At 43.9% G+C, this 144,179-nt stretch overlaps 1 protein-coding gene across 4 annotated transcripts; it reads left to right on the plus strand.

Moving 5' to 3' along the window:
* The first annotated feature begins 15,653 nt into the window (after positions 1–15,653).
* NGF (nerve growth factor) lies at positions 15,654–74,171 on the plus strand. 4 transcript variants are annotated; one of them, XM_061410272.1, is made up of 3 exons: positions 15,654–15,750; positions 64,929–65,052; positions 73,277–74,171. In XM_061410272.1, the coding sequence occupies exon 3, from the start codon at positions 73,289–73,291 to the stop codon at positions 74,012–74,014; it is 726 nt and encodes a 241-aa protein (XP_061266256.1). In that variant the 5' UTR covers positions 15,654–15,750; positions 64,929–65,052; positions 73,277–73,288; the 3' UTR covers positions 74,015–74,171. The 4 variants fall into 4 exon arrangements, with proteins under 4 accessions (XP_061266256.1, XP_061266249.1, XP_061266261.1 ...); XM_061410265.1 differs by lacking the exon at positions 15,654–15,750 and adding an exon at positions 15,804–15,902; XM_061410277.1 differs by lacking the exon at positions 15,654–15,750 and adding an exon at positions 16,275–16,430.
* The last annotated feature ends 70,008 nt before the right edge of the window (positions 74,172–144,179 follow it).

Raw genomic sequence — 144,179 nt, forward strand, 5'->3', positions numbered from 1 at the left:
AGAGAGTGGTTTGCGGTTTTAATTATAGGGGTCAGGAAAATCCTCATTATGAAGGGCCACTAGCAAAGACTTGAAGGAAGTGAGGAAGTGAGTTATACAGACATCTGGTGGTGGGGAGAACATTCTAAGGAGCAGATAACGAGTGCAAAGGCTGTGACGGGGAGTAAAAATTCTGCACCCAATTTCAGCATGGGAGGGTGAGGGCTTTCCACACCACCCAGCAATTCCCTGACACCAGCTCAGGCTCGTAAAATTCAACTCAAACCTGACACTATCTCTGCAGAGATAGCCACAGAATCCATAGGCTAAAGGTTCAGTTCTATAAGACTCCTCTCCCCCACAACCTCAGACCCCACTCATAAACCCAGCTTGTCTCCTATGCTTCTTCTGACTTATAGACAGGTGATTTCAGTGACTCCTTCATTGGGTTTGATTAAATTGCTAAAGCAACTCACAAAACTCTGAGAAACATTTTTAGTTCCTGGAGTATTGGTTTATTATAAAAGCCTGTAACTCAGGAACAGCCAGTTGGAAGAGATGCACACGGCAAGATGTAAAGAAAGGTTGCCAAGCTTCCATGCCTTCTCCTAGGGTACCATCCCCCTGAACTCCACGTGTTCACAATCAGAAGCTCTCAAGTGGGTTTTCATGGAGGCTTCATTTTATAGACTTGACGGATTAAATCCCTGGCCATTGGCAATTGATTCAACTGCCAGCTTCTCTCCCCTCTGCAGAAGTCAGGGGTAGGATCGCAGGCCCCAACCCTCCAATCATGAGATTGACTCTCCTGGTAACCAGCTGCCATCCTTAGGCGGGGTACAAAAGTCATCTCATTAACAAAACAAGAGACACCTTTATGGCTCCCATCACAGGCAATTCCAAGAGTTTTACAGATTTTGTGCCAGAAATGGGTCAAGGACCAAATATATATTTCCTGTTATAAGTCATGACGTCACAGGGAGCCTGCCTGGAGCGTGCCAGCAGCTGCAGTGGGGGGAGAAGGAAACTGAAGGAGTTGAGACAGAGGTAAAGGGTTGGGAAATCATACCACCCAGGGCTGATGAAGGCATGACGTGGACCTGGGATGTTTTCTGAGTGATGGGAGTTGTGGAAGCCATTATCAGTCAGTCAGTCAGTCATTCAGTCATGTCCAACTCTGAGATCCCATGGACTGTAGCCTGCCAGGCTCCTGTCCGTGGACTGGATGGCCAGGGGATTTTCCCAACCCAGGCATCAAACCTGGGTCTCTTGCATCTCCTGTATTGGGAGGTGGATTCTTTACCACTAGTGCCACCTGGGAAGGCCGGGAGCCATAATGCTTTCTGACATATATTTCCCGTCTGTCCCCTTCTGACCTCAGGATAGGATTACTCTTCCTTGTCCCTCTGAAGCTGTGTGTGGCCATGTGCCTTGCTCGGTCAACAGAATGGGAGCAGAGGTGATGTGGTCACTTTCAGATAGAAACTTTGAATAAGAAGTAAGCGTTCTTGGGTTAAGCCACTCAGATTTTGGTGTTGTTTGTTACCTCAGCATAATCTAGCCCAAACTGATGAGTACAGATTCCAACAGGGAAGACCTGTTCTGGCAGGATCAGTCTGGCAGCGGCTGATATTCAGAGACAGGTTAGAAGCAGAGAAAGCAGTTAAGGGAGTATTGTATCACCAGATGAGAGATGCAGATGATGGTCAATCAATCATCAGTAACATTGGAAATAACAAAAAGTGATCAGATTCCAGATACATGCAATTGAGCCATCAGAATTTGCTAGTGAATTGGATACTAGCAGAGAGAAAGAAAGTCGAAGATGACCCCAAGGTTTATGGTATAGTCAACTAGAAGGACAAAAAAAAGCCCTCAACCCTCCAAACCAACCTCTTCGTGCAACACACACACACACGTTTCAAAAAAGAACTCTATTTTTCTTTCAGTAGGCAGATGCCTGAAATTTCACTATTAAAGAGTCATTCTTCTTGGATAAGCATTGCCCTTTCTAGGCAGTTTATTTCAAAATGAAAATATCCACTAGAGAGGTTCTTTAATGTGCATTGATTTATTTTAGCAACTCAGAGACACCCTTGAAATCATCTAGTCCAAGCCTCTTATTTCATTTGAAAAAAACAGAGGTCCAAATAGGAAAATGATCTTGCCCAAGGTCATGTAGAAAATTAGAATCCAGCCGAGACCTGAAGAGAAGGACTCCTGACTCATAGCTCGTTGCTTTCTTCCCTGCCTCTTGTCCAGGCTGCGTAGAGCACTGCTGGCTGTGCATGCACTTTGAAGGGATGCAGGGAGGAGAGCCAGTGACTCCTTCACTATTCTGTGTGGGCCAGTCCTGAGCAGGACTCAAGAGTATCCTCCTTCAAGGTTGAGATTCTTTCCATTACATGAACCTTGACTTTACAGGTCCTGAGGCAAAGCCCATACCTGAGAAGAAAAAGTATTAAAAGGAGCTGAGAAGAATACATCCTGTTCAACTCTGCCTATGAGTGTGTCTGACAGTTAGCAAGCATGGGGCATGTTCAAGTCCCTTCTTCCCTCTGTCTCGTTTGGTGTTTTCCTGCCCTGCCAGCTTTGTGCCACTCTTCCTACAAAGCATTCTTTGCACGGCTCCCCCTGGGTCGGGCACAGCTAAAAACAGACAGCGCCAACACTCCTCTTGGTATCCTGGCACATTGTTTCCTGGCACGCTAACTAGAATCATTTGATGCTGCATTTTTATGTCAGGCTTTAAATCTGCAAAGTGCCTGACTATAATTTTTATTCGATTTTTATTATTAGTTGTACCTTTTAAAACAGCTGTTTGAAACCGTTACCACTGAAACTCTTCTCTGACTTTGGCAAATCTTGGATCATGGCCATTTTTGGTGACTTCCGTCTTAGACCCAGTCCAGGGTCTAAGGAAGCCAAACCACCTTTTTAGGTAGTTAGTGAAATCTGCCATTTCCCACGTGTGGCAGAGTGGTGAGAGTCAACAAGCAGGTTTGGACCAGAATCTCTGCTTCTAAGAAGAAAGTAAAGAATAACCCAAAAAGAAAAACATGGCAAAAGAGATTCACAGCTTTAGAGGCCAAATAAGCAACTCTCAGAGCCACTGGCAGTCAAGGGACAGCTTGTAATGTTTATCAGGTCCCAGTATTGAAAAAATGTGTAGAATAAACTAAAATCATGTTAACTTTTCCTTCTGAAGTTTAAATGAATATCTGTATTATACAAAAGTGCCAAAAAGTATATCAAAGCTTATAAAAATAAGGCTAAGACAGTGTTTCCAATGATTTTGCTTTCGTTGGAAAAGAAATGTCCCCATAAAAAGGCATAATTTGTGCCTCATTCTTCTGTTGAGCGATCTACAAACACTGCACTTGACGGCCTGGGTAAATTCCCTTTCTTCCAAGCAAACCAATTTTGTCTTTCCCTGCACACATGTAAGAAGTTTGGAAAGATCACTAAAGCCACACTTGGAACAATGTGACATTGTGTGCTGCTCCCGGACACATGGCCTGTTTCATATGTTAAGTGCTTGCTAAATTCCACTAATGACAATGCCATATGTGCTGTCTTCAGTTTTTACCCCCATTTATACCTTTATTCCCCCTCAACAGACCCCAGCTGTTATTAAAGTATTTAAGTCCCATCACAATAAAGATTTCTCAATAATGAATGATCCCAAACAGTGGCCTGTTTCTTGGAATAATTTTACCAAATTCAATTTGGTACGGTGTGTACTCAGATCTGCCAATGATGCAGAAATTAAAAAAAAAAAAACACAAAAAAGCTGAATACCTGATCTCAGAAGGCTTGCTGTTTGTAATGACAAGATTCCAGCATAACCCCTTGAACTCGATTCTGATGGGACCTCATATAGAATTCCAAATGGGAATGATGGCTTTGTCCCATAGAGATTTTAATGCCTTTTTTCATTTTTATATATGGCAAAACCAATACAATATTGTAAAGTTAAATAAAATAAAAAATTTTTTTTAAATGCCTTTTTTTTTTTTTCTTATTCCCACTTTTGCCACTTTTTGCTCCAGGCCTTGACGGATCCTAGGTTCCATCACAAGGATAAGAGAACTTCAGCAACTGCCATTCCTCTGTGACAACAGAGTCATTTCCAAGGGGGTTCAGGAGGACTGCTCATCACCTCAACCACACAATCAGGCCTGACAGTATGATACTGGTATTGACACCAGGTGGCTTAAGGAAGATTTACCTGGACCAAAGTACACATCAGAGGCAGAGTTTAAACCAGCTCTTTGCTCATCCTAAGAACTTGGTAGCAAAGTAGCTCCTTAGTTCATCTCAATCCAGAGGGACGACATCACACATAAGATCTTTTCTTCTCGGGCCTCCTGGGCAAGCATTTTTCCCCTCACCACAAAATGCTTTTCTTTTTTCTTTTTTTTTAAAAATGAACTTGCTGCTCCAAACCGGCTTGGTATCTGGCTCTGGGTCCAGAACTTGAGGCTAAATGGTGAGGTTGCAATGTGTTTCTGGATTCTGTGGTTTCAAAGTTACTCCTTCCAAACCAGGGTGGGCTCTCTGAACAACGGTCAAGTTGGCACACTCCGTGTCTCCCTACTTTGTCACCCCAGCTTCCTCTGGGTAGAAGGAAATGCGTCTGCAGCATCAAACAATGATTCCCTTCACTGAGCACTCATCCTGTGCCAGCGAACATCCCAAGTGCTTTCCCTCCATTGTCTTGTTTAAACCTCCCAGTATTCCCCTGCGCCCACCAGATCTTCCTCCCCCAGAGGGCATCTCCCTCCTCTGAGGAGTCTGATGCTCAGAGAGGTTAAGTAACCTGCCCAAAGTCACAACAGTAGTAAGTGGTTGAGGTAGCCTGGACTCCATCCTAAGATAAAGGAATTCTGAAGGTCACAGGCCCAAGCCTCATGCCAGTACAGTCTTCAATCAAACATCAATCACATGCTTTATGCTATATAACACAAACACAAGCTACTTTCCCAGAAAGACAAACAAGAAAATGTCTTAGAGAACTATCTAACTCAGCTTCAACTAAGGTCTTCCCAGTCCTCCCATGACATCCTGTAAGCCCAGGACTGACTTTCTCTCTGCGGCTGGGACTTGAACTCCTGGAAACATGGCCTGACAGGCAGCAGAATGTATACCTGCTCAGTAGGGCTGCAGAAGACTGTTTGTCAGGAAAACGCCTTCCCCTCCTGCACTTCCTTCTTATTTAAAATGAGATTTTGAAAATAAAATTAACCATTGTGTAGAATAAACAGTACAACAATAGCTGTGATTAATCTGTCAGAGACAGTGTAATGTGATGCTAATAGGAAGAAATAAACTCCTGTTGAAGATCAAAGTCAGCTCTGCACATGGAGAACTTTTAAAATTAGAATGCCAATATATGAATCTCCATCCTGGAAAAAAAAACAAAAAGAGCTCTGCAGGCTGGCAGAATGAGGGCGGAAAGACAGTCTGAGGATGTTCCGCTGCCCGGAGAAGCAGGAACCCTGGAGAAGAAAAGTTCCGGTCTGCAGCCCGGCCTCTTGTCCTCTAGTATCTGGCAGCCCCTCTTTCTCTAACTTTGTGGTGGTCACTCAAACCTCCCCCAGGCCTCCACGTACTGTTACAACCCATCCAGCTCAGCCAGGGCAGGTAGGAGGAGTGTGGGGCATGTCTGCATGGAGTGTGTGTGCACGCAGGTGTGGAGGAGGGGGGATGCACCAAAGTCTGCGTTGAGCACCCACCTAACAGAGCTCCTCCTGTGCCTTAGCATAGGTCCTACAGGGCCTCCCAGGTGGCACTAGTGGTAAAGAACATGCCTGCCAATGCAGGAGACAGAAGAGACATGGGTTGATCTCTGGATTGGGAAGATCCCCTGGAGGAAGGCATGGTAACCCACTCCAGCATCCTTCCCTAGAGAATCCCATAAACAGAGGAGCCTGGAGGGCTATGGTCCACAGGGTTGCAAAGAGTCTGACACCACCGAAGTGGCTTAGCATACACGTGAGTCTTAAGTTACAAGTGAAGGAACTGGAATTGTGAACCCAGATCTTTCGGGTTCTGAAGCCCAGGCGTGTGCGTGTGTGTGTGTGCTTCTCTTTGGGAAAAGTATAAGCTAATAAAGAAACTGTGATGATGCATGTTCCACTTACATCCATGGAAAGGCAAATGAAGAACTGAGGAGCATGCAGTAAACAAGCAGTTAAACAACAATGAAAAATGGAGTGCCTACTGTGTGCAGGCAGAGTGTTAGGTACTGAGGATGGCATGGCCCCTGCTACTCTTGAGAGAAGCTTGTTGGGAGAGAAAGAAGGGAGACTGACAGGTAGACAGGCCTTTATAATCCAGTGCAGATGCTGCAGAGCCCCAATCAGAGGGGGTGAGGGGGCCACAGAGAAGGACCCTACACCAGACTTGGGGAGTCAGGCTGCCTCCAAGTCATGTCTGTACTGAGGCCTAGGAGACAAGGCAGGGTCAGCTTAGTGAAGGTGACTCAGAGCAGGAAAATGTCCCAGGAAGAGGAAAGAGCATGTGCAAAGGCGCAGAGAAGCATGACCCATGGATGCCTATACAATATCTCCAGGAACAAATATGAAATTATTTCAGCTCCCCCACCCCAGATCCTGGGTTCCCTCAAGTATCCCCTTCACCCAATTTACAAGTTAGCTCTGCCATGTTCTGAGCCAGCTCTGTTGCCCACTAGAATGCAGATACCCCTGAGGGAACCAATGGCTTTTAGTCCATTTCAGCTCAGGGCTGGTGACTGTCCCAGGCCATTTCCTGAGAGTAAAAATGGACACCTAAGGGTGATTGCTGGCTCCCCAAAGGGAGGCAGGTTTTGCCAAGCTCACAGTCTGGCAAACATGAAGTCCTGCTGCTGCCAAGACTCTTGTCATAAAGGTGCTACCAGCAAGGGTGATGTGTGCTCCCACCTGTGGCATCTCAGCATCACAACAGGAACTCCCTGTCACTCCCACACTGCCACTCACTTAACAGGAATGCAGCCCGGGATTGAGCGGGCTAAGGGAGCTTGACCAGGGTTATGGTGGAATTAAACTGTTACATGAGCCAGCACACCCGAGTGGTCTACAGTTTTCTTAGCTTCTACCAGACTGACAAAAATGATTTTAAGTACTTAAGTTTTGTTTTCTTTAAGGATTTTCCAAAATACCAGTCAGTAAGGTGCAATGGATTACTCCAATACTTAGGCCACCTGAAGCGAACAGCCGACTCAGTGGAAAAGACCCTGATGCAGGGAAAAACTGAAAGCAAAAGGAGAAGAGGGCGGCCGAGGATGAGATGGTTGGATAGCATTACTGATTCAATGGACATGAACTTGGGCAAACTCCGGGAGATGGTGAGGGACAGGGGCCTTGTGTGCAGTAGTCCATGGGGTCACAAAGAGTCACTAACTTAGTGACTGAACAACAAAAAGGTACAAGGCTGAGGGCATGGATTTTGGAGCCCACAGACTAGGTGTGTGACTTCAATCTGGTTATTTAAACTCTCTGAATTTCAACTGATTCATTCAATAATATGCATTTGGTGAGGATCTACTATACTCTAGGTGTTATGAGGAGTACTAGGCTGACAGTTCCTAAGATTTTATAGTTTAGTGGGGATGGTAGACTACGGCCTATTATGTGAATGTAACAAGGATGGGCACATACACTTTCTTCTGCACTCCCAGTATTCGACTTCTCCCTGTTCTTCCAGAGGCAAGGGGTTTCATAGGAGACTTTTGGGATTGTTGCAGCCAGGATTCAAACAGAAAGAAAAAGCCGACATTCAGCTTTCCATCCAGAATAGGATTTTTGAGTCCACAGCTAGACAATGGTTTTGAAAGCCAAGCATTCTCAATCAAAAAGGAGGGGTGGGGGAGCTTTCTGAATTTCTTAAGCTCCATTAAAATATCAAAAGCAGACTTGGAGCTCTTGATCAGAGTTTCACTATAGGCCTAAGGTGGGGAGAGCTCAGGGTGTGACCTGAGAGGAGACTGGCTGAGGGAAGGAGGAGGACAAAGCTTTTGCCTTCAGGCCTGCAAAGGAGAGTGGGCAGGGGAAAGACAGGCCGGACAGGTGACCACTGGCCAGGGTCCTCATTTTCCCTTCTTCTTGCTGCTACTGCTGCTAAGTCTCTTCAGTCGTGTCCGATTCTGTGCGACCCCATAGACGGCAGCCCACCAGGCTTCTCCGTCCCTGGGATTCTCCAGGCAAGAACACTGGAGTGGGTTGCCATTTCCTTCTCCAATGCATAAAAGTGAAAAGTAAAAGTGAAGTCGCTCAGTCGTGTCCGACCCTTAGCGACTCCATGGACTGCAGCCTACCAGGCTCCTCCACCCATGGGATTTTCCAGGCAAGAGTACTGGAGTGGGGTGCCATTGCCTTCTCCACCCTACCCCAAAGGGTAGGATGAGCATTACAGAAAGGCATAGGAGAGAACCAGAGAATACTGGAGCATGCGGCCTACTTCCCTGGGTTCAGGCCTCTGGGAGATGCCCCAGGTTTGTTTTGGTGCCAAAAGAGCAGAGAAATGAGAGTATGGCATTGGGGGTGGGGAGTTCTCAGTAGAGACTTTGAGATAATGCCTCTGGCTCCCTTCAGCCTGCGTGCAGTGTGCCGAGATGGCCTCTTTCCTGACATCTTTCCTGACCTCCAGACTTCTGTGTTGTACATATGCCCCTAAATGTTCCACAGTTTCCCCCCCAAAATCCTAAACTGAAGATCTCAGCTTCCTAGCCCACCCACAGGCTCCAAAATTGACACCATCTCTATAGTTGGCACAAACATTTATTTGATCAGGCAAATGGGGAAGCCAGGGGACATCCAGGAGACCCCTTTCTCTCCCTTATCCCTTCATCCAACCACTCCCACATCCTGGCAACCTTACTTCTACATTTATTTTGAACGTGTCTCCTCTCTACACTTAGTTCCTAGTAGCAGCTTAGGCCATCATTGTCATTGTTCACTTGTATGTGAACTTTATGTTTCCCTCCAAGGAGAGCAAACTGGGAGGAGAGAGTGGGAGACACTGGAGCATCAGGTTAACACTGTGTATGTAGCATAAGGTCCTGGTGCTGCACACACATCGGGTGCCCCCAAGATACCCCCGGTGCCTCAGATCTCACTATCCAGGTGCATGCTGATGGCCTTTCTTCTACAAGCACCTGGGGGCTTTCTCTGCTGCAGAAGCACGTTCAGGTGAGAACAAGAGGCAGACTGCTAGTGGTGGGGGACTATTCTCCCCTCTCCCCAAATAGCCTTCAAACAACTTCAAATACAGGTTGGAGGATAAATACCCTAGCTCCTTCCCTCCTCGTGAGAGATGACATTGAGGGATGACCATTTTGCTTGAGAATGACTATACCCCCCGGGTGATCCACACCCTCCTTGACCTCACCTGGGACTCCTCCGGCTTCATTTCCTGCCACTTTGTGCCCCATTCATTCTGACCTGGCTGCAGTGTGCTGGACATACCACACTGTTACCTTAGTTCAAGTTTTCCCTCTGTCTGCAATGAGGTGTTTCCCAACATTCTTCCCTAGCTCTTACTCATGCCTCAGCTAAGCTCACTGACATATATTTAGGCATTTGCCATGTGTAATACAGAGTGTCTCAGAAGTACCTAGGAAGGGCACTCAGTCTTTGCTTAGGGGGTCAAGGAAAGCACCCCATTAGAAGTATTGTCTAAGATTCCAAGAGGTGAGTCTCAAAGGAAAAGAAAGGGGCAACATGGAACTGGGGGAGTGATGGTTTTTTGAAGCCCTGAAAAAGGAATATGGGGCCCGGAGATGCCAGCACAGCTTATTAAATGAACTGAAAAAAGTTCACAGAGGCTGGAGCTGTAGGAAAGAAAAGGAAACTGCAGGAGGGGGAGATGAAGAGGCGTGAGAGGCCGGATGACACAGGGCTTTAAGGAACAGAGAATTTATGTTACTGCAATGGATGATAATGAAGAGACTCTGAAGCTCCTAGTGGGCCAAATGCTTCATTCCCAGAGTTTCCATATCTTCCCTGGGCTGTATCTTATCAGTTTACACATCTGCTTTCCCATAGGATAGCAAGTTTCTATGAGGCAGGAAACACTTCTCCTTGACCTCTGTTTTCTTGTCCCTAACACAGATCCTGCCCCAGAACAGGACTGTAATAAGTGCACTGAGTTGGGCCACTGAGGTGACAGTCACCCAGGCCAGACTCCTCCACAGGAGCATCACAAAGAAGGCGTGAGGTCCCAGCCTGTGCCTTAGCATCACGGATCCTAACCGTCAACATGGCACCACGTGGCAGGAGAGAGCAGCCGTAACGCTCTACAGACAGACTTTAGGGGGCGCTACCCCAGAGTATCTCTGCAGTGATCCCAACAGAAATGCCTGACACCCGGGCTGGTGGGGGCTGAAGACTGAAGACCTGGATGTAGATTCCAGGGTAGCAGTAGTGGTGTGGGGGCTCCTGAGGAGCACTGAGGACTCACCCTAGTGGGTGGGGAGCAGGAGAGCCTCAGAGGGGTCTGAACACAACACCCACGAGGATGAGATCTGGGTGGTCTGCGTGGTGGCCATCAGGTCATTGAAAGCCTTTCTGGGGACAGAGTTGGACCATTCTGGGAAGCTGGAGTGTCACAGCTGTTTGCATTAGGAGAGCAGAGGGGAGACTCCAGTCCCCTAGGAGACTGGCTCAACCTGCACCTAAAGAGGTCACTGCCTGTTTCTTCGTGGCTGATTTCTGTGTCTGTCTCACGCTCCTTTCCAAATCAGGCTCAACCAAGTCACAATTTTATTTTTGTGAGCCTGGAATATAATGTATATTAAATAACTATTTAATAAGGGCTTCCCTAGTGGCTCAGTGGTAAAGAATCCACCTGCCCATGCAGGAGATGTGGGTTTGATTCCTGGATTTAGAAGATCCCCTGGAGAAGGAAATGGCAACCCACTCAAGCATTCTTGCCTGGGAAATTTCATGGACAGAGGAGCCTGGGGGCTGCAGTCCATGGTGTCTCAAAAAGTCAGACGTGACTTAAACTCGACTAAATAGCAACAACAAAAGTGGGTGAAGCAACTTCTTAGCATTTAAGTTCCATACAACTAGAGGCTATTTTGTTTACTTGCTTAATCTCTGGCCCCTAAAACAGGACTGGCCCATCGTAGGTTTTCAAAAATTACTTAATATATTTAACTCTATAACTACAAGTTATTATGTCTCAAAAAGGATAGATCTTTCTCCCAAGGTCACGTCACCTTAGAGAAATGAAATCTTCCTAGTTGCAAGCCGGTGGCTTTCCTGGGCTGCGGTGCCCCCAATGGAGAAGAGCTGAACTGCTCTGAGTCCAGCTAGGCTCTCTGGTTCCAAGGATGAGATCCACAGGGTTGCTGCAGCTTGAGTTAAGAACAAAGACTTTGGGTGGACGTGCTGAGGGGGATGGGGGGATGGCAGCAGAGCCCTTGCTGGTGTCAGTATATATGGTCTAAAACAAGAACATAGGAGCACCTGGGACATAGCTACACCCAATGTCAGTGACTGAGGGGCATGCGTGAGAGGTCAGAGTTGAACCAGGGGGTGGGATCTTAAAATGAGGAGGGGACACCTGCAGGAATGAGCATGGGAAAGAAAGTAAAGTCATGGACTAAGCCTTGGGAGGCAAGTTGCACTCTGAGGGCAGACAGAGAAATCAGAGAGCTAGATGGCAAGCCAGGATGTAGTCACAAGAGCCTGGAAAAGAAAATGTTAGACGCCGGAGGTCATTGGAGAAGAAGCCAAGGACTGGCATAGTCTGCTGAACCTGGCCAAAAGGAGGAAGAGGCACAGTGTTTAACAGCAAGAGCACCACAGGCTTGGGTCACATCTCTGCTCAGCCATTGATTTAGGCAGGGCAAGAAAAGTACCTCCTAGGTCTTCAGCTTCCTTATCTACAAATGGATGATGGCTACTGATCGGGCCTGGGTCCAGGCCTGAAACAAGGATGCGCTCAATAAATGCTGCCATCTTGATACTGGTGGCGGGGTGGTTATTGCAACTGTGACCTTGAAGAAGACAATATCCGTTCAGTAGGGGGAAGGGAAAGGGAAGAAGATAGGAACCAGACTGCAGGGAGTTAAGGGGAGCCAAGGAAATGGTGAATGTCAATGACTTTGCTGAGGAATTTGGTAGTAAAAGGAAGTTGAGAAATCCAGTGATTCTGCTGCAGAAGGGCCAGTTGTTTCTTTAAAAGAGAAAAGGCAAGTGAGTGCTCACAAGCAAAAGGGAAGAGACCTTGGAGATTGAGAAAGTGAAGAGATCAGAGAGGAAGAAAGGAGACATCAAAGAAGAGGTAGATATAGTCCTCCAGAGGAGATAGGGGAGCCCCCCCAGCTGCAATGATCTCTGCTCCTTTATCAGCCTCCCCACTCCACCCAGGGTCTTGAGGTCTTTTCCTCAGCCAGAGAGTGTGATATAAAGAAGACTTGCCTAGAAGTCAGGAGACCTGAGTTCTGGTCCTGCCCCTGGTTGTTTGTACTTGGTCTGCACCCTCGTTCTTCCGAAACGTGTCCTCCTCCTGCATAAACGAGGTGGCTGGAGCGATCATGTCCGTGATTCTGTAACTGTGTCATCTCACTCAGCATTATGAGATGTTTCCTCTTCTGTAGTGTTTATGCACTCTGATCAGCAGGAAGGAAAAAAAAGTCTTTGAACTGAAGCTATCACTTCCTCCAGCAATTGGGACAATATTTCTGTTTCACACATACTGCGAGCAGATCCGGTGATTCCATCAGTGCTGATAGATCACTACCGAGCCTCTTGGTGTTTTAAATAGCATAGGCACTTGGTCCTGGCCTTCTGGAATGAAGCAAGGGAGAGACAGGAGCTTTGTGCTAGGCTGAGTGTTGCTGTTGACAAGGCACTCGATGGCTACAGGCTTCTGCATCCTCAGAAATAACAACAATTACTGCGCACGCCACAATCTGTCCTCCGAGGCAGCAAACGCATCAGCTGCTGGTTATTTTGATACCCTGGATAAAAAGCTTTCGAGAAAATCTAGTACAGAAAACATTCTTATCCTCTGCTTGTCTGCACCATTCCTTCTGCCTGCTGCCCTCTCAGCTGTTTGGATTCCTATAAATGTAGCTGGTCCAGGCTTCAAGGTCCTCGTCTCAGTGGCCAAGAGGAAGTCGTTTCTGTTTGGATCCTCATGAAAGTGGAAGAAGCAAGAGAAGAGACATCTGGTTATGTGTCTGTGTGCCAAGGCCAGTCTGACCTGGAATCTGCTGGGAACCAATGCAGTGTGAATGCGCTGACAGCCGCGAATGGCTATGAGCATTGTGGGCTTCAAAAAGCATTCACTGGACACCTACTGTGTGCCAGGCCTGGTGCTAGGACCAGGAGACATGGTGATGAACACAGCCAGGAACTAATAACCAGCCCCCACAAGAACACGAGCTCTTTGATCAGGTACCATGGTCATCTCACAGACTCGCACGTAGTTGTTCAGCCGCTAAGTTGTGTCTGACTCTTTTGTGACCCCCACGGACTGTAGTCTGCCAGTCTCCTCTGTCCATGGGATTTCCCAGGCAAGAATACTAGAGTGGGTTGCCATTTCCTCCTCCAGGGGATCTTCCTGACTCAGGGATTGAACCTGAATCTCCTACTTGGCAGGCGAATTTTTTGCCACTGAGCTACCTGGGAAGCCCCTGACACATTGTAGGTGCTCAATGATCAATCTCTGGAATGTGTATTTGTTATGTACATGTTATAATTTACTCAAGATCCTTAAAATTCAGCGACATTCAGGGACGGAAAGGAGTGCTTACTAAACCAATATGTGCCATCAGAATATGATCAACAATTTGGGGAACGGGGTATCCAGGCTTGTATCCTGTTTACTTTTAAATCTCCCTCTTTACATTCTATATAAAAAAGAGCCACAAGTGCCCCAAAACCTTTTATCCTTCTGGGTGATAACCCGGACGCATACAAAAGGTCTGCATTCAACAACCAAATACTCTGTTATTCTAAAAATGTCAACTTCATCCCTGAATTCTTGGGCAGCGATTATGTAAGGCTTAGGGCTGGCGCTTTCAAACAAGTTTATACATGACATGATTGATGAATGAATTTGTCCCATTGTCTGGAAATTCCTTTGTTTAACTGACTGATACATTACCTAGTGGATCACCCTACTCTGATGCCACGTCTACAGAAAGGGGCATTCATGGTGGCTCTGGTCACTTACACTCACCTCCTAGGTGTGTGTTCCTCCACCAGTTTGTGTCTGAACAACTCAAGTGGATAAGCCTTTGCTGGGAAATAACGAGGTCATGTCAAAGCTGAAGCTCCCTTCCAAGTCTGAGGCTTTCTTCCTACCTCATCCTTCTCAGGTAAATGGGTAAACCTGGGTATGGGGGCAAAGACAAAGACAGAAAGAAGTGGTAACCTCAGATCAATCTGTGTCAAGTGCCAAAGCAGAGCCTCAGCTTGTTCAAGTGCCCTCCACTGGGGAAACTGGCCACCTCTGTACTTAGAGCAGGAATCCCTATGCCTCACTAAGCCTGGCACCCGAGGGTGACCTTCACATTGATTGCAGTGGCATGGCTTCACCCATAAAGGGAGACTCTGCCTCTCCCTCTCTCTGTCTCTCTCCTCACATGCCTTCCTCCCTTGTGGTATCAGGTACAGAGTAGGGGTTCAGCATTCAATTTGCTCAAGGAAGAACTGAAGAAACACGTCTACAAGCTCAACACCAGAGGGGTTGGTGGAATGAATTTCCAAAGACATAAGAATCCCCCAGAACACTATTACAATTAATGATGCACATTTAGTGGAAATCTGACTTTGGGATATTTCTGCCTTGCCAGTATGGGCCATGGGTCAGACATGCTTCCCCCCTCAAGCTCTGACTCCACAGAACCCAAGAAATTTTGGAGGGTGATCCAGGAGATCCCATCCCACGGAAAGCACAGATGGTGGAGGAAAAGAAGAATTTGGGTAAGGCTTGGGGTAGGGTGGAAGGCTGTCTTCCTAGGTCAGTTTAGAGTCACAGAACTCTTACAACATTGATGAAAGCTGCGCAGCCTCTATCCAGAAAAAATGCAGGCATCACGCACAGACAAACATGACTACAACTTCAGAAAGATCAGGGACACCAGGAAAGAAGTTTCCTGAGTCAGGGCCTTAAGTGAAGGCTCTGATTCTAGGTCCTGATGCCTAAGTGCTCTGTACCTTTTCTCTACAGAGGACTTGCCCTTGCCCCCAAGGGTCTTCTAGGGGGATAGGGTTCTCAGGGCCACAGCCCTCCCTCGTGTCAGAGAAGCCTCTGCACCTTCATCATGCAGAGCTCCCCTGGGTGCTCTTTTTTCTCCCAGGGTGACAGGAGGCGTCCCGGGAGAAAGGGGTCTCTGGACTTGTCTCTTTTGGCTGCCAGGAGCAGGAGGAGCAGAAGCCTAGGGCAGGGAAGGTGACGTCCGACAGGGACGGACACTCCCGCCGGGCTCCAGTCGCTGGCTGCAGGCAATGCTGAAGGAAAGCGTGGGGGAGATGGAGGGTGCGTGGTCAGCCGGGCAAATCCACTCACCCCGAGCCTGTCGGCCAGTGGGCGTCGGCAACCAGTACCCCGGCCTGGTGTCTCAGAAAATCCCCAGTCAGCCGGGTTCTGCGCGCGGCCCCTCCAACCGCGTGCGCTTCCTTTTGACCTCTGTAGGGTTGAACCCCTCCCAGGCCGGGTCCAGTCAGCCTTCCCGGGGCAAGTTCGACCAACCTCTCTCGTCCCCAGGAGGCCCCGCTGGCGGGCACCTCCGCCTGGCCAGAGCAGGTGCGGGGCTGGGGCCCGGGAGGGTTGGAGTGGGGGAAAGGATTTGGAGTGGGTGACTCAGGGAGGAGGGGCTAAGAATTCAAGAAGCTGTGTTGAGCAGCTCGGCGCTCCGGCACAGCAGAGAGCGCTGGGAGCCGGAGGGGAGCGCAGCGGTGAGTCAGGCTGCCCCGAGCTGAGCCCGAGAGGGGTGCAGCGCGGGCACGGGCGCGGGCCGGCGTGGCTAGGCTCCCGGGGGAGGGCATGCAGGGATCGCGGTCTGGCGAGATCTCCGGGCACCACCGCCCCCGAGGTCCCGCGGGCTGAAGTGCTGCGGTGAGAGGAGCGTCCCGAGTGGGTGCGGGAGCGCGGGAGCCTCTGCTGGCGGGCGAGTCGTGGGGAGCAGCGCTCTATCAGGTCGTGGAGTTCCCGATCTCCTGATGGATGGTCGGAAGTCCGGGAGGCAACCCTGGCGCCTGCAGTCGCGGCACCGCGGTGCCAGACTAGCTCGAGGGTTAGAAGGGGGACACAGCGCAAGTGAGGGAGAGTAAAGAAGCCGGGAGAGAGGGATGCGCGGGCTGTGAGCGCTCCCGGACAGCAAGAGTGGTGGTCTGCACCGCGGAGGGCGAATGCGCGGCGAGCGCGGGCCGCGGTGTGCGCCCAGTCTCGCATGTGCTACGCTGCCCCCAGGACGCTGCTCCCAGGTATGGGGACCAGCCGGGCAGGGGGCTCTGGACCTGGTGCAATGAGTGGAGCCAGGGTCGCTGGAGGGTTGGGAGTCCTGGGTGATGGCCCCAGGGTTGATAGAGGAAGCCTGCTGATCAATCTCCATGGAAGGTCCTGCTACGGGGGTCACACGCCTCACCTCCAGCTGTCTGCTACCAGGTGCAGGAGAAGTTGGCATGAAGGGGTGGGGCAGGCAGCGCCTTACGTCCAGGCGGCAAAGACCCGGAGGAGGGAGAGACAGGACTTGGGGTCAAGGAGCGGCATCTTTGAGCAATCATAAACAAGCGGCTTCACTCTGATCACAACTCTCCTCTTGCTTTCCCAAAAAAAAAAAAAAAATTCTGAGATTCTCATGGAAGGTGTTTTCTGCTTGAACTTTCTCTTCTCTAGTGACTTGAGAGATTAAAAAAGAGCGTGCTTGCTAGGCTGGTTTTTCCAAGTTGTTCCAGGTTGGAAGTTGTAACAGTTTGTCGGATAATTTATGGGTGTTTCATGCATTAAAGTGTGTTACTGCAAAGTCTTTGGGTGCTATGGGTATTAAGGAAAACTTAGTGCACGTTCCCAGCTGGAAACCAAAATAGGACTCTCCTGGGTATCTCTGCCCCCTCTGTCATCTGAAGCCAATAGAAATCCTGGAGAAAAGGCACTTGATTAATTGTTCTGGCTCCATCCTCTGGGCGCAACCACTGCAGTGCCAAACCCCGCCCCCCCCCCCCCACCTTTCCCACACATGCATGGCCAGCTACATTCTTAAATTCAGAAAGGGCAGTGGCAGACCCACCAGTATCGTCTCTCCAGGGTCTTCAGACTCTTGAAGCTGTCACTTAAGTCTGCTGGAGGGGACTGTTTCTCCTTCTCAACGTGGTGCAGAAGGACAACAGCCATCGGGCCCTGCCAGCTCTTCTTGGGCAGTGTTTACTATTTCCTATCCAATGTCTGAAACTTTCCCCGTCTGAAGACCCACTGAACAAAGACTCCATTCGGTCTGGAAGGGTCTCTTTTGTGGAGAAGTCATAGGTCAGCCTGGGCAACCCAAATGTCAATCCACCGTGGTCAGTGTTCCTGGACATTGAGGTAACTGAGGACTGGGGTTGGGGGGTGAGTGAGAGTGGTCTGGGGTCTGAGGCTGGCCCTGCTGGTGTTGACTCAGAGAGGAAATGAATGTTCCTCAGACTCTGGTCCTTGAAGGGGGTTGGGATTAACAGCACATGCCACCAAAATCCTCCCCCAGGCTTTTGCCAACATTTTTGTGCAGGTGGGAAAAAGGGCAACCTTGAAGGGAAAAATGTTAGGAGGCACCACGGAAAATGGGGAACCAAGGTCACGGGAAATGGGGAACCAAGGTCTCGGGAACTGGGGACATGTATTGATAGGACTGTAGAAGTATCTCAGAGGATTTTATAGCAGCTGCTAGTGCCACACCATCCCTGGACAGCCATCTCACCCTAAAACTCCCCAGACCCACTTGAGAATTGGAAAATAGGCTCCACTCGGGGCAGCCATCCTAGTACTAGGGACTTTCCATATCCCTAACCTTTGCTCACTTTCTCCTACTTCCCACCACAGATCTTCTCAACCTGGAGGGGCAGAAGGAGCAGGGAATGAGGCTTCACACTCTCCTCTTCCAGAGAAAAATCTGTCCAGTGTCCAGGAAGGGGGCCCCAGCTGCCGACATCAGCAGGGAGGGTAGGGCATGGCAGGGCAGGGCTGGAGCCCGAGGGAAGTTTCTCATCATTGCTGAGATTAAACTGATGAGAAAATCACACAACTTTCCTTTTAAATGAGTGCTGAGCACTTCGGCTGCACATTCATGGAGTGCCTTATTTCAGTGGCAACTGCACTGGAGCCACAGAAAAATGACACTCTGCCCTCAGCAGGCGGTAGAAGGCTTGCTGAGGACTCATATAAAGTCTGGATATCTCTGAGCAAACAACCCATGTTCCCAGAGGGTTTCTCTTTCTTTGACTGGCACTTCTGAACTTGCAAACCATCAACTAAACTGTCAGCTCCTAGGCTCAGCCAGTCCTGAGAAATCAACTCTGGGCCAGTTTCACAGAACAGCATTCTGTGGCCTCTAGCAAGTAAAGGAAGAGGAAAAGACCCTTCCCCAACCAATTGCCAGGGACCTTGCTTCCTGACAGTGGGGAGATGGTTAACATCCAACCTCTAAATAGTAGCAAAATCGAGATGGCCCCAAGGCAGAAACGTAGCTGGAGAAGCTGAGGCTTTGTGGTCATTGACCTTTCGGCTGGTTATGCATAGGGATGGAATTGTCCTATTTAAGCCGAGATGATAGACCTTGAAGCACAAAATTTAGTCAAGACCAGAACAGTGAAATCACATAATAAAAAAAGATGTAATGCTTCATGATTTTTTCATTACTCTTCTATTCTATGGGTTACCTTACATGTTGTGGAGGAATTCCTAGAGGTTGTTTGCCTCAAGAGAAATTATACTGAAACGATCTCTTAATATTTCTCTCCTATATTTTGGGTAAACTTCTTGTGGTAGTTTTTGAGTTGTAAGACAGAAGGGAAAATAGCTTTGTGATCTTGAGCGAGTCACTAAACTTCACAGCCTTCACTTTCCCAATCTATGGGAGAAGGGTAGTATATTAACAGTGTTTCTCAATGGGGCTGTTAGCATTTGGAGAAAATTCTTGGTTAAGGGTGACTTATTTCTGTAATGCTGGAAGTTGAGTATTCCTGCCCCACATACCAAAATGACAGAAATGGTGACAACCCAAAATCCCCTCTCCCCCATGGAAGGCTAAGTGCTTATTAAAAGGGAAATACTGCTCCCAGTTGAGAACTCCCTTGGCAATTACCAATAAGGACCTTTCTTTCAGGCCTTATGGTCAGGCCATCTTCTACTTAATCACTGAACTGGGGCTTCAGGGATCCAGCCCTGGGCTTCATCCTCCAAGAGCCAGTGTATCAGGCTTCAGGAAACTCAGTGCCGTGGTCCTGCCGGGCATCATCCTTTGCTTTTGTCAGTGGAGTGTGACTACAAATGGCCCACATGAAAAGAAAACCAGAAAGAGTTGGGGGGAAGGGACTGGTGGTATTAGAGCATGGCGGCTTCCTTCTCTGCCATATGCTATTAAAAATACCGGCAGACTGCCTGCCCCGGGTGTCCACAGCACTGGGAGGAAATCCTTCTCTCCTTTACTAAATGGATCACACTGTAGCACCAGGAGGTCACTTCTCTGAATGAGAGAGCGAGGAAGCAGAGCCCTCCCTGGCACTGACAACACTTAATACAATGTGGGCACATGTTGATATCAAATTAATACAACCGTGCCCAAGCTGTGAGAGTAAATGGGAATCAATAATGTGACATTTAATTGAAAAAGTAGGCTAGCAATGTACACTGGAGGGATGATACATATAACACTGGGTTTATTCTCACTTATCCTTACCTCTGCCACAAGGTCTCACTGGATGACAAAAAATGGGGTCATTCGGGTTATTCATAGTGCAAAGGGCTAAAATGAATAATTTCTTTGGAGGATTTTACTGCTTGCTACCCACTCCCAAACCCCTGGAGTAGGGAATGGCAACCCATTCCAGTGTTCTTGTCCTGGGAAATCCCATGGACAGAGGAACCTGGTGGGCTACAGTCCACGGGGTTGCAAAAGAGTTGGACACGACTTTGCAACTAAACAACAGCAACACCCCCAAGTTGCTGAAGAGGGAAAGCTACCAAAGAAGTAGAACTGGCAGGGTTCGTAGTGGATTCCTAATGAGGCCAAAAAAAGGAAAAAAGGACATCAGAGATGTAAGGAGATTCCCAGATGAGACTGAGACTGGTCTGGTGATGAAATCTGTCAAGTAAGACTAGCAACAATGCTTTTTGGGTTTCCCAAGTTTGGCCAACCTCTTTCACACGTGGAAAATCTTTTTATTAGTAGTAGTATTATTAGTCAGTCAGACAGTCAGGGTTTCCCTGAAAATTCCCCACTGGGGTAAGCAGATGGAGAGGTTTGGGCACTGCCTGCGGTGGCCTCTGCAGGTGGAGAGCTCTGCAAGTGGAATGATCTGGCTCTGAAGTCAGTGAGAATAAACAGCCCAAGCTTCCCCCAGAAGCTGTTCCATACTAAGCGCAGTTAAAATCCACTGCTACGGAATAGGCTCCCAGTAACCACAAAGTATGTGCTACTTGGTACACAGATAGGCCGATTTTCCCATTTCCTTTGGCTGTCCCCTCGGTAGCCAGGTTGGTGGAATATATCATCTGTCTGAACACCACACACATTCCCAAGTGAGCCCAGGGAGGGCTGCCTGCTGGAAACCATGAGAGCTCAGCCCAGGTCCAGAGAGGGAGGTACTGTCTAAGCCCCTAGTCACTGTGGATCTGACGCGGGGTTAAAGTGACTTGCATTTCTCACTTGTCCAGTCTAGTGAAACGCCATCCCGTGTTTGGACCTGAGCAGACCTGGCTTGGGAAGGGTCCCCTGGAGAAGTGCACAGCAACCCATTCCAGTATTTTTGCCTGGAGAATCCCCATGGGCAGAGGAGCCTGGCAGGCTACAGTCCTTGGGGTCTCAAAGAGTCAGACATGACTGAGCGACTAAGCATAGCACAGCACAGACCTGGCTTGGAGGTTAGCACGCTAGGGTGCCATCCCATCCTTGTCAATAACCAGGTATTGAGGCCCCCCATGCTGTATGGGAGATGCTGAGAGAGGCAGACTCCCTTTGGACTGTTCAAAAGAAAGAGCAGTCATGCTCCTGAATGCTGCTGGACTAAGTAAGCAGGGAGGAGGGAGATGAGCGCCAGGAAAGCAGAGATGCAGGCGGGCGTCTCTTGTACCTGGTGTTCCTCTTCTGTGAAACAGAGGTAACAGTAGGACCTGCTCTGTTGGGCTGTGCACCTCAAGTGGGGTGATAATGGTGGGATGCCAGCACAGGCCTGGCACACAGCTGAGCAGGCACACAGCAAACACGAGCTCTTTTCTGTTGTTCTCTCCCTCAGTGGTACTGATCTGAGGTATGCTTTTCGCTTCAGATTGAGCAACACCATCTCTGCATTTTTTTATGCCTCTGTATGCGTAAAGCTTTGCTGCCCTGGGATAAGAAATCTTTCTGGAAGCATCAAATCTTCTCTAGGAATTTACCCACCATCATTTTGACTTTCTGTAATTAACATTCTCATTGGGGGAGAATTTTAACCAAACATTTCATCTTCTGAACTACCTCAGCCTCATAATATCAGAGTGAAAGGAAACTCAGAGATATTCTCCTGCGATTTTCTTTCAGAGGCAAACTTCTCAGACTTGTATCTCAGAGATGTTATGTAATGCTCTCTAAATAAGGCATTTCTTGAGAATGGCCATTTGTACTGGCAGCTTTAAGAATGTTTCGGTTCCTTACCCCCACATAACAACTTCTCCCTCCAACAACTCATTTCCTTAGGATTTTATGTGTCTTATCAAGTTCACAAGAGAAGGAAGAGGAGGAAGTGAAATTTTCTATGTCAGCCGGGCATTCATGCTCTCCCACCCCAAGGGTCAGTGGCTGGGCAGCTGTTGCTAAATAGCACATAACCTGTGGTTAAAGCGGGGAACAGTCCCCACCCTGAGAAGGCAACATCAGGCCATGGATGGATCTGCCTTCTTCCAATGAGCATCTTGATTAATATGCTAACCAGGGGCCTGGGCCCTGTGGTGAGTCATAATAAATATAAATTTTGCCCAAGGAGCTTGCTCTAAAATCAAAATTTAAATGGCTTCAGAGGCTCATCAGATAATATGAGGTAAGACTTAGGCTGGTGGGGGCTGCAGAGAACTAGAGAGGGAATGCCCCATCAGAAAAGGACAGACAATCTGTTGCTTTGCAGGTCTGTAGACCCAACGTGGCCAGATCTTCCAACTTTTCCAAGAATTCAAACTTTATGCTTGAGTCTGTAGATCCTTCACTTTTCAAAACATCTATGCAGATCAACAAAACCTGCCTGCAGTTTCATCTTATTATCCAGATAGACACACTTGGAGAAATTGAGAGCAGTATCAAAATGGAAACTAGCTGAAGAAGTTCCCATCGACTCTGAGAGGCCTGAATGACCAGTGTCCTCTAGGAAGGCTTCCTAGAGGAAGGGAATGTCCTGCAGCCAGGTAGGATTGTATAAAAGCAGCCCTGGCATAAAACAGAACCAGCTTCAGATGCAATCTCTGTCTCTTATTGGCTCTATAACCACATAATGACTCTAAGCCTCAGTTTTCTCATCTGTAAAAGGGACTCATAAGGCGAATCTCAGGGGACAGTTGCGAGGGTGAGATGAAGGAGGGCTGGAAAGCCCTTACTTAGTCCAGAGCCTGGAACATTGGCGGTGCGCAGTGAGCCTGAGTTCCGTCCTAATGCTGGGCAGGTGGGGTTTAGCTAGTCCAGAGCACATGAAGGACCAGAAACATGAAGAAGGGCCATTCACTGAGCTTTGTGAACAGTGGCTTTCTGAGGACTTGGGCTTCGATTGCTTTTCCTGTCCCCAGAGAAGGACAGCATTTGTAGGCTGTTTTTCTCCCCTCCTGCCCTCTTCCTGCTTCTCCCCAAGGCCTGAGACTCTGTTCCCGCTTGCTCTGTCAGAATCCCACACTTTAAAAACCTGAGCTGGGCCAACAGCAGAAAAACAGAACTCTACTCCATAAGAAGGAAAAGTACTCCGGGAGGCTGTATAGACACGCATGGCAAATATTCAAGGAATTCTTAGGAATAAAAAAAAAAAATGTAAATCTGGATTTTTGCATGAGGCCATCACAGGAACATGTTTTCTCAATTAGCATGCACATTGTTTGGAGTGAAGTCACTGAGTCCGCGGCTCCTCAGGCTGACTTGTGCTGAAGCCACCTGATCAGGACCTTACTTTCCATGATCGAAATCTGATTCGATCAATCCTGTTCCTGCCCCTAGCTGCTGAAACAAAATCACCCCAAATTCTAAACCAGGGTGAAGACATATGCACTCCACTGCAAAGCAATCAAATTTCAGATCCTGGGTGTACTCACCCAAAACTGAGAAAGACAACACTACTCTTGGTGATGGAGTGACAGTCTTCACAGACCCTTGCGTTATTCTTTTCCTTGGGCACTTATTGTTAGATGGTGACTGTGCATGGTCCCGTCAGAGCAGATGTGTCCTGTAAGTTCTGAAAGCAGAGAAAATAGTTTCTTTTGCGAAAGCATGCATCAATTGCTTAAAATATTACTAGTCGGTGCCTGAGATCAGCGATTATGTTTTCTGGATGGTTTCCTGGACTGACTCTTTTCCAAGCAAACGGCTTTGTCGGATATTTGTAATTTCTGAAATATTTGATTAATGATGTCCCCTCACCAGAGGGATGGTCCAGGGTACATGATTAGCAGCTTGCTTTAGAAACAGAGATACAGCCCAGCATCCAAAGGGATCAAGCAAAAAGTTGAAAAAATTTCAAACCCATTGTCATAGAATAAAGTAAGGGACCTAATAGGTTGGGACCTATTAGGGAGATGAGAAATCAATTAAGTGGTACAACTTTTTTTTTTTAAAGAAAGAAATAGAGTAAAATTTTTAAAAATCAACATGCATTGCATGGAACAAAGGGAAATATGTGTGAAAACTTTGTTTTAATTGTATATATGTTTACACAATATGTGTGCAAACTGGATCATGACGGAAAATGTATTTTTTCACTATGAGTCATGGTTAAAAAAGTTGAAAAGCTCTTGGCACAGACAACAGCATGGTTTAGAAAAGGGCATCGCTCTGAAGCCAGACAAGCTTGGGGTTAAGTCCCAGCTCTGTGATTCCTAGCTGTATGATCTTAGGGAATTTAAGTTCTCTAAGCATCAGTTTCCTCATTTGCAAGGTCAGACTAATTGCCTCCTCATAGGGCTATTGTGTAGATTAAATGACAAAGATGTATGAAGTGCTTGGTACTGGGTCTGCCATCAAGGAGACCTAAGCAAGCAAAAGCCACTGGCATCAATGGTCTTCTCCTTTCCCCCTCTGCCTACTCCTTCTTTATCTTCTTCTTTCAGACTACTCAGCCTCATTAAAATGATGACCTCCCTAAATATTTTTGTCCCTGAAATCTCTGGCCAGCCTAGCAAAGAAACAATAGCATGGTATGTTGTCTGTATCCCTACCTTTCTACCCTCTTTCTTCTATTTCATGTTGGCAGAGGCATCTTTCTGTGATTCTGTTCCCTGGACATCATCATGACAGTAGTTGTCCCAAGGGCCCAAGACATCCCCCTCCCTGTCACTGAGAACCATCAGCGGGGTATCACAGCATCACAGCCTTCCCCAGCCTTGTGACCGGGACAAATTCTTTGGTCCTAATGTGGTGGTACAGTGGCTCTGGAAGGAGCTTCTGTTCCCACAAATCACATCCTTTCCTTCTCGGTATATTTTTATAAGGACAACAGGGCTAAGATGCTATTAAAATGTTGACATTGTCAAATTCTTAAGAAGTCCCTGCCCGGAGCAGGGAGCCTAACATTTTCTTGTGAGCGAGGCTCCAGGCTGCCCCAGTGCGGAGGATTTCAATTTCTCTCCTGCTATTAACAGCTTACAGGCTCCTAGTGTGGGCCTTGGAGCTGACGGCTTCAGGTGAGCCAAACCCTAATCCTGACTCCAGCCCTCAACCTGGCCCACAGTCTGTCACTGACCCCAGACCTCCCCTCTCCAGCTGAGGGTACATGGAAGAATGACCCATACCAGGGGCCACAGAGGTGACGTGGCCCAATTTTCTTGAGAGCCTGGCTAATGCAGTCCCCCGAGGACAGCTCAGCGATGACAAACCGCTGCCTCTTTGTTCAGGCGGAAGCTTCACCTTCTCCCTCTTGTGTTCCCCACGCTCCCCTGGGGCTCATTCCTGTTCTCTCTCTGTAAAATGCAACTCCCCACCCCCAACAGGGCCCCATTTTCACCACTCAGATTCAAAGAGGATTATTACTGACGTCTCCTCAAATGCTGAATTCCTGTCCAGACCAAAGATTTAATGCTCCTTTCTAGGCAGTTTTTTCTAGGCAGTTAAGACATCTCTATTTGAGGTTGCAGGGCACGGGGGCTTACGGGGAGAAAGTGGGAGTGTTAAAATTTTCATCTCTGTAAGAGTCTTCTTTACCACAACTCATCCCACCATCCCCTGTAAAATTCATGCCATCAGTTCAGTTGCACGTGTTAAAGAACATTTATAGGGACTTCCCTGGCAGTCCAGTGGTTAAGACTTCGCCTTCTAATGCAGGTGCTGCATTTTCCATCCCTGGTTGGGAAGCTGAGATCCCACATGCCTCATGGCCAAAGAACCAAAAAGAGAAAACAGAAACAATATGGTAGCAAATTCAATAAAGACTGTAAAAATGGTCCACATCAAAAAATCTTTAAAAAAAAAAAAAACATTTATAGCAGAAGAGAGACATTTGTCACATCATATACAGCCCCTTGCTCCTTAGCAGGTGGGTTATATTGAGTGAAGCATCAGGATCTTGACTGGATCATAAACAAAGCAGCTAAGAGGCTGTTTAAATCCATCACTGTTGCACCTGAGTTGCTGTTGTTGTTTTTTTAGGAAAAAGCAGAGGCTGACTTAAATTTTCTGTGCCCAAAAGGGAGGGAAAAAGGCATATTTCCATCCTTTCTGAAACTTGCAATGACAAATGGAATCAATTGTCCCAGAACATGACACACCACCAAGAATGTTTCTTATGCATGAAATGAGTTACCTTTCTTTTCATCTGGGTTCAAGGGTACTGCATCTGTCCTTTTGCGGTGAAAGTGTGAACACTTAGAAATGTTTTCATTTTCTTTTTCGAGGAGGTCAGACACCAAAACCTGACTCCAGATTTCACACCCATGTGTCAGCATCTCCATTTCCATTTATCTTGGAAATGAAAGAAAATATTCTGGAAGTGGAACTTTTGAGTATTGTTTTGAATTTTTCTAAAAAAGAGTGGGACATGTCAGAAACTAGAGGGCTTAATAAAGCAACAAATATTATTTGTTGTAGGTTATTTTTAAATCACCTTTGTGATTAAGCATAACAAAAGTAATTTTAAGTTGGCACAGTACACAGAATATCCACATTCTACTCATTTTCACTTCTTTAATGATTATGAACCAGAATTATGACTGGCAACACTCATGCTTGTGAAAATTCCAGAAACCTGTCTGAAGCTTATTTCTTTTATGGATTGGGAAAGTTGTTATGTAAGAAAGAAAAATGGTTGTCAGATATAGATTATTTATTTCTGGTCTGTCATACTGAGAGCTAGGAGAATGGGGATTTATTTCTGGGTCAGCTTCTTCGCTGTGTGACTTGGACAAATCACAGAGCCTCTCTGAGCCTCTGTTTCTTAATCTGTAAAATGAGAATAATAAGTTTGTCCCTGGATACTGGAACAACCTTCTGCCTTTAATACAGTTGCCAGCTGGGGAGACACCTTGACTATATGTATAAGAGGTGAGATGTGAGAACCCCGGAAAAGGACTTTGAGACTCCGGGCACCAGTGTTGGCTCTACCCTGAGTTAGGTGAGGGACCTTGACTGTCACTTGCTCTGTGTGTGCCATCCCAGCTCCCCCCTGCCCGTCTCAAATGCAGTAGCAGATGTGAAAGCACTTCACATAATCCCGGGAAGAAACAAGCTGCTCCTGCCATGGTGGGAACAGAGGCCTGTGCCAGGCAGAGCGGGTCCCTGCAAGGCGGAGGCCAAGGGCACCGTGGAAAGAGCGTCAGTGTGGAAGCAGACTCTCAAAACTGCAGGCCCAGGAGTGGGGCTGAAAACACATGTGACCAGGGCAAGTTCCTGCAGCTCTCCAGTTTTTAGTTTCCTCAGCTGTGAAATGGGGCTCGTAGCACTTACTTCTTGGTGTAAAGATTAAACAACGTGACTCCTGCTAAGTCCTTGGCTTGTCCAAAACTTGGCTTTGTAGAGGTCCTTGGCACCAATCATGGATGAGTACCCGAGGGGCTCTCTGCTTAGCTGGTGACCTGGCTGGGGACAGTCCAAGGCAGATGTGGTTGCAGGATGCTTCCAGGACATGAAGCTTCCTAATGGCCCCTCTGTCTCCTCTGCCAGCTTTTCCCTCTCCTGACCTCTAAATATAGGAGTGCCTGGAGCTCAGCCCAGGGTCCCTTCTTATCTGTATTCCTCTCTTCCTACATGGTCTATCTCAGCCTCTCCAGGCGTTAAATACGTTCTACAACTTCTGGATGTCTATTTCCAACCTGGTCCTCTCCCCCGGGCTCCAGGCTCTCAGGTTCTATTGTCATGTCTACTTGGACTTCTAATGGACATCTCAGACTTAGAGTTGTTGACCCCTGAACTACTCTTTTCCAAGTCTAATTTTAGTCTTCCCTATTTTAGACAATGATGTCATTATTCCCAGCTGCTCAGACCCCAAATCAGGAAATTATCCTTGATTAGACCTTCCTCATCACCTTTATTTTTTCTCATTCACTTATTCATGTTTATTAATTCAACAAACATTCTACAATGTTCTTTCTGCTAGTTTAGAGGGACACAACTGGAAACAGTGTACAGTTTCTCCCTTGGAGAAGCTTCCTCTTAAGCCTACTAGTATATTCTCTATAGTTCTTGGCCTATTTAGCCAAACAACCTGAAAGGGAAAATCTCTCAGTTTTGTCCGACTCTTTGCAACCCGATGGACTGTAGCCTGCCAGGTTCTTCTGTCCGTGAAATTCTCCAGGCCAGAATATTGTAGTGAGTAGCTGTTCCCTTCTCCAGGGAATCTTCCCAATCCAGGGATCAAACTCAGGTCTCCCACACTGCAGGCAGATTCTTTACCACCTGAGCCACCAAGGAAGCCCATCCAAACAAGCTAGTGCTTTTTAAAATTGGAGTATAGTTGCTTTATACTGCTGTGTCAGTTTCTTCTGCACAGCAAAGTGAGTCATTCATACATACACATTTGTCCCCTCTTCTTTGGATTTCCTCCCCATTCAGGTCACCACAGAGCACCAAATAGAGGTCTTGTGCTGTACAGTGGTTCTCATTAATTCTCTATTTTACACATAGTAGCTCATCACCTTTTCTATTCAATCTACCAGCAAGTCTTCTTGGTTTCAAACTAAATACTGAACCTGGGCACTTCTCACATCCCACTACTGCTTCTCAGTCCAAACTACCATCTATCAGCCAGATTACTACAGAGACTTCCTCCTGGATTCCCTGCATCCACTCTTGTTCCCTACAACCTTTTAACCTAACAGCAGAGTGCCCTTTTAAAGACGTAAATCATGTCACATTATTTCCCAGCTCTTAAGCCTCCAATTACACATAGAATAACATCCATACTCTTGCCATGGCCTTATTTCAGACCCAGGGGACACTTGGAAACATCAAAAATGGTAAACCCATGATTGTCACATGTGGAGGGAGTAGGGGGCTGATACCAGCATCTAGCTGGCGGAGTCCAGGGATACAGCTAAACACACTGCAATACGCAGGACAGCACCCAGCAACAGAGTCATTTGGCTCCAAATGTCAGAAAGGTGCAGTGGAGAATGCATGTATGTGATCTGGACCCTGATCCTCCCTCCAGGATCCTGTGTGGCAGCCTCACAGAACTTCTTGTTGTATCTTCAACACATCTTTCTTGATACTGTTTTGGGCCTTTGCACCTGCTGTTTCTTCTATTTGGAACACTGCTGCCCATGGATCTTCTTCACATAGTTAGCTTTTGATCATCATTTAGGTCTGCTTGGGAGTTACATCTCTTGAGCGCTATAACTTAATACATCTATCCCCACTCAACCAAACCCTGCCACAGTAGACTCTCTCCCCTTACCCTGCTCTATTTATGTCATACTGCTTACTTTTATTATTTGTTTGTTTGTTGTTGTTGTTTGTTTATTTATTATTCGACTCCTCCACAGGAATGTGAGAATGGGGACAGGGACTTTGTTGTGTTCATCAAGGGCTTCATCATATATAGGAGCTCAAGAAGTATTCGTTGAGTGAATGAATAAATGGTTGATGCATATGGCACAGACAGCGATTACTACAGAAGGTTAGGAAAGGAGACCATCAATAGGATCCAGCTTGTGGGGGAAGGCTTCCTGGAGGGCTGTTTTGCAAGTTTGTGGAGTCCCCACCTGTTCAGCTAAGCTGACCCAAAATGGAGCAGGGCATTGGAAGTGTGACTTCCCCTGAAGTATGAATATACCTGGGAGCACCTCTTATAGATTAGAGCCAGCTGTGGATTTCAATATTCAATAGGATATAGAGCAAAGTTGGAGAGCTCAGGGGTCTTAGATGTATGCTTGAAGAGAGGAGCCAGAAAAGAGAGGCAAATCGGAGAAAGGCAGGAGCAGGAAGGAGAAATCTAGGCTCAAGTTGGTTCAGATCAGGAACAGAGGTCAGTATAGAGGGAGGAAGCGGGTGGGGGAAAGGGGAAGAGAGGTCATCTTCAGGGGAAAGTCTCTAAGTAGCTCATCCTGAAGGGCTGATTGTATTAATAGTTTCTGGACAAGAAACTGGAAGTTCTTCTGCTATCAGTTTTCCAGGACCCAAGTGAGGCAACTGTTGAGTTGGGCCTAAGAAGCTAGAAAGGCCAGTAAAGGGTAGAATCAGATTTCACAGGCAGAGACTGTGCCCTGAATAAACATTTCACTGCCCCACGTATCATGAGATATTACATGAGATAATTATGAAAATCATGGCTCCAGGATAGTCTTAATTTCCAACATTCTGACCCATTGCCAAACATTGTTCCTATGCCTCAATTAAAAAAAAGCAATCCCCACGATGCCACCTGTGATGATGTACAATCTGTGAGCAGCACATCCAGGTGATGAGTGGGTGCCCCTTGCCCCAGGTTGGCCTCCCCATAATGCCTCGCAATAAGGATGTTAATGTCCAGTTCTTGAGAGGAGTGGGTTCAGATCGTGGATTGTTTTTCCAGGGTCTCAGGAGTCCAGAGTTTGTAGATTATGGAGCCTTTGAGGAGGGGAGTGCTTGGTTCCAGGTATACAGCTCCACTCATCCTAACAATTCCTCCAAGTGACATGTATGGTCAGGGTCTGTGCCCTCGGGGCTACCTCAGGACACTTAGTCATAACTCTGGTTCATTCTGCTGCCTGGATACTTCTGAGGGTATGACTACAGGGGATTAGCCAGCCAACACCTTATTTTATGAGTCTGTTAATGTAGGTTTAAAGTAATACACCTCAGATGTAGACAGCTTACTCCAACCTACCAAAAATATCATTAGGAACATTTACAAGGTCTAAAGAGTGATTTAATGGTGATGAAATTCAGATGCGTTGCATTGCCCTAATGTCGAATTTAGCCCTGACTCAGTCCATAGAAATACTGATTTCCCACAGACGCAGTCTCATAGCCTCCTGGGCCCCATGTGCCTCATGGAGCTAAGGTGATGAGCTTGTCTGTCACACAGCCTCAGAAGTCATAAAACACCCCTGAGCTGACCATCTCTCCCCTGCTTCTTCAGAGAGCCAGGAACACTCAACTTGACTTTTTGGTCACACAACCTTTCTGTCAACTTGTTCCTGGAGCTCCCTTCCATCATAAGGTCTCCTTGGTATACAGAGGTATGATGCTCTCAAACTTCTGCTCCATCAAAAGGTGATCTCTGACCCTTCACTCACGCTAGAGATACGTGGCTGACAAAGACTCAGACGGATGCTTATTCCAGGGGCAGATGCTCTCAGCGGCCATCAGATTCCCTTGGTCAGAAGGCAGTGAACCACACACAGACAACAGAGCAAGCAAAAGGAGAGCCCTGGCCCTTCTTTCCTGCTGATTGTGTGACTTCACATACATTACAGAAACTCTCTTTGATTCTTGGTTTCCTGAACTGTAAAATTGGAATAATAACAATATTTCCTTTGTCAGGTCTTCCCTGGTGGTTCACATGGTAGAGAATCTAGAGCCCCGGGTTCAATATCTGGGTCAGGAAGATCCCCTGTAGAAGGGAATGGCAACCTACTCCAGTATTCTTGCCTGGAGAATTCCATGGACAGAGGAGCCTGGCAGAACTGTAAAACTGGAATAATAACAATACCTCCTTTATAAAGCAGGAGCTAAATGAGAGCGTACATGTAACAGCACAGTACTTGGCACCTAAAAGCTGTTCAACAAACGGCAGCTACTCACATTATGTTATTAAAATCTTGGAAAGTAAAATTTCAGACTTCAGTCAATGACTCATGGAAATATTTTGAAGCTTAAGGTCTTTGTGAAGTGAGAGGAGAAGGGGATGGAGTTTAAAACACTGGGAGAAAATCCCTAGCTGAGGAAGGCAGAAGTTCAACATCGTGGTATCACTGTGGCTACTATTCAGTTGTGGAGGTAAGCCTCAGTTAAGCCATCTATCAAATAGGAGTAATAAAGTTGCGGTGATGATTAAATATAATAATGTTTGTAGGTGGTTAACATAGCACTTGAGGCTCAAAAGGTTTACCCTTCTTGTCACGGCTTTTGTTATCACAGCCTGTCTTTTACATGCCAGGTCCTCTCTCAACTCTTTACTCAGGTCAAGCTTATATATGACACGTACAACCTAAGCACTATTCCAGGATTTAGCCTGGAGCAGCCTTCCTGCATGTGCAAGGGTCTGTCCCTGTCTCGGGGCATTTACAGCCAGCTGAAAGTCACTCTGACAGATTTCTGGGATCTTCTCCCTGCCACCACGTGGCTTCATCATGAGGAAAGGCGATGCCATGCTATGCATGGAGGGGGGAAGCTCCTTTCCTTTCTTACAGGGCTTTGGAGGTGGTGCCACCTGGCTCTCACCATTCATCTCTGGGATAGTCACAAAAGCAAGGGGCCCGTAGCCCTTGAAATGAATTTCTGCAGCAATTAGGAAAAGGGCCCAGAGTTTTTTAAAAATAATTTTAATATATTTACCTGTTTATTTATTTATGACTGTGCTGGGTCTTTGTTGCTGCACAGGCTTTTCTCTACTTTCGGCCGGTGGGGGCTCCTGTCTAGTTGTGGTGTGTGGGCTTCTCATTGAGGTGGCTTCTTTTATTGCGGAGCATGGGCTTTAGGCATGAGGGTTTCAGTAGTTGTGACGTGTGGGCTCAGTAGCTGCAGCTCCCAGGCTCTAGAGCACAGACTCAATAGTTGTGGTGCACGAGCTTGGTTGCTCCACAGTATGTGGGATCTTCCTGGATGAGGGACCGAATCCGTGTCTCCTGTGTTGGCAGGAGGATTATTTATTGCTGAGCCACCAGGGAAGCCCAGGGCCCAGAATTTAGCTTTTGCCATTCTTTCTTGCTAGACTGGGACAGAAAAGAAATCCTGGAGACAAGGGTCCTTTAGCTTTCTTGGACTCAAGGGGAAATAAATTTTAAGCTGCCTCATTTATGATCAAAGCTACCAAAATTTATAAAATGTCCTGAGGATGTTTCTGCCCATATGTTCCCGGGCAAACCTAGAAAAATGGAGGAACATTTTGGTCCCAACAAACTTGGTGATTAGGACTAACTCTTACTGCCAAGGTGAGGTCTGCTTAAAGCTAACTATTCAGCAGGTGTCATTGGGTTCTCTCTGCACTGTTCGGGGCTTTAGCAGGATATAAGGATGCTTAAGACTTGGACCTGCCTACAAGGGACTTAGGAACTGATTGGAAGTTCTTACTTCATTTTAATTCCAAGAAAGCCTTCAGCCTTTGGGAAAAAGAATCACTGGGATGAATCTAATACCACAGGGCTGGCTGTCATATGGATTCTTCTATGACCCAGTGGCCTTGGACACGAAAAGGAAATGGAAACATTTTATTATGAGATTTTCTTCTCCCTTTTCTCAGGCTTCTGTTGTCTGCCCCTGTCTACCCTCCACACCATACATACACACGCACATTCACACACATAGACACACATGCACAGACACTTATAACCAACCCCCCCACCCCCACACACACACAAAAGTGGAGATATTGCTGAAGCAGCTGCCAACATTCAAAAACTGCTCTATGTTTCTGACTCAAATATCCATAAACTCCTAGCATTGAAAGAATCATGCAAAATCATGTAGTCTTTATATATAGATACACATTTTTTAAAAGAAAGGAAAAAGAGCCAGAAAGCTAGCAGGTGAAGTGCCTTGTCTAAACTCAAGGTTAGCAGGCAAGTCCAGCTCAGGTCTTAGCTCATTTCTTTTTCTCACTCTTTCATCAGCTATTTCATAAGCACCAACTTTGTGCGAGGAGCTGTGTGAGGCACCTGTGATTCCAGGTGGATGAAAACTGTACAAAGTTCCTCCCTCCTAGGGCTACAGACCAGAAAGGGAGACAGTGGCAAGAAACAGAAAGGAATGAGCAGTTTCCACTCTGAATTCTCATGTGAAAGATCCATGTGCCATCATAGAGGGGAGGGGTCCTAGGAAGGCAGGGGAGGTTCTTGGAGAAAGGCATGATTCATTTGCGATCTGAAAGGCAGGCAGGACAAAGAGAAGGAGGGATGTCCCCAAGATGAAGGGAAGGCTTCCTACCTCATCCAGGAAGCATTTTTTGATAGTGGTGTGCTGGAGTTGGGCTCAAGCAGACTCGCACCTACTCCACTGCAAACTTCCCTTCCCAACTTCACGCTCAGTGAAGTCATGCCAGTATCTTGCTATTGGCTGTGGTGGGAGTATTTACACCCCAGAAAGCAGAAGATGCTACAAATCAAGGTCCCTTTCCTTTGGAGAACCATCTTTACCTAGATGGTTCTACGTTCCACCTGCTTCCTGCTGTGGGCAGCACAAACCCTGCCCTTTAAGCCAAATGCCTGTCCCCTGCCTGCAGAGTCTCTACCAAGAGCCTGTTCCCAGAAAGGCACTGTCAACAAGCGACTTAGGCCTTGGGGCTGTTTATATCAGACCCGGGGCCATGTGGCTTCTAAGAAAGAGCCCGTTCTTGTGGTCTTCGTCACCCCCTTGCCATCTAATGATATTTATCAACCACCCACGCCTGCCCAGTGCTGTATGAGACACTTGGCAGGCAGATCTCAATCAGGCTGTGACCCCTCAGGAATTCGGAGCCTGGCTAAGGCTGCTAGGCTGACATTGTTCTTCCTTAATATAACTCAGGCTGCTGGGGGCACAAGAACCAGGGGCTGAAAGCCCAGCCGAGGGCATGAGGTTAGGAGATGGCACCGCTACTGTTTTCCCCAGTCTGCTTCTAGGTACAGGAAACGCCAAGTAAGTGCAGGTCAGAGTTCACGGAATATATGATTTGGTGATGTTTTTAAAAGTCAGTCAATTCTCCCATCCTTGTACCCTCCAATGTCCTCCCAGTTTTCTAAAGGGATTTGCCAAAAGAAAAAGTGAGTTTTGAGTTCTTAACAAAGACTGGCAGGAAGGCAGGTGGACATCACAGAGGGGATGTTTTGCAGTGGAAGTACCTTTGTTCCCAAGGCATGTGTGCACCTGTGTGTGTGTATGTGTGTGTGTGTGATGTCTGCTGTGCATACAGAATATAGGGGAACAAACAATGGTTGTGAATGGTGGTGCAGGTGCAGAGGAGGAGGTTAAGCAGGGCTGTAAGATGGGGAATCTTGAAGGAAAATACTGGCCATAGGGTCTGGTTGGGAAAAGAAGCTGGACACTCTACTTGATTCCTTCTGATCATCTCCCAGCTTCTGGATGGGAGCCCGTGATGATCACACTTGGCTCATGTTGGAGAAGGCACCCTTTGTGCTGTGGAAACTCAACCATTTTTCTAGCTTAATCTCTAGTCAGGTGTAAAAGCTGGGTGGCACCAACCAGCGAGTCTGGCTAGGATTCTGCCCAGAGCCAGGCATGAATATGCAAGGACCAACTTACGGGGTCCTATGAAGCCATTCAACATTATCTTCCCATAGCCCATTGTGGGCATCAGCCACTTAATGGACTGTGAGTCTCCAGCAAGCTTCCCTTAAAAGCAAAACCCAAAGTGATCAGGGCAGCATTACTGACACCCAGTCTTGAATTTGATTATCGGATTAGCAAACTGCACACACAAGGTGGCAGGGGCTGTGCTGAGGGATTGAGGCTCCCCAAACAGGATGAAGCTGGCAGACCAGCAGGTGGACCACCAGGGTGGCAGAGACATGGTGATGCTGGAGCGGTGGCTGTCTGTGGGTGCTCTGTATTAGAGCATGGAGGAGAGGATGAAGGAGAGAGGGTGGCTAGAGGTCAAAGAAGATGTGCCAAAGGAGGTTGGCACAGGGTGAGCTGCCCACAGTGATGCAGACAAGAGGCAGGTGGATGTGAAGACAGCTCCTGGCTGCCATGCAGAGGAGCTGCATCCCCTCCCCATCCATCTTCTGCCACTGATCTGAAGGCCAGGGGTACCTACTGACCCTTCTGGCAATGTGCAGTAATTCCAGGGTCCTGGCGCAGATCTCGTGAGTCAGTGAGGAAGTCCAGAGGGGAGTCCTATGCACCCATCAGTAGAGGGACTGCAGGCATGCAGGTTGTGTCCTGTATCACAGCAGCCCCCAACCTTTTGGGCACCAGGAAGTGGTTTCGTGGAAGACAATTTTTTCCATGGACTTAGTGAGGGTGGATGGTTTGGGGATGATTCAAGTACATTGCATTTATTGTGTACTTTATTTCTATTATTATTACATCTGCTCCACCTCAGATCATCAGGCATTAGATCCTGGAGGTTGGGGACCCCTGCTGTATCGGGCATCCAGCTGAGGTGGTGAGTGGTGGTTCATCTTCCACTAATTCACACATGATCAGGGTGCAACCTGCCCCTGGAAAGTCCCCTTGGGTCCTAGAAGAGAGGCCAGAGAGGGGATGGGAAGCCCAGAGAAGGGGAAAGTTGTGTACCAGGGGCCAGGGGAGAGACAGCCTTTGAGAGGGTGAAGACTCACATTGCCCACTTAGCATCTCCTGGAGCAGCACAGACTATCTGTTTACTCTACTGAAACCTACATGGTCTGAAGATCAAGGGGGTGTTTTCCTTATTAACATCGAAACAATTAACTAGTTTATGTTATTACGTGCATTGTCTAAACATTGTTAAATAAAATGGCTTAATGCCAATAATTACCCAAACATTTCAGTGACACAGGACTCCTGCCAGTGCAGGGATGGGTCACCAGTAAGACAACAAGCACCGAGTACTTACTTTGCACCACAGGAGTCACTTGACGGGGGTCCCCTGACTGCAGTCCCCAGACTGTGGCTCTGCTTGGTGGAAGCTCTTTATCAGCCCCAGGTGAAGAGAGCTTGGATAAAGTGCAAATTATTCTCTGTGGTCAGATCCCAAAGCATGTGGGTGCCAGACACAGTGGCATTGTTTCCTTGAGTGAGTCTTATTTTCCACATGTGGGAGGAATTCCAGACTTGAGAATTCTGCATCCAGACTTCATAGATTTTTTTTTTTTTTCCTAATTGAGACAACACAACTAATGATAAAGAACAATACCAGCCGGGCTTCTAAGCTCTGAAAGGCTCTGGGTCAAAACTTGACCTCCATAACAATTGGACAGGCTCCAACAGCAATTACTGTCTTCTGTTGTCAAGCGGGACCACAGGCTCCACGAGACCAACTTTCCATTGGTTTGTGGAGTGTGGAGACAGAGCAGATGTGCCTGCCTGCTAATGCGCTGTGGGATGGAGCCACTCTCTGTTCTTATTGAAATCAGATGCCCAGCCATCAGAGCTGCCCTGCAAACAGATGGTGGCTCCATGCAAGCGCCATCACGTTGGAAAAGTACAGAAGCCATGACTCCATTGCCTCACCCCTGTGCAAGACTCCATTGTTACCAACTGGGCAAGACGAAACCCCTCCTTTCTCCATCACACACTCCGAGGGGCCAGGCCTGTGTCACAATGAAGTACTTCTAGAAACTAAATTGGTATGAAAATTTGAATACCAAAGACAATTCCTTTTCAGCATGATGTCAACATGGTGTACCCAAAATGTTGACATTAGTTATCTTGAGTAGTGGGATTGGAATAGAAAGCACGGTGGCCTATCTGGAATTGTGCATGCCTGTTCAAGAAAATTAGACTCAATCTACAAGTAATATTCCACTTGTTATAAACAATTCTTGAGGTTATGGGGAAATCTTTTCTTTTAATATGCAGTGTCATTTGGGAAAACTATGTCTTAAAAGGCTAGTTAGTTAATAAACTCTTTCAATTGCTCTAAGATTTAAAAGTTAAATCAAAATTATATTGACTCTCTTTGAGTGTGGAGAGGTTTAGTATGTGATTTAGTATGTGAGAGGTTTAGTAAGTGATGAGGTTTCTAGGTTAAAATTCTATAATCTGAATAAAACATGGTTAGAGTGAGTTGGTTGATTGGTTTTTGAGATTTATCTCTGTGTGTGTGTGTGTGTGTGTGTGTGTGTATGGCTTTGGTTTCCTCCTCTGTACAAAACAACTCTACTCATAGACCTATTCTGAGCATTAAGTGAGATAATCCATGTAAAGTATTTCCAGCAAGGTCTTCCCTGGTGAGCCACTGGCTAAAACTCTGTTCTCCCAATGTAGGGGAACTAGATCCCACATGCCACAGCTAAAGATTCACGTGCTGCACCTTAAGACCTGGTGCAACCAAATAAATAAATAAAGTATTTTCAACAGTACCTGGCACATATGAGAGATTTGATAAAACACAGCTATCATTATATACATATATTTCATTTTCTTTTTAAGATGACACCCAGGCTCTGCAAAAACAATAGGTAGGCAATGAATATATAACAAGTGTCTTCTTTTTTGAACTTACCTGAGATACATGAGGTCTGGGGAGGCCTTACAAATAGCTGTGAAAAGAAGAGAAGCGAAAAGCAAAGGAGAAAAGGAAAGATATAAACATCTGAATGCAGAGTTCCAAACAATAGCAAAAAGAGATAAGAAAGCCTTCTTCAGCGATCAATGCAAAGAAATAGAGGAAAACAACAGAATGGGAAAGACTAGAGATCTCTTGCAGAAAATCAGAGATACCAAAGGAACATTTCATGCAAAGATGGGTTCGATAAAGGACAGAAATGGTATGGACCTAACAGAAGCAGAAGATATTAAGAAGAGATGGCAAGAATACACAGAAGAACTATACAAAAAAGATCTTCACAACCCAGATAATCACGATGGTGTGATCACTGACCTAGAGCCAGACATCCTGGAATGTGAAGTCAAGTGGGCCTTAGAAAGCATCACTATGAACAAAGCTAGTGGAGGTGATGGAATTCCAGTTGAGCTATTCCAAATCCTGAAAGATGATGCTGTGAAAGTGCTGCACTCAATATGCCAGCAAATATGGAAAACTCAGCAGTGGCCACAGGACTGGAAAAGGTCAGTTTTCATTCCAATCCCAAAGAAAGGCAATGCCAAAGAATGCTCAAACTACCGCACAATTGCATTCATCTCACACGCTAGTAAAGTAATGCTCAAAATTCTCGAAGCCAGGCTTCAGCAATATGTGAACTGTGAAATTCCAGTTGTTCAAGCTGGTTTTAGAAAAGGCAGAGGAACCAGAGATCAAATTGCCAACATCCGCTGGATCATGGGAAAAGCAAGAGAGTTCCAGAAAAACATCTATTTCTGCTTTATTGACTATGCCAAAGCCTTTGACTGTGTGGATCACAATAAACTGTGGAAAATTCTGAAAAAGATGGGAATACCAGACCACCTGATCTGCCTCTTGAGAAATTTGTATGCAGGTCAGGAAGCAACAGTGAGAACTGGACATGGAACAACAGACTGGTTCCAAATAGGAAAAGGAGTATGTCAAGGATGTATATTGTCACCCTGTTTATTTAACTTCTATGCAGAGTACATCATGAGAAACGCTGGACTGGAAGAAACAAGCTGGAATCAAGATTGCCGGGAGAAATATCAATCACCTTAGATATGCAGATGACACCACCCTTATGGCAGAAAGTGAAGAGGAACTAAAAAGCCTCTTGATGAAGGTGAAAGTGGAGAATGAAAAAGTTGGCTTAAAGCTCAACATTCAGAAAATGAAGTCATGGTATCCGGTCCCATCACTTCATGGGAAATAGATGGAGAAACAGTGGAAACAGTGTCAGACTTTATTTTTCTGGGCTCCAAAATCACTGCCGATGGTGACTGCAGCCATGAAATTAAAAGATGCTTACTCCTTGGAAGAAAAGTTATGACCAACCTAGATAGCATATTCAAAAGCAGAGACATTAATTTGCCAACAAAGTTTCGTCTAGTCAAGGCTATGGTTTTTCCTGTGGTCATGTATGGATGTGAGAGTTGGACTGTGAAGAAGGCTGAGCGCCGAAGAATTGATGCTTTTGAACTGTGGTGTTGGAGAAGACTCTTTCGAGTCCCTTGGACTGCAAGGAGATCCAAGCAGTCCATTCTGAAGGAGATCAGCCCTGGGATTTCTTTGGAAGGAATGATGCTAAAGCTGAAACTCCAGTACTTTGGCCACCTCATGCGAAGAGTTGACTCATTGGAAAAGACTCTGATGCTAGGAAGGATTGGGAGCAGGAGGAGAAGGGGACGACAGAGGGTTAGATGGCTGGATGGCATCACTGACTCGATGGACATGAGTCTGAGTGAACTCCGGGAGTTGGTGATGGACAGGGAGGCCTGGTGTGCTGCGATTCATGGGGTCACAAAGAGTCGGACATGACTGAGCAACTGATCTGATCTGATCTGAGATACATGAGTGTGAAAAAAACATCTAGAGCCCAACTTGAATTTCCTAACCTTCATCATGTCTTGGAGGGCTCCCCTGGTGGCTCAGTGGGAAAGACTGATCTGCCAATGAAGGAGATCCCTGAGTCAGGAAGATCCTCTGGAGAAGGAAATGACAACCCACTTCAATATTCTTGCCTGGGAAATCCCATGGACAGAGGAACCTGGCAGGCTACTGTCCAAAGAATCGGACACAACTTAGCAACTAAACAACAACCATCTGGTCTTAGATCTCTTCCTGCTGCTGCTGCTGCTGCTAAGTCGCTTCAGTCATGTCCAACTCTGTGCGACCCCATAGACGGCAGCCCACCAGGCTCCCCTGTCCCTGGGATTCTCCAGTTTTACTCCTATAAATAGTGCATAATTTGGTGAGGCAGAAATTTAGGACTGGAAGGACTCTTAGAGGTAATCAGTCCAGATCATTTTACAAATGCAATATTTGATTTGTGATGACTTAGCCAATGTCAGAAAGTAACAAAGAGAGCCAGGAGAGCCACATTGACTTGAATAGTGAGCTGCAGTTAGCAGCTTGAAGCCTGAGGCCTCTTTAAAAAAAAAAAAAAAAAAGAAAGTAACAAAGACCAAACCAGACTCTAGGTTCCTGACCACTTTCCGACTATGCATCTCCTTTCAGTCTTCCAGGTGGCCTCTTGGTTTCTTTCCTGGTTGATGTGTAATGGTACTGACTCCCTACTGGTGTCCTATACTACTGATAATAGCACACAGCACAGCCCTGGGTGTATAGCAGGTATTTGATAAATGGTTTGCTCAGCCCAACTCAACAAGGGTTTGCAGCCTCTGACATGCCAGGCGCACGCTGGGCAGTATACAGAATAGGAAGCTAAATAAGACAGTCTCTGATTTCAAGAAGCTTCCAGAGACTGACTAGGGAAGGCACAGAAAGGGGACAAGGGAGTCTCAGGGCAGGAAGACTTAATTTCATCTACAGAAGAATGAAGGTCAGAAATTGAATCACATACTAAACCTCAGTGAGTTAGACATTTTCAAATGTCTTATTTTAGACATTTTCAAATCTCAATATTTCCAAAATTTATATTTACACTTCTTGACCTCACCTGTTAACGCCAAATTTTGTTATCAATTGCCTACTCGAACTCTCATCCGATAGGGATTGCAATTTACCACGTCCATACCTAAACTCTTGATTCTGCCCTTGAAACCTGCGCCTTCCCTGGTGTTCTCCATCTCAGTGAATTACAGCCCCCTCCTGCTGGATGCTCAGACCTTGGAATCATTCTTGATTCTCCTCTTCCTCCCTCCTCCCACATCAGAGTCCGTGCGGGAATCCTGTTAACCCTGTTCTTTCAACATCCCCCTCTCACCGTGTCCTCCCACTGCCGTGCTAGTCTTGATCATCACCACCTCTTGCCAGGTTATCGCAGGAGCTGCCTCACTGATCTTCCTGCTTCTACTTGGTCTGCTTTGTGCAGGTTCGGTCAGAGTGCTCCTTTCAGAATATATCACATCAGGTCACTTTCCTGTTCAAAGCTTTGTAATGGTTCCCTCTGTCCTTAAAGTCCGGAGCCCTCACTATGATTGAGAATGTCCTGCAAGGGCTGTCTCCATTGCCTCTGACATCTCATCTTCTGCTGCTCTCCCCAGGGATCTGTCTGCCCCAGCTGCAGGGGAATGTTTACTCTTTTCAGCCAAACACGTTCCTGCCTCAGGACCTTCACACTGGCCATCCTCTCTGCCTAGAATGTTTCTCCCGCATTCCTGCATAGCTCTCTGCCACTCTTCATCAGATCTCTGTAAACATCACCTCATGGGACTTTCCTGTTACAAAGTAGCACTTCCCCAATTTGTAATTCCCAAATCCTTTACCATCTGTTTTCTCCAGCAGTTACCATCAATTGACACTTTGTTGGTTATTTGTCCTTTATTTTTCTTTAAACATCAAGTTGTTTATTTTTTTATTAAAAATTTTTAATTTGGCTGCCCTGGGTCTCATTGTGGCACATGGGCTCTTTGTCACGGTGCATGGCTTCTGTAGTTGGGGTTTGCAGGCTTAGTTGCCGCACAACATGTGGGATCTTAGTTACCAACCAGGGATCTAATCCATGTCCCCTGCATTGGAAGGTGGATTCTTAAACACTGGACCGCCAAGGAAGTCCCTATTTGTGCTTTATTTTCTGTCCATATCCCTTAAATTTAAGATCCCTTAATGCAGGGAACTTTTGCACCCTGTCCACCACTGATTCCCTATATCTTGATTCGTGCCTTGGCAGGTAGTAGGTACTCAACGTATATTTGCTAAATGAGTGAATTAACAATATGCTTTCATTCTGCGTTTCAGATTAGCTGTTTGTGTACTTATTACTCCAACTAGACCAGTCCTGTTCCTCTTTGTAATTCCTACAATTCCTAGCATGGTGCACCTGCATGGAACAGGTGCTCATCACATGGGTGTTGAATTAAATTGAACAGTTGCTAACTGCTAGCCACAAATTATGTGACTCAAATCCAGTTCATATCATCTATAAGGGGCACTGTGCCCAGATGGTTTGTTCATGTTTCTGAGCGATGGTCCCAGTATTTTATTAGAACTTAGGCAGCCACTCTGGGGAGAAGGAGTAGCACAAACGGAGCTTTGTGTGCTGGGGAAACAGAGGTGCAGTCACAGTAGAGCCAGCCTCCCGAGCCAAGCTCGGAGGGAAGCAGCAGAAGCAAGTGTGACCAGAGGGCTGACTGGCTGTGAGCCACCGGGGTCAAGGGTTTGTCTGGGGGGAAGGGTGTACCATAAGTCTGCCACAGCACCATGCAGACAAACCTTGGTGAGCTGGACACATCAGGATTTTTGCTCCTGTCCCATTCTGCTACACTTCTATAGGACCTGACAACTTTGTTCCTCAATTTAGGTGCTGCATCCATTTGTTTGCAGTATGCTCAATCACTAAGTCATGTCCAGTTCTGCAGCCCCATGGACTATAGACTGCCAGGCTCCTCTGTCCGTGGGATTTATCAGGCAAGAATACTGGAGTGGGCTGCCATTTCCTCCACCAGGGGATCTTCCCAACCCAGGGATTGAACCTGAGTCTCCTGCACCTCTTGCATTGGCAGGCAGATTCTTTACCACTGCGCCACCTGGAAACCACACATGGCTTGGGGTCTTTCTGCAGTGTCATCCTCAGGACCCGTGCCCCCAGGCCCTGGTATAGATGAGGATGAGCTATAACGAGGCCCATTCTCAATAACTCGCTCCTTTAGAAAGTCCAAGTATAAAATTCCAGGCTATATGTTGGGCTAGCACATGACACAATGTACTAGGAATCATTTTACAAATTTACCTTAACCACAAAGCAACGTGCAGAAATGGATTTAGCACTGCCTTCAACTGTATCCTCAGGCTCAAATGTTTAAATAGAAATAATTCACAGAATGTCACTTGTCTGCTTGTGTTTTCTCCCAATGGCAATAGAATGTTACTCAACTCCCCAGTTCACCATCAATTATTTTGAAACTCCTCTGTCTTTTAATAAAAAACCCTTTGGGATCTGGAAGACTTGTTTCAAAAGTTAATTAGAAAAGGGAAAACAATTCTACATTTGAAAGCTATATTAAAGTTAGATAAAAGAAGCTTTTAATAAGGTAAAGAAACTTAATAGGTATTTTTGCTTTTACCTTTTTGTAGACTGCTGCCCGTAAGTGATCCTTATAATTGGAAACTATGTAAGGAAACCCACCAAAATCAAAGCAAGTGCAGATTTACAGGAAAACAAACAGCAGCTGTCCCATATCTTCTAGGGCTCTGGAGCCATCAGTCTGCTGAGAATTTATCAAGCCCAGTTGAGCAGTTCAGGGCAAAAGACATTTAAGAAAATAAAAGTACAAGCCCACTGGGAATATTAAGAAAAGACTCATCCAAATTTTTAAAGCATGTCCATCCAAGGCTTAAGCCATTATAGTAGGCCAAAACTGGACTCTGTAAACCAAAGATGCAGAGAGGCCACTTATAAGAGTTCCTCAAGGGCAGCATAAAAATTATTCTGGTCTTCCCTTCACACAGCATGGTTTAGAAGGACAGGACTTCTTTTCTCTTCTCTCTCAAGATTCCCCAAATCATAATTTTATGGCTCCATTATACTGTTTTTGAAGCATTGATCAATTCAAGAAACCATTTTCTTTGGATAATTTATTCTCAAACTTCTAAGTGTATTGATTCAAATTTATGTTACCAAATCCTCAGTCAAAAAAAAAAAAAAATGTTTCCATGATCAAATAAGTTTGACCTCAAAAAAGTGAATCCTTCTAGAGATTCCCAGTGTATACTGGCATATAGAAAGCTCTGATTAAAAAAAAACTGTTTCTAACCCAACAATCCCCAAATGCATCTGACCATGGAACCCTTGTTTTACCAAATCTCTTTTGACACCCAAGGGGTAGGAAACACTGGTTTAGACATTTCTGTGATTTCAAGGTCCACTTCCTATTGAGATCATTCATTCATTTACTACATGGACATTAATTTGTTGGCTTCTATGGACCAGGCTCTGTCTAGACATCAAGAGAGACACAAGAAGAAAGTGTCAAGGTCCCTGTACTCTTAGTAACTGTCAGTGTAACAGGAGCAGTAAACACGTGGACAAATATCAACAATTTCAAGTGAACCCTGTCATTTGCTAACAGTCTGCACGACACAATTTACAACCTGTTATTCACTAAATATTTCCTGTGTACTGGTCTCATCTCCTCCCCTATACTGTTTATATAAGCTTGTGCTTTATGCTTGTCTAGTATTCTCTCTGATACTGAGCATGGAATTGGACATATAGTAGGTCATCTAGAGAAAATTAGTTGATAAATTCAGGACTAAACTAGATGATCCCTGAGTCCTTTTTAGTTTTGCAGAGTTTCTAAGAGTTTTTCTCAAATGTTGGTACAATTTTATGCCTGCAAAATTATGGTGAACCACAAAAGCATTAAATAATTCATTAGCTCTAGTTATCCAGGGGCTATTTTAATGCTACTGAAGTAACAAAATTAATGTGTGCTGCCCTCCAAATGGGCAAGCCATAGCAAACCAAAGCAGTTTTCTCTGCTTATAGATACAGCTTAAGTGTTAAAACTTAGTGATTTGACCTTGTTATCGGAGAACAGCCAAGTCTCTGATTTTCCATATGGGAATCCTGAGACTCAAGAGAACATTTAGCTGTTGATTATAGAATTTAATACAGATTAGGTTAGCCACAATTGGTAACACTTGGGGAGCTGTTAATTTATTGCTAGCAATTTCACTATATACTCCCTTAATAAATTTCAGATTTGAACTTGGCATTGTCATCTAGATTTTATGCATGTTTATTTGATTTACGTATGCTGAGTGGTTCCTAATCATATGATCAGTAAGCAGACAGCATCTCAGATGCTTTATATATTTGAGAAGTGTTCAGAAGCAGAGAAACTTCATTTCAAAAGTGAACAAGGAAGTGAATGTAGGGGGTTAAGTTACTTTGGGTTCTATTATGATATGGCAGGGTTTCTCAGCCTCAACACTATTCACATTTTGGCCCAGATGATTCTTGACTGTGGTAGGTGGCCCTACACACCGTAGGATATTTAGCAGCATTCACGGCCTTTTACCTCTGAGGTGCAAGTTGCCTCTCCCCACCCCATTATGACACCAAGAATGTCTCCAGATGTTGTCTAATATCCCCTGGGGTGGGGCTGGGGGTCAAAATCACCCTTCCTTGAGAGCCATTTACTATAAGAGTCCCTGGTGATTAAAGTCAGTTCTAGACTTTTTTTTCTTTCTTCATTTTGTGGATTATCTGTTTGTCTGTGCACAGAGCATGGAAATCAAGGCTTACTGTGCTTTGGAACTAAATAATTCCTTTTTTCTAGCCTGTGTGGTCTGGGACAAGTTACCTAACTTCTGAGTCTCCATTCCCTTGTCTGTCTGGGACGTGTAAGTGAACCACACGCTAGCAAGCCCCTAGAATTACTCCTGGAGAGGGTCAGGCATGTTTCAAATGTCAGTGGTTCCCTCCTCCTCCACTTCCTCCCACTCTTCCTACCCTCGTTCTCCCCACACCCTTCCCCAAAGCCTGGGGTGAACACAACCAAAAGATATGCGCTACAAATAGCTTGGTTGTTTGTTCCCAATATTTTCCTTCCATAGAACAGATAATCAGGAGCTGCCATTATATCCAAACCTTATGTGAGCTTTTGGGAAACAGAATCACCTAAGTCAACAATAGATGAAGGAGAATCCAAGTCTCATCACATCTTCCAAGTATAGAAAGCTTGTCCATAGGCCCTGGAACCACTTGTCAGTTTCTCATTCTCTGTTCAAAGCAATGAAACTGTGACTTGAGTAAAGAGAGGCTGCTCACAGACTAAGCACATCCCCCACCTGCAGCCACCCAAAGCCAAGAGTAAACCTGCTGGCTTAGTGACGTTAGCTGCCCCACCGCAGAGTGCAGAAGCCCAGGCTGGGCTCCTTGAGGGGAACACTAAGAGAGAGACAGAAACTGGTATCACCTGAAACCTGACAAGTTTCCAGAAAGAATATATGGAAAGGTCTATGGACCTTATTTTTATTATAAAGGCATTACAGTGATATTACGATTCATTTGGGAAATAGACGATAAGGGAAAGAGATCACCCTAAGTTCTAACACTGAATACAACTTTTTAATTTAGATATTTACTTCCTGGCCTGGCCCCTGTGCACATGTGAGTTCCCTTGGCTGCAAAGATTTCATACATAGTCTTCCTAACTTGTTTCTGCCACCACCACACCACACCCCTCATCCCACACTACAGTATAAGCATTCCTCCAGGTTCTTACTGTCTCTGCAGTTTTCATATTTAATGACTCACAGAGGTTCTAGAAAAAGATTTCCACCAAGTAACTAATGACCTATCCCATTATTGAGGACACTTGGCTTTTGATTGTGCAATTATAAATAATTTAGGGGGGAAAGTCATAAGTATAGATTTTTCCTCAGAATTATTTTTGTGGGATAAAGTCTCAAAAGTGGGATTAATAGGTGAACTCAATGGACATTTCCAGAGTTTTACGTATACAACTGTCAAATTGTTTTAAAATACATTATTGTGATTATAAAAATTCTTCATGGCTCACTGAAAACTATTTAGAAAATAGTGATGGTTTAGTCGCTAAGTCATGTCTGACTCTTGCAACCCCACAGGCTGTAGCTCTTCTGTCCATGGGATTTCCCAACCCAGAATACTGGAGCGGGTTGCCATTCCCTTCTCGAGGGATCTTTCTGACTCAGGGACCAAACTGGCATCTTGAAACTGCATCCCCTGCATTGCAAGTGGATTCTTTACAACTGAGCCACCAGGGAAACCCACCCACAAAGTGTAAATAATAAAGGGCTCCCGTGTTGGCTCAGTGGTAAAGAATCTGCCTGCCAATGCAGGAAATGCAAATTCAGTCCCTAGGTCAACTAAGACAGATGAGTAATTCTAGTCAGCATAGCAAGGGGTCTTGTGAACGTGCAAAGAAATGGCTACCATGAGCTCAATAGGACACCTGCAGCTACCTCCACATCATCCACTTTCTGTTTAAGACCATCTATCTGCCCTTCAGCAGGTCTGTGTTCTAAAGTCAATGTACAAGCCAAGTTTACCTTCAAAAGCCCCTTAGGAAGGCCCTGTGCTGAAGAATAACAATGCCTCTCAGTAAGTTTAACCAGCTGGATTTTCCTTCAATGTGGGAACAGACTGCTCTTTCTTGGGTGGAGCACCGGATGTTGTTGGCTTCAAAGGGGCCATATTGTTTAAAACATACTAAATCCACACAGGCTCACAGAAGGAGAGGTTGATGTAAAGGGACACTGATGGAAGAATTGTGTCTCTACCTCCTGTGCTAGCTTGGTAGGACTACAAGAAGAATCACCCTCACTAGTTACATCGTTACTCTCTTTTCCTTCTATCATGCCCTCCTTCTTACTCTTCCTTTTCTCTCTCCCTCCTTTTATTTGTTCTAATTATTGATAATTTACACAAGATTAATACTCTTCCAGAATGAGAAACTTCTCCAGGGGATCTTCCAGCCCAGGGACTGAACCTAGGTCTCGTGAATTGCAAATAGATTCTTTACCATCTGAGCTACAAAGGAAGCCCCAGAATGAGAGACTGTTATGTTTTAAATGTTTTTTATTTTATTTTCTCTTTGGCTGCATCAGGTCTTAGTTTCAGGACACGGGCTCTTTGCTGCGGGATGCAGGCTTCTCTCATTGTGGTACTTGGGCTCCAAAGTTGCTCTGACATATATGGGATCTTAGTTCCCAGACCAGGGATCAAACCTGTGTCCCCTGTTTTGGAAGGCAGACTCTCAGCCATGGACCACCAGGGAAGTCCCGAGAGGCTATTATCTTTATTCAGCCTGAATTGAATATGGCTCATGACAGGGAATTCTACCGCAGCAGTAGTAGTTCCCGTTTGCTTGGTATCATTGGCAACCTCGTGTCAAGGTAGGAACCACTTCTCTTCCAATTCTGTGCATTCTCCCCAGTTGTGTCTCCTGGAACAATGGAGAGCAGCTCTTCTCCCCTCCCTGTGAAAGTGTTCCTAAATTTGTGACACCCCTAATTCATCCCATCATTTTTATTATGGGATGATTTCCAGATGTCCTGCCTTCCTGGTTTGCCTTTATCATTTGCCACACTGGGAACAGAAGCATGGTGGATCTTGGGCAGAGCCTGTGGTTGCCCTCAGCTCCTTCACTGACTGGCTGGGCTGCAGTAACCAGAAAATGGCAGTGGCACAAGTCTAGTGGTGGGAGCATACCCCCAAGACAACGTCTCTGCAGCTCCAGCCCCAGAAGCCTGCATCCCAGATTTATGCATGGCACCTGGTGAAGCAGTGATGCAAGCTCAATGTGAATTCCAAGTGCATCATCATTTACCTGTGTTAGGATTTGGTTAGGGAGTTTATCAGTGAGGATTTGATTAAACAAAGTTTATGCTCTAACTGACTCCAGCTGGATCTCTCATCAAGGGGAAGCCCCAGTTCCCCTGCTGTTGTCCTTTTGTCCTTTCCACTCACAATTTCTCTTCCAAGGCATTTTCTCTGCATCTGATAATGCTGAGGTCACGATCACATTTATTTTGAGGGGTCAGTCTGGCACACCCAGCACAGCGGCTCTGTGATGAGGAACTTTTGTGTTCAAGGCATGGTGTACCCTGGGATATGGCCTTACCCTAACCTGTGAAATGAAATCATCGTGTCATGCTGCCAAGGCAATGCTATCATTGGGGCTCAGATTTGGAATTTTTCCAGCAGAAATTGTATTCTCATAGACTGTTAATTGAAACATCATCAGGATTATCTTGTACAGTCACCAGAAGCCAATTCAGTGAAATCTGGGTTCTTGAGGGAAGGAGCTGCTAATTATAAGTGGCTCTGATTACCTTTGCTTGGACTGTTTCTCCAGGGAAATCCAGGAATCACATCTCGTCAGCACAGGATGAAGAGCATGTCTGTTTATGATTTGTGCGAGTACTTCTTTGCCCTCACTGGAGTTGGGGCCAAGGCCATCTTCAAAGTCTTCTCTCAGTCTGTGTGTCTTTCTCTCATTTCTTTCTCCCTCCGGTTCCCCTCTCCTTGCTACTGCTCCTTTGCCCTCTGGGTCCCCCCACCTCTTTCCACTTTGGCCACTGCCCCCCACCCCTAACCTGGGTCATTTTCCTGCCCTCTCTCTCTCTGCTCACTTTTTCTGCTCTTGCACTTCCTCCCACTCTCCTCCTCTTTCAAGTGCTTCTTACTATATTTCCATCGTGCTCATTCCATGTCTTCAGTTTCCCTCTATGATGACATCAGATTTCCTAAGGGCAGGGCGAACCCCAGCTCACTGAGTTTGTCCCAGTGCCTGCAGGTGTTGGGCTGGTCTGATTCCATCTGTTCAGAACTCATTCATTCGTGCCACAAACACTCGTCAAGCTCCAAGCTGATGGGAAACGAGAGGGGCGTTTCTCCCTCTGTCCCTGACCTGGCCCCGGCCCCAGGCTGGCCCCTAATTGGAAGCAGCAGATTGAGCACCAGAGCCAGAGCCATCGTCAATGCCAGCATTACTCAGATGCCCCATGGCGCCCAGTGGGGATGGGGCCAAGCCACATAATTCATGGCCAGTGTGTGTGCTTCTGGTGTGTCTGCCAAAATGTCAGCCTGTAGGTGACAGCTATTGCTCACCGGTGAAAAGCCTTCTTGTGATTTGCACTCTTTCTGCTCACACTATTTTGAGAAGTTAGAAGACAGCAAGCCCGTCTCCTTCAATGGAAGTTTCTGAAGGCTGTAGACTGGTGGGCCAAAGAAATTGCCAGATTTTCACTCCAGAACTTAAAATGAAAACCATTAATCTGCTGCAACATAGCAGCCTGACTTCTAGTGGCAAGCCATTTACTCAGTTCAGTATAATTCAATGTGGCAAATCAGAAGGAAATGCTTCTTTTTTGTCTAGGTGTCCTGTCTGTTTTTCATAGGATGAGATTCTCATTCTTCTTGGAAAAGACCATTTAATTGGCTAACAATGAAAACAACCAAGTCTTCTTTAAAAAAAAAAAAAAATCACTGATGGTGACTCACCCTCTTCTTTGCCTTTGATTCCCTCCTATTATATACATGAAGTGCTCCCTGCTGAGAGCATGAAGCCTGGATAATTGAACCAGGATTGAGTAATTTACACGGTTCTGGGAAGTAAAGTCAACAATCCACAAACTGAATCCACTTCTGGATGCTCATCCACCGAGGACCCTTGACATCCGATCGCTCTGACTTTCTGTTCAGTGTTTACTGCTTTCGCCCATCCCTCAAACCAAAGTCATAGCTCGGTAATTTCTTGTTTTAGAAAGTGACAAACAGAACAGGCAGAGAAAACACTGTATATTTTGGAATAAAAATGAAATCATTAGGGTAAGTTTCTATTCTTGGTGACTGGAATTTTACTCTGGTTCTGATTAAGCACAACAAAGATATTGTATGTGATGTTTTCCTGTAAATGTATGAGATAGTTTTCTATTGCATGTCCATGAATGGAAATATTAACAGACTCCACTTGGCTCCATCAGGCTCTGGCTTGGTCTTCACACCCAAAAAGCCAACCAAGAGAGAATCACATCCTAGCCCAGAGTGAGTAGTTTCGTTCTTGTTGTGGTTTTTTGGCTTTTTTCACAGTTTCACGATTAAGAGGAAGTCTTATCCACAAAATATGACAGTACATGGAATAGACACATTCCCTTGTCTATAAATTGCTCAGTAAGTAACAACTGAGCATACTAAACATCTGTCTTCTATGCCTACATTACTGTCAGAATAATGGGTCCATCCAGACTCTAGTTCTTGGTGGTTAGAGTATTTAAGTGAGGAGGGTATTTCAGTGTCTGTGGACTCCCTCAAGGTAGTAAATAAGGAGAGTCTCATGACAGAGAAGTGGCAAAGTCAAGGCATTCCATAAATCAGGAGATCCCCATTCAATTTTTAAGTGATTAGGTAAACTCAAGAACAGAGGATATGCAGGATCCCACCTATACATTATCCATATCACAGAAACAGAAACCCACTGTCAGTACAAAGCCCAGAGGACAAAGCTGTTGCTCCTCTAAACCATCAGATTAGTGAGTGTCTGGAGAAGGGTTATGAGCAGTGACCACAGAGCAGGAGCCCTGTGCTCTTGTCCTTCCTGCCACCCACTAAGCACTTGCACTTCCCCACTTCAAGTGGGAGTTTCCTTATCTGGAAACTGGGGATAATATTGATCTCCAAAGATTGTTAATAAGTACTTTAAAAGGTAATCTCTAGAAAGCCGTTAGTAGAATGTGTGGCAAATAATGCACAATAAATGTTACTTATTATTAGTGGTAGTAGTTGTATTCACTTTTAGCCCAAGGTTTATGCTGCTGCTGCTGCTGCTAAGTTGCTTCAGCTGTATCTGACTCTGTGCGACCCCACAGACGGCAGCCCACCAGGCTCCCCCGTCCCTGGGATTCTCCAGGCAAGAACACTGGAGTAGGTTGCCATTTCCTTCTCCTAACAGTAGTGCACCGATCCTCAAACATTTCACAGGCAAAGGGAAGAACCGGCCTCATTTTGGAAGACAAGTCACGTAATTCCTTCTTTACCTTTGGAAGTGTACATGTGTTTATTTACAATGTCCTTGATAGTTGCAGATACTCCTATTTTGAGAGAATTTTATCAAGGTCTAAACTACTGTTATCAACATTATTAGAAATACAAAGTTAACAATAATAACAAAACTCAGGAGAGAAAAAAAAAACAAAAACAGCTTCCAGAATGAGTGCTGGGAAATAGTCTGATGGAATACGTAGATGGAAAGCAGGAATATATATTTCTAGACACAGCTCTGTTCACCACTCAGTTGGGAGTTATATGGAACATAAATAGCTCATTTAACTACTTGCAAGGGACTAAATGACCCCCAGCTTGGCCCTCTCCTGGCTCAGCAAGAGGAAGCCTTGAGAAACATTGGTCAGACTTCCCTGCCTGACTCCGGAAAGTTATTTAATCCGTTAGTGATGGTGGTAATGGTGACGGTGGTATTGATAGTGGGGGTGATAATGGTGACAGTAAAATGGTGGCAGTGGTGACGCTGGTGGTGGTGATGGGTGAATGATAGGCTGGCGGTGGTGAGGAAGTATTGAGGGAATGATGGTAGTGGTGATGGTAGTGGTGATCTTAGTGGCGACGGTGGTGGAAGTGACAGTCATGGAGGTGGAGGTGATGGTTGGAAATGATGCTGCTGTGCTCTATGGATCTGAATAAGAGACCTGACTTGTATAAATGCTGTGATCTATTTGAAAGGTGGGCAGAGAGCCACGGGACACTTAGGTACTAGGCCTTCATGAGCACAAATGCACAGAGCATGTGGTGCTGGGTTCAGCCTGTAACTACAATGTATGTGTTTCAAGACGCTTTCTTTCTTGGGAACAATGCAAGCAATACAAAGATGCTTAAGCACACTGCTGTTCTGTTGTTGTTTAGTCGATAAGTCATGTCTGACTCTTTATACCCCATGGACTGTAGCCCGCCAGTCTCCTCTGTCCATAGGATTTCCCAGGCAAGAGTACTGGAGTGGGTTGCTGTTTCCTTCTTCAGGGGCTCTTCCTGGCCCAGGGATGGAACTCCCGTCTCCTTCATTGGCAGGTGGATTCTTTACCACTGAGCCACCAGGGAAGCACATATACTGTTCTACTGGCTGTAAATTTTGGGAAGTTTTGCTTATTGAAAGCTTTTTGTTTGTTTTATTTTATTTTATTTATTTTTGGTTTTTATCATTAAAAATGTTTCAATCTTTATTTTGGGAATAGGGAAATCAGGTCTGTGGAGAGTAGAAATAATTAAAAAGAAAGTTGAGGCTGCAATCCTGGACACAGATGGGTGGATACTGCAGGTAAGGAGGAGAGCCCTTTGTACACAAAGTGGACCATATCTGGCTCAGGCAGAGCTTAGAGGTCACCACAGCCACGCATAGCTGCACTGGATGGGTAGGTGCCCCAGGATAGACGGTGAGGACCAGAGCCAGGCTTAATGGCTGTGGCCCAGAGGGAGCTGGGGCTGCCAGTCAAGCACCTGCCTGGGGACAAAGGGTAACACTCTAGCCCGGACATGGTGGCATGAGTCCCTGGAAGGCCTTGGAGGTGCAGCTCCCTTTCACAGACAGAGGCGTGGTGCCAGGAACTCAGCTGATTCACAAAGAAAGGAGTGAAATGCTAACAAATGGTTTTCATTATCATTGTGCGGCCTCCACCCTCATTCTGTATGTGTGTGCTCTGCTTTTTTCTTTCTTTTCATCTTTTCCTGGGTTGTAACTAAACAATGAGGTGATTGCCATCCCAGTGGATTGCACAAGGGAACCGATGGCTGGACTGGAGCATAGCTTTCTCCAAAGAAATTCTGGACAAGAAAAATAAGCAAGCCAGAAATAAGGAGTTTGTTTTGCCTGACACCTGTGTGTTTTAGTGTTGGTAATGAAGGTGGAATGAGGCTTTGCTCAGAGCTAAGACAGTTGGTTCCTTAGCAGTGCACCTGTCAGCCCAGCCACGGGGCATTCTCCTTCCTAAATAAAACACCACATTGTCAACATGACAGGGGGGGCTCACCCAGTAATCCAGGAATATAAATTGGGACCTCTTGTTATTAATCAATATAATATTTTAAAAAATGATTTACTTTGAATAGTCTGGTGCAGCTGTGGGAAGAATTTTCAATTCTGTTGCATAAACATTCTTTAAGGGCTTCCCTGGTGGCTCAGATGGTAAAGAATCTGCCTGCAGTGCAGGAGACGTGGGGTTTGATCCCTGGGTTGGGAAGATCCCCTGGAGAAGGGAATGGCTACTCAGCCAAGTATTCTTGCCTGGAAAATCGCATGGACAGAGGAGCCTGGCAGGCTACAGTCCACGGAGTCACAGAGAGTCAGACACGACTGAGTGACTAACACACACACACACACACACACAAGGGCCTACTCTGAGACAGCCCCATGAAGAGAAAAACACCTAAGATCTCAAGAAGTTAATGATCCAGCAGATGCCAAAATCTGTCCCCAGTCCCTGGATGCCGCTGCTGCTGCTGCTAAGTTGCTTCAGTTGTGTCTGATTCTGTGCGACCCCACAGACGGCAGCCCATCAGGCTCCCCCGTCCCTGGGATTCTCAAGGCAAGAACACTGGAGTGGGTTGCCATTTCCTTCTCCAATGCATGAAAGTGAAAAGTGAAAGTGAAGTCGCTCATTTGTGTCCAACTCTTAGCGACCCCATGGACTACAGCCCACCAGGCTCCTCCGTCCATGGGATTTTCCAGGCAAGAGTACTGGAGTGGGGTGCCATTGCCTTCTCCAAGTCCCTGGATAAGTGAGCATGAATTTGACTATGAAGATACCTTTGTGTTGATATTCTTCTTGTGATCTACTTTTCCTGTAAGGCAGCAATCACCATCGGCAAAGATGCTATGAACTCTACGGGGCCTGGCAAGTTTTAGTCATAGCTGGAGTAGCTTCCTTCCTCTGACTTGGTAAGGCTGAAGAAGATGGATTATTTCAAAAACAAATATCTTAGTTCGTTACTCAGCGTCTTTGTCAGCAAATGATTGCAGATAATCATCCTGCAGCTGCAGACCATGCTCCCGCACTTGCTCAGACGGGGCCACTGAGCATGTGCCTGGCCAGCCATTCCAAAAAGATTGGGATATAAACAACGACTGTAACGTAAACAGGATTTCTTTCTGCCAGAGACAGCCGGACAAGGGCATGGGATGGACGGGGGGCACCACTTTCTGTTCTGCACCCAGCCTGCCAGTAACCCACTGCCAGATTATAGCTGAATGTCTTTAATGGTATTAATAAGAAGAGCTAGCATTTATACAGCACCAGCTAGGTGCCAGGCCCTGGGCTAAATGCTTATTTCTTTTAAGCCTCTCAACAACTCAATTCTGACCTTTGAGAGGAGACACTGAGGCAAAGAGAGGTTAAGTCGCTTGCTAAAGGTCATACAGCTGATAAGTGGTGAGGCTAAAATATAAGCAGCCAGGCCTCAGGGCCTTGGTTAATTTGGCCATCAAGGGACATGCAGAGTCACTCTCTTTACAGCTCTAACAGCTTATAATTCTGTAAAATAATAATTGAGATTCTAAAATAAATAGTCTAAACTTGCCTCTTGAGTGACTGAGTGCCTGGTCTCTGTGTGTGTGTGTGTGTGTGTGTGTGTGTGTGTGTGTGCACGCGCGTGCACAGTGATAGACCAGGGAAGACTGTCCGCCTTCATCTTTGGAATTCCTAATTACCCACAGTGCTCTGGGCCCTGGAGACGGTGCGCTCTGTGGGTCCTTTGTTAGCTCTGGAGTAAATTTCCTCAGCGCGGGGTTTTGCTTTTGTTCATGATGTCATGGTCAAATAAGGCCTAAAAGAAGAAACACTAGAAGACTGAGAATGTTGCGAAATATAATTGTATGAGAATTAAGTGACTTTAGGGAGACAGCAGGTTTTCATCTCCCCTGATCTTTCCTCCTGAGGAAATGAAAGAGCTTGATGAAACTCCTTAAAGAGAGCTTTAATGCCTGTCAGCCCCTTATTACAGTTAGCTGGGAATTCCCTGGTGGCTTAATGGTAAAGAATCCTACCAGTGCAGGAGACACGGGTTTGATCCGTGGGTCGGGAAAATCCCTCGGAGAAAGAAATGGCAACCCACTCCAGTATTCTTGCCTGGAAAATTTCAAGGACAGAGGAGCCTGTAGGCTACAGCCCATGGGGTCGCAAAGAGTTGAACACAGCTGAGCGACTAAACAACAGTTAACCAGCCCATTGACATTCTGACAGTCTCCATCAGGCGTATATGATCTGTATAATAAGTGCCCAGTTGGGGCTGGGATTGTTAAAGACATACACAGGAAGTAGCTAAAATAGCCCAAAGCCTCCTGGCAAACACATACATGCAAATAAATTTTTCATTTCCAGCTCTTATCTTAGCCTTGGGTTACCTAGGATTCGCATGTGCTGCATGCCTGGGCAAAGCTGGGCTGCGTTATCTCTTTCATGCCTTGAGTCAGATTTTCTGAGTGTGAAGTCAGCAGACAAGCCAGGAAATGTCAGCACAGAAGAGCGAGGGAGCTGTCACTCGCTCCCTCGAGGGGTATGGAGTGGGATGGCATCTGATGTGCCCTTGGGACTCGGTATCCCCAGAATGTGCTGGCTGCCTGTGATCCATGTTTTCTTGGAAGCAGGGTGTTCGGGGTGCAACAGTTTTTGCAGTGAAATTGAAGTCCAGCTGCTCAATAGAAATAGCCAGATGCTGCTGCTGCTGCTGCTAAGTCACTTCAGTCGAGTCCGACTCTGTGCGAACCCATAGATGGCAACCCACCAGGCTCCCCGTCCCTGGGATTCTCCAGGCAAGAACAGTGGAGTGGGTTGCCATTTCCTTCTCCAATGCATGAAAGTGAAAAGTGAAAGTGAAGTCGCTTAGTCGTGTCCGACTCTTAGTGACCCCATGGACTGCAGCCCACCAGGCTCCTCCGTCCATGGATTTTCAACCAGATGGCTCAATGGCAAAGAATCCTCCTGCCAATGCACGAGATGCCGGAGATGCAAGTTCAATTTCTGGGTTGGAAAGATCCCCTGGAGAAAGAAATGGCAACCCACTCCAGTACTCTTGCCTGGGAAATCCCATAAACAGAGGAGCCTTGCAGGCTACAGTCCATGGAGTCACAAAAGAGTCAGACATGACTTAGCAACTAAACAACAGCAACATCTCATGGACTCTTTAATGAGTAAGGGTGGCCTTCTACAGGGATTTTTACATTCAAGTCCCACAGCTTGTCCGTTATCCCTTTTTCATGGAAGGATGAATTGCCTGCCTTTTTTAAAGCCCTAGAACACTGTGTCTGTTTAGTCAGGATTTTTCCCAGGTCTTTTTCAGGGCTGTGGATGTTTAGCTGGTCTTAATTTCTGAAGTTACATCTGAACTGCATTATAGACTTATGTATTGTAACATTGCTTGACCTGTTGCTTGGAAAACGTACCACACACTGAGAGGAAAAGGCCAGCTCAAGAAGAGCTGAGGATAGTTAATCTGATAAAGCAAATGGAATAAAGAGCTTGGATCCCAGTTGGCTCTCATTGGCAGTGTTTTGTTTTCATTCATGTATTCCATCCCAGGTGTTCATCTCGATCTACAGTAGGCTGGGGGCCTTGGTAGGCACTGATATTATTAGATGTAAACCTTGATTCCAACCAACCCTAGAGTTCCCCCCTTTTCCCCAAAACTTCTGTCTGCTCTTAGTCCCAAGTATGCAAACAATAGCCAGGAAAAGCCCAGCACAGAACTGAAATGGATCTTTTTCTTGTGGTTTAAGAATCAGCCAGTTGGAACTAAGGAGATATTTTCTTAGGGTTGCAGAAAAGTATGAAAAACTATTGGATTGTTTTTGGCGCTCAAATGTAGATCATAGATATATCATTAGTATTACTAAGCTGATGGGATACACTACAAGGAGTGTTATTTAGTAGCACATTCTTGCAAAAATGTATTGGCTTCAGCTCTGTTATGGAAAGCTGCTGTGTGCTTAGATGTCTTACCTTCTACCACATTCGTGTCATTGTGATTACCCATGTTATGAAAACCTCTCTATGGCACTGACATTGCATAGTTTGGGAATCCACAACTTATAGATCCAGTCGGGCAAGTACCATGACAACCGTGTCCCACCACACACCCCAGAAGGCTACACACATTTGTAGCAAATGCTAATTGATTTTGAACCTCAGGGTCAGCACCATGATGATTTCTTCCTTGAGCTGCCTCTCTGGGCAACTGCTAGGAAGAGTTTGTAATTTATCTGCGAATCTCCAAAAGAGCCATAGGACCATTGCTCTTTTAGAGAAATGTGGCAAGACACTTCAGAATTGTCAGCATTGAAACTTTCAGTCAAAAAAAAGAATAGTGGTTTTGCTGAACCTGAATATCTTCCTAAGTCCTGTTGCCAGATGCTCTATTTTCCTATTGGTTGTGCCAAAACCACTAAATAGTTAAAACATGTCAAATCATCTCGAAACGGCCAAAACTGAATTTTTTTCCCCAAAGAAAGAGTTCCCAGTCAGCAAACCTCACAGTCATATTCCATACTAAAAAATGTCTGATTAGGCTAAAAATTATAAAAAGAGACTTTCAATGTAAAAGATTTCAGATTTTCTTTGTGTATAGGCTCAGAGTGAGAACTAATAGAGAGAGGGAAAAATTAAGGGGAACAGTTACAGCAATGAAAACCACAGCGACAGCACCAACACTCATTATTACACCCTCACCAGCATGTTCTTGCTGCCCAACCTCCCTAGTGAGTTTTCCCAGCTCACAGAACTCCAGCAGGTGGAATTCAGGAGGGAGGGGGCTGAAGCTCACGCCATCTACTCTTGCATTTTGATGTGATGTAAGCTGGTCTTAGGACTAGCCGTTGGGTCCCAGCACCTGTGAGGGATGAGTGGTCTAAGAAGTCTTTTTGTCAAGCATCCTCCAATTTTTGGTCTTAAAAATGTCAGCAAATAGTCCTTGGGCTTGATAATAAGTTAATCATAGCTCCAACACCAAAGACCATTTTAAGTGGCATGCAAGGAGTTAAAAAAAAAAAAAACTTTCAAAATTCACAAATGTCAATTATACCTAGATAATTCTGGGGATAGAGTGTGGGAAGGGAAGACAGGGACATCGTCCCCTCAAGAGTCTGTGAGCTGTATGCTCACACATTCTTGTTGCCTATGGTGTGACCATACCTGTACTTTATATTTTGTGAGATATGTTCATTTCTTGATCATTTTTCTTTATTGCTAGCTCATCAAAGCCAATGTCAAGTTTTCCATTCATCCTGTGCAGCCATAACTCTCAGCCCTGACTTTTCCTTGGGGTCACCTTGGAAGCTTTACAAAATATAGTTTGTATTTCAAAACTGACCAAAATATCACTGAGACCTTATGAGAGTGAAAGGGAGGCTGAGACAAGTGTCAACAGAGAGGGCCATACAAACATGCTCAACTTCAGGGGGTCTTCAGAAGAACCTTTAGCTCCAGCTGACTCAAGGCTGATTGATCTTGGGTTTCGAGGCATGATCTAGACATAATGTTAATTGTGATATGGAAAGTTATGGTCAAGCAGGCAGCCTGCAGAAGTACTCTGACTCTTGAGTCGTCACTCTCTCTCAGCCCTGGTTCCCTCACTCCAGGGGGAGATTGCATTTGGAGGGGGGTCCTGAGTGGAACCCTCCAAAACAGTGCTTCTCAAACTTAGGTATGCATCAGTATCAGCAGTAGGGATTAAAATTCAGATTTGCTGGGTTTCACTAAACATGGCTAGGCCTATGGTAGAGCCTAAGCATATACATTTCTAAGAAATTCTGAGATATTGCTAGTATTATGGTAGACCTCACTTTGAGAAACACTGCTTTAAAGTCTGAGACCCAGCATTATCCTGGTCTAGAAGGAATACCAGATTACAGCAGTATTCCTTCATGCCCTGAAGAAGGAATAGAATGTGGTCCTGAGATGAGCTGGCATTTATTTCCATGCATTTATAAAAGTGAAAAAGCTCTCTGATTAAGTGATTACTGCATGAGAAAAGACAAGGTTTTAAAAATAGATATGCATTTGGGGCTGTTTGTTCCTAATATCATTGCATTAGAAATTGGTAATATTTAAATCAGATTTAATTTTAGAGCCCCAACCTTCACTAGCATGAGACTAAAAACAATGACAATAATATCTATGGCAATCACTTAGTATTTCAGTATTCTGGGCAGGAAATTGTTGTCTCCAGTAGCAAACTACCTGTACCTACACTGAACAAGAGAATACCAGAGGAGATGCAAGACAGGCTCTCAAATATAGCAACCAGACATCTAGATGTGGTTGGCAGAGGACCCTGGCATGCAAAGGGGGCTATTGTGGTTGATCTACAGCCCATCCCCCAAGAAGGCAGTTCTGCCTAGGAGTTGTGGAATGTTTGATTTAGACTGACCATCCCTCCCCTTCAAATCAGCTAGATTGGAGGCCACCCTGGCATATAGTGGAATATATAGAATGTTTTCAGAGAGAGTCACTGTTACTTCCCTGATTGTTCCCTAGATTAAAGTAGGGGCTTTTGTGTCACATTGGAAGGTATAGTCAGCAGGTAGGCCACAGCAGTGAGTTCTGCAAGCTCACAAGTTTCTGCTATTGCTGTATAAGACCACCACATACTCTTCTCACCCTCCCCAACACCCCCTCCTAAGCCATGTGGGGCTTCTGGGGCTCTGTGATAGCTTTCCTTCCCTTCTTCCCTGATGAACTCCTATTCATCCTTAAGAACCCTGCTCAGATGTTACTTCCTCTACGACCTGGCCAGATAAAACAAATTCTTCCCTCTGCTGTTTCCCACATCATGTCAGAATTATCTATCATACTTAGCACATTGTGCTCTAAATGCTGCTCATGTATTTGCTTTCCTCACCTCTAGCTTCTTTGCTCTTGTATGTTGTGCTTATGTCTCATTCTTCTCTGTGTCCCTAGTACCTAGCACAGTGGCTGGTGCAGTGCCTGCAAGTTTAGAGTTTAATCAATGAAATAAATGAATCCCAGTGTTTGTACAGAAAGGAAAGCATTCCTTAGATGCGCAGTATGGATGCAGGCTGGAAATATTAGTGCCCATAGAATCATGGCAATCAGAGCTGGAAGGGACCTTAGCTAGCATCCCTATTGGTTCCTCATCTGTGGAGAAAGATCAGAGATGCCTAAAGATACTTGGTGACTTGGGCCAGGACAAAGTTCTGTAGTTTCCAGTCTGGTGATCAGTCATATTTGGCCAAACACCCAGTTGAAGGGTTTGTGGACCAGGTTGATCAGATCCTGTTCCGGTGAGCGATGGAACCAGATCCCAGAATGCCCACCTCCTACCTGGAGGACCTGCTGTCCTCCCCTTCCTGTGCTCAGTTCAACTGTGATTCAGGCCTTTGCTACAAAATCTAACTTTTTTTAGTGTTTGAGTAAGTGTTCATCTCTAGGTCTGAACCCCAGTTGAGGTTTGGAAGCTATTTCTGGTACTTCTGAAGAAAAAGGATATTTTAAGTAGAGTGGGTAAGAAAGAGAAAAGATAACATCCCAGTCCTTAATTTCACAATTTGCAGCCACAGGAAAATCACTCCAGGCCCTTTCCACCACCTTGTCATCCAGCTCCTCTGCATGATCAGCGATTTGGGGGCCATGGTGGCTTCACTGACCTTTGCTTCGATAGTACAAGCTGAGAGTGGGTGTTGCAGGGAGACTGAGGAGGGGGTCCACACTGGGAAAAGGCATGCTGGGAAATGGGGGTTGAGGGGTTGGAAAGATAATCTAGATAGGAAAGATAAAGGTGTCATTTGGAACTCCCCACCTACAATAACATTCTACAGTAGACATTAATATTTCACTCGCTCATTTGTAAAACTATCTCATGTCACCCTCCAGCTTAAAGCCTTCTGCTCCCTTCCCATTGCCTATAGGGTAAAACCGTAGTTGTCACTACACTCCTGCACACAGAGTTGCTCACTACATTCTTCTCTCTCTCCAATTCATTTCTTAGGTCTCTTTCCTACATGCTTAGCATCTTTGACTTGTTTCTACCCCCCAGGACCTTTGCACTTACTGTTCCTTCTGCCTGAAATGCCATCTCCCCAATTCCTTCTCATCTTTCAGATCTCAACTTGAAGATCATTTCTTCAGAGATGGAAGACCATTTCCACTAAGCATCCTGTCTTCAGTGGCCCCTCACTACACCCTGCCATCACCCTCTATCATCCTATCCTGCTTACCTGCAGGGCATGTGGAGAATATAAGACGTTATGTTGATTTATATGAGACTGTAAACCCCATGGAGTATAGACCTTGTTGATCTTACTCACTGCTGGGTCCCTAGCACCTAGGACAGTATTTGGTACATGGTAGAAATATATGCTCAGGAAATATTGTTAAATGAATGAATGAAGTGCCTACGTATCAGATCAGTTGCTCAGTCGTGTCCGACTCTTTGAAACCCCATGAATCGCAGCACACCAGGCCTCCCTATCCATCACCAACTCCCAGAGTTCACTGAGACTCACGTCCATTGAGTCACTGATGCCATCCAGCCATCTCATCCTCTGTCGTCCCCTTCTCCTCTTGCCCCCAATCCCTCCCAGCATCAGAGTCTTTTCCAATGAGTCAACTCTTTGCATGAGGTGGCCAAAGTACTGGAGTTTCAGCTTTAGCATCATTCCTTCCAAAGAAATCCCAGGGCTGATCTCCTTCAGAATGGACTGCTTGGATCTCCTTGCAGTCCAAGGGACTCTCAAGACTCTTCTCCAACACCACAGTTCAAAAGCATCAATTCTTCGGCACTCAGCCTTCTTCACAGTCCAACTCTCACATCCATACATGACCACAGGAAAAACCATAGCCTTGACTAGACGAACCTTTTTTGGCAAAGTAATGTCTCTGCTTTTGAATATACTATCTAGGTTGGTCATAACTTTCCTTCCAAGGAGTAAGCGTCTTTTAATTTCATGGCTGCAGTCACCATCTGCAGTGATTTTGGAGCCCAGAAAAATAAAGTCAGACACTGTTTCCACTGTTTCCCCATCTATTTCCCATGAAGTGAGGGGACAGAATGCCATGATCTTCGTTTTCTGAATGCTGAGCTTTAAGCCAACTTTTTCCCTCTCCACTTTCACTTTCATCAAGAGGCTTTTGAGTTCCTCTTCACTTTCTGCCATAAGGGTGGTGTCATCTGCATATCTGAGGTGATTGATATTTCTCCCGGCAACCTTGATTCCAGCTTGTGTTTCTTCCAGTCCAGCGTTTCTCATGATGTACTCTGCATATAAGTTAAATAAACAGGGTGACAATATACAGCCTTGACGTACTCCTTTTCCTATTTGGAACCAGTCTGTTCCATGTCCAGTTCTAACTGTTGCTTCCTGACCTGCATACAAATTTCTCAAGAGGCAGATCAGGTGGTCTGGTATTCCCATCTCTTCCAGAATTTCCCACAGTTTATTGTGATCCACACAGTCAAAGACTTTGGCATAGTCAATAAAGCAGAAATAGATGCTTTTCTTGAACTCTCTTGCTTTTTCCATGATCCAGCGGATGTTGGCAATTTGATCTCTGGTTCCTCTGCCTTTTCTAAATCCAGCTTGAATAACTGGAAGTTCACGGTTCACATATTGCTGAAGCCTGGCTTGGAGAATTTTGAGCATTACTTTACTAGTGTGTGAGATGAGTGCAATTGTGCGGTAGTTTGAGCATTCTTTGGCATTGCCTTTCTTTGGGATTGGAATGAAAACTGACCTTTTCCAGTCCTGTGGCCACTGCTGAGTTTTCCAAATTTGCTGGCATACTGAGTGCAGCACTTTCACAGCATCATCTTTCAGGATTTGGAATAGCTCAACTGGAATTCCATCGCCTCCACTAGCTTTGTTCGTAGTGATGCTTTCTAAGGCCCACTTGACTTCACATTCCAGGATGTCTGGCTCTAGGTCAGTGATCACACCATCGTGATTATCTGGGTCATGAAGATCTTTTTTGTACAGTTCTTCTGTGTATTCTTGCCACCTCTTCTTAATATCTTCTGCTTCTGTTAGGTCCATACCATTACTGTCCTTTATCGAGCCCATCTTTGCATGAAATGTTCCTTTGGTATCTCTGATTTTCTTGAAGAGATCCCTAAGGGAATAGAAACCTACCATTGCTTCTAAGAACTACAACCTAAAACTGAATAGAACTTTTTCTCTCATTGTACAAGCTCCCTAGCTCCTGATTCCTAAAATGTGTCTTTGCTAAACTTTGATCTCTGAGATTGTCATCCTAGTTCTGTAAGAGCTCTGTTATCTGTCAAGTGGTTGTCTTGCTTTCCACCATGACTTGGTCTGGAGTTTCATCAAGGCACCAGCTTGTTCTTCGTTGTCAGGACTTTATCTTCTGAATAATTTACCTTAGATATACTGGTCCAGAGTTGGGTATGCTATATCTGTGTGTATGATGTACAGAAGGATTCCATTTTGATGCTGGATTAGGGACCTGTTAAGCCAGACTCTGATGTGGGACTAGAAGCACCTACACAGGGCATAAGATCAACCATAGACTGTGTCCAGGGAGAAACCAAGAGTTCTGGCACCAGACTGAGAGGTGGGTGCCGCCCCAAATCTGGGCAAGGTCAGGCCCCTGGCAATTTTGGTAGCTGAGCTCTGGCTTCTTTGGCTCTGATGCTGGCAGAGTCCCAGCACTCAGGAAAATGAGGTTTATCCTCTTGCTTGGGGCACAGCTACCCATCTGCTAGACAATGTACTGAAGCAACCATCTAATGCCAGCTCTCTCCTCCCACAGAGTCCTGGCCTGGGGTCGTGCAGTCCAAGGGGCTGGATGGCATGCTGGACCCAAGCTCAGCTCAGCGTCTGGGCCCAATAACGGCTTTTCCAAGGGAACAGCTTTCTGTCCTGGCCACACTAAGGTAAGCACCTGCAGGGCATCCGGCTCACCAAGGTTCCTAGTTCTAGAGATGCCAGGCTAGCTGGAAACAAGCCTGCGGCTGAGGATGGGACTTCGGTGCTAGCTGTCAATCAGAAGGGGCCCGGGTGGCTCCTAGTGACGCCCTACATGTGGCCCTCCTAGCCTGTCTGGAGAGAATGTCACTCTTGCTTTCAGGCTGGTCCCACAGTTTTCAGGGACATGATTAGAGACTGAGCCACCCTGTCTAAAGGATCAGAACACAGGACCTCCAATAGACAAACAGCACCAGTCAGACCCTCCACACAGCTCGTGATCTGTCTGAACAAGTGATCTTAGGAGACTGAAGGTCCCTGATCACTCTTCATGCCCTTGCCTGTGGAGTGGAGGGCAGGGAGAGCTCCAAGTCTGGAAACAAGGGTGATCTCCACTTCCACGAGGCTTCTGCCTGCAGTCAAGATATTTACTCTTACTGTGTCTCAGTTTCCTTCTCCATAAAATGGGAAGAATAAAACCCACCTGCCAGATTTGTTGTGCTGGGTAATGAGACAATTATGCCCAATAAACCGATAAGATGTAATTATGATCTCTCCTCATTCATTTTGAGATGTCTCTAAGAATTCAGGCAAGTAGATTCTGTTTCCATTCTGCCCTGAAGTAGACGATAAATCCACAGGTGCCCACACCTGCTAGTGGTTTCTGACTGCATTCTTCTGTCATGGACATTGTAAGTGCTTTTGGATCAAGCCTGCATGATGCTGAGAAAACCTGATAAACCAGATAAAATAATTAAGTATCTAATTACTCCCTGGATCTGGATTTATGGCTTCAGGAAGGTAAAACTTATAGCCTGCTGAACGGAATTTTCATTTTGATGTTGGAGGCTGAATAAATGCAGCCCAGGATCCATCAGTTATAGTGTGTGTGCAGCCTCAGCCCTCTCGCCTCCAGAACAGCTGAGGCAGAGCAATGCTAAGTGCCCGCCTACAGAGCCTGCTGCTCACCAGCTGCATAACCCCAGGTCACCGTGCCTCTCCGAGGTCCATTTCTCTCCTCTCTAAGATTCAAGGATTGGACAGGATGTTGTTGTTAGGTCACTAAGTTGTGTCCAACTCTTTGCAACCCCATGAACTGTAGCATGCAAGGCTTCCCTGTCCTTCACTATCTCCAGGAGTTTGCTTAAACTCATGTCCATTGAATCATTGATATCATTCAACCATCTCATCCTCTGCCACCCCCTTCTCCTCCTCCCCTCAATCTTTCCCAGCATCAGAGTCTTTTCCAATGAGTCAGCTCTTTGTATCAGGTGGCCAAAGTATTGGAGTTTTAGCTTCATCAACAGTCCTTCCAATAAATATTCAGGGTCGATTTCCTTTAGGATCGACTGGTTTGATCTCTGTGTCCAAGGGACTCTCAAGATTCTTCTCCAGCACCACAATTCATAAGCATCAATTATTCAGCACTCAGCTTTCTTTATGGTCCAGTTCTCACCTCCGTACGTGAATACTGGAAAAACCATAGATTTAACTATATGGACCTCTGTCAGCAAACTGATACCTCTGCTTTTTAATATGCTGTTTAGGTTTGTCATGGCTTTTCTTCCAAGAAAAACTGCAGGAAATGCAAGTTTTCAGGCCCCACATCAAACCTACTGAGTCAGAGACTCTGGGGATGGGCCATCCAGTCTGTAGTTTAATAAACCTAAAATCAATGCAGATTCTAATGCATTGAACCTCTGGACTTGATCAGCTCCCACATGCCTTCCAGTTCATGCTTCCCCATAATAAATTCAGCCTGGGAGACGCTAGCAGAGGAGCTGGATTTTATACTGTCAGTGCCTTTCTCTGCGGCAGCCTCAGGGATTTCTCCCTGGGAAGCTGAGGGGCCCTAGAATTCCTCTCTCACTCCACGCAGGCCCCAACAACCAACTGTGTCCCAGTCTTTAGAGCTGAAGACAGCAGTCAGTTTACATTTGGAGTGGAGGCCAAGTGTAAAACACGAAATGACTCCTGACCCACACTCTAATGTGGCGAATGAGATGGAGAAGGAGGCTGGATTTTCTCAGCCACAAGGATTTCCTCTCCAGCTAGCATTTCGTGACCCTGGTTCACCAATGTAATCGCTAGTCTAAGAATCACTAACAGCTCCCTCTCAGCACTCCTCCAGCCAAGGCAAGGATTCTCTCACTCCCTCTACAAGGCATGTCCAAAGGCATGCTCAGCAGGCCTTCCAGCGCCGTTGGCCGTCCTGGCCACAGAGATGGACCAGTTACTTAGCTCTGCCCAGCAGCTTCACCACCTATTCAGGTGAGAACATCTATGTGATTGCAATCACGTGGTGCAGGAAATTTCTCTTATTACTGGAGTATGTGAATGACTGGAAAACCACAGAATGTACCTCCAGCCCAGAAGAGGGCAAGGAAGCTGGGTGGGCCTTGAATAGATGGAAGAAGGCCCCCGGCGGGTCCCCCCACTCTTCGTCATTTATCTTCCATTCTCGTGGGAGCAGGACAAACACAGACGTTCACACATTAAACAGAACATGTTCCATCCTGCAAGCCCCTAATTGCATCTTCCCCAGGTAATCATTCTACTCACAGGTCTCTGCTTAGTGAAACCCCAGTGAGGGCTGTCACCACTTCAGAAGTAAGGCTTCAAAGTTTGTTTTTAAAAGTAAATAAATAAACCCCTCCCTGGTTCACATCAACCAAGGAGAGAATATTCTTTTGTGAACTGTGCCTTGTACTTTAAATCACTAGAATAAAATACATACTAATTTTTTCTTTTCTTTCTTATCTACTCATTATTCTTTAAACAAAAGATTTTTTTAAAGAAGATTATAGGGGCATACTATTATGAGTAAGTCAATTTAGAAAAAAAAAATCCTTTTGCTCTAAGGCGTAAAGGAGAGATATATTTGCAACATTTTAAAATCTTAATGAAATAATAAAGCAATCTCTTCATGATGCAAATCTCCATTGTGTTCAAATACCCCCAGTGAGTACAGGTTAGGGGCTTCCCAGGTGGCCGAATGGTCAAGAATCTGCCTTCCAATGCAGGAGGTGCAGGTTGGATCCCTGGGTGGGGAAGATCCCCTATAGAAGGAAATGACCAACCCACTCCAGTACTCTTGCCTGGGAAATCTTATGGACAGAGGAGCCCGGCAGGATACAGTCCATGGTGTTGCAAAAGAGCTGGACATGACTTACCAGATAAACAACAACCACAACCACGGGTTACCTTGACAGTGTATTGAGGAGCAGCATTAGACTTTAAGAACTCTGTGTAGTCAGTTGAGTAGAACCAGCAGAGTTCTAGGCAGAGCAAAAAACTTTATGATTGCTTACACTCAGAGTGTCAAAGTTGGAAGATACCATAAACAGATGGAGAAATGAAGGGACGCAGAAGGAAGAGACTTGTTCACACATTCAGACTCTTAGAGGTGGAGCTCCTTGTGAGGGTTAGGTCACCTGCACGGGAAAAGATGGATGGGATGCGCGTCTGCCTCTAGGGACTTTGCCCTTTAAAGGGGAGGATAAGAGTAGAATATAATGCTGTAAGAGAATTTTAAGGAAATGCTTCTCCTTTATGGAGAAGGAAGAGAGTTGGTCTCTCTGAAAACAGGAAAAGCTCCCCAATGGACGTGGCATTTAAGTTGACTCTTGCGGCCAACAGGAAGGACTCTGACCAGCAGAGGTGGGGAGCAGGAAAGGCACTGGTTGGTGGGGGATGGGTAAAGGGGAGAATGCCTGGCACAGAAGAGCCTGAACTGAGGGCAGCGGCGGGGAAGCACAGAGCCGGCACAGCCTGTGAGGAGATCTGTTTGCCAGGAATGCAAAATATGTGGAGGGAGTAGATGGAAGGCAGGGTCTATCTGCCAGGCTGAGCAGTCCTAGTGGCTCCCTAGACAACTGCTCACCTCTGGATCTCCTGAGCATGGTGATGTGATCAGAGTAGTGCTTTAGCAAGTTAAATGGAGCAACCAGGGATGGTAGGCAACCAGGACATAAGTTGGGAGACTGTTGCATGACCTGAACCAGAAACACAGAGGTGAGGACAAAAAGCACAGTTTCAAAAGATGACACTAAAACAGACAACAAGGGCTGGATGAAAGGCAGAGAGGAAAAAGCAGAGTCCAGTGAGGAGCTGAGGCCGGGAGCTGGCAAATGAAGCAAATGGTGGTTCCAGTAATAGAAAACAGAGATGCAGAGAAACATGTTTAGGAGGATGGGGAGAGAGGCTCACAAGAGATAGTAGCTGTGAAACTACTTTCACAAATCATCAAGTGGCCCAAAATGGGGCAGCTGCTTTTGAGTAAGGGAGAAGGCAATGGCACACCACTCTTGCCTGGAAAATCCCATGGATGGAGGAGCCTGGTAGGCTGCAGTCCATGGGGTCGCTAAGAGTCGGACACAACTGAGCGACTTCACTTTCCCTTTTCACTTTCATGCATTGGAGGAGGAAATGGCAACCCACTCCAGTGTTCTTGCCTGGAGAATCCCAGGGACGGCGGAGCCTGGTGGGCTGCCGTCTATGGGGTCGCACAGAGTCGTTCACAACTGAAGCAACTTAGCAGCAGCTTTTGAGTAAAGAGGAGAAAGGAGAGGATGGTGGTCCTAGTGGGGACGTTGAAAATGAAGGTTCTTGTTTTGGACGGCTTGGTTTTAAAACATCGACACCCGTGGGGAGTTGCTTATCACGAAACTGGGAGTTCAGAACTGGCTTTCAAAGGAGAAATTGGACCGAAGATCCTGGCATGGGCATCAGCTGCACAGACATTTCAGTTGACTCTGTAGAAGAGGATGAGCTCAGCAAAGGGGAGACTGTAGAATGAGGTGAGAGCCTCTGGTAATGGGAAATAGGGAGAGGTATGTCCCTTATTAGTTGGTGATGGACAGGGAGGCCTGTCGTGCTGCAATTCATGGAGTCGCAAAGAGTTGGACATGACTGAGCGACTGAACTCAACTGAACTGAACTGATGTCCCTTATTATCATCAAATAAATTTGATGACTACATTGTAGTCTTTTCATTTCCCTATCCAAACTCTTAAGTATTACTAATATGGATATGAAGGGATGAATTTCCATTTCATTTCTTCTCCCTCCATCTACCTGATAAGAGATAACATTTCTGAGAAGCAGAAAGAAATGAAACAAGAAAGGGAGCAAAAGCCAAAGACTTGAATTAGCAGCCAACTGACTAATCAGCTGGACATTTATCTGGAAGACCATTAGCCTGCAGAACCAGTGACGGTCAAAAAGCCAGATGTGTCACTACCTCCTCTGCATGGCTGGCTGGAGAACTGGAGCAAACACAAACATTTTTTGAAGTAACCAAAGAGAAAAGAATTTGGTGGTTTTATTCTTGGTATCTTACCAAAGAGCTGTCTAGCAGCTGAAGAGAAGCACATTACCGAGAAGAAGAATGCACTGCTTTAAAACAGATTAGGAATGCACCATGTGGTCATATGCACAGCATCCAAAAGAAACCAGGCGTCGTGGTGGAAAGAAGGCAGATGGTGAGCTACTGCGGACATCCCCATTCACTCTCTCACTCATTCTCCTTGTAGAGTTTGAGGACCTTCTACATGCCAGGCACTGCACATGGCCCCAGTAAACTCAGATGGCACCACTTCCAAAGTGCTCTGAGGGAAACAGACAAGTAAACCATGATTCACAAAACAAGGAGGGGTAGTAGGGTTAGGCCCAAACCATTAGAGCAAAAAGGGGTAGAAAAAACCATATTTTTGTTTGTTTATTTTTTCATGAACAAGTATCAACTTTTATTCAATTAAATTAACTGACGAGAGAACCAGTAAGATGTTATGACCAAGTCCAAGGAGAATTCAAAGAATAGACATGTAAATGTAAACACTAAAGAATATTGAAATGAATTTGCTGAAATGCTACAAAATTGGACAGCAGCCAGAGACAATCATGAACAGACAATAATCGCCCCCCCAACCCCGGACAATCACATACATTTATATCATTTTTCTAAGACTTACACAGTTGAATATTAGCTTAACAATAGTCGATTACAGAGAACAGATGGGGAGCCCTCAGCAGGAACACCCTGTGATTGTATTTTTCTCATTTTTGATGCCTCTCATGACGTTTCCATCAAAAAAAGTAAATCTATTAAATCTCATCCACTAGCCATGCAGGTGGATGAGACAGGCTCTGTCCTCCAGGACCTTATATACAACTGGTGGGGAGGTAGTCTCAAATCATTAGGCTTGAAAAGAAGCCTGACTGAAATAAAACTATGTGCTATGAAAAGACGTGGATGGAGTGTGCTTCAAGAATGAATTAGCAGCAATATAACTGAAGAAAATAAATCCTTGATCACAGGACATTGGAATGATTCAGATGTATAAGCACCTATTTAATCCTAACAACAGCCCTGTTGTTAGTGTTTGTGGTGGTTTAGTTGCTAAGTCATGTCCAACTCTTTGCAACCCCATGGACTGTAGCCCATCAGGCTCCTCTGTCCATGGAATTTTTTCAGGCAAGAATACTGGAGTGGGTTGCCATTTCCTTCTCCTGGGGATCTTCTTGACCCAGAGATCAAACCCATGGACTCATGCCTCCTGCCCTGCAGGTGGATTCTTTACTGCTGAGCCACCAGAAAAGCCCTGGAATTGTGTTTATTGCCTGCTTTTCATCATTGAGGAAATCAGAGCTCAGAAAGATTAAGTAGCTTTCTGCTAACAAGTAGCAGGACTAGGAATCCAAATGAGTTTTCCTAACCCTAGATCCAGTGCAGAGTTCTTTTCATTACACTGATTTAGTAGAAAAGAACACACACACACTTCTGAACTTGAGAATGGGGAGAGATGGATATTGGTTGGGTGATCTGAGAAAGTCTCAAGGAAGCAATGGTACCCGTGCCAGGCTGGTAGAGTGGGCAGAGAGCAGAATGACCTGGGGGAGAGATATGGGAAGGGAGTGCATTGGAAGTTTAACACCCTGTCTAGGGGGTGCCTCTAACCCTACCAGGAAGATCTGGGGAAGCTTCCCAGAGGAAGTGACATCTGATACACATCTGCAAGTGTGTGTAGGAGCTCACCAAAAGTGTGCTCAAGAACAGAGCTAGTTTCACAGCAGGTTGCCCTGGGGGTGGTCACTGGTAGGCAAGTCAGTGCAGTTGGGTGCAGAGTCCCATCTGGCAGGAGCTCAAAGGGGCCTGCACTGCTAGCAGGGACAGATGATTTATACTATTTGGTCTATTCTTACTTAAGATTAAATGATTTTTGAAAAGACACACTTAAGAATGAAAGAGAAAGTGGAGGAGGAACGAAGGGGGGGAAGGGTAGACTGGCTTAGTAGGGGGTCAGGTTTAGATTCTATTTCTGGTTCAGTTTTTGTAACTGTCGGCCTATTAATTCATTTCTGTGGATCACTTTCCTTGCATATGAAAGGGAGATAGATGATAAATCCTAATCTAAATCACAAGCTAACAAGAAACTTGAAGTGAATGCATTTGAAAAGCTGAGAAACATCACTCATGAAAAAAGAAAACATTATCAATATCATGCTTACAAGCATGCACCGGTGGCTGAATAGCTAGACTGGCTCAGACGTCCCAGAGCTATATACTTTTTTTTTTTTTTGCCAGGCATGGATTGGCATGTTTGTGGATTTTCAATCATCAAATCTCAGAGCTGACCTGGTGCTCCTACCTGCAGAGGGTGGGTTCAAGGCTGAGGCTTCAAGACAAATCCCCAGCAGCTCTTCCCACTGCCTTCACAGGGGTTCAAACCATTGGGCAGGGCACAGCGCTGGGAGAGGTGTCAGACTCACCCTCCCCAAGCCATTCTGCTGCACACACACCACCTGCCCATGGTGACTGCCTCACTGGGAGGTGGAGAACTCAAACGATTCTTTAAGCAGTGCTACCAAGTTCATACCACAGCACTGGGCAGAATTTCTGGGACTCTGTGCGTCCCTTCCTAGAAAAGCCCACCCCTTCTGGATGAGGTGCCCAGATGGCCAGGTTGTCTGAGCCAGCCCTGTTTAAGTCTGTCATCCTAGTGTAACAGTCGTAGCATCGCCTTTCACTCTCAAAAGGGCCCCAGTTTGAAATTCCAGGGTCACCTTACCCTTAGCCACCAGGGGAAGCCTCCTTGTCATCCTCTGGGAAGGTCAACTCCGAGGGACCCAGAAACCACACTCAATCAGCACTCAGCGCCTGGTGGAATAATCCTCCTTTCTGTTTCATTCCAGGTGCATAGCGTAATGTCCATGTTGTTCTACACTCTGATCACAGCTCTTTTGATCGGCATACAGGCAGCACCGCATACCGAGAGCAATGTCCCAGCTGGACACGCCATCCCTCAAGCCCACTGGATTAAACTTCAGCATTCCCTTGACACAGTCCTCCGCAGAGCCCACAGCGCCCCGGCTGGGCCGATAGCTGCCAGGGTGGCAGGGCAGACCCACAACATCACTGTGGACCCCAAACTTTTTAAAAAGCGGCGACTGCGTTCACCTCGCGTGCTGTTCAGCACCCAACCCCCACCCGTGGCCGCAGACACTCAGGATCTGGACTTCGAGGCGGGCGGGGCCACCTCCTTCAACAGGACTCACAGGAGCAAGCGGTCGTCATCCCACCCCGTCTTTCACCGGGGGGAGTTCTCGGTGTGCGACAGCATCAGCGTGTGGGTGGGGGACAAGACAACGGCCACGGACATCAAGGGCAAGGAGGTGATGGTGCTGGGAGAGGTGAACATCAACAACAGTGTATTCAAACAGTACTTTTTTGAGACCAAGTGCCGGGACCCCAACCCCGTGGACAGCGGGTGCCGAGGCATCGACGCGAAGCACTGGAATTCGTATTGCACCACGACCCACACCTTCGTCAAGGCGCTGACCATGGACGGCAAGCAGGCCGCCTGGCGGTTCATCCGGATCGACACGGCCTGCGTGTGTGTGCTCAGCAGGAAGACTGGGCAGAGAGCCTGACCTGCCGCAGCCCCCAACCCTTCCCTGCTCCCCTCTACACTCTCCTGCGCCCCTCCCTACCTCAACCTGTAAATTATTTTAAATTATAAGGACTGCATGATAATTTATAGTTTATACAGTTTTAAAAAATCATTATTTATTAAATTTTTGGAAGCAGCTTGTGTGCTGGCCCTCCAGTCATTCTGCCCAGGCTGACCATCCACAAGTCTTGGTTCGGAGGCTGCAGGGAGGAGGGTCCACAGTACCCCCTGGCTTTCTCTCAGTGTGAGTGTGCTCAGTCATGTCTGACTCTTTGTGACCCCATGGACTGTAGCCCACCAGGCTCCTCTGTCCATGGGATTTCCCAGGCAAGAATACTGCAGTGAGTTGCTATGCCCTCCTCGAGGGGATCTTCCCAATCCAGGGATTGAAACCCCATCTCATGTAACTCCTCCATTGCAGGCAGATCTTTACCACTGCGCCACCTGGAGTATCTTACTCTTTCTCGCAGACACACTTGTAACCCTCACCCACCCGTCACTCCCAGCCAGCCGTGCCACTTTGGGGAAAGCTAACTGGATTCAGATATTAGCCTAAACTGGGCATGATTAGGAAGGGACATCTGTCAGATTGCAACTTTGTTCTGCATTCCAGAGCCAAAGATACCTAATCCTTGGATTACCAGCCCAGATTCTTGAGCCTTGATTGCTTCACTGGGGGAAATTCATGGAGCCTCATTAGAAGGCAGATCCCTGCCGGGCACAGAGCTACCTCCCACCTCAGAGGGGCCCAGGCGGGGTCCTGGAAGGATGGATGGATAGGAGGAGACTTGCACTAGATGGATAGGAGGAGACTTGCACCAAAGACTAATGAGGCAGGCTCTTTTTGTGAGAGGATGATCTGCTTTTTTTTTTTTTTTTTTTGCTGAAAAGCTCTCTCAAAGAGTTGTAACAAAATAATCTCAGGAGGCCTGTCAAGGTAGATCTGATTACATGTTAAGATTGCCTTAGTTCTAATAGCTGGCCCTCAATTTATCCCCCGGTGGCTTCCTGCAGAAAGACTCCATTCCCCCAGAAAACATGATGACCTCTAACACTCCTGCCACCCATTCATGGCCCCACAGCAACTTCCAGTGGCCCCAGCATCAGTCCAGAATCACAGGAGCCAGAGACCAGACCAAAAATAATTTTTTTTTAAAAAGAACTTTTTAATTCCTACCTGGGTGACTTCCACAAGTGACCAAAGGTGGATGGGGTCATGGGACCTGTGGAGAAGATGACAAAGATGAGTGAGAACCAATACAAACAGTGGGGTAAGGGGCAGAGGAGGGGTGAGGACTCTGCCCCTCCCTGACAGAGAATACTAGACAAGAGAAAGACAGAGGGTCAGGGGGTCTGATGATGGGGAGCACAGCAGAGGAGGAAGGTGTGTCATCTTTACCAGCATCAGGATCCCTGGGCCTCTAAGAAATCCAACACCCTGGGTAGTTTCCTGGGTGGTTTTGGCTTTTTGGATTGTGTGTGTGTGTGTGTGTTTAAGCTGGGGGTGTTCTCATCCACACTGGCTGTATCAGGAGAGTCCTAGAGATGGTTGGAGGTGACAGGGACTCCAGGTACAGCCTGGAGCAGGGCTCTGTCCATCCTCAAGGTACCACTCTCCCCTGCAACATTTTTGTCTGTTTTGTGTTTTGTTTTTTCCCCAAAGGCACAGAATTTTTTCACTTAGAGCACTTACATAGGGATGAAAATTTTGCTTTCCTACCCTTCCTCTTCCCCCCAGGGTAAAAGGCTGATCTAGTTTTTGTAACAGGCCCAAACGGCCCCTCTGATTAAAAAAAAAAAATAGAAAAGTAAATGGTGGTATCCATTCATCTGTAACTCTCCCTGTTCCCCTGCCTGCCCGCCATCCTCAACCCAATCCAAACAGGGCAAATTAGAAACATAGTGAGCTTTGGCATGAGTGACATTTGATTAGGGTAAAAGCATAATGAAATGGGCCCTATTTTTCCTATCAAAGCTACTGCAATTGGAATAAAGATTTATGTACAAGAAACACCAACCAGAACATTCTGTGCTGAGATACTTGCTCAGATAAAGGCTGCAGGGAGGCAGCCCTCCCGCTGACCTGTGACTGTGGCTTTCTCCTGGGCTCCAAAGCCAGTGGCCTTGGCCTTCCCGGCCCTTCCTACAAACAGTTCTGGGGGGAGCCCTTCCTCTGAGGGCCAGACAGGCCTCTTGGGTCCTGAATGTGGGGAGAGAGGGGGGCATTCAGGAAGCATCCACAGGGAAGCAAGTCTATGTTTGTGAGCAGCTGCACCTTGTGGAGAGTCTGGAGAGCCACCACCAGCCCTGTAGGACCCTGAGGGTGACTGGGACCCCACTGCCTGCATGGAGGGAAGGCAGTGTCCAACTGCTGAGGAAACCAAGGCTGGCAGCTGGGTACGAGAAGGCGCCCCCTCTCCACTAACAGTACGGCCTCCCCCAAAGGCAACATTTGCTCTAGGCTGAGTTCTGGAGTCCCAGCGTGGGAGCCAAACTTTTCACACAATGAGAGGGGATGTGAGTTTGGCTGAAAAGACTCAGAAAGGTCCAAAAGCAACCCAGAGCCTGGTGGCTTCTATAGTTTGTATCCACCCCTCAAGAGCCACACAGCAGAGAGCTCTGGCTTCCAGACCAGAAGCTGCCCCCCAGGGGCTTGCTTGGTCACCAGAGCCCCAGACACTTGAATATGTTGAAAAAACAGTTCAAAACTGCCCATTATATCCTGCCCAAGCACAACACCTGCAAATTCCGCAAACTTCCACTTTACTTGCCTCACTGAGGTCTTCTTAACTGGGGTCCACAAAAGCCCAGATCCCTCTTCCCTCCAGCACGCCTGCCCCCAAATGAGTGCAGACTGTGGCTTGTCCACAGGCTGACATGGCCCAGCCCTCCTGCTGAGGCTCGTGCTCCCCTCGGCTTGAGGCAAGATTCCCATTTCTGGGGGACAAGAGCCACATTTTGACATGTGGATTCTAGTTTACATTTCAAGTCTGTCCCCGTGACTTCCCTCTCCCTCAAGCACAGCACCAGCCTCCCCTGGACCTGCGTTCCCTCCTAACAGAAAACTTATAATGGGGACACAGCTGTTGAGCAGACCTGAGCAGAAGCGTGGGTGATCGAGACCACAGGATCCCCCTCAGTGGTAAGCTCAGTCTTGCCGAGGTCCAGCCCCAGCTGATCCAGGGTATTCGAAGGAGAGACGGCATCGGCGACCTATTTATTTAAATATTCATCAAAGATATAAAGAGTAATAGAATGAGGATAGCTCAGTGAGGAAATTCAGTGGAGAAAAGAGGCTGAAAAATTCAGCCAGAAGGTGAGAGAAAGAACGACATGGGGAGACCAAGTTTCGGTGAACAAGGCCTGCACTTTATTTTCCAAAGTAGTTTTTATACCTTAAGTTATGCATAGAGGATAATGGGGGAAGGGGTAGAGTCATGCAGTAAGCCAGGCTTTCTTCCTGCAAACTTATCATATGCAAAAGTTTAGGTGATTTGCATCATCTTCTGGCCCGGAGGCCTCTTAACATCTTAAGACCCTTTCTTCAGAAAACTTATTTTTCTCTAAAGGTGATTAGTCAGGTGCCACCCTGCAAAAGCATTAAAGTTGCATTCCTATAGGGCAAAGGTGTGGTGGGCTATAACAAGAAAAAGAATTAACTCAAGGGTCCAAGGTTACAAACATTAAAGCTACTACCTACACCAATTATATTAATCAATACACTGCCAGGGACACAGCAGGTAAGGGACATGGAAACTTAGCAGCAAACATTGGCCCAACAAGGGAAAAACCCTTCACCAATACAATTTCTAATCAATCTTTTAACTGCTCAAAGGAATCTGTGTTTAGACAGTTTAGAACATCTCCTGCCTCTGACAGTTGGGAGGCTCTGAACAATCACATGTGGCCGGAAAAACCTATTCAGGCAGGCTAGAGGACTTCCAAAGGAGTTTGAAGGTTGAAACACTGTCACACCCAGGAACTTTATTAACTGGAGCTGTAAGTTAACTCTTCTTTTAGAGAGAGGTAGTGGGGGACAGCCCCCCATAAAATCAGAGGTGTAGGTGAGAGCACAAAGCAGAAAGTAGGCAGACTCTGGTTTTGGGGGTAGACGCTCGAGAATTTCCAGGGGGACTCCTGAGGCTCGATCCCGCCTTTGCGTATGCCGAGCCTCCTTCCTCATGACCTTTGCCATGGGCGGAGCTCCTGCTCCCGGCATCTCCCCCTTTTTATTTCTTAAAACAGCCAGATTCAGCTCAGGTGCGAGCTTCTGAATGTTCTGCCGAAGAATCCTGACAATACAAGGAAGAATGATTATGAGAAGCAAAATTAAAGCACCAACAGATTAGACAGAATGTTTTTTCCTGAAATGAAGTTAGAGAAAGTGTGAAAAAAGTCATTAGCTGCTCCAGCGGTGGTAAAATCCAGTCGAGAGTGTTCCAGGGTCTGTATTTGATTATGACGTTTCCCTAAGTCCAGGCCAATGTCAGAGCTGTTCCAAACACCTGAGATATGATTTTTTATTTTTTCCCATTCATAATCTGTCTCGTTTACCTTTAAAGATGTCACACATATCCACCGGTAATCAGCGTGGCAAGACAGAGCCATTTTCACTTTTAAAGCCTGTAACTCAGTCCCAATATGCATTATTGCCTCTTCCAAGGCATCTACCCTCATCTCCAACTTTCTGTCTATAGTTTCCTGTGTTGCTAGAGTTAGAGAAACATTTTTAGACATGGTATCAACATATTGGGCAGTATGCACTTGTTGAGTCAATGATATTGCTGCCACAGTAACAGAAGTAATTGCTGCTATTAAAGCTGATATTCCTAAAATAAGTAAGCCCACAAATCGCCGTTGTTACATTAAATCTTGTAGTTGTTGTAGTACAGCAAGACCAATAATTATCATATCAACAAGTGGTTACATCATAAGATAAGGTGGACGTTGTAACACTACAAAGGAGCAAACATTATATTGAGGGTTTAAACAAGATGAGAGCATGCATTGTTCACAAGTCACTACATTGGGTCCACCAGTGAAAGTCATATGTACATTAAGTTTTCCAGAATCGTTGGTAAAGAGAAAAACATAAGGAGAGGGTAGACAAGCCAAAACAGAATAAGTAGAATTATTTTCTGGTTGGAGTTCGCGCTGCAGCAGCCCCGTCCGTCTAGCCAGGATCTCGATGTTTATCTTGCCTCCCCTTGGGGCGGGCTCCTTTTGTGATTGAAGCAATGGGGGAACGGGATGTCTGGGGGACTGCAACACGGCGAATCAGCCTGTCCCGGATCAAATTGGAGAATCTGCATCCTATGGAAAAATACAAGCACATCCTCGACTGCTAGTTAATAATGTGTCAGGACCCTTCCATTGTCCTGAGAGGAGGTCCTTCCATTTGACTAATGGTTTTGCATTCAGTTGCTCTGGGCACCAATGGCGAAGCATTGCGGTAGTTCCGGCTGAATCAATATTTAAAATATTTATTACGAAAAGTGCGTGTTGCAAGATTTGATGGGGAGAACTATACTTAAACTCCCCTTCTTTTAACTTCTGAATTTGGATTTTTAATATTTGATGTGCTCTTTCCACAATGGCTTATCCCTGTGGGTTATAAGGGATGCCTGTATTATGTTTGATTTGAAACTTTATACAAAATTCCGGAAAAGACTTAGACGTGTAAGCAGGAGCATTGTCAGTTTTCAAAGCTTTTGGCAGGCCCAAATATGAAAAACAAGTAAAGAGATGTTGTATTACATCTTTAACCGCCTCTCCGGTACGAGCAGTTGCAATAATAACGTGAGAAAAGGTATCTACAGTTACATGAACAAAGGACAGTTTTCCAAATGAAGAGACATGAGTTACATCCATCTGCCAGAGTGCATTAGGTTTGAGACCGCGAGGGTTAACTCCCATAGGTAGACTATTATAAACAGTGGGGCAGTGTAAGCAAGAACGCACAATCTCTCGAGCAGTCTCTCTGGGAATTTGGAATTGATATCTTAAGGCAGTAGCATATTGATGATGAAGCGAGTGAGAGGCTCTGGCCTCCTCAATCACAGTAGCCACTGTGTTTCTGGTTAACAAGTCAGCCAAATCATTAAAGGCATTTAAAGGGCCGGGCAATCCGGAATAAGCCCAAATGTGTCCAGTGAAAAATATTTTATTTCTTTTCCAAATATGTTGCTGTAATTTACTTAACAAATAAAATACGGTAGTCTTATTTTCAGGCAAAACCAGGCAGTTTCAATGTGTGGAAACAGCTTGACTACATATTGAGAATCAGAATAAAGGTTAAATTCCTCATCTGCAAACATAGCAAAAGCCTCTATGACTGCTGTTATTTCAGCTCTTTGAGCTGAAGTTTCCTGTGTTTCTAAAACCTTTTGGTGATTTTTAGTAACTATGGAGGCTTTACCATTTGCCAACCTGTCAGTAAAGGCTATCTGAGCATTTGGAATAGGAGACTGTTTACATCTGACAGGAAAAATAACTGGATGTCTGGATATAAAATTCAGCAAAACATGTGAAGGTAAATGATGCAAAAATTTGATCAAAATAGTTTCCTATAGCAATCTGCCAATCCTCATCAAACATTAAAAGAGCATCAAGTTGTTCCTTATTATATGGAATTACAATTTCTGATGGCTCTTTACCAAATAATTCAATGCTCCACTTTTTCCCTTTAATATCAAAGTAGCTATCAATCCTGGACAAGAAGCTGCTACTTTTTTAGTTTGAGCAGGAAGATGGACCCACTCTAGGGGGCCGTTTTGCCATAAAACCAATTTTTTGTCTGGCCACCCCAATTACACCTATGGGGGTTTTATGGCAAAGGAATTGTCAAGCAGTTGTCAACTTAATTTTTTTAATTTTTAAAATTTACATTTTAACAACATAAATTTAGAGATATGTTAATTTAGGTCTAATGTTTAGTTTAGGTCTCTGTATAAATTTAAATAATAAATGGATAACGTCCTTATCTCATTTTGGTATACAGATATACCTAAATGCAAACTGTGTTTATAAATGTATTTATATATGGCAACAAGTATAAACTTATTGACATAATCAATATACTTGAATTAATCTTTATAATTAATACATTAATTAATATATATTACAGCAATACAGCATGTACAGAGCTAATACCAACCAACACAAACCAATGTACTGTAATAATACATGTCACTCATATATAATATAATTATACAGTATGTAGAACATATATCATCACAGCACATCAATCCATACCAATAAGTATCAGCCACACACACATTATATTACTGCAATATATATTTAATTATACAGTATATATATAATATGCATATATAGTATACATATTAATTTATATACAAATTAAGTATAGATCTAGAAATAGAATTAGATATACCTTTATTATATTTTATTTATACCCATACCTAATTAGGCGAACTGTAATTAGGCAAATATATTTATATTATGTATTTATAACAATATATAAAGTATTCTTAATTGTACCACCTGTTGATAACTAAGAAATTGAGAAAACCCTTTTCTGAGTATCTCCTATTTGAGACAGCACGTCCCTCCCCCATAGGGTAAAGGGGAGCGTAGGAACTACATAGGGTTGGAAAGTTCCACAGGTATCCTCAAACTGCCAATCTAACATTTTTGAACTTTTAACTACTATGGGGGCTTGAGGGCAAATGAAACAAAATTTGACCCCTGAAATCTATCAGGGCAACTTGCCAATCATCACTATTTTGTAAAAGACTTGCAGTTGATCCTTATTGAATGGAATTACTATATTTGCTACTTCTTTTCTAAAAAGTTCCACACTTCTTTTTTCCTCCTTTTAAAATTAATTGTGCCACCAAGCTGGGATAAGATAGAACTATTTTTCTTGGGGTCACTGGTAGATGGAACCAATGGGCCTTTTTGTCACAAGCACCCTGTAGGTGTATGTTTTATGGCAAGAATAATTTAATCTCATCTGTTGGTAATATTAATCCTAATTAACTGATCATTTAAAGTTTCATCTACTTTAACAAGAGCCGACTCTGTCTCATTAGTTAACTTTCTCTTAGAACTGGAATTAGGGTCGCTTTTTAAGCAATCAAAAAAAGCTTTAAATCTGCAGTAGTCAGTTTTAAATGTGGGCGTATCCAATTAATGTCCCCTAATAATTTTTGGAAATCATTTAGAGTTAGTAAACAATCTCTCCACAGCTTCAAAGGGGCATCATCAGTTTTCAAAACTTTTGGCAGACCTAAATATGAGAAGCAAGTAAAGAGGTGTTGCACAACATCTTGATAAGCTTCTCCAGTTATCGTTTTGTAACCGAAATCTGGTCTACAGCTTTTTAGATGACAAGCAACCATCTAATCTTTGCTTGAGTACTTCCAGCAATGGGGAACTCACTATTCTTCAAGGTTTTAAACTCTCCCTCACCTTTTTCTCTACAGCATTCCCACCCCGCATACCACTTTCTCTAATCCCACCAACTCATTTTCAGGAGTATGTGTTGGCCAGGAGCTGGGTCAGTCTTTCCCAGAAATGTTAAGAGACATCTGTTCCTGTGTCTAATGGCCCTGACATTTTATTTCCTTGAATTAAAAAAAAAAAATTTAAAGGTCTAGAAGCTGTAATGTCCTGTACCCAAAAGGCTAGATCACTAGATCTAAACGCTCTGTGGCTCTTAGCTTGAGAAGTCAAGTTTTTCCCTGTCTGATAAGGTAAAAGCAAAAACTGTGTTATTCTTTGACCTTTATTAATTTGCACAGTTTTGGTAGGTGGTGAGATCAAAACTTTGATTTCTCCAATATAATCAGAATCTACTACATCATACACCACCGAAATTTCTTGAAAAGAAAGTGAGCTACGCCCTAGCACAAGTCCTACAATGCCCTCAGGTGGGGGGCCAGCCACTCCCATTGGAATCGGAGCAACCAGCACGTCAGGGGTTAATACTGTTGCTAAATCCCCTTACCGTTCTGCTTGGTCATAAGAGAAACACTTTTTATTTGTAGAATCTTTTTCTATTACGATTATTTTTTCTTTCCTTTTTTCTTTTTCACTTTTTTCTTTTTATTTTTCTCCTTTTTTTTTTTTTTTTTGCTTGGGTGAGGCCCCCCTGAGGGGTTTTTCTGCTAGGAGCGGGCTCTGTATATTGTGTATTCTTTAAAAGCCCCTTTGTTTAAAAGAATTTTTTTAAAAATCTTTTTCAGCCTTAGGCAATGCTCTGGGAGGCTTTGGATGTAAACTGGGGGATTCCTAGGCCCTGGGATGTGCAAGCGGAGGTGGGGTAGTCGCCTTAAATCAGAAATTGTTGGATAAATTTTTAAAGGTTTGTGTAGAGGGGGAGGGGGCTCACCAGGGTGCCCGGCCACTGCGTCCTGTAAGCCCTCTCCTTCCTCCGGAGGTAGAGCACAGTCTCCCTTCTTTTCTTCGTCAATGGCAGAAAATATGATCTGCGCAGAAGGTGGAGACCCACTACCATCCACCGCTATAGCCTCTCCCATAGGCTATGCAACAGCCTCATGACGGGGGTCCAGAACATTTTTAATCATACTTATAGGATAAGTTTTTAGTTGCTTTTTTACCTTCACCCAAGTTTCTAAATTAACAGTACCCTCTTCTGGAAACCAAAGACACTATTCTTGTACAAATGAAAAAAAATGACTGAATGGTAGATTTTTTAATTTGATTCCTCTCTTACTTAATAACTGCAAAATTACTCCTATAAAGAGCTGTCTTTCATTTGATTCAGTGTTACCCATGTCAGAAAATTAAGTATAGTAGAAGATAGAGTTTTAGTTTTCAAAGATCAGGTTTTCCTTCAACCTTTTAACTCTAGAAACCGGGTTTTCTCTCTAACCCTTTAACACTTTCAATACTTCCCACTCCTCTCGCCCTGTCTATCCTACAGGGGGGGTCTGCAGCACCCTGAGTGGGGTCCTAGCCATCCCAAAAACTCAACACAGGGGGAACAATAGGGCTGATGACCCTAACTGCTCTGTGGGGGAACAACAGGGCTGATGACCCAAATTGTTCTGGGGGTGGTGGTGGGGGGGGGGCAATAGGGATGATGACCCTAATTGCTCTGAGGGACCTACCTTCGAAAAGCCTGTCCAGGCGCCACTTGCCGGGGTCCAGCCCCAGCTGATCCAGGGTATTTGAAGGAGAGACGGCATCGGCGACCTATTTATTTAAATATTCATCAAAGATATAAAGAGTAATAGAATGAGGATAGCTCAGTGAGGAAATTCAGTGGAGAAAAGAGGCTGAAAAATTCAGCCAGAAGGTGAGAGAAAGAACGACATGGGGAGACCAAGTTTTGGTGAACAAGGCCCGCACTTTATTTTCCAAAGTAGTTTTTATACCTTAAGTTATGCATAGAGGATAATGGGGGAAGGGGTAGAGTCATGCAGTAAGCCAGGCTTTCTTCCTGCAAACTTATCTAATGCAAAAGTTTAGGTGATTTGCATCATCTTCTGGCCCGGAGGCCTCTTAACATCTTAAGACCCTTTCTTCAGAAAACTTATTTTTCTCTAAAGGTGATTAGTCAGGTGCCACCCTGCAAAAGCATGAAAGTTGCATTCCTATAGGGCAAAGGTGTGGTGGGCTACAACAAGAAAAAGAATTAACTCAAGGGTCCAAGGTTACAAACATTAAAGCTACTACCTACACCAATTATATTAATCAATACACTGCCAGGGACGCAGCAGGTAAGGGATATGGAAACTTAGCAGCAAACATTGGCCCAACAAGGGAAAAACCCTTCACCAATACAATTTCTAATCAATCTTTTAACTGCTCAAAGGAATCTGTGTTTAGACAGTTTAGAACATCTCCTGCCTCTGACAGTTGGGAGGCTCTGAACAATCACATGTGGCCGGAAAAACCTATTCAGGCAGGCTAGAGGACTTCCAAAGGAGTTTGAAGGTTGAAACACTGTCACACCCAGGAACTTTATTAACTGGAGCTGTAAGTTAACTCTTCTTTTAGAGAGAGGTAGTGGGGGACAGCCCCCCATAAAGTCAGAGGTGTAGGTGAGAGCACAAAGCAGAAAGTAGGCAGACTCTGGTTTTGGGGGTAGATGCTCGAGAATTTCCAGGGGGACTCCTGAGGCTCGATCCCGCCTTTGCGTATGCCGAGCCTCCTTCCTCATGACCTTTGCCATGGGCGGAGCTCCTGCTCCCGGCATCTCCCCCTTTTTATTTCTTAAAACAGCCAGATTCAGCTCAGGTGCGAGCTTCTGAATGTTCTGCCGAAGAATCCTGACAATACAAGGAAGAATGATTATGAGAAGCAAAATTAAAGCACCAACAGATTAGACAGAATGTTTTTTCCTGAAATGAAGTTAGAGAAAGTGTGAAAAAAGTCATTAGCTGCTCCAGCGGTGGTAAAATCCAGTCGAGAGTGTTCCAGGGTCTGTATTTGATTATGACGTTTCCCTAAGTCCAGGCCAATGTCAGAGCTGTTCCAAACACCTGAGATATGATTTTTTATTTTTTCCCATTCATAATCTGTCTCGTTTACCTTTAAAGATGTCACACATATCCACCGGTAATCAGCGTGGCAAGACAGAGCCATTTTCACTTTTAAAGCCTGTAACTCAGTCCCAATATGCATTATTGCCTCTTCCAAGGCATCTACCCTCATCTCCAACTTTCTGTCTATAGTTTCCTGTGTTGCTAGAGTTAGAGAAACATTTTTAGACATGGTATCAACATATTGGGCAGTATGCACTTGTTGAGTCAATGATATTGCTGCCACAGTAACAGAAGTAATTGCTGCTATTAAAGCTGATATTCCTAAAATAAGTAAGCCCACAAATCGCCGTTGTTGCATTAAATCTTGTAGTTGTTGTAGTACAGCAAGACCAATAATTATCATATCAACAAGTGGTTACATCATAAGATAAGGTGGACGTTGTAACACTACAAAGGAGCAAACATTATATTGAGGGTTTAAACAAGATGAGAGCATGCATTGTTCACTAGTCACTACATTGGGTCCACCAGTGAAAGTCATATGTACATTAAGTTTTCCAGAATCGTTGGTAAAGAGAAAAACATAAGGAGAGGGTAGACAAGCCAAAACAGAATAAGTAGAATTATTTTCTGGTTGGAGTTCGCGCTGCAGCAGCCCCGTCGGTCTAGCCAGGATCTCGATGTTTATCTTGCCTCCCCTTGCGGCGGGCTCCTTTTGTGATTGAAGCAATGGGGGAACGGGATGTCTGGGGGACTGCAACACGGCGAATCAGCCTGTCCCGGATCTAAATTGGAGAATCTGCATCCTATGGAAAAATACAAGCACATCCTCGACTGCTAGTTAATAATGTGTCAGGACCCTTCCATTGTCCTGAGAGGAGGTCCTTCCATTTGACTAATGGTTTTGCATTCAGTTGCTCTGGGCACCAATGGCGAAGCATTGCGGTAGTTCCGGCTGAATCAATATTTAAAATATTTATTACGAAAAGTGCGTGTTGCAAGATTTGATGGGGAGAACTATACTTAAACTCCCCTTCTTTTAATTTTTGAATTTGGATTTTTAATATTTGATGTGCTCTTTCCACAATGGCTTATCCCTGTGGGTTATAAGGGATGCCTGTATTATGTTTGATTTGAAACTTTATACAAAATTCCGGAAAAGACTTAGACGTGTAAGCAGGAGCATTGTCAGTTTTCAAAGCTTTTGGCAGGCCCAAATATGAAAAACAAGTAAAGAGATGTTGTATTACATCTTTAACCGCCTCTCCGGTACGAGCAGTTGCAATAATAACGTGAGAAAAGGTATCTACAGTTACATGAACAAAGGACAGTTTTCCAAATGAAGAGACATGAGTTACATCCATCTGCCAGAGTGCATTAGGTTTGAGACCGCGAGGGTTAACTCCCATAGGTAGACTATTATAAACAGTGGGGCAGTGTAAGCAAGAACGCACAATCTCTCGAGCAGTCTCTCTGGGAATTTGGAATTGATATCTTAAGGCAGTAGCATATTGATGATGAAGCGAGTGAGAGGCTCTGGCCTCCTCAATCACAGTAGCCACTGTGTTTCTGGTTAACAAGTCAGCCAAATCATTAAAGGCATTTAAAGGGCCGGGCAATCCGGAATAAGCCCAAATGTGTCCAGTGAAAAATATTTTATTTCTTTTCCAAATATGTTGCTGTAATTTACTTAACAAATAAAATACGGTAGTCTTATTTTCAGGCAAAACCAGGCAGTTTCAATGTGTGGAAACAGCTTGACTACATATTGAGAATCAGAATAAAGGTTAAATTCCTCATCTGCAAACATAGCAAAAGCCTCTATGACTGCTGTTATTTCAGCTCTTTGAGCTGAAGTTTCCTGTGTTTCTAAAACCTTTTGGTGATTTTTAGTAACTATGGAGGCTTTACCATTTGCCAACCTGTCAGTAAAGGCTATCTGAGCATTTGGAATAGGAGACTGTTTACATCTGACAGGAAAAATAACTGGATGTCTGGATATAAAATTCAGCAAAACATGTGAAGGTAAATGATGCAAAAATTTGATCAAAATAGTTTCCTATAGCAATCTGCCAATCCTCATCAAACATTAAAAGAGCATCAAGTTGTTCCTTATAATATGGAATTACAATTTCTGATGGCTCTTTACCAAATAATTCAATGCTCCACTTTTTCCCTTTAATATCAAAGTAGCTATCAATCCTAGACAAGAAGCTGCTACTTTTTTAGTTTGAGCAGGAAGACGGACCCACTCTAGGGGGCCATTTTGCCATAAAACCAATTTTTTGTCTGGCCACCCCAATTACACCTATGGGGGTTTTATGGCAAAGGAATTGTCAAGCAGTTGTCAACTTAATTTTTTTAATTTTTAAAATTTACATTTTAACAACATAAATTTAGAGATATGTTAATTTAGGTCTAATGTTTAGTTTAGGTCTCTGTATAAATTTAAATAATAAATGGATAACGTCCTTATCTCATTTTGGTATACAGATATACCTAAATGCAAACTGTGTTTATAAATGTATTTATATATGGCAACAAGTATAAACTTATTGACATAATCAATATACTTGAATTAATCTTTATAATTAATACATTAATTAATATATATTACAGCAATACAGCATGTACAGAGCTAATACCAACCAACACAAACCAATGTACTGTAATAATACATGTCACTCATATATAATATAATTATACAGTATGTAGAACATATATCATCACAGCACATCAATCCATACCAATAAGTATCAGCCACACACACATTATATTACTGCAATATATATTTAATTATACAGTATATATATAATATGCATATATAGTATACATATTAATTTATATACAAATTAAGTATAGATCTAGAAATAGAATTAGATATACCTTTATTATATTTTATTTATACCCATACCTAATTAGGTGAACTGTAATTAGGCAAATATATTTATATTATGTATTTATAACAATATATAATGTATTGTTAATTGTACCACCTGTTGATAACTAAGAAATTGAGAAAACCCTTTTCTGAGTATCTCCTATTTGAGACAGCACGTCCCTCCCCCATAGGGTAAAGGGGAGCGTAGGAACTACATAGGGTTGGAAAGTTCCACAGGTATCCTCAAACTGCCAATCTAACATTTTTGAACTTTTAACTACTATGGGGGCTTGAGGGCAAATGAAACAAAATTTGACCCCTGAAATCTATCAGGGCAACTTGCCAATCATCACTATTTTGTAAAAGACTTGCAGTTGATCCTTATTGAATGGAATTACTATATTTGCTACTTCTTTTCTAAAAAGTTCCACACTTCTTTTTTCCTCCTTTTAAAATTAATTGTGCCACCAAGCTGGGATAAGATAAAACTATTTTTCTTGGGGCCACTGGTAGATGGAACCAATGGGCCTTTTTGTCACAAGCACCCTGTAGGTGTATGTTTTATGGCAAGAATAATTTAATCTCATCTGTTGGTAATATTAATCCTAATTAACTGATCATTTAAAGTTTCATCTACTTTAACAAGAGCCGACTCTGTCTCATTAGTTAACTTTCTCTTAGAACTGGAATTAGGGTCGCTTTTTAAGCAATCAAAAAAAGGCTTTAAATCTGCAGTAGTCAGTTTTAAACGTGGGCGTATCCAATTAATGTCCCCTAATAATTTTTGGAAATCATTTAGAGTTAGTAAACAATCTCTCCGCAGCTTCAAAGGGGCATCATCAGTTTTCAAAACTTTTGGCAGACCTAAATATGAGAAGCAAGTAAAGAGGTGTTGCACAACATCTTGATAAGCTTCTCCAGTTATCGTTTTGTAACCGAAATCTGGTCTACAGCTTTTTAGATGACAAGCAACCATCTAATCTTTGCTTGAGTACTTCCAGCAATGGGGAACTCACTATTCTTCAAGGTTTTAAACTCTCCCTCACCTTTTTCTCTACAGCATTCCCACCCCGCATACCACTTTCTCTAATCCCACCAACTCATTTTCAGGAGTATGTGTTGGCCAGGAGCTGGGTCAGTCTTTCCCGGAAATGTTAAGAGACATCTGTTCCTGTGTCTAATGGCCCTGACATTTTATTTCCTTGAATTAAAAAAAAAATTTAAAGGTCTAGAAGCTGTAATGTCCTGTACCCAAAAGGCTAGATCACTAGATCTAAACGCTCTGTGGCTCTTAGCTTGAGAAGTCAAGTTTTTCCCTGTCTGATAAGGTAAAAGCAAAAACTGTGTTATTCTTTGACCTTTATTAATTTGCACAGTTTTGGTAGGTGGCGAGATCAAAACTTTGATTTCTCCAATATAATCAGAATCTACTACATCATACACCACCGAAATTTCTTGAAAAGAAAGCGAGCTACGCCCTAGCACAAGTCCTACAATGCCCTCAGGTGGGGGGCCAGCCACTCCCATTGGAATCGGAGCAACCAGCACGTCAGGGGTTAATACTGTTGCTAAATCCCCTTACCGTTCTGCTTGGTCATAAGAGAAACACTTTTTATTTGTAGAATGTTTTTCTATTACGATTATTTTTCTTTCCTTTTTTCTTTTTCACTTTTTTCTTTTTATTTTTCTCCTTTTTTTTTTTTTTTTTTTGCTTGGGTGAGGCCCCCCTGAGGGGTTTTTCTGCAAGGAGTGGGCTCTGTATATTGCGTATTCTTTAAAAGCCCCTTTGTTTAAAAGAATTTTTTTAAAAATCTTTTTCAGCCTTAGGCAATGCTCTGGGAGGCTTTGGATGTAAACTGGGGGATTCCTAGGCCCTGGGATGTGCAAGCAGAGGTGGGGTAGTCGCCTTAAATCAGAAATTGTTGGATAAATTTTTAAAGGTTTGTGTAGAGGGGGAGGGGGCTCACCAGGGTGCCCGGCCACTGCGTCCTGTAAGCCCTCTCCTTCCTCCGGAGGTAGAGCACAGTCTCCCTTCTTTTCTTCGTCAATGGCAGAAAATATGATCTGCGCAGAAGGTGGAGACCCACTACCATCCACCGCTATAGCCTCTCCCATAGGCTATGCAACAGCCTCATGACGGGGGTCCAGAACATTTTTAATCATACTTATAGGATAAGTTTTTAGTTGCTTTTTTACCTTCACCCAAGTTTCTAAATTAACAGTACCCTCTTCTGGAAACCAAAGACACTATTCTTGTACAAATGAAAAAAAATGACTGAATGGTAGATTTTTTAATTTGATTCCTCTCTTACTTAATAACTGCAAAATTACTCCTATAAAGAGCTGTCTTTCATTTGATTCAGTGTTACCCATGTCAGAAAATTAAGTATGGTAGAAGATATAGTTTTAGTTTTCAAAGATCAGGTTTTCCTTCAACCTTTTAACTCTAGAAACCGGGTTTTCTCTCTAACCCTTTAACACTTCCAATACTTCCCACTCCGCTCGCCCTGTCTATCCTATAGGGGGGTCTGCGGCACCCTGAGTGGGGTCCTAGCCATCCCAAAAACTCAACACAGGGGGAACAATAGGGCTGATGACCCTAATTGTTCCGAGGGGGGAGCAATAGGGCTGATGACCCTAAATGCTCTGAGGGGGGAACAACAGGGCTGATGACCCAGATTGTTCCAAGGTGGGGGCAATAGGGCTGATGACCCTAATTGCTCTGAGGGACCTACCTTCGAAAAGCCTGTCCAGGTGCCACTTGCTGGGGTCCAGCCCCAGCTGATCCAGGGTATTCGAAGGAGAGATGGCATTGGCGACCTATTTATTTAAATATTCATTAAAGATATAAAGAGTAATAGAATGAGGATAGCTCAGTGAGGAAATTCAGCGGAGAAAAGAGGCTGAAAAATTCAGCCAGAAGGTGAGAGAAAGAACGACATGGGGAGACCAAGTTTTGGTGAACAAGGCCCGCACTTTATTTTCCAAAGTAGTTTTTATACCTTAAGTTATGCATAGAGGATAATGGGGGAAGGGGTAGAGTCATGCAGTAAGCCAGGCTTTCTTCCTGCAAACTTATCATATGCAAAAGTTTAGGTGATTTGCATCATCTTCTGGCCCGGAGGCCTGTTAACATCTTAAGACCCTTTCTTCAGAAAACTTATTTTTCTCTAAAGGTGATTAGTCAGGTGCCACCCTGCAAAAGCATTAAAGTTGCATTCCTATAGGGCAAAGGTGTGGTGGGCTACAACAAGAAAAAGAATTAACTCAAGGGTCCAAGGTTACAAACATTAAAGCTACTACCTACACCAATTATATTAATCAATACACTGCCAGGGACGCAGCAGGTAAGGGATATGGAAACTTAGCAGCAAACATTGGCCCAACAAGGGAAAAACCCTTCACCAATACAATTTCTAATCAATCTTTTAACTGCTCAAAGGAATCTGTGTTTAGACAGTTTAGAACATCTCCTGCCTCTGACAGTTGGGAGGCTCTGAACAATCACATGTGGCCGGAAAAACCTATTCAGGCAGGCTAGAGGACTTCCAAAGGAGTTTGTAGGTTGAAACACTGTCACACCCAGGAACTTTATTAACTGGAGCTGTAAGTTAACTCTTCTTTTAGAGAGAGGTAGTGGGGGACAGCCCCCCATAAAGTCAGAGGTGTAGGTGAGAGCACAAAGCAGAAAGTAGGCAGACTCTGGTTTTGGGGGTAGATGCTGAAGAATTTCCAGGGGGACTCCTGAGGCTCGATCCCACCTTTACGTATGCCGAGCCTCCTTCCTCATGACCTTTGCCATGGGCGGAGCTCCTGCTACCGGCACAGTCTTTCTTTCACAAGCCTGACTGGAGCTATGGGAGCCCCAGTGCCCTGGTGCTGAGGAAGCAGCAGCATGATGGTTGGAACACTGGGCTTGGTGTCAGCAGAGCTAGCTTTTAGGCCCAGCTCCCCCATTCCTATCTGTTCAACTTTGGCAAGCTCCTCTTTGACCTCAGTTCCTGCAGCTGTGAAATGAAAATAATCATTCCTATATCCCAGAGTTGTGAGAGTGAAGCCAAACCAAGTATTTGAAAGTAAACAGTCATGTTCTATACAAGTGCAAGGCAAAGTAATTTGTTCTAAACTTAGTAACTTCTGTGTTAATTGTAGGAGAGTGACAATAATGCTGGTCCTCAGTAGATATCTGTTTGCTGTCAGATACATAGATTGGGTAAAGGGAATCTGGCTAGTGGACATCGTGGAATACAGATGCAGCACAGCCAGGCCCCAAAGGGCAAGAGCAAAAACAGCAGTTCTTCAGCTCAGATTCTTCTTGAATCTGGGCTCAGGAAGGCCACCTAGATTCTAGAGATTCTAGTGTCATGGTTAAGAGCACGGGCTTTGGAATCAGACAAGCAAGTTACTTCTGCATAGGCTATGTGACTGCAGGCAGGTTGTTTCACTTCTCTAAGTTTCAACTTTTCATCTGTGAAATGGCCATAACAATACTTCTCTGGTGGCTCAGCGGTTAAGAATCTACCTGCAATGCAGGACACATGCGTTAGATCCCTGGGTCTGGAAGATCCCATGGAGGAGGAAATGGCAACCCACTCCAGTATTCTTGCCGGAAAAATCCCACGGACAGAGGAGCCTGTCGGGCTACTGTCCATATGGTTGCAAAGAATTGGACACAACTGAGCATGTGTGTGTATATCTGTGTGTGTGCGTGTGTGTGCCTAGTGTATAATAAATTTTAGTGTTGAAAAGTAGAATTGGTAGAGAAACTCTAAAAGTTTGTTAGAATGGAGTGGACAGCTTTCAACAAGGCAAAGGAGGTTCATGAACGGACAGCTCTGCAGGATGTATCACAGGCCCCTTTCATGACAAGCAATGCTGATAGTGATCATCAGCATTTACTAAGAGCTTGTTCTATATGAGCACAGCATTTAGTAGTTCATGTCAATCAGCTCTGAACAAGTCTACGGGCTCTAAAACCAAGACCACCTTAAGGAGAACACAGAAGGCTGTGCTTTCTGTTTTATGCATCCCTGCCAGAGAACTGCTCCCTGGCTATCTGGGATGTGTTTACTTCCCCATCCCTTGGCAAGTTTATAAACCACTGGCTTTGAGAGTTTCCACGTGTCAAGCACGTGGGCTCTGTTTTATTCCAATTCACTTGGGTCTGCAACTGGAAAGCTCTGACCTTCTCAAAGTTCACCTGGGTTTGTGGAAATGACTCAGAGACGTTGGGTCCAAGATGAAGTTGGGAAGGTCCTCCTGAGGAGAATCCCTCCAACCCAGGGCTATTTCTTAAAATGAAGGAAGTGCTCCATCTGTGTCCCCTCAGCACCTGGCCCAACCCTGCATGTGGCAGGCACTCCACCAGTGTCTTAAGATAATTAAGACAGAAGTTAATGCCCATCTTTTTCTCCAACACCATCATCACCACCACCATCTCCACCCTCTCTGTCTGCACTGTATCAGCAGGAAATGGGTTAATGGTCTGAACTGAAGGTCATTCCAGAAGCCACTGCCTGGGAAACATCCGAGCAGCTTTCCGAGGTTGGTGTCTAATGAAGAGCACGATCAGACCACCATAGTCAAACCCTGGCCTCACCACTAGCTGGGCTGAGTGATATCAGACAAGTTACCTTTATTCTCTGCACTTCAGTTTTCTTATATGGAAAATATGGATGATGACAATAGCACCTACTTTGTTGAGTTAAAAAGCACTTTGTCCAGTGCTTGGCACATAGTAAATTATTATGTATAAACCATATGTAAAGATATACACATCTATATATTCCTAAATGCCCACTTAATGACACAATATTCATATACATGGGGGGCTTCCCATATAGCGCTAGTGGTAAAGAATCCATCTACCAATGCAGGAGATGTAAGAGTCCAGGGTTTGATCCCTGGGTTGGGAAGATCCCCAGGAGTAGGAAATGGCAACTTGCTCCAATATTCTTGCCTGGAAAATTCCATGGACAGAGGAGCCTGATGGGCGACAGTCCATGGGGCTGCAAAGCGTCAGACGCGAAGGAGCACACACAGATACACTCACAAAGAGAGTCCTTGCGAGCTATGAAGCAGCCAGGAAGTGTACATTCTACGCTTATACGCACCCACACACTGACTTAAAATCACAGAACAACAGACAAATCACTGCAGTGATGCCACAGTGATAAGATTCTGAATGATGGCCACAGTGATAAGAGGCAATTAGGTGGAAATAGTAAACCCAGGAAGACTTCCTGAAGGAAACAGCTTCTGAAGTGTGTTTAGAAAAAGAAGTTGAGTGAAATTATTGTCTGTGCTGGGACTTCTTCCAGATTTACAAACAAGGTAAAACCCAGATATGAGGTTGCCCAGCTCTTGATGACACAGAGGGAACAGCTGCCCCTGTGCTCTCACCTCGGTCTGAATGATTGGGTCAGCCAATAAATTCTTTTGGGTTTTCCATCTCATCTTACAGAAAAACTCGAACTTATTGGCCAACCTGGTACAAACTGGCAAAGGAACCAGCTTCACCTGTAAACACAGACCATGAGAAAACTCAGATAATAACAGTGTGAAATCCTACTGGTGAATGCAAGTTCCCCACATACTGTCCACTCAATCTTTGTATTCAATCAAATGCCAATGGGCTAGTCAAATAGCTTCTGAATATGGGACTTCCTCCAGCCTTATCAGCTGGTTTCCTTGACGCTCAAAGTAAATAGGAAGAAGAGGGGCCCTCAGAGTGGGCACTGTGCTGCCCTGGCTCCAGGGATGGACGTGGGTGGGAGGCCAGCTTCAACGCCCTGGCTGACACTGCGAGCCACAGCTAGGCGCAGTCTCCGGCCTGGCGGCCTCTCCCCCTTTATCTCGCCCTCACCATTCCTTTCACTTTGAAAGGAATAATGAAAGTGCAACTTGCCCACTGTCTCGAGATTGCATATGATAATTGGAAACATGTGTCCGAGCTGGCATCCCTTCAAAGGACTTTGGAACTCGGACTTGGGCCGTCTTCTGATTGCAATAGCAATCCCCCAAGCTGGCTTTCCAGCCTTCACATTCCTTCAGCTGCACCTTAGCGTTAACTCTTGCCAGGAGAAGGCTGCTGCAAGCCGAGCTCATTCCAAAGGCTCTACAGAGGCTGGCAATAACAATTCACAGGTATGCAATGAGGCTCCAGATTTGGCATCTAGGCAGGAACTTTTCAACAATAATAGCAAGAACCAGCAGCCCCATTCTCCTCTTTGCAGAAATGGCACACTGATGAGTCAACACCCCAGTGGGAGCCTGGGTCTTCTGGACACTGCCTGGACTCTCAAGCGATATGATGCTGCTTCCTTTCTGATTTATCGGCGTGATTTTTGCTACAAAATATACCAAAATGTCTTAATCTTATCAGAAAACTCCTGACAGAGAAACAGAATCTCTGTATCTCCAATCTCTGTGGTAACTCTCCATTTAATCACCCATGATGTATAACTCAGAGAAGGCAATGGCACCCCACTCCAGTACTCTTGCCTGGAAAATCCCATGGATGGAGGAGGCTGGTCGGCTGCAGTCCATGGGGTCTGGAAGAGTTGGACACGACTCAGCGACTTCACTTTCACTTTTTGGTTTCATGCACTGGAGAAGGAAATGGCAACCCATTCCAGTGTTCTTGCCTGGAGAATCCCAGGGACGGGGGAGCCTGGTGGGAGGCCATCTATGGGGTTGCACAGAGTTGGACACGACTGAAGCGACTTAGCAGCAGCAGCAGCAGCAACAGCTGTCTAACTGCCAGGAGAGGCTGAGGGGACTTAATCGGATGAGCAGAGACCAACTGCACAACAATGAAAAGCAGGTGCCAGGCTGGGCCCTAAGCAGGCAGAAGATAAATGAGGCTCCTTGGCCTCCAGGACTCTATGTCTGCATTGTAGGCTAGACACAGAATTTTGATCTTTCTTTCAACTTTTTGTCCAAATATATCAACAGCCACACACCCATAGCACATCAAATACCCCCTGGTATTGGCAGCAATCACCCTGCCCCCTCACCTTGGCCTCCACTTGCTTGTTCCTGACTTCCTCTCACTCGTATCTCATCCTCACTGAGTTCTAAACCCTTGACCTTGTGCCCCTGACCCTGATCCTGACCTGAGCTTTTCAGGGAAGTGTTTCTCAAACTGTGATGTTCACCTGAGTCACCTGGGGATCTGATGCAACATGTAGTGGGTAGGAGGCTGAGATCCTGAATTTCTAACAAGTCCCTAGATGTTGTCCATAAGGCTACTCTGGGGACCACACGCTTGAGTAGCAAGGTCATAGACCACACATGGCCTCCCCTTGGTCTAGACCTCAGCTCCCCCTTGGGAACTCTCACCAGACACATCTTTAGTTCTCAGAGTCCAAACTGGCTTTGGGTACAACAGTGCTGGTTCTGCTCCAGTCCCTGGGAATTCAACCTCTGCCTTATGCTCCTGAGTTGCTGTCCCACAAGGTCAGTGCTGCTATCTTCCCTTGAGAAGGGAGAAGTCAGAAAGGGCAGACCCAATTTACATCATGCTGGGAAGAATGCAATGGGAGCTACAACCAAGTCTTGAGGAGGCAGAAACTTATTGCAAAGAGAAACCCGGGGCAGAGGCAGGGCTGCAAGTGTCAGACCTCGAAGGCATATTTGGTATTGAGACAGACAGAAAGAAAGGCACCAGCCACACAACACCAGGCTCATCCTAGTTGTAAAAAAGTTAGTGACAAGCAAACACCATAGCTTCCTCTCCTCTCTGACCTGTAGTTTCCTTGTCTTGATAACAGAGGGATGAAAAATCATTTTCATCAGCCTTAGACACTGTGAACTGTCCTAAAACTTCCCAGAGGGGTTGTTTTTTACTGCACTGAGGACAGTTTACATAACACTTGATATAACTATTGGCAACAGCTGTAAAAAAAAAAAGTCACAATTAAATGTGTAAAACAAGTAGCCTTTTTCCATATCAGAGTTTGTCACCCATCAGCTTCAAGTAGATGAATTTCATAGCCAAACCACATCAGGAGTCATTGAAGCACTTGAAAATCTCAAACTAGATCCCTTGGTAGCCATATGTAGAGTTTCCACCTCTGGCTCTCATCCTTAAAGGGTGATATACAGTTTATTTATGGTTTGTTATATTTGAAGAATGTCATTTAAAAATAACAACCAGTTCAATTTCTTCTCTATTTAGTCAGGTCCCTTCTGTGTCTACAACAGTTACTGCTGCCATTATAATCTCTCTTCTATCCATTAAGTAAAAATATCACTATTCTGAGCAAAATATCATGGACACACACAAAAGAGTGTGGCTTTTAGTTGTCCTAAGAGACACTTTGCTGGAAGCAATTGTGAAGATTTCAAGCTACTTAAAGTTTATCAGAACAGATGGCCACCTAGTTCTCTCTGAATTAATATTTGATGGAAGCAATAAAACCAAATGAATTTTGTATTCATATATCAGAAATCATATACTTATATAACTCAATGAAGTTCTTTGGCTGGCATCATTCAGTGCCAGAGATTTGTAGCTCTAGGCAATAAATATAAATTTATCTGGAAAATATTTTGTTTCAGAGATTGTTTGAGCTGTGGTTATTGCTGTTGGGTTTAAAAAAATTTTTTTTTTCTACACAGAACAAGAGCCAGAAGATGAAAATGTGGGCAATATTTCCTCTAAATCAGTCTTGCTCACTTATCCTGGCAGCCTCTGGATTCAGTACAGACAAGGATTACAGCTGGGAAAGCTATCTGTTTGCTGCTTATTCTTTTCTTCTGGATTTACCTTTCACTTGGGGCATTTTCCTGATTTTTCAGCATGTGTTCCGGGAAGCCCTCCCTATGTGCCTCCTGTTAAACAAGACTCTCATCCACTGAGAAATCACACAGGCTTAAGATTCATGGCTGGGGAAAGTGATGATAGGGGCAGAGTTCTATGAGCAAGAGGGCCCAACATACATCAAAGGGTTTGGATGACTTGTGGGAACAGAATTCGAAACTCTACTCATTCAGAGATTTATTCTACATAGACTTTAATCATGGCTTTATTGGGTTGTGGTTTGTGTGTATTGGGTGAGTCATAGAGGCTTTTAGGAGGAAAAAAGGCTTTTCCATTTTCTTATTCATTATAAAAGGCTTTGTCCTATGTAAAGCAATAAATATGCAATGAAAATGGGATACCCAGATCCCAGTGGAATGAGGGGAGAGTGTCAAAAAAAGAAGGGCAACGTTTAACTCAGAGTCCTGACTGTGCCACTGAATGAAGAGGGCTCTCAGCCTGGTGACATGTGCAGACCATCTGGGTGATGGAGTGGATCTAAGTACTGCTTTCTTTTAACAAAGACACTGTGCACAGCTCAAGCGGCAAATAATGATAAGTCCAGGGGAACACACTGAACATCTCTGCTCTTGACACACCCATACAAGCTACATGCTTATCTTTGCCCCTTATTAACCATAAAAAACCACACAACAATAATAACCCTGCTCCAATAGTCCACATTGGTCCAAACTCCTAATCCACCAAAATTCTTTTATTTATTTTTTTTTAAGAATTTATATTTTGGTAGGGAAGAGGCAAGCATAGCAGGGTGGTTAGAGTAGGCTATGGAAGTAGAATTCCTGGTTCAAATCCTGGTTTTCCCACTGACTGGCTGTATTAGCCAATTCAGGCTGCTATAACAAAATAACCATAAATGGACTTTAACAACAGAAATGTATTTTCTCACAGTTCTGTAGGCCAGGAAGTCCAAGATCAAAGTTCCAGCCAAGGGCTCTCTTACTGGCTTATAGATGATTGCCTTCTCACTGTGTCCTCACATGGTGGGAAAGACAGAAAGACAGTGAGGAAGAGCTCTCATAAGGACACTAATCCTGTTGGGTAAGGGCCCCACCCTTATGACCTCATTTAATTTTAATTGCTTCCTTGAAGACCCCATTTCTGAATACAGTCACATTGCGGGTTAGGGCTTGAACATCTAAATTTTGATTGTTGTTGGCAGTGGTTTGGTTGCTAAGTCATATCCTACTCTTTGGACCCCATGGATTGTAGCCCACCAGGCTCTTCTGTCCGTGGAATTCCCCAGGCAAGAACACTGGAGTTGGTTGCCATTTCCTTCTCCGGGGATCTTCCCAACCCAGGGATTGAACCCAGGTTTCCTGCATTGCAGGCAGATTCTTTGCTGACTGAACCTCCAGGGTAGCCCTGTGGGCATACCATTCAGTCTGTAGCATTAGGTATTTGGCTTTGAGCACATTGTTTAAGCTATTTATCTGCTTTTAAAATAGACAATTATATATAATTGATAATTTTATCTACCTCACGCCTTTGCAATAAGCATTATCATCTCTGTAGAGCACTTAGCATACTCAGTTGTCAAAAGCTAGTTTCACTCATATAGAAGCGAATTCCTGGACTCCATTCCATTAGAATGACCAAAAAGGATCAGAGATTTGAGACTCTTAGAGAAGAAACAGGAACCTATAAACCAGTTCTGACCTTGAGAAGGAGAGGCAGAAAAGGAGACAAGAAAGTCAAGTGCTAAGACAAGAGGATTCTCATTCCACTGTTGGACAGCCTAGATGTTAGAAAGTTTCTCCTCATATTGAACTAAAAATATTTCCCCAACATTTATACCCATTCACCCAAGTATTATCCCTAGGAAGTGTTCTCTGGAACAACACATAGAATTGGCACATGGTCTTTTCCATATGACAAGTCTTTGAAAATAGCTATTATGTCCCCCATCTAAGTCTTTTATTTCCCAGGCTAAACATTCCCAGGTCCTTCAATCAACTCTGTATGAAAGGGTTTTCAGCCCCTTTACCATCCTGGCCAGCCCTCTCTGGACACACTCTAATTTATCCATGTTCCTCTTCAAATGTGGTGTCCAGAAGGAAATACAATACTCCAGATGTGGACTGACCAGCACTAATTACAATGGGACTATTAACTCCTTTGATCCACATGGCATATGTCTATTAATGGCGTCTAAAATTACACAACCTTTTTCAGTTGCCACATCATTCTAAATTTTCCTTTTGAGTTTATGGTAAATTATAACTGCTTGGGTTTTTTTGTTTTGTTTTGTTTTGTTGTTTTCTTACTGTTATTAAACCAGGACTTCTCCATCTCCCATTTTTGCCAGTGATTATTTAGCTTAAACACAGACATGTGGTTTACTGAATGGTGAGACTTTAAGTCTTTGTGGGCAGGAGCTGTGTCTAACTCATTATGGAATTTCAGAGCCTATCACAGTGTCTGGCTCAGGGATATGTTAGCTATACCTTCTGCCAGCTGCTTCCCACTATGATGACAGCCTAAGGAATAAAGGCACCAAGAACGCACCAGGCATAAGCTTGATCTTTACTTCTAATTATGCATTGGCTCCCAAATCCGTATAATGTCTCCCACTCCAGCAACCTGAATAGGAGCACCTCTGATCTTTGTAGAACGTTTATGAACTTACTGAAACAAGCACATCTAATGATAAGCAGAGCAGGGAAGAAAAAGAAAAGAACATGAGAGCAAACTGGAAAGGGGTGAATAAAAACAGCAATTGCTCAGTCTAGTTCCATTTATAATTGCATTATTCCTCTCACTAAGAGCCCCACCCCTTCCATTTTGTGAGAGGAGGGGGAAGCCTTGAGCTCCCCCTAGAGGTTAGAGCATAAGACTAATAAGAGATGCTCGATAACTCGGACTGATCACTGATCATTTGTGTTCTTTATGAATCTTAATTTCATAATGCACCATACTGATCCTCTTATCTATAAGGAAGGGTAAGGCCAATCTGGAGCTTTTAAAGAAACACCAACAAATGAGACCTTAGTCCAAAGAAGTAATTGCAAACTCTCTTGGTCTGAGCCCTGATTCCCTCACCTGGTTTATTTGCTGGCTCCTGTTAGCTTTGGATCCCAGGCAGACTTCCACAGAATTGCAAGTTAAGCAAATCCACATGCTTGCATTTGCTTAACTTGGACCTTAACTTTCTTATTCATAAAGTTGTTCACCTAAGCCAACAGCTGCATAGAAGCTGGGAACACAGTGGGGAAAAACATCAGATATGGAAAAAAACACAAAACTACATTATGGTCTAGTGAAGAAGCAAGATAGCCCACATGTAAATGAAATTGCATTCATGATGACAGTTACAAATAGAAGTATGTGGGACCATAAGCACCCCCACAGAGGGATTTGATCTTGCTGGGGAGAAGAAAGTCATGTGTGAGGTGAGGGATGAGTGGGATCAACCAGGTGAGGGTAAAAGTGAGGAAACTTCCAGGCAGAGACAATGGCCTTATGAGAAAGGTCTGGTGGAGGAGAGCCCAGAAATCCTGGTAGTTGAAAAGAGGCCAGTGTGGCTAGAATAGAGCCCAGGAGACAGGAGGAAGGTGAGGCAATGGAAGAGAGTCTCTTGGCTTGTCACCAAGACCTGCCTCCAGATTAAGTCCAGTCTACAGCCAGTTTTCTTTAAACTTGCTTGTCAGATAACTCTTAGTCCACCTTTCCCCATCCTGTCTGCAAGGCTTTCATGAGCTACACTGTCAATGCCTTGAGGAAATCAAAATACATCATGTGCAATGACTCTGATTGGGTCTATCACGGATCTTCAAGATAGAATTTCAAGCGTAATAGATGGTTTTTGTTTGATTTTCATGTTTAACATGGAGGTTTTGAACCTACAGAAAAGCATAAGGAAGCAAGAAGAAGAAACTGTGGGTGCTAGAGAAGATTTGATGTGGGTGAAAAACTAAAGTCCTTCGTGAGGAAACACTAGCTGCCTCCCTGACATCTTTCTCTACATAAGTTTCACCATTCCCTAAGGGTCACATTGTTCAGCAATGCTTTTCATTTGCTCAGTGTTTTTCCTCACCGGTAAGAAATCAACTGGTGACCATGCAATTTTAAGCCCATTTTCCTTTCATTCCAGTACTATTTAACACTGGCTACAAATCTGTAACCAAGTGGTAACAGCCTCTACTTTTATTGTTCTTTAATTTAATCATCATTCTTTCAACAAACATATATTACCTTTTTACTCTGTGCTAGACACTGCAAGCAAAAAAATATGAATAAGACAAGAGTATTTGCTCACAGTCAAGTGGAAAAACCAGGCATGATCCAATTATTGAGTAAGTAATGGAATAGATATGAATATGATAAATGATTATGTGAGGTGAGACAAAGCTCTTAGCTCTGCCTATAGAGGCAAGCTGCAGGCAGGGGGCAGGAGCAGTGGCCATGCTTTTACAGGAGGAGCATTGAGCTGAGGCTTGGAGAACAATACAAGGACAAATGGAAATTCCAAGCAGAGAAAAACAGCATTTGCAAAGGCACAGAGGTAAAGGAAAGAATGGAATAGTGTATAACCATAAGAAAGTGGTTTGGACAGAGTCCATGATGTCCACAGGAGCCAGGGGAGATACGACTGGAAAAGCAGGTAGGAGTCATTCATGATGAGCTTTGAATGTTGCTCTTCAGAATTTAGATGTTGTTGCACAGGCAATGGTAAGCCTGTAAAGCTTCAATTTTCACTTTTAGAAAGATCACTGGGACAGTTACATGGAGGATAATTTGTAATCATGAAGAGCCCAAGAAAATTTTAACACATCTGACATCAATGACTAGTTGGTCCATATACATTTGGTGATTTACAGATGATGTTACCTTGATTTCTTTAACAGAAAAATCTAAACCTTAATTACAATCACAAGATCTCTGGAAAGACAGATGGAGTGAGCTCCATTTCTCCCAAAATGTTTTCTATAGAACACTAGTCCAAAGGGGTGTTAATAGGTGTTAAGTAGAGGGGAAAATGTCTACCAATTATATTTAGGTTACTACCCATAGGAAGTAGAGTTACCTTATAGGTAACCCAAATGAGATAAAGCAAAGAAAGTATTTCTGTGTTTCTTCAAGAAATATCAAAGAAAATAAATAACAGGCAGCCACAGACACAATCACTTGCTTCTCTTTTTGTGATGTTTCCTTTGGACTTGTGCTAAAATGGGCTGACAGTGGTTCTCCCTGAGCACTCAGCTACTCGTAAGAGGACGAATGCAGCTTCAGCCTCAGCCAGGCAGCAGGGAGAAATGAATTTGTAATTCAAGAGCTGGACTGTGATGCTCTGGAACCTTCCCTTGGAAAAGGAGTCAGGTGAGGCAGGTGGTACCAGCCAGGCTGATCAAGATAAGGAGGAGGTTCAATGAGCCAGCCTAAATCATAAAAAGGCATGGCCAGAGTCAAAAATGAGCAGAGATCCAGGATATGAGTATGAAACCATGACCACAGAAGAATGCTTGAGTATCAGGATAAAGAATCTGAGTCTGACAGCAAGCCTAGGCTTGAGAAGATCCAATGAGAGATCAGGTCCCAAGAAAATACAGAGACAGTGTAGGAGGCTGGGATCAAGAAATGAATGAAACAGAAAGCTCTAGGCCTTTCTCCATGCACGGAGATGGGTAGCTCAGAGCATCTTATGAGATATGGTTATGTGGTTTACCTTATGTTTACCTTATCCATTCAACACAAGAGAAGGAATGCTGCAGGGCATACTCAGCACTCAGTACTCAGTACTCAGAGAGAACTACCGGCAACCACTGGCCACATGTGATCTGCAGAGCCAATGGACAGGAATCGGGCCACCACTGGGTGGAAAGCCTGGGCTGTCTCTGCACTGCCTCCAAGGCTGACTGATGCTCATTTTTGCTGGCTCTCTCCTCCCCTGACCCATGCATGTGGGCAGGGTCTGGGCAGAGGTGTCCTGGAGCCCAGTGACAGGCAGAGCCTTCCACATGCTCACATGCAGGGTTTTATCCACAGAAACTCTATGCGTTCCATGTCAGGGAGGCTGTGCAAAGAATCCTCAGCTCAGGGACATTCCTTGTCCTGCTCAAAGATAGTGAGGAAAGTAACAGGGCTTAATGTCTGAAGAGGATTTCACAAGAATAGACTTGCAAGTACTCCAGCTTCAGGTGTGGGTGACACTGACTGCCTGAGGTCCTCGGTCTAACATTAGTGACAGGACAATCTCAGGTCTGGCTGGGAAGAGGGCTCTTCAGGCCCTCTCTCTTCTGTAAAGGTGGTCTCCCTTCCAACTTAACAAACACTAACCAGGGACTGTGTGTGTGTGTGTGTGTGTGTGTGTAAGATTCTGGGAGCACTAGGAGAAATCAGGTAAGATCCTGTGGTCACAGCACTGCCAGCCCTCAGCCCTCAGGCTTGCAGGCTCTGGCTCTCCTAGGAGGAGTCTAGAGCCTCTCCTAGAGGGCACTGGCTCCAAGCCAATCCATTGGCAAATATTAGTGCCATTGTCTTATTCATCCTGGGTTCCTACCAGCACAGTGCCTTTCTCTTATCCCTTTGCATCCTCAGAAACCTCATTCCTTTGTACTCTTCCCTGCTGGCCTAAGCTGAAGTCTGACACTCCCTGAGGCACCATCTCCACCCCCAACCCTCTCCGGGTTTCTCCTTCTCCCATTCCCCCTGCATCCCAGGTGAAGATGGGAACAGACAGGGAGTGGCCTCAGGCTCCCATCATTGCTCCCATTTCCTATGATTCTTTCCCCATTTAGGCCTTGGCCATGATGCTTGCTCCTTCTCATGATCATGGGACGAATATAAGCAGCCTTAAGATACAGCTCAGAGTCACTGTTCATTCTGCCAGTTTTAGCTTCTGGTTTTCTCAGATCTGTCCTCTCTCTCCCTGCAGCCACTGCCCTGTTGTAGGCCATAATCATCTCTTGCCTGGAATACTGCAGTCGATCCCTCACTCACGTATCTGTGTCCAGTCTTGTGGCCTTCATACCTGCCCTCCTCTCCCTCCCAGCCTACACTATTTTTTTCATGTAGATTTCATTTTTAATTTTTAAAATGAATTTATTTTTAATTGGAGGATAATTGCTTTCAATATTGCATTCATCTCTGCCATACATCAACATAAATCAACCATAGGTATACATATATCCCCGCCCTCGTGAAACCCCCTCCCACCCCATCTCACCATGCATCAAAATCCCACCAGCTGTCTGTTTTACATATGGTAATGTACATGTTCCAATGCTCCTGTCTCAGTTTGCCCCACCCTCTCCTTTCCCCACGGTGCCCACAAGTCTGTTCTCTATGTCTGCGTCTCCACTGCTGCCCTGCAAATAGGTTCAGCCCATACTATGTAAAACAAATACTACTCTAATACGTCCCAAGTGGTTGTGACCGCAGAGATGTAGCTGAGATTTACTGAGGGCTTACATGGTGCCAGACCCTGGGCTAAGTGCTTACCGTGTTACTACTACTGTCCCCACTTAACAGAAGAGATATCCACAGTCGAGGGAGGCTAAGTCAAGATCACATAGCCAGTAAGTGTCTTAGACGGAGTTCAAAGATCTAACCGTCCTACTCCAGAGCCTAAGCAGCTAACCGTTTGCCACTGAAGAAGACATCATTAATACTCACAAAAATTCCCAGTTCTTTGCTCCCCCCAATTCTCTGCTCACCCCTTTTAAAGTTAAGAGAGGTCACCTAACTTGCTTCAAAGTGAAGTGAGTGGAAGTGATTGGGCTCATGTTCTGGTGGAAACATTTAAGTACCAGTGTGCAATTATCTGTGCTCTCCTCCCATGCCACAGTGAACTCCAAAGCTTTCTGTTGAGATAGTGAAATCGTAAAAGGACAGAACCCTTGTCTGCCTAGAGCCTGAGTGGCCAGGTAGAGTTGCATGCATGGATGCTAAGTTGCTTCAGTGAGTCCCCCATCAACGTTCAGGGTTGAAGGATAAACAAGAAATAAACCTTTGTTTTATGAAAACTTTCAGCCACTGAGATTTGGTGATACATAGAAACACACACACAATATAACTTAGCCTGTCCTGATAGATAATAATATACTGCCATGCTTCAGTTACAAAACCAGGCTCTTGTCTTCTTGGAAAAGCCTTCTTATATTCCAGGTTTGTTCATTGCATTTACTAGCTATGCAAACTCAACCAAATTACTTATCACTCTGAGCCTCGGTTTCTTCATTTATGAGAGTGCTGATGTAGAGCTTAAGTTAAATTTTATTCAACACACCCCTACAGACAGTAAGTACCATCCACCATGCTGGGTGTTAGTTGATATGGAAAGCCTTTTCTACAACTGGCTCTGGGTCTGTCTTAACCAGCTGCCTAAGACTGTCCTCCAGAGCTCACAGCTGGAAAGAAACCCAGGGTCAAGCCCTGGCTGTGCCATTCACAAGAATGTCTATGATTACACAGGGTGAAACCACAGGCAAGATATTACTTAATCTCTCTGTCTCCATGTCTTCATTTAGTAAAGCAAGGATGTTTGTTCATACTTACCAGGTCTGTGGAGAGGGGTAAATGACATAAAGCATGTGTACATAAGCATAAATCCACAGGTGACAGAAGCATACCTGGTACCGACCATGATGTCACCTCTTATTTGCTGTGTGACCTTGAACGTGTTACTTAGACACTATATGCCTCAATTCCTCCATCTATAAAGAGAGAATAGTGCCTACCTCCATCGGATTTTAGTGAAAAAAATACTGAATTCTTCACATACAGCAGCACTCAACAAATGTTAATTATTCCTTAGAAAGCTGTTTTATACATATTAGGTTGTTTATTTTTTTATGTGTATGTAATATGCAATCTCAAATTTTATATTTATTGAATGGGCAGCACAATATATAATCTCAACTTTTACAATTATTTGTTGAATGGGTATTTCCCCCACCTGGAAGAGAGGGACTGAGTTTTCTTCCTCCTCACAACTCCAGTGCCTGGAAAGCAGACTGCCTGAAAAGTTGTTTGGGGGAGGAACTGAATGCATTTATCACATGTTTCTAGTCCCTTCTTTCTATCCTCTTGAAGAAAACTCAATCTCTCGGCCTTAGAAATTCACAGGCTCTTCTGGGAATGGTCTGGTTGTCAAATAAGTTGCTTCTCACAAATGTCCACACGCGGAGAGAAGGGCCCAGGGCCGGTGGGAAGGCGTGCGTAAGCTCTCCAAATTGCCTCAGTCTCTGGGTCGTGTTTTTCTGCAGTCTGAGAGGTTTTGTTTTTTATTTAAAGAAACAGAATGGTTTCCAAGGAAAACTCATTTTGTTATGGTTCAAAACCATTTCATTTGTGATATTATTTCCTCTGCTGAGCTTTCAACTTTCTAAACCCCTCTGAGGCTGGATTAGCTCCAGGGCTGGGAGCGCTCTTGTTGGGGGCTGAGGGGACGGGTAACCCCCGCTCCTCTGCAGAGCCCACCAATGGCTGCAGAGCCTGGATATGCATCTCAGAGAAATAAACCACTACCCACCAGGTTTCTATTCAGATCCTTCCAGCTGCATCCCTGCAAGTGGGCCTTTCCGTGGCTCTTTAATCACAGAACTTTCCCGAGAGAAAGCGTAGGGTCTGTGGCCAGACACAACGCAGCTGAGGTCAGGGTTGGTGAGATGAACGTCTCTGAATGGTTTCGTGGCCAACAGTTGGGGTTGCTTTATCACGTCTGAGGGAAATATCAGTGGAATCCCACATAGTGACTGCTTGTCCTCACAATTCATGATCACAGAGCGCTCCTAATTTTCCTCCAACCCCCGCCAACGTGTTGTGCAACTTGAGGGCGGCCAAAGAAAAGATCTTCCTTCATGTGATAGAATATGTTTAAAAGCTGCTCTGCAAGTGACCTGGGGGCTTTTGAGGCTTTTCTTGAATAGGGAGGAAAATTCAGTCTGGGACACAGAATTCACTGCCGTAAATTCTCCCAGATAAGATCTATACCGACACAGTGAGGAGCAGGACTCAGGCCAATGTTTTCCCTACATGTTGAGAGGTAGTTCAGACCAGGACAGGATGCTACACTGAGATCGATTTTGAATCAATATAAGGCGGAGCTTTCTGGCATAATTTTTCCAAAAAATTAAATGGCGTTGGATGGAGTGAGTCTGCTGTCACTGGAATTGTTTAAACAGACTAAACCCCAGGCAGAAAAGTTATAGAAGAGATTCAAACAAATGAATGTATTAGAAGACATTAGTTATCCCTTTCCAGTGAAAGATGTTGTGATGGAATTAAATCACGTTCACTCACCAAGAGGCTGGTATGTGTGCTCTTTAAGGTCTCACGAGACGTGTAGAAACAAGTGAAAACCCAGTCCTTGTGCTTAGCCTTGTGCTCAGGAGACAAGACCCTTGTGTCAGTTAGGATCACCTAGTTACGCTAACTCCAGAAACTTAAAACAAGCAATGCTTACATTCTCCCATATGGTCCATGTCTTTCATAAGTCATGGAGGTGGGACCCTGCTCCATATCATCCTCAGGGATCCAGGCTGACAGAAGGTCGACTGTGTGGGGTGTCAGGGTCACTACAACAGCAGTAAGAGGAGAGAGAGTCACGCACTGACTCTTCAGCTTCTGTCTGCAAATGACACGTGCCATTTCTGCTTGACTGGATTGGCTAAAGCTAGTCACATGGTGTGACTAACAAGAGTTAGGGAAGTGCAATCCTCCTGTAAGGCCCACAAGGAAGAGAACCAGAAACACTGCTGAGCAGGACTAATGCCCATCATATCACAAATGCATGCAACAACTGGACAACAATATAAGAGAGTATGTATTACAATAAAGACTAAATGAGCAAAGTGCTAAATGACCTATTAATGAATGAATGAATGAAAAATCCAAATGAGTTAGATAATAAGAAAAGATTTTGTGTCACAAGTAGGACTTGAACACAGCATTAAAATTGAAGTTAGTGAGTAAGTATGCAGTAAAGAGGAAAACAGCATCTTCAGAAGAGATGAGAAGAACAGAGAAAAATGGGAAGGGAAGAAAAATTGTCTAAAGCAGCCCTGGAGAATAGTGAAAGATGATGTTCTTGGAGGATTTGACTGTGAGCTGAGTTTGGAACTAAATTTGATAAGACCATCAATGGGGACTCACTGAAGTTCAGTTTAAGTATATATGACAGACTTTTGGAGCACTTACTCCTGTAATATTGCAGGAGGTTTAAATACTGGTTAAACATTCCCTGTCTTCTAGGAACTAACAAAATTTTAGAAAGTAAAAGTTCTACTGTAATACAGGCATAATCTGCTGTTTCACAGCAGAAACAGAAGGACAAAATGTAAAGATGGGAAATACACTGTAAATGTAGGTGGAGGTGGCAAGGGAAGAAAGGGAGACAGGTGGCCCGATATCCTCGGGTGATTCAGAGAATGGCCATACCCTGAAGTATATTTGTGCTTCCCCAGCCATACCAGCCACAATAAGACCCAATGCAAGAATGAACTGGTATTGCCCACCAGATTCTTCTCAGTTATTTCATGACATCACCAGTGGGTAATTCACCTTTTTTCTCAGACACAGTCCTCCTGTCTGCCACAGACAGAGACACTGGCTCCTTTCCTGCATTAGGTGTTTACAATGAAGGAATTTCAGGAGGTGGCTGAGCTGGCATAACAACAACAACATCCAACATTTACAGAAGACCAACAAAATGGGTCAGTCAGGCATGTTATTGCCTTTACTCCTTACAACACTGGACGAGAAATCTGAGGTCCAAAAACTATGCGTCTTCTCCAAGATCACTCAGTTGGTAAACATCAGAGCCAAGAGTCAAACCCAGATCTTTCATTCTCTATAGTATTACCTTAAGACTAAGGACTACCTCTTATAGATCTTTACAGACCTCATCAGCACAATGCCTGGCACAGAAAAATTAATAAATGTTTATTGAAAGGGTTAAAGGAATGTGAAACCAGACAATTGAAATCAGATTGCTGCAGTGGCAAATATATTTTCTTTCTAAGAGCAAGGAATGCATGTAAATGAATCAGGAGACCTGAGGTGACAAGTAGGGTTCTAAGAAATATTGATGGTAGGCATTGTAGACTAGAAAGAAGAGGTAGAATTGCTGGGGTCAGTAGTAAGCAGCACCTTGTATTTTTACAACCCTTTTCCATTTCTAAGGGCTTCTGTGGTGGGGAGGTGGCCAAGAATCCACCTGCCAATGCAAGAGACGTGGGTTCGATCCTGAGTCTGGAAGATCCCCTGGAGAAGAAAATGGCAACCCACTCCAATATTCTTGCCTGGGAAATCCCATGGACACAGGAACCTGGCAGGCTATAATCCATGGGGTCGCAGCAGAGTCAGACACAAGTTAGTGATTAACACAACAACCATTTCTAATTTGCATCCATTAAATTCATTCAGTCTACTTTACAAATGAGCCAACTAAGACTCAAAGGGTCTCAGATCAGGATTGTTCACCCCAAAGCCCTCTTTTCACTTTGATCATCAATTTTCATTGTGCAGGCAGATGGCTGGGAGCAAAGAAATTTAGGTAGCAGGTATAATTTATTAATTTAAGGGAAAAAGTTTGGGAGGAAGGACCCAGGTAACTTGGGCTCCCTGTTTAAAACTGGACGAGATGTACATACTCAGCCATTAGGGGGACAGTGTCCTCTAGAATACCAATCAGCAGGCTCTGAGAGAAGGATGTGGGTCCAGCCTGAAACCAGGGACTGTGGTCCTAACACCTTCTGAAGAATGAAAGTCATGGGGGAAAAAATCCTGACAGAGGAGGAACAATAGCAGCAAGCAGCACAATGTTGCAATCGTTAATAACAAAATGTAACGATTATACATGCAAACCCAACCTCCTTTCTGCAACCCCTGTCTTTTAAGCAGTGGACACAGCAGGGAAGCCTTTAGAGTTAAGGGGGTGAGTGTTAATGTCCAATTTGCCCCCAGTACACACACCATTACATAATTTTCACTATGTTGAAAGCATAGTAGCGAGGTTCCTAAGGATATTGGGCAAATAATGACATAGTCCCTTCATATGGGTAATTATTAAAAAAGAAGAGATTTTTTTTTCCTAAACAGTGTCTATCACTTCCTATCATCTTTCTCCCTTTTTGTCCTTTAAAAAAAATCACCATGTACCAAAAAAAAAAAAATAAAGACATTTTTAAGATTCCATTTGGAACACGTAACAAGCAAAGCAGTCCTGGAGAATTCCTTTTGTCCTTTGGAAAATAGGATGCCTTGGTTAATTCCATACATCTAGCATATTGGAATTTTGGTTCAAAAATCTGTCTCCTCCACAGGAATAAGATCCCTTTTGCAATCAGGTAGTACACACTTGGGAGATGTTAGGTCTATAAATGATAGGGACTCAAAAAATTGCATCTTGAATGACAGTATGTATCATCTCATCTGAAGAGCATGAATTAACCAGGACTATTGAATGCAGTTGTCTGAACTATTCTTACTTTCCATCTCTGCTCAAAGCCAAGTAGAAGATACACACAATCTCCTGCCAGCAAGTTCATCCCAAGTTCCTCCTTGATATTCCCTTCTAATTCGCCTCCTGAAGGACAGACGCCAAGTAGAGCAGTTGTGTTAGCTATGGCATTTCGAGATTTATGTAACAGACTTGGAACCACCTCTCTCTGAACTGTGTTTCCTAAGAAGCTGCTGTAATATTAGTTGTGTTACCAAAAAAAAAAAAAAAATTGCATTGCGCTGGCATGTGCAGTGGTAAGCATGGCTTGCCTCTGTCCTGGCCATGGTCAGAACTGCTCATCTGTTTTTGTTTCTTTATTTATCTGACTGCCTCAGGTCTCCGCTGCATCATGCAAGATCTTTTGATACTGCACTAATTTGTTGCACACAGGCTTAGTTGCTCCATGGGATGTGGGATTTTAGTTCCCCAACCAGGGATCAAACTAGTGTCTCCTGCATTGCAAGGCAGATTCTTAACCACTGAACCACCAGGGAAGTCCCTGCTCATCTGTTGATTGCTTTACAATTATTCTCAAGCCACTTCATGTGGGTTAAAACTATTTGCCAATTTTAATTTTAAGCTTGGTGAAGACCTAGGTCCCATTTTTTTGGTTCAACTATATTATTACTCAGGACCAGGAACATAGACGCCTAATTAAATCCACCCAGAAACAAGAGAAGGCAGGAGAAAAATCCTCCAGGGTGGAAACAAAGGGTTGCTGTGAGCCAGTCCTGCCTTGTTGTAGAATCAGTTCTCTGTGGCCCCAAATTTCAATGGTCCAGAAGCTCTGATCATCTCAGGCCACGGAGCTAAAACTGTTCCTTATAGAAACATGGACTGTTTTAAAATACTCCATTCAAATGGATTGCCACATTACTTAAAAACAGTTCTTCACTTTAAAAAGCAGCTTCAGACAGCCTGTTTAGATTTCCAAAACATCTGGGCCTATAGTGCTAGGAAACTTTCAATTGAGGGCATAGAAGCCGTCTCCAGTAGGTCTGCTGGCAGGCTATTCAGAAAACAACCACAGGAGAAGAATAAAACAAACTCTCCAACAAGCAATCCCTTTCTACAGCACACACACTAGCCTCACTTCTCTTTATTTTACTTTTTCCAAAAATGGCTTTGTCTCCAAGGCATTTCCCCCGATGTGAAAAGAGATGGACTCCCAGCGAGCAGGCTGGCATGTAAAGGCAGGCAGTGGCCTCTTTTATGGCCATATTTCCAGGAACCAACAGACAAGCTTCCCCATGTCCCCATGCATTTCCCTCTAGACAGAAACTCATAAGATGTTTTTCTTCACAGAAAATTTTCCCAAACCCACCAGACCCTATTTCCAGAACGGCAACTCTCAGAGTCAGCAGGGACCTTAGAGGCCACCTAGCGAGATCCTCCTCCTTGTGTAGGAATTTCCTCCATCACCAGGCCCTCTAGGTTGGAGGTGGGGGCGGGGAGGAACTCTCTCTCTTATATGTGTGTGTGGGGAGGGGTGGGGGAGTCTTCCGATGACAGGCACTTGCCACCTCTTATTAATTCTCTCTCACATACTAACCCCAAACTGCTTCCCTGTAACTCAAGCCATCAGACTTGTGAAGCCTTAAAGGATAAATCAAATCTCTCTTTTCCACGGCAGACATTGAAATATGTTCAGACAGTTGTCAGGCCTTTCTTTGGGCTAAACAGTCCCAGTTTCCTGAACCTGGCCCATACCCAATGGAATTGGGAAGCTTTTCCCCATTCAAGCAGCCCCAGTGGACATGCTTCTGCTTGAAGATGTCTTGCAGGCAGGCAGGGAGCTCTCAGACAGGAATAAAATCCTCTGGATGTGGTCTGTGGAGTACAGAGGACACTGGAATCATTACCTCTTATATCCTTTGTTCCTTAAAAAATGGGACAATCATAGCATTTTATGGTATAATCTGTGTGTGTGTGTGTGTGTGTGTGTGTGTGTGTGTGTGTACACTAATTGGCTTCTAAGTCACTTTACCTCATCCTGGACTTTAATGACTCTTTGAAGCATAGACCTGATCTAGACATTTACCTCTGAAATTTTTATCTTTGCAATTTCAAGACTTCATTTAGCCTATTGAAATCTTTTTGAATCTTGACTTTGTCCTTTAACATATCATCTGTTTCTCCAGGCTTTATGAGGAAAGTGACTTCTGCATATTAATCAGAGCCCCAGGTTACAATGTATATATACATACAGCCCAGGACAGAATATACAACAGTTAACAATGTTTATTGAATGTTTAGCATGTGCCAGGCTCTGTTCAAAACACTTTCCATGAGTTAATATATATAAGCGTCACATCTATCTAATATATAAGCAAGATTAGTATTCCCACTTTATTGATGAGAAAACTGAGGCACAGAGAGGTTAAGTAACTTGCCCAAGGTCACTCGGTTAACAGATGGCAGAGGACAGGTAGCAGGTTCAATCCCTGGGTCGGGAAGATCCCCTGGAGGAGGGCATTGAAAGCATACTGGAGGGCCACTCCAGTATGCCTACCTGAAGAATCCCATAGACAGAGGAACCTGGTGGACTGCAGTCCATGGGTCACACAGAGTCAGACACCTGAGTGAGCACTCATTCACTCAATTCGGTGGTGCTATCCGACCAACTCATCCTCTCACCCCCTTCTTTTGTCTTCAATCTTTGCCAGCATCAGGGTCTTTTCCAATGAGTCGGCTCATTGCATCAGATGGCCAAAGTATTGGAGTTTCAGCTTCAGCATCAGTCCTTCCAATGAATATTCAGGATTGGTTTCCTTTAGGATGGACTGGTTTGATCTCCTTGCAGTCCAATGGATTCTCAAGAGTCTTCTCCAACACCACAGTTCAAAAGCATCAATTCTTCAGTGCTCAGCTTTCTTTATAGTCCAACTCTCACATCCATACATGACTACTGGAAAAACCATAGCCTTGACTAGACGGACCTTTGTTGGCTTAGTAATGTCTCTGCTTTTTAATATTCTGTCAAGATTTATCATAGCTTTTTTTCCAAGCAGCAAGCGTTTCATGGCTGCAGTCACCATATGCAGTGATTTTGGAGCCTAAGAAAATAAAGTCTGTCACTGTTTCCACTGCTTCCATTGTTTCCCCATCTATTTGCCATGAAGTGATGGGAGCGGATGCCATGATCTTTATTTTCTTTTTTCTTTTAATTTGTTTTTTAATTGAAGAATAATTGCTTTACAGAATTTTGTTGTTTTATGTCAAACCTCAACATGAATCAGCCATAGGAATACATATGTCTCCTCCCTTGTGAACCTCCCTCTGATAACCCTCCCCATCCCACACCTCTAGGTTGATAAAAAGCCCCTGTTTGAGTTCCTTGAGGCATATAGCAAATTCTCACTGTCTGTCTATTATACATATGGTCATGTAAGTTTCCATGTTACTCTTTCCATACATCTCATCCTCTCTTCCCCTCTCCCCATGTCCATGAGTCTATTTCTATGTCGGTTTCTCCACTGCTGCCCTGCAAATAAATTCTTCAGTACCATCTTTCTAGATTCCTCATATATGCATTAGTATATGTTATTTATCTTTCTCTTCTGACTTACTTCACTCTGTATAATAGGCTCTGGGTTCATCCACCTTATTAGAACTGACTCAGATGAATTCCTTTCCATGGCTGAGTAATATTCCATTGTGTATATACACCACAACTTGGTATCCATTCATCTGTCGATGGACATGTAGGTTGCTTCCAAGAGTTGAACACAACTGAGCAACTTCACTTTCACTTTTCACTTTCATGCATTGGAGAAGGAAATGGCAACCCACTCCAGTATTCTTGCCTTGAGAATCCCAGGGATGGAGGAGCCTGGTGGGCTGCCTTCTAGGGGTCGCACAGAGTCGGACACGACTGACATGACTTAGCAGCAGCAGCAGCATGTCTATCTATTGTAAGTAGTGCTGCAATGAACATTGGGGTTCATGTGTCTTTCTTCAGTTTTGGTTTCCTCAGAGTATATGCCTAGGAGTGGGATTACTGGGTCATATGATGCTTTTATTCCTAGTTTTTAAAGGAATTTCCATACTGTCTTCCATAGTGACTATCAATTTACAGTCCCACCAACAGTGCAAGAGGGTTCCCTTTGCTCCACACCCTCTCCAGAATTTATTGTTTGTAGACTTTTTGATTATGGCCATTCTGACTGGTGTGAGGTGATGATTTTCATTTTTCAAATGTTGAGCTTTAAGCCCGCTTTTTCACTCTCCTCTTTCCATTTCATCAAAAGGTTCTTTAGGTCCTTTTAACTTTCTGCCATAAGGATGGCATCATCAGCATATCTGAGATTATTGATATTTTCCCCATCTATCTTGATTCCAGGTTGTGCTTTTTCCAGCCCAGCATTTCTCATGATATACTCTGCGTATAAGTTAAATAAGCAGGGTGACAATATACAGCCTTGACGTACTCCTTTCCCAAATTTGAACCAGTTCATTGTTTCATGTCCAGTTTTAACTGTTGCTTCTTGACCTGCATACAGATTTCTCAGGAGACAGGTAAGGTGGTCTGATACTCCCATCTCTTTAAGAATTTTCCACAGTTTGTTGTGATCCACACAGTCAAAGGCTTTAGCATAGTCAATGAAGCAGAAGTAGATGTTTTTCTGCAATTCTGTTGCTTTTTCTATGATCCAGTGGACGTTGGCAATTTGATCTCTGGTTCCTCTGCCTTTTCTAAATCTAGCTTGAACATTTGGAAGTTTTCAGTTCTTATACTGTTGAAGCCCGGCTTGGAGAATTTTGAGCATTACTTTGGTAGCATGTGAAATAAGTGCAATTATGTGGTAGTTTGAATATTCTTTGGCATTGCCTTTCTTTGGGATTGGAATGAAAACTGACCTTTTCCTGAGTGATCAATGCAAAGAAATAGAGGAAAACAATAGAATGGGAAAGACTAGAGATCTCTTCAAGAAAATTAGGGATACCAACAGAATATTTTATGCAAAGATGGGCACAATAAAGGATAGAAATGGTATGGACCTAACAGAAGCAGAAGATATTAAGAAGTGGTGGCAAGAATACCCAGAAGAACTATACAAAAAAAGATCTTCATGACCCAGATAACCACGATGGTGTGACATCCTGGAGTGTGAAGTCAAGTGGCCCTTAGGAAGCATCACTATGAACAAAGCTCATGGAGGTGATGGAATTCCAGCTGAGCAACTTCAAATCCTAAAAGAGGATGCTGTTAAAGTGCTGCACTCAATATGCCAGCAAATTTGGAAAACTCAGCAGTGGCCACAGGACTGGAAAAGGTTAGTTTTCATTCCAATCCCAAAGAAATTGCCTAATGCAAATAATGTTCAAACTACCGCACACTTGCACTCATCTCACACACTAGCAAAGTAATGCTGAAATTTCTCCAAGCAAGGTTTCAAAAGTATGTGAACTGAGAACTTCTAGATGTTCAAACTGGATTTAGAAAAGGCAGAGGAACCAGAGATTAAATTGCCAACATCTGTTGGATCATAGAAAAAGCAAGAGAATTTCAGAAAAACATATACTTCCACTTCGTTGACCTGTTTGTTATGCATTCTAAAATTCCACCAAGGACACAGAGAAATTTCAACTATTGGTCAAAGCCAGAATCTACCTTTTCCTATTTTTTAAGAGACAGATATTTATATGTTTCTGTTTCAGGGTGAGTGATTCTGTATACATTCTAGGATGAATGTTCTCTAGGCTTGGAAATTTGAACTGAAAGTAACTACTTCTTCTTAACTAAATTGGGCCTCAATTTCCCCTTACCTGTATCTACACTTTCCTTTGTAGACTGATAATTGTGTGTGTGTGTGGCTCCTATACCACCTTTGGGCTTCCCTGATAGCTCAGTTGGTAAAGAATCCACCTGCAATGCAGGGGGCCCTGGTTCAATTCCTGAGTCGGGAAGATCTGCTGGAGAAGAGATAGGCTACCCACTCCAATATTCTTGGGCTTCCCTCATGGCTCAGCTGTAAAGAATCTGCCTGCAATGTGGGAGACCTTGGTTTGATCCCTGGGTTGGGAAGATCCCCTGAAGAAGGGAAAGGCTACTGACTCCATTATTCTGGCCTAGAGAATTCCATGGACTGTATAGTTCATGGGGTCACAAAGAGTCAGATACAACTGGGCAACTTGCACTTTCACTTCACTTTTCACTTTCATATTGCCTTTGAACCTTACTCAAATGTCACATTCTTAAGGAGACAAAACTTTTGCTGAATACCTTACTCTAAATTCCAATACCCTCCCAGTACTCTCTACTCCTCCTTTGCTGCATTACCATTCTCAATAGATCTCAATGCATTTCAATGTAGTATGTAAGTTACTTACTTGTTTGGTTTTATGGCCATACCTCTACAAGGAGATGCTGCTGTGTCTCCAGGATCTGTAATAATACCTAGCACAGAGAATATCCTTGATACGTATTGTTGAATGAACAGAGAAGGCAGAAGTAGCAATTGCTCAAAAAACTTACACATTAGGTACTTTCCATGTGGCAGGCACTGTGTTAGTAACATTCAACTTAAGTAGTTTATATGAAACCTCCGTGAAGGGCTCTCACTACACTCTCATTGCTTGTTTTCTTTTCACAGCACTTAGCACATTTTGTCACTATATATGTATTTATGCTGCTGCTGCTGCTAAGTCACTTCAGTCGTGTCCGAATCTGTGTGACCCCATAGACGGCAGCCCACCAGGCTCCCCGTCCCTGGGATTCTCCAGGCAAGAACACTGGAGTTGGTTGCCATTTCCTTCTCCAATGCATGAAAGTGAAAAGTGAAAGGGAAGTCGCTCAGTCGTGTCCGACCCTCAGCGACCCCATGACTGCAGCCTTCCAGGCTCCTCTGTCCATGGGATTTTCCAGGCAAGAGTACTGGAGTGGGATGCCATTGCCTTCTCCGATATGTATTTCTATAATCATTTAATTTTGTCTTTCCTATTGACCCATAAGGACAAACATCTAGCCTACTTTGTCACTTTTCCCCTCAGTGCCTGACCCAGAGTAGGAACTCAGTAATGAATGAATGAAGGAATGTGCATTTCTTCTCTGAGGCTTTGGCCTCAAACCCCAATGTGGAACCCCAGCACGTCCAGTTGGTACATGTAATTCTTTTACCAGGACTAAAGGCAACCTAGAGTCTTGGGTCTTTTTATCTTTATGAAAACTAAATCAAAGTATTTGTACTCTTTCATGACTTTTATGGTTTTTCCAGTAGTCATGTATGGATGTGAGAGAGGGACTATAACGACAGCTGAGTGCTGAAGAACTGATGCTTTTGAACTCTGGTGTTGGAAAAGACTCTTCAGAGTGCCTTGGACTGCAAGGAGATCAAACCAGTCAATCCTGGTTTCAGTCCTGAATATTCATTGAAAGGACTGACACTGAAGCTGAAACTCCAATACTTTGGCCACCTGATGTGAAGAACTGACACACTGGAAAAGCCCCTGATGCTGGAAAAGATTGAAGGCAGGAGAAGGGGATGACAGAGGATGAGATGGTTGGATGGCATCCTTGACTCAATGGACATGAGTTTGAGCAAGCTCCAGGCATTGGTGATGGACAAAGGAAGCCTGGCGTGCTGCAGTCCATGGGGTCGCAAAGAGTCAGACACGACTGAGCGATTGAACTGAACTGAACTGATGACTTTTAATTTTAACTCAACATGAAATTTATGTAGTGCATATTGTTTCGGTTCACTTATTTTTACTTTTGTATAGTATTTCATTACACGAATGTATAACAATTTATTCATCCATTCTAGTGTGGAGGGACTTTGCACTGTTTCCAGTTTTTACTGTTACAAATAAGGCTATAATCTTTCTCATGGTTTCTGGTGCACTTGTGCAAGTTCTAGAGGAAATATATACTGATGTGAAATTCTTACATCACAACATATTCATGTCTTTATACCAAGGAATGCCAAAGACTTTTCCAAGAAAGTTGCATCAATTTATACTAGAACTAGCAGTGTCTGAATGTTTCCATTCTTCCATATCCTTGATAGTACTTACTACTGGAATATTTATTAATTTTATAAATCTGGGTGATAATGCTTCCTAATTGTGACATTCCTCATTAAGTTGAGCTAGTTGACTAGTGTTATTTTTTTAATGTGAAATGCTTGTTCATGTCCTCCATCCATTTTTTCTAATGTGCTATGTTTATAAGTGTGTGTGTTAGTCACTCAGTCATGTCCAACTCTCTGCAATCCTGTGGATTGTAGCCCACCAAGCTCCCCATCCATGCAATTTTCCAGGCAAGAATACTGGAGTGGGTTGCCATTCCCTTCTCCAGTATATGATATAAGCTAGATACTAATTCTTTATTGGTTGATAAGCTGCAACTATTTTCTAACAATTTATGACTTTTTAACTTTCTTTTGAAAGAAAAAATTCATTATAATGCAGTCCAATTGATCAATCTAATTTTTATAAAGTCTTCTCCTTTGAATCTCTTTTAAGAAATGCTTTGTTATTTCCGAAGTCAAAAAACATTTTTCTCTATTTTTCCCTAACAATTTTAGTTTTCCTTTGAAGTCTTGCATCTGTGTATATGTGATAAGATTCAGTTCTTTTTCCACATAAATAACAGTTGTCTCAGTGATATCTCTTAAATGGTTCATCTTTTCCCAGTTGATCTTCAATGCCGACTTGTCATATAATGGTTTATTTTTTTAATCAGATACGTAAACGTTTGTCAGGACTTCCCTCGTGGCTCAGCTGGGAAAGAATCCAGCTGCAATGCAGGAGACCTGCATTTGATCCCTGGGTTGGGAAGATGCTCTGGAGAAGGGAAGGGCTACCCACTCCAGTATTCTGGCCTGGAGAATTCCATGGACTGTGTAGTCCATGGGGTCACAAAGAGTCGGACCCGACTGAGGACTTCCTTTCCTTTCCTTTCCTGGAGTCTCTTTTCTGTTCCATTTGGGCTATTTCCCCATCCCTTTATCCAAACCATTCTGCCTCAGGAGCTTGTCTCATAGTTTGAAATAAGACTTTGTCTGGTAGAGCAAGTTCTCCTACCTTGTCATTTATTTTTTTCAGGCGTGTATTCGCTATTTATGACTTTTAGTGTATCCACATTAATTTTAGAAATACCTTTTCAAATTCCTCAAACCCCTGTCCATAGTTTCATTACAACTACATTGAACCCGTGGATTCATTTTTAAGGAAATTAGCAACTTTATAATGTTGAGTCTTCTTGTCTGTGAACATGATATGTCTCATGTCAAATAAATATGGACAATTATTCAAGTATTCCTCAATGTCTTTCAACAAATTTTTATACATCTCTACATAAAGATTTTGCATATCTTTCACTAAATCTCCTTCTAGGGGCTGAAATTTTTTTGGTGTATGCAGGAAGGGTAATATTATAAAATCATTTTTGGTGTATGCAGAAAGGGTAAATATTATAAAATCATTTTTGTGGGGAAGAAGGAGCAACTCCTTTCTTGCTCTGAGAATTTCTATGAGGAAGGAACTTCACCTGTGAAATAATCCTGGCCTGTCTCCACCCCTCACTCATGCTGGGCCTGAGGGAGAAGAAGCAACATAATCTGATTAATGATTTGGAAAGATAAACTTAGCTTGTTTTTCCCAGTCCCTTCTCTTGCTCCTGGGAGCCACTCTATCTATGAGAACATGTGGTCTTGATTACCCTAAGCCATGCATAAAGCTTAACAGAAATAACTCTTCTCATATAGAAGAGGCCTTTGGAGTTCCTATGCTATTAGTGACTAACTGGATAAGGCTGTCTAATTCTGGAATTCAGGGTTATGAATCTCTCCATATACACAGATATAAACCATATTTTCCACAATCAACATTTTTTACAATAGTGTTTCAGCATTTATCTGCCTACTCTTTTTGCCTGGTTCAGAACTAAGTTGGGAAGAAAGGTGCAATGAATTGGTCTGCCTTCAAACTTCAATGCATTTCCTAACTGGATACTGCTTCCCTGGTAGCTCAGCTGGTAAAGAATCTGTCTGCAATGGCATTGCCATTGTATAGACACACAGTCAGTCAGTTCAGTTCAGTCGTTCAGTCGTGTCTGACTCTTTGGCAAACTTCATAAATCTTTTATTGATTTCAATATTTTTCCTATAGATTATATATTTTAGTTTTCTATATTGATAATATTATCATCTGAAAATAGTTTCACATGTTCCTTTCTAAACCTCATAAGTTTCATTTATAATTAATGTCTTATTTACTGGCTGCTGCTGCTGCTATTTAGTCACTAAGTTGTCTCCAACCCTTTGCAACCCCATGGACTATAGCCTGCCAAACTCTCCTCTGTCCATGGGATTTCCCAGGCCAAGAATACTGGAGTGTGTTGCCATCTCCTCCTCCAGGGGATCTTCCCAACCCAGAGATCAAACCTGCATCTCCTGCTTAGCAGGCAGATTCTTTACCACTGAGCCACCTGAGAAGCCCATGTAGTGGCTTTTGCTGCTGCTAAGCCACTTCAGTCATGTCCGACTCTGTGCGACCTCATAGACGGCAGCCCACCAGGCTTCCCTATCCCTGGGATTCTCCAGGCAAGAACACTGGAGTGGGTTGCCATTTCCTTCTCCAATGCACGAAAGTGAAAAGTGAAAGGGAAGTCGCTCAGTCGTGTCCGACTCTTTGCGACTCCATGGACTGCAGCCTACCAGGCTCCTCTGTCCATGGGATTTTCCAGGCAAGAGTACTGGAGTGGGGTGCCATCACCTTCTCTGATTTGCTGGCTAGGCACTGGCAAAATATTGAAAAGAAGTGATGATAGAGGCAACTTTAGAGGACTTGCTTATAAAATAGACTGAAAGTGATGTTTTTAGGAAAACTCCCTAAACTTAATTCCTTAAATGGTTATAAGAACATTCATATTTTCTATTTTTTTCTTGGATCAGTTTTGGTAAGTTTTCACATTTAGTCCAGGACTTTTTCCTACTCACATATGTTTTCAAATTTTATTAGAAACATTTTGAATTGTACTTTCACTTTTTATGTTATTCAGCTCAGTTCAGTTCAGTCGCTCAGTCATGTCTGACTCTTTGCAACCCCATGAATTGCAAACATGCCAGGCCTCCCTGTCCATCACCAACTCCCGGAGTTCATTCAAACTCATGTCCATCGAGTCGGTGATGCCATCAGCCATCTGTCGTCCCCTTCTCCTCCTGCCCCCAATCCCTCCCAGCATGAGTCTTTTCCAGTGAGTTAACTCTTTGCATGAGGTGGCCAAAGTATTGGAGTTTCAGCTTCAGCATCATTCCTTCCAAAGAACACCCAGGACTGATCTCCTTTAGAATGGACTGGTTGGATCTCCTTCAGTTAAAGGGACTCGAAAGAGTCTTCTCCAACACCACAGTTCAAAAGCATCAACTCTTCAGTGCTCAGCTTTCTTCACAGTCCAACTCTCACATCCATACATGACCACTGGAAAAACCATAGCCTTGACTAGATGGACCTTAGTTGGCAAAGTAATGTCTCAGCTTTTGAATATGCTATCTAGGTTGGTCATAACTTTCCTTCCAAGCAGTAAGCGTCTTTTAATTTTATGGCTGCAATCACCATCTACAGCGATTTTGGAGCCCCAAAAATAAAGTCTGACACTGTTTCCCCATCTATTTCCCATGAAATGATGGGACCAGATGCCATGATCTTCGTTTTCTGAATGTTGAGCTTTAAGCCACCTTTTTCACTCTCCTCTTTCACTTTCATCAAGAGGCTCTTTAGTTCCTCTTCACTTTCTGCCATAAGGGTGGTATCATCTGCATATCTGAGGTTATTGATATTTATCCTGGCAATCTTGATTCCAGCTTGTGCTTCCTCCAGCCCAGCATTTCTCATGATGTACTCTGCATATAAGTTAAATAAGCAGGGTGACAATATACAGCCTGGACATACTCCTTTTCCTACTTGGAACCAGTCTGTTGTTCCATGTCCAGTTCTAACTGTTGCTTCCTGACCTGCATATAGGTTTCTCAAGAGGCAGGTCAGGTGGTCTGGTATTCCCATCTCTTTCAGATTTTTTCACAGTTTATTGTGATCCACACAGTCAAAGGCTTTGGCATAGTCAATAAAGCAGAATTACTCACATATATCATCTCTCCTTTTCTCTTGATCAGTCTTGTCAGAGATTTTTAAATATTATAATTCTTTATAGTAACTAAGCTTAAGCTTTATTGATTTACTCTCTTAATTTCTAATTGCATTAATTTCAATTCCAATCATCATAATATATATGTATATATATGAATCGTTTTTCTGCTCAAGGATACAGAGAGTAATAGCTCAATTTCAGAAAATAAACAACCCAATCAAAAAATGGGCCAAAGAACTAAACAGACATTTCTCCAAAGAAGACATACAGATGGCTAACAAACATATGAAAATATTCTCAACATCACTCAGTATCAGAGAAATGCAAATTAAAACCACAATGAGGTACCATCTCACGCCGGTCAGAATGGCTGCAATCCAAAAGTATACAAACAATAAATGCTGGAGAGGGTGTGGAGAAAAGGGAACCCTCTTACACTGTTGGTGGGAATGTAAACTAGTACAGCCACCATACAGAACAGTGTGGAGATTCCTTAAAAAACTGGAAATAGAACTGCCATACGACCCAGTAATCCCCCTGCTGGGCATACACACCGAGGAAACCAGAATTGAAAAAGACACGTGTACCCCAATGTTCATCACAGCACTGTTTACAGTGCTAGGGCATGGAAGCAACCTAGATGTCCATCAACAGATGAATGGATAAGAAAGCTGTGGTACATATACACAATGGAATATTACTCAGCCATTAAAAAGAATTCATTTGAATCAGTTCTAATGAGGTGGATGAAACTGGGGTCTATTATACAGAGTGAAGTAAGTCAGAAAGAAAAACACCAATACAGTATATTAACGCATATATATGGAATTTAGAAAGACGGTAACAATGACCCTATATGTAAGACAGCAAAAGAGACACAGATGTAAGAACAGACTTTTGGACTCTGTGGGAGAAGGCGAGGGTGGGATGATTTGAGAGAATAGCATTGAAACATGTATATTATCATATGTGAAATAGATCACCAGTCCAGGTTTGATGCATGAGACAGGGTGCTCAGGGCTGGTGTACTGGGATGACCCTGAGGGATGGGATGGGAAGGGAGGTGGGAGGGGTGTTCAGGATGGGGACACATATACACCCATGGCTGATTCATGTCAATGTATGGCAAAAACCACTACAATATTGTAAAGTAATTAGCCTCCAATTAAAATAAATTAATTTTTTAAAAAGGATACAGACAGTAATATAATTACAACATCTCAGTACTACTCATTTGCTTTATCTCATATTTCACACATACTTGCCTCAGAATAAAAATATTACTACCAGCAATTATGATTTTAAAATATATTTTCATATGCTATCATCAACCCTGAATGTTCATTGGAAGGACTGATGCTGAAGCTGAAGCTCCAATACTTTGACCACCTGATGTGGAGAGCTGACTCATTAGAAAAGACCCTGATGTTGGGAAAGATTGAAGGCAGGAGGAGAAGGGGACAGCAGAGGATGAAATGGTTGGATGGCATCACCAACTCAATGGATGTGAGTTTGAGCAAGTTCCAGGAGATAGTGAAGGACAGGGAAGCCTGGTGTGCTGTAGTCCATGGGGTTGCAAAGGGTCGGACACAATTGAGCAACTGAACAACAACAATGCTATCATCATTCTAACCCAATTGTTGTGGTCATCCTAAATATCAATTGTCAAAGGCTATAGCCATTACATATTTGTGTAGTCACAGAGATCTATGACCCAGATTCCCTTCAAGGAAGGACTTGCTGCCCAGCTGCAGGGAGCTGGATTATAGACAGCCTACAGCTGGATCTACCTCAGCTGCAGAGAGCTGCCTTCCTAAAGTTATGCCCTTCCTAATGAGGGCTTGGGCCTTCCTTGGTGGCTCAGTGGTAAAGAATCTGCCTGCCAACACAACAAAAAAAACAAATGCAGGCTCAACCTGCATTATACGAGGTTGGATACAAAGCCTTGGCCTCTGACCTAATGGCAGACATTCTGATGGTCAGGACTAGCTCCAGAATTTCCTATCACCAGAATTTCCTGCCAAGTTGAGCAAGACTTTGTTGGGCTTGCATATTTAGACTTTTTCGTACGCCCAATTCTGCTTTCTCTCACTTCCTTTCACAGGTGTTGATCCCTAACAAGTACTTTGTACCCCAATCTCTATCTCAGTGTCTGCTTATGCTTCTGAAGAACCCAAGCTACAAAAGTTAGTATTAGAAGTGATCAGAGAAAGCATGCAAGAAAACGATACTCTGAAGTTGAATCACTCACTGCTAATCTGGCAATGAAGATCCCATCACTGATGGTAGGTTTTATACCAACAGCCCCTGGCACAGGTGATAATCCACTTGTTAAGAATTTTCAATTGTGATGAATTGGGAAAATGTACTGAGGAAATGGGGGCTTCCCAGGTGGCACTAGTCTTAAGCAACCCACCTGCCAGTACAGGAGAAACAAGTTCGATCCCTAGGTTGGAAGATCCTTGGAGGAGGGCATGGCAACTCACTCCAGGATTCTTGCCTGGAGAATTCCATGAACAGAGGAGCCTGGCAGGCTACAGTTCTTAGGGTTGCAAAGAGTCAGACATGACTGAAGTGACTTAGCACACACGCATGCCCTGAGGAAAGAGAATGTACTAGGCTAATAATGTATCAGTTGTTTGAGACCTATGGAGAAATTAATAGCTGTAAGATTACAGTATTGGATAGCATTAATTGGATAGCATTACAGGATTGGATTACAGCATTAATGGTCCATAACAATAAGGAACAGCTGAGGGTAACAGACACTTGAAAATCAATCATAAAAGTGAGAAGGCCTTTTTGGACACTTACAAAGAAGTTCTCATCTCTTCTTATCACTTAACAGTCAGAGATGCTGAATTTCAAAGATAGCTAAATACATAACCAGGTAGATCTATTATGACAAAATTAAAGCCATATTTAGGAAAATCTGGGGCTTGAAACATGGGGTAGAGACATCTGAGTTATTGGGTGGGCCTAAAGATTTTGACTCAAGACTCCTCTGAAGTTTCTGAGCTTGCAAATATAGACCACTCCTTCATATTAAAAGTCAGCACGGTGCCCTTAGCTTCTTCCCCACCCTCTTGCTGGAAGAGGGTACAGAGCCCTTAACTGCAAAGTAACACACATGCCTCTCAGTAGCTGCCTGCACTGTCTCCTCTGCTAGCCATTCACTATGCCTAGAACTAGGATTGTTAGTGTTAGTTGCTCAGTCGTTGTCCAACTCTTTGCGATTCCATGGACTGTAGCCCATGAGGCTCCTCTGTCTATGGGATTTCCCAGGCAAGAACACTGGAGTGGGTTGTCATTTCTTCCTCCAGGGGATCTTCCCAACCCAGGAATTGAACCCAGGTCTCCTGCATTACAGGTGGATTGTTTACTGCCTAAGCCACCAGGCAAAACCCAGGAGGGGTTAGATGTGCTAGGCCTGGTAAGGGAGGAAGGGGAACTTCAAGATCTAGCCAGAGTATTCCAGAAGAAGCTTAAGTGGGACTGGATTCTGAGAGTATTGTTCAGGAGTCTAGAATATAAAACTGAATAGGGAATGAGTCAACGATTTGGAAGCATTCTGCTGAGACACAGGACTTAAATATACTGGCAAGGACCTCAGGAGGTGTTCCACACTCCTTACTACAAGGGCTTCTGTTGTTGTTTAGTCACTAAGTCATGTCTGACTCTTTTGCAACCCCATGGCCTGTAGTCAGCCAGGTTCCTCTCTGTCCATGGGATCTCCCAGGCAAGAATACTAGAATGGGTAGCCATTTCTTTCTTCAAGGGATCTTCCTAACCCAGGGACTGAACCCATGTCTCCTGCATTGGCAGGTGGATTCTTTACCACCAAGCCACCAGGGAAACCCAGAAGGGATAGAAGCTCTGAAAAAGCAGTAGTTCACATGAAAGTAAAAGCTGCTCAGTCATGTCCTTCTCTTTGTGACCCCATGGACTATGCTATACGGACCATGAAATTCTCCAGGCCAGAATACTGGTGTGGCCTTTCCCTTCTCCAGGGGATCAAACCCAGGGATCAAACTCAGGTCTCCCACATTGCGGACAATATACTGGATTCTTTACCAGCTGAGCCACAAGGGAAGCCCAAGAATACTGGAATGGGTAGCCTATCCCTTCTCCAGCAGATCTTCCCATCCCAGGAATTGAACCAGGGTCTCCTGCAGAATTCTTCACCAGCTGAGCTGCTGAAATGCCAGACTTGCCATGACAGATGGCAGACAAAGAAATTAGAAGTTTCAAGGAATCAGGCAAGCTGGAATGGATATGCTTTGAACAACTAGAAGGCCTGCTAGATGATTACGTTCCACTGAAACATTACATATTCTTGACAAAGGCCATAGGGAATACACTTGCGAAAAATGCACCAGAATAGACATAAAGTTCACTGGAGGTTCTTCTCTGACGCCAGGACTGATAGTAAAAGGCTCTTATGGAGCTGAGCTTGCTGATGGCAATGAAGACAATAGGACCTTCATGTAATAGAAGCCACGTGGCAGCACTTCTATCAGTGTTTCTCTAACCATTTAGATTTTCCTCTAGAAGACTCTTCAGGAAGAGCTCATAAGAACAATATTCTCTGAGTTCTTGTGTGTTTATAACACTTTTTTAGTATTTTTACTTGAAAGTCAGTTTTGCTGGATATAAACCCTTCCTTCATGTTTTCCTTTCTATAAAACTAAATGGTATCTTAAATGTTATTCTTTTATCAGCATAAAGATTTGCTGTCAAAAATTCTGATGATACTCTTTTTCATTATAAATCATAGGCTGTTTTTGTCTGGATACCTAAAAGATTATTCTTTAAAGTATAATGATTGTATTTGTATATGTCTCAGCATTGGTTATTCTAGGTTAATATTCTCAAAACATGGTTTACTCTGCTCATATATGTTTTCAATTTTTTTTCAGAAAAATTTTCTTGATTTACGGTTTTTAATATTTATTTGCATCCATGATTTGGGTTTCTTCTTAAGGGACTGCTATATTAATATGTTGTATCTTCTTTGTACAGCTTCAGTATTTGTCAAAAAATTCTTTTCCTCTTCTTTCTTTTTTTTTTTTTTTAGATAGTTCTGAACTTACAAAATGGTTGTGTGTACTGTACAAAGATTTTTTTCTCCAAAGAAATTTGGGTGTAAGTTGACAACCTGATGCTTCAGCATGCCTTAATTCATTGCATTGTACTTCCTTTTAAATATAACCACAGTATAACAGTATAACCATCAAAATCAGGAAATTAAAGTTGATACATTAGCTAATGGTAGGTTGTAGTTTTGGTTTTATTTCATGGGCACATCACTCAAGTGTGCATTCAGTGCCTGTAGGTTTGCTATTCTGTTCTATTTTCTATATTTTCACATAATAACTTTCTGTGAGTCTTGAGCTCACTACTTTCCTGCTGCTCATTTTTATGTTCTGGAATTAAACCTCAGTGCATTTCTGTTGTTCAGTTTCAGAAGATATGGTTCAGGGTAGATTTTCTCATTTTAAAGAGCTTCCTCTTTTATTATTTTCATGTTGTGGTTAAAAATACAGTAACTTGCTCTGAGAGATTTTCTGGATCCATTTGTCTCCTCTCTCTTGTCTGAGCCTTCTCGTTCTTTTATCTCCATTGCCTTTCTCCTGCTCAGTTTTGATTGCAGTCCTAGCAGTTCCTCCTGCGCGTGGGGCCCGTCTTGGGAGCTCTTTCAGGTCTACTTTGAAAGTTCTGCTCCACCTCTTTCAGACCTTAGCCAAACTTGAGGTTTTTTTTCTTCTTTTTAGATAGCCACTGATACCATCCTCATTTTGTGGTTGGAGTAGTGGTACTTGTACTTCAGGATTTGGGGAAATATTGTTCAGTTTGGTTACAAACATTATCCCTGGGCTTTTAGTTTTACTCTTCAGTTTCTCTCTCTGCTCTTTTATGCGAGTGTTCAGTGTCCTAAGACTCTACAGCCATTAATTCCCCTAAATCCCCTCGACCCACATATTTTAATGTATATTCAGTTCAGTTCAGTTCAGTCGCTCAGTCGTGTCCAACTTTTTGCGACCCCATGAATTGCAGCACGCCAGGCCTCCCTGTCCATCACCAACTTTTGGAGTTCACTCAGACTCACGTCCATCGAGTCAGTGATGCCATCCAGCCATCTCATCCTCTGTCATCCCCTTCTCCTCCTGCCCCCAATCCCTCCCAGCATCAGAGTCTTTTCCAATGAGTCAACTCTTCACATGAGGTGGCCAAAGTACTGGAGTTTCAGCTTTAGCATCATTCCTTCCAAAGAAATCCCAGGGCTGATCTCCTTCAGAATGGACTGGTTGGATCTCCTTGCAGTCAAAGGGACTCTCAAGAGTCTTCTCCAACACCACAGTTCAAAGGCATCAATTCTTCAGTGCTCAGCTGTCTTCACAGTCCAACTCTCACATCCATACATGACCACTGGAAAAACCATAGCCTTGATTAGATGGACCTTTGTAGGCAAAGTAATGTCTCTGCTTTTGAATATGCTATCTAGGTTGGTCATAACTTTTCTTCCAAGGAGTAAGCATCTTTTAATTTCATGGCTGCAGTCACCATCTGTAGTGATTTTGGAGCCCATAAAATAAAGTCTGACACTGTTTCCACTGTTTCCCCATCTATTTCCCATGAAGTGATAGGACCAGATGCCATGATCTTGGTTTTCTGAATGTTGAGTTTTAAGCCAACTTTTTCACTCTCCACTTTCACCTTCATCAAGACGCTTTTTAGTTCCTCTTCACTTTCTGCCATAAGGGTGGTGTCATCTGCATATCTAAGGTTATTGATATTTCTCCCGGCAATCTTGATTCCCGCTTGTGCTTCTTCCAGTCTAGCGTTTCTCATGATGTACTCTGCATATAAGTTAAATAAACGGGGTGACAATATACAGCCTTGACGTACGCCTTTACCTATTTGGAACCAGTCTGTTGTTCCATGTCCAGTTCTAACTGTTGCTTTCTGACCTGCATATAGGTTTCTCAAGAGGCAGGTCAAGAGGTCTGGTATTCCCATCTCTTTCAGAATTTTCCACAGTTTGTTGTGATCCACACAGTCAAAGGCTTTGACATAGTCAATAAAGCAGAAACAGATGCTTTTCTGGAACTCTCTTTCTTTTTCCATGATCCAGCGGATGTTGGCAATTTGGTCTCTGGTTCCTCTGCCTTTTCTAAAACCAGCTTGAACAACTGGAAGTTCACGGTTCACATATTGCTGAAGCCTGGTTTGGAGAATTTTGAGCATTACTTTACTAGCGTGTGAGATGAGTGCAATTGTGCAGTAGTTTGAGCATTCTTTGGCATTGCCTTTCTTTGGGATTGGAATGAAAACTGACCTTTTCCAGTCCTGTGGCCACTGCTGAGTTTTCCAAATTTGCTGGCATATTGAGTGCAGCACTTTCACAGCATCATCTTTCAGGATTTGAAATAGCTCAACTGGAATGCCATCACCTCCACTAGCTTTGTTCGTAGTGATGCTTTCTAAGGCCCACTTGACTTCACATTCCAGGATGTCTGGCTCTAGGTCAGTCATCACACCATCATAATTATCTGAGTCATGAAGATCTTTTTTGTACAGTTCTTCTGTGTATTCTTGCCACCTCTTCTTAGTATCTTCTGCTTCTGTTAGGTCCATACCATTTCTGTCCTTTATCGAGCCCATCTTTGCATGAAATATTCCCTTGGTATTTCTAATTTTCTTGAAGAGATCTCTAGTCTTTCCCATTCTGTTGTTTTCCTCTATTTCTTTGCATTGATCGCTGAAGAAGGCTCTCTTATCTCTCCTTGCTATTCTTTGGAACTCTGCATTCAGATGCTTATATCTTTCCTTTTCTACTTTGCTTTTTGCTTTTCTTTTCACAGCTATTTCTAAGGCCTCTTCAGATAGTCATTTTGCTTTTTTGCATTTCTTTTCCATGGGGATGGTCTTGATCCCTGTCTCCTGTACAATGTCATGAACCTCAGTCCATAGTTCATCAGGCAGTCTATCTATCAGATCTAGTCCCTTAACTCTATTTCTCACTTCCACTGTATAATCATAAGGGATTTGATTTAGGTCATACCTGAATGGTCTAGTGGTTTTCCCTACTTTCTTCAATTTCAGTCTGAATTTGGCAATAAGGAGTTCATGATCTGAGCCACAGTCAGCTCCTGGTCTTGTTTTTGTTGACTGTAGAGAGCTTCTCCATCTTTGGCTGCAAAGAATAGAATCAATCTGATTTTGATGTTGACCATATGGTGATGTCCATGTGTAGAGTCTTCTCTTATGTTGTTGGAAGAGGGTGTTTGCTATGACCAGTGCATTTTCTTGACAAAACTCTATTAGTCTTTGCCCTGCTTCATTCCATATTCCAAGGCCAAATTTGCCTGTTACTCCAGGTGTTTCTTGACTTCCTACTTTTGCATTCCAGTCCCCTATAATGAAAAGGACATCTTTTTTGGGTGTTAGTTCTAAAAGGTCTTGGAGGTCTTCATAGAACCCATCAGCTTCAGTTTCTTCAGCGTTACTGGTTGGGGCATAGACTTGGATTACTGTGATATTGAATGGTTTGCCTTGGAAACAAACAGAGATCATTCTGTCGTTTTTGAGATTGAATCCAAGTACTGCATTTCGAACTCTTTTGTTCGAATGTGTATTAGTTCAATATTATTCAATTCTAAGTAACTTCTAATTTCCTCTTTATCTTTGGTCATGGGTTTTTTCCCCCAGAATAAATGATATTAGTTATTGATTTCTAAATTATTTTGTTCTTAGATTGTGTTCTCTAGGATGCTGATCCTTTTATCCTTTTTGAGTCTTGCTTTATGTCATCAAATTTTCAAATGTGTCATGAATGTTGAAAATAAATAACCACTCTGTAGTTCTAGAGTGTACTGCTAATTGTTATTAAAATATTTCATATTCTTACTTAATTTTTGTTGGCTTGACTATCAATTACTGAAAAAATGTTTACATTCTATTTTTGACATTGCCAATATACTCAAACTTTAACCTCTGTTTTGTGGTTCTTGTGTCTTCTGATACTAGCACATGGTGGTTTCTTTGTGTGCACGTGTGTGTGTGTGTTTAAAAGTTCATATTCCTTGGGATTTATTTACAGTAATTTTTGGGTTCTGAAATTTTTAATAAAATCCCATAGAGAAGATTTTCATTCGATTCTTTCAGGGACCTGATTGGACAACTAATCTTGACAGCGCTTTAGAGCAGGTATTCAACCTGGAGGTTGGTTTTCAGATCTTACAGTTGTTGCTAATTCTGGTCCCAGATACAGGTAAAGGTAAGCTTGGGGTTAGGAATTCTTGCAGAAGATTTATGCCATATACTCAGAATAAAGCCAAGACATGAAAGGATCCCCTGTGGTATTGTTTTTTCCCTTAATTTATCACTCAGAATGTTGTCCTTCAGTGATGCTTGGTTTGTACAGGAGTTTCAGATCTGACTTGCCTCCCAACTTACATGGGCTCAGTCTTCTGTTCAGTGAAAGTCTAAGCTCTAGACAACTAGGGATACACATATGCCTGTGTAAAAGGCTGTCCAAAACTTTCTTGTCATTTCTAGCTTCTGATTATTTCTTTTACTTTCCCACTAACTCAGCAAAGCATTTAAATAAATTATTCAGCATCTTTAGGCATTCTAAACTTGGAGAGTATCTCTAATCTCTGCCATGTCATGGGAAACAGAAGTCCTCTATCTTGCATTTCCACAGTTGTGTTCAATTTTCTCTGTTCTCTAGTATTTCTTTTAGAAAATCTCCATGGACAACTTCTCCTTCACTCATTCTCATATAAGGCAGGAGATACATATTCCGAAACTTTGCAAACAACAGGGTATATGAATTGTCTGGCTATACTCTGACCCCCAGGCTAACGGATGACTCCTCTAATAAGTTTTATAGCTTAAGAGGAGGTTGATATTCACAATTCAAGTTGCTAAATTTTTAACAGACTTTCATCTAGTTCAGCTTCAGTGGCATTTTCACCTATAATTACTGTCCAAGGCTCAAATACTTTAAATATGGTTCAAGGAAATCTATCATTTTTCTGGCATGTATGTACTGTTTTCAACGTTTTCTTTTGGCATGTGCTGTTTTCAACATGTCTCTTCCTCTCTGACTATACCTAATTTACTTATGAGAACACCTGTTTAAATTCATATTCTACCACCGATTTTCCCAAATCTCCCCTTTATTCTCATCCTCCTTTCCTGTCCATTTTTGTCATTGTAACTTTTTTTAGGGGTTCAGTAGCTTTTCCCAATATACTCACAGATACCATTTTCATAACTGATGAAACTATATCTGCCTTTCTATGAATAGAGGAAGATGGTTGAATTTAGAACATTTTCTTAGGAAATCTCAAAGTGTATTACTCCATGCTCTAAAAGAATGTTTTCCTATTTTCTGATTTATGAAAACTCTCAGCCTCCGATCGATCAAGGGATTATGATGTGACTTTTTCTGTAGGTGTTCTATTTCATGAAGTTAAATGAAACCTGTATGCTGTGAAAAGAAAACTACACAGGATTCATTCCTCCAATTTTGTTCCATTTCCCTGATACTTAAGGATTCTTCTTAGAGTGGGTTTAGGTTGTCCATCATTTTTAGTTTTAGTTTAGTTGGGGCACTTTTCCTGGTCTTCCAGTGGTATTTCTGTCATTGGCATACTTTGAAAAGCTGTATTGGAACGTGTACACATTTTCAACAAAAAGTGCCCTTCCTTGGCTTTTACAAATTATCTGAAATATGATCCTTTAACTCAAAGCTCCCATCTTCCATACTTCTAGTAAGTTGGCAAGTTTTTCCAGAGGAGGCTAGGACCCTTGTAACTGGCTTCCCTAGTATGCTGAAGAAGTCCAAATATTAAGGGTCATATTTGAGAGTGGTAACTGCTTTGTCCTGGTCTCTTGCAATAATGCATACCAATTGAAGGGGAAAAGAATCAGCTCAACTGTCCAAGCTAAGTCTGTGGTCTTGGGAAAATATTCAGATATGCAGATGACACCACCCTTATGGCAGAAAGTGCAGAATAACTAAAGAGCCTCTTGATGAATGTGAAAGAGGAGAGTGAAAATGTTGGCTTGAAGCTCAACATTCAGAAAATTAAGATCGTGGCATCCGGTCCCATCACTTCATGGCAAATAGATGGAGAAACAGTGGAAACAGTGGCAGACTTTATTTTGGGGGGCTCCAAAATCACTGCAGATGGTGAGTGCAGCCATGAAATAAAAAGACGCTTACTCCTTGGAAGAAAAGTTATGACCAACCTAGACAGCATATTAAAAAGCAGAGACATTTCTTTGCCAACAAAGGTCTGTCTAGTCAAGGCTATGGTTTTTCCAGTAGTCATGTATGGATGTGAGAGTTGGACTATAAAGAAAGCTGAATGCCGAAGAACTGGTGATTTTGAACTGTGGTGTTGGAGAAGACTCTTGAGAGTCCCTTGGACTGCAAGGAGACCCAACCAGTCCATCCTAAAGGAAATCAGTCTTGAAGGTTCATTGGAAGGATTGATGTTGAAGCTGAAACTCCAATAGTTTGGCCACCTGATGCGAAGAGCTAACTCATTTGAAAAGACCATGATGCTGGGAAAGATTGAAGGCAGGAGAAGAAGGGGACAACAGAGGATGAGATGGTTGGATGGCATCACCGACTCAATGGATGTGAGTTTGAGTAACTCAACTCATCCGGGAGTTGGTGATGGACAGGGAGGCCTGGCGTGCTGCAGTCCATGGGGTCACAAAGAGTTGAACACGACTGAACAACTGAACTGAACTGAATGGAACAACTCCCTTCTCCCTCTACCCTCAACCCCTGGTCCACTTCCCTCAACATGGATCCCAGTGTTCAAAACTCCCTTTATATTAGATTTCCTCCCAATGACTATTCCTTTTCCTTCCCCTATTGTTGAAGTCCTTGAATCTCTTATCAATTTTTCATAGTTTCAGAAATCTCTCATACAATTGCTGGATTATGTGACAAAGCAAAAACAGAGAAGCCCTTGAAGACTGAGCATAGCCTTTGGGTGGGTCAGATTTCCTTTTGCCATCAGAATTAAGCCCAGTAAGCTCTTCTTCAATCTTCTGAGACAACAAGGCAAATCAAGATTTCTCGTGTGCATTTCACAATGTTTCTACTACTCAGTGAATGAGCGCATTGCCTCCAGGCCAGAGCAATGATTCCTGCATCAGTCCACCAGGACAGATAGCATCACAGGCATCCAGAATCCTCATAATGATTAATATTGTCTGCCAAGCACACATATTTTAAGTACCCCACTCAGATTATTAACAAATGAACTTTTCTTTACTAAATAAATAACTATGGAAGCAGCCAGGTATGGGTGCTCTCAAGATTGTATGCTAAATGACAGAACTTAATAATTTTAGTTTAGCAAATTAACTTAGGGATGATTGTATAGATGCCAGTTTTAGGAAAGTCTTCAGTGTTGGGCTGAAGGATTCTGCCACTGGACCTGCTTATTCAAACTTTCAGATGATTCAAAACTAGAAAGAGCCACTAATTTGTGGATTGACAAACTATGTCTCAGCGAAGAAACAAGAACAATGGCCCGAAACAAACAAAAGGAGGAGAGAGACTTTTAACTAATAATAAATTGATTTGCATTTAGATTAAAATATTTAATTGCTTGATATAGTAGTCTAATCCAGGAAAGGCCTAATTGATAGCAGTTTCTGTGAAAATGTCTTAAAGTTTTAATTTATCAGAAACTAAATATTAATCACTTATGTAATCTGATTTTTTTTTTAATCTGTAATGCTATCAGCCTAAATCCAGACAAAGGGAGATTTTTAAAGTTCTGACCTCCAAACTATTAGAACCTTCCAAGGGTAGCGTCCACGTAATGCATTTGGAAAACACTGGAAAACGTGAATATCCTCAGAGAACAGCATCTGGGTTGTAAACTATCTAGAAATTGTTACAGGAGAAACAATCAGATGAACCATGTTATAGAGGTTGGAAAGGGCTTCCCTGGTGACTCAGACAGTAAAGAAGCCACCTATATCCAATCCTCAAAGACCCAGGTTGGATCCCTGGGTCTGGAAGATCCCCTGGAGAAAGGAATGGTTGGAAAAGAGAAGATCTCTATCTTTCAATATTTAAAATGCTGACAAATGAAAGAAGGAGCAGATTTATCTCTGTCTGTTCTATTTCACAAAACTTGGGCCAATGAAACAAAGTTTTGGGGAGTTACACTTACTTCAACTTGTAAAAGGACGTCAAATCAATTTCAGATGCATCACATGGAATGGGTTACCTCGATAAAATTGTGAGCTTTTTATTGTTAGAATGATTTGAGAAGAGTCTGGATAACCCCACAAAATAATTTGGGGGGGTGGTGAGAGTTGGATTAAATGACCTCCAATCTTAAGAAGCTATGTTTTTAAAATTATTTCCCATTAAGATTTTAATGACTAATATATATAGTATGATACCAGATGACAGAAACAATGACTAATGACACCACACCATGCTTTATCACCATCATTATCACAGGGTATAATGAGAGATAAAATTTTTGTCTGGGGTAGGGCAAGGAGGGTATTCTTAGTGCTTTTTCACCTAGGCAATATCATCATTATATAAGACTGGCTTCAGTTTGCATGCTTGAGTGCACCAGTATCTTAGTAAGATATTGGAGAGAGGAAGCAAAGGAAGGGAGGAAATTTTATCCTATGAAGCGCAATCATGCATCTTCACATACATTATTTTCGTTTAGCCCTTGTGACAAGCGAGGACAACAGAAAGTATTATACCTATTTTACAAATAAAGATACTGACACTTAGATAAAGTAAGAGCCCTAGGTTACTCAGCAAGTAAGTGAGGCTTCCCAAGTGGCTCAGTGGTAAAAGAACCTGCCTGCCAATGTAGGAGGTGTGGGTTCAATCCTGGAGAAGGAAACGGCAACCCACTCCAATATTCTTGCCTGGGAAGTCCCATGGACAGAGGAGCCTAGAGGGCTACAGTCCATGGGGTCACAACAGACTTGGACACGACTTAGAAACTAAACAACAACAAAGTGAGGATTACAACATAGTGACAAGGAGACAAAAGAGGATACGTTGGCTTTCTCAGGGTCCTTTTATGGAATCAAAAATCTCTGAGCTGGAAAGAACTCTAGAGGTTCTTGAGTCCAACCACACAGCAGCAGCATGAAGTCCTTAGCCTTGAGGAATTAGGTATGTGCACTGGGTCTGAAGGTCAACCCACTGAGAGAAGAATGGAGTTGACTTTTAAAACCTAATGATTCTAACACTCTGCCCTCCTCACCCCCATCCACCTGGTTTAGATCAGGTTCCTGCTGTGGACACCCAGTACAGGTTAGCGGGTGCCCGGCCTTGAGGGCAGAGACCCTGAGAGACTACCCGCCTAGTATCCTGGTATTCACCCCTGGCCTCTGAAACCAGATGGAGCCCCAGGCTAAATTTTAGTCCTTTCCAGTTCAGGCAGCCAGTGAGCTGTCTCTGTTCCAACCACTCCACAGGACTGCACCCCAGGGAGCAGGGCTCAATGGGAAAGAATGTATTCCTAATGTCCATGTCGTCAATTCCATTCCTTTCTCTGAACTTCCTGACTGGGCTGTAGATGCTTCCAATCTGCCTCAGAGAGAAGGCTCCAAGATGCAGTGCTTCCTGCCCCATAACTTCCTCTTGTTCCTGCAGGCAGTCCTGGGAGCAGTCCAGCCAAGGAGCCAGGGCAAGCAAGAAACTCATGTGGCCTCTTGCTGTGATTCACTGGCCTCTCATTTCCTAGTTAGTGACACATCCTGGTGCAAAAATCCATATTTAATCTTCATCACATCTTTTAAGAAGAGCCCAGAGAAAGACATTTTGGCATGGGAAAGACAAAAAATAATAATAAGAGAGGAAGGAGAAAGAGAACTGTCTTGGTCTCCAGAATCCTTCAGAGTAGAGGTCAAGAACAGGTAGCACTAGTTCTCTAAATTCTAAAATAAGAAGCTCTGCAAGTTCTCCAACGATGGTACCAGTGCAGCCCTCCTGGCCCCTACCACACTGCATTCTCTGTGAATACAAAGTTGTGTAAGGCAGTTGTCCTGCCCATAAGGCTTGAGCCTCATAGCTGAGGCTTCTTGAACTCTCCAGATCACAATAGCGCCTTCTACCATCATACCATAGCACTTGACCTCTTCCCATCAAGTCTCACACTGAAATGCATTTCTTCTAATGTCCGTCACTGCACTAGAAGTTCATAAAACCCGAGAACCATATTTTAATCATCTTTACAGCCACAGAGCAGCTAGCAGTGCCTGCGTTGCAATAAATGCTCAGTAAGTGTGAAATGAATGCAGTCTTATTGGGCAGGTAGAAGATACGTAGGAATAAATGAAAAGTGCATGCCAGGCAGTATAAGTGTGGCATAAAGGGGCAGGACCCCAGGTGGTGAATCAGCCCATTTGGCTCTCATCCCAGCTCAGCCATTAATAGTTGTGTAAATTTGAACAGTTTGCTTCCTCTTTTTGGACCTTGCCAACCCAGGCATCCAAGCTTCCATGTCTGCCAAATTCAGGGCCTGACAAAAGACTTCTGGAAACTCTTCTAGAAAGAGGCTCAGAGGTGACGAATCCCTAAGGGATGGGCAGCAAAGGTCTGTGTGAGCTCCCTATGTTCCTGGAGTTGGACCCTGAACTTTTCCCCCTGGAGGGAGGGCTATCCCCTCAGGATGATAGTTCTAGTTTCCTTGCCATGAGGAACTGATGGGCCTCGAGTGGAGAAAACCTGAGCAAATTTCTGCCCCAAAGGCTTCTCTCCACACCACACCAATACTTTGTTTAAGAAAGAAAGCAAGTTGTCCGGTCTCCTAAATTCCTAAATATACTTTTTCCACCATTTTGAAAATTAGGACAGCTGCCCATTCCAAGTTGTGAAGCACTAAGGAAGCTACATCTGCAATTGTATCCATCCCCAGGTCATGTTTCATCTGCCTATGGGATGACAATTCATTAGGAGATCCTGCATGTAAACCTCAGACTCTGCTGTAACTGTGATTGATCTACATGTTTTCTATGTAGAAGACACCCTCCTTAACATAGAAAATGAACAAAAATAGAAACTGAGTCAATCTGGGTTCCTTCTATAGTTTATTATACATTTCACCAGCCATCCCAAGAAGTGGCCTGTGGCTCATTTGATCTTCCTTTACTTCTGATCATAATTTAAAAAGCAGGTTTGTTTTTTTCTTCTTGTTCTCAGCACTATTTGAAAACTTCATTTCCTTCAGCAGTTTGGAATTGTGACGTTCTTGTTACAAGTCTGCTAACATTGGGTAGATCACTTCCTTGCACGTCTCTTGATGTGCCCTTGGAAAACTGAACCCAAAGAGGGCTACTATGACAACCACATTATTTCTAAAGTTTGTTTCCTGTTTTCTTCCTTATCAGGTTCATTTGTAGTTGAATCGTCACAATTATAATTTTTGGATTCTCCCAGTCTTTTAAATCAGTGCTTCAGAGCCCTGGATTTACATCTGATTTTCTATGACCTTTGCTTCCCTAGATCTAGGGATGATACCAGGATTCCCATCCTTGGCTACTTCTATCTAAGTCTATATCCGCCCCCACCCCACCCCTGCCCCCTGCCACACACACACACACACAAAGTTTTCTGTTATTTCCTTGTCCTCAAGATCAACTGTTTTTTATTGATCACCTTCGAGTCTAGGGATTGGAAGAATTCTCCCAAATTCAAAACCATGGTGGTCTGTGTGAGGAAAGCAGGGGACACAACTGAGGTGGGATTTAAAAGGAGTTTTACTTGATCTTGGAGAAGGAAATGGCAATCCACTCCAGCACTCTTGCCTGGAAAATCCCATGGACAGAGGAGCCTGATAGGCTACAGTCCATGGGGTCGCAAAGAGTTGGACATGACTGAGCGACTTCACTTTCACTTCACTTACTTGATCTAAGGAAAGTTTACTTCGCCCATAAATGTCTAGAGCAAATATCTCAAAACAGTGATACTTCATAATTCTGAGGTTAGCCAGTACATTCATTTTTGTTAGATGATTCTTGGTGTTTTCACATACTTTTTTTTAAAAAATAAAACAATACATTAAAAAAAAAAATGAAGTCCAAAATGACCTTTTACCTCATTTTACCTCATAAAGTAATACTGGAATTGATCAGAGTCTCTGCTTTTTCAGACGTTTCAGCATCATCTTTTGGGGTATATACCCCACAGTTGCATATACGCATATCTCCAAAGGAACTGCTTCTATCTCCCTCCTTCTCCTTATGTTGGGAGGGAGAAGGGGGGAGATAGAAGGATCTTCTATCTCATTCATGGGATCCTTAACATTCATTTGGATCCCTGTCTTCCTTCTCAGAATATATTCCTTTCTGACTTTGATCTTGCTTTGCTCCTTCCATCCTGTCTTCTGTCAGAGTATAGAAGTCATCTATTCTTTTTAATAAGTTGGGACATAATGATGCATTACTCAGGTCCTTTGCCCTTTTCTCCTACAAGGCACATGGTTTTACATAGAGCCCACATCAGTGAGGATGACCTCTCTGTGACAGCTAGCTGAGAACACATTTACAAGGAAAACTGTCCTAAATCCCAAACTATTATCTGGGGAGGTAGCAGGAGGTCACTGTACACCTGGAAGCGTGTCCTGCCTCTGGCCCCCACTGCCTTCCAAGGTAAAGGACAGAGAAAGGGAAGGTAGAAGGGCACAAGGGCCAATGCAATGGCCTTTATAGTTTGCCCAGTGTCAGTTCTGTATGGACACACCGTAAAACAGAAGTCATCAAACTCAGCTAAGAACCACATTGACAAAATTTATGAAGGAAGTTTTATATGCAAGATGCACAGCGGAATTGAAGTTGTTAAACAACAAACACTCAGTCTACTTCAGCGGATGAAGAGGAAAGACTTGACGGCACACAGAAAAAAAAACATAAGAAATGGGAGAAAATGAGGGTAGCATCATTTAGTCCTGAATTCATTTTCTTCTTAAGAAGCAGAGCCCTACAAATAAACATATTTACAATACAGAAACAGAGTCACAGACATAGAAAACAAACTTACAGTTACCAAGGGGAAAAGGGGTGAGAGGAATAAATTGAGAAATTGGGACTGACATATACACACTGCTATATCTAAAATAGATAACTAATAAGAACCTACTGTATAGCACAGAGAACTCTTCAATACTCTGTAATGACCTATATGGGAATAGAATCTAAAAGAGTGGATATATTAATATGTATAAGATCTGGAAGTTCTTGGTTCACATATTGTTGAAGCCTAGCTTGGAGAATTTTTTGAGAATTACTTTGCTAGTGTGTGAGATGAGTACAATTGTGTGGTAGTTTGAACATTCTTTGGCATTGCCTTTCTTTGGGATTGGAATGAAAACTGACCTTTTCCAGTCCTGTGGCCACTGCTGACTTTTCCAAATTTGCTGGCATACTGAGTGCAGTACTTTAACACCATCATCTTTTAGGATTTGAAATTGCTCAGCTGGAATTCCATCACCTCCACCAGCTTTGTTCATAGTGATGCTTCCTAAGGCCCACTTGACTTTGCAGCCCAGGATGTCTGTCTCTAGGTGAGTGATCACACCATCGTGGTTACCTGGATTAATATGACACCCAAAAGAGAACAGAGATAGAGGCCCCATACTAGAAAAATACTTCTTAATCACTCCTGGCTCAGGATTTCACTAGTACTCTGCAGAGCATGGGGGCGGGGCGGGGTGGGGGGTTGTTGTAGTAAATATCAGAACCAGAAACATACTACTCTTTTTTTTTTTAACTTAATAATTGCATGTTTGGGGATACACAACATGTACATTCACCATGTTCTTAATTTTACTACTTAATAAATTCTACATGGTCCCTGGCTGGGGAAGATCCCCTGGAGAAGGAAATGGCAACCCACTCCAGTACTCTTGCCTGGAAAATTCCATGGACAGAGGAGCCTTGTAAGCTACAGTCCGTGGGGTTGCAATGAGTTGGACACGACTGGGACTTCACTTCACTTCTTCACTTCATTCTTAATGTAAGCTCAGCTCCTATCAATTCATCTTCTTATAACTTTGAAGTCAGTATAAAAGAGCTTGAGGAGATGATGTTAAGGAATATCTGAAATTACTGTCTTGCATACAGGGTTGTTGTTACCATCTTTCTAAATTCCATATATATGTGTTAATATACTGTTTTGGTGTTTTTCTCTCTGACTTACTTCACTCTGTATAATAGGCTCCAGTTTCATACACCTCATTAAAACTGATTCAAAGGCATTCTTTTTTTACAGCTAAGTAATATTCCATTGTATATATGTACCACAACTTCCTTATCCATTCATCTGCCGATGGACATCTAGGTTGCTTCCATGTCCAGGCTATTGTAAACAGTGCTGCAGTGAACACTGGGGCCCCATCCCAAACCCCCTTCCCACTTTCCTCCCCATCCCATCCTCTGGGTTGTCCCAGTGCACTGGCTTTGAGTGCCCTGTTTCATACATTGAACGTGGACTGATTATCTATTTCACATATGGTAATATACATGTTTCAATGCTATTCTCTCAAATCATCCCCCACTTGCCTTCTCCCACAGCATCCAAAAGTCTGTTCTATACATCTGTGTCTCTTTTGCTATCTTCATGTCAATGTATGGCAAAAACCACCACAATATTGTAAAGTAATTAGCCTCCAATTAAAATAAATAAATTTTTTAAAAATAAAATAAAGAAATATCTGAAATTGACCCCACTGACATTTGCAGTGAAGACAGTAGTGCCAAGAGAAGAAAGATCAGCAAAGCTGCCACTATTAAATAATCCTTACCTGGGTGAGCCACATGTGACACTAAATAGAATACTGAACCTTTTAAAGTTAATTTTCTACCCAGATGGCATTTATAATATAATTGGAAAAGGATGCATTATTATTACATAAAATGATGTATAATAAGAGCTAAAAATAATATTTAAGATATCATGAAACAATATATGATTTATTGCTAACTGAACATTATCGCTATAGGATATCAGAAATGGAATAAAGAAATAAGAAAAGAATTAAATAAATGGAGAGATATCCCATGTTCATGGATAGAAAGATAATATTGTTGAGATATTAGTTATTCCTAGTTGATCTATAGATTCAATGAAGTCCCAATCAAAATCCCAGCAAGTTATTTTATGGATACCAACAAATTTATATGGAGAGACAAAAGACCCAGATTAACCAATATAATACTGAATACAACAACTACCCCAACCTCAGAACTTACGGTAAAGCTATGGTAAACAAGACAGTATGTTAATGGTGAAAGGATAAACAAATAGATCAATAAAATAGAATAGAGACACCTGAAGTAGTCCTACATAAATATAGTTAATTGATATTTGACAAAGGAGCAAAGATAATATAGGAGTGAAA

Source organism: Bos javanicus, chromosome 3, assembly GCF_032452875.1.
Source record: "Bos javanicus breed banteng chromosome 3, ARS-OSU_banteng_1.0, whole genome shotgun sequence".
NCBI lineage: Eukaryota > Metazoa > Chordata > Mammalia > Artiodactyla > Bovidae > Bos > Bos javanicus.

Bases quoted from the DNA above. Each gene is read 5' to 3' on its own strand.
- NGF (XM_061410256.1), top strand. From the start codon at position 17,489: ATGTCAATCCACCGTGGTCAGTGTTCCTGGACATTGAG. The intron at 17,527-64,928 runs GTAACTGAGGAC...CTCCTCCCACAG, and splicing joins CAGTGTTCCTGGACATTGAG to AGTCCTGGCCTGGGGTCGTG. The intron at 65,053-73,276 runs GTAAGCACCTGC...GTTTCATTCCAG, and splicing joins TCTGTCCTGGCCACACTAAG to GTGCATAGCGTAATGTCCAT.